This window comes from Lepisma saccharinum, chromosome 4, assembly GCF_977018435.1.
Source record: "Lepisma saccharinum chromosome 4, izLepSacc3.1, whole genome shotgun sequence".
NCBI lineage: Eukaryota > Metazoa > Arthropoda > Insecta > Zygentoma > Lepismatidae > Lepisma > Lepisma saccharinum.
In genome coordinates this window covers 85693361-85837539 of record NC_139232.1, presented here as the reverse complement: position 1 = coordinate 85837539, position 144179 = coordinate 85693361, and the positions used below count along the sequence as shown (strand labels likewise).

The window sequence follows — 144179 nt, the reverse complement described above, 5'->3', positions numbered from 1 at the left end:
AATTAAATTATTGCCCTTGTACTTGCAAGTATGGGAACATTTATCAATACCGCTACTCATTTGGAAATTCTCAGTAAACATACAGACTTGTGTTCGATAGACGGTAAGATTTTAGTCTCATAACTGTTAGGGTGTACTTTTACACTTTAAATATATACAGCATCAAGTTATTGGACGAAATGCACTCTCATTATGAGCCGTCCTAAATTATAAAAGGACAAGAAAACAGAAGAACTTCATACAGTTTACAAAACCGGTTTTCTGATGTGTTTCTGTAAAGGAAGATAACAGAACTGTGTCCGAAACTTGCAAACATTCAGAGATCTCACATTACATCTATTCGAATCAAACCTAACTTAACCAGACCTACTTAATACATATGAATATTTGCGAGCTGCTTCAAAAATAAAAAGAGAAAAACTCTTGTAGAAAATAGGTCAACAAGTACTCGTTTCAACCATGTACAAGGGCAATGTAAAAAACATTTAAACAAACTACTGATTTGTAATAAACATTCCGATGTTGTACATGTGAATAGCACGAGTTTCGTAGGTTTGGAAATTAACTTACAGGAATGAAAATAGAGCATTTTATGCAATATTGATTTAATGAAATCAGATATAATCTATATTAAGCTACGTATATTTTATGCTATAGCAATGATCTAAAAACGGTACGTTATTAGAATTATTCCTAACGTAAAATATAACATTCTATTCTGATTTTACATTTACAAAGAATTATCAACTTCGTATCATGCAGTGTCAAGCGATATTCTCACCGATATTACATCAGAAGATATTTCTTCAACATGTAAATAAATTATACATTTTGCATATATTTCAAACATTTTGCCTTTGATGGATAATATTCAGCAACAAGCAATTAAATATTAAGACTTACCTTCGAGCTTGTTCAGCTTTTTAACATCCTCCATGGAATATTTCTTCCCTTGTTCTCGTATCTGTACGGAATTCGATATCCTCTGGTAGCTTGGTTTGATTTTCACTCTTTCAAGAACTTGCATTGATCATATCGTTAGAAAGCACGGAGTGAAATCTTGGCAACAGTGTATGCTAAAATCTGCACTACGGAGTATATTGCGACGAAACGCCACTTCAAAAGTTTTAATGATAAGCACTACTCTCTGAAGGTACGAAATATTTTCATTTTTTCACATAGTATTTCAGATGCTTGCGGGAAGAACATGAGATCTTTGTTTCACCACGAAATCTTCCATACTAGTTATAAAAGAAAGACAAAAGCACCGGTATTAACAAAACTACCACTTCAGCGCCATCTGTGCGCAGCAGTTTGAACATGACGGATACCTTATGTTTTCTGTTATTTACTTAAATCCCTTCAATCGTAACAAAATTATAAGGTTCACATGTTCTAGTTGCTACGCCCCTTGTGGGTACGTACTTAAATGTTATTTACCACGGCTACAGATATCTTAATCTCAGGGGATAGGTTCTTTGTTTGAGAATTCCAAATAAGAAAGCGTTTTATAGCCAAGAGGATATAGTAAAATGCGGATCTATATTCTGAGAACTTGACAAAATACAGAGAAAATATATGTATATGTATAATCGAAAAGGCTTCTTCTTCTTTTAAATGGCTTCTTCTTCTTTTAAAAGGCTTCTTTTTCTTTTAATATGGAAAAAGCTTCTTTTCTTATGGAAACGGCTTCTTCTTCTTCTAAAAGGCTTCTTCTTCTTTTAATATGGAAAAAGCTTGTTCTTCTTTTATTATGAAAACGGCTTCTTCTTCTTTTAATATGGAAATGGCTTCTTCTTCTTTTTCTTTGAATTTCTTCTTCTTTTATTAAAGCGTAATCTTATTTATGTGCTCGCTTTCCCCCCCGCTTCTTTGTCAAACCATACAAGCTATACTTGTAGAAAGAGTAGGGTCGACTAAACTGACAATAGCGCCACCTCCTATTTGACGACCAAAGGGGAATAACCAGGATCGCTAATAACGAGCGCTGCCAATGGCCCAGTGCGACAGTAGAGGAAGTGCCCGGGTTGAACGTCCTCTTGTGAGGAGCTGAAGTGAGGAGCAGTGTTGCCAGCTCCTCACCCGAAAAAATCACCAAGGTTTTTGTTTTTGGGTCTAACCTAGCCTAAAGCAAGGAGGTGGCAACCTTGCTTGAGGTATTTTCTCGCAGTGTTGCCAACTCCTCACTCGAAAAAATCACCAAGGTTTTTGTTTTTAGGTCTAACCTAACCTAAAGCAAGGAGCTGGCAACCTTGCTTGAGGCTTGCCTTACAGTGCATAAAGCAAGGTTGCCAACCCACTGGTATTTTTGCCATAGCCTTTTACAAGAAAAAAAAAGAGAAAGGGAAGAGTTAAACAACCGACAGCTTACCCACAGCCTTTTTTGCTCTAACCTAACCTAAAGCAAGGAGCTGGCAACTTTGCTTGTGCAATCAACCCGGTTGACCGCCCTCAAGTGGAGATTAGTGTTGCCAACTCCTCACTCGAAAAAAAATCACCAAGATTTTTTTTGGTCTAACCTAACCTAGAGCAAGAAGCTGGCAATTTTGATTGTGCAATCAACCCGGTTGACCGCCCTCAAGTGGAGATTAGCGTTGCCAACTCCTCACTCGAAAAAAAATCACCAAGATTTTTTTTGCTCTAACCTAACCTAAAGCAAGGAGCTGGCAATTTTGCTTGTGCAATCAACCCGGTTGACCGCCCTCAAGTGGAGATTAGTGTTGCCAACTCCTCACTCGAAAAAAAATCACCAAGATTTTTTTTGGTCTAACCTAACCTAAAGCAAGGAGCTGGCAACTTTGCTTGAGGCTTGCCTTACAGCACATAAAGCAATTTTTGCCAACCTGCACACACTGGGCAAGGAGAGCCGACACTGCTGTAAAAGAGAGAGATGGGTGGATGGCAACGCAGTATGTGTGTGCGTATAATATGTAGCATTATTAACTAGAGTGTGTTGGCAATTTACTTACAACTAAAAAAAAATAGAGATGCCAACGTTGGTGTAAGATGAAGAGAGAGAGAGAGAGAGATTTATGGCTGGCAACAGTAACGAGCGAATGCGCCATATCGTAATTTTCCAACTCCGTATATCGCGATTTTTGTAAACCTCTCTCTCTCGGGGGAACGACGTGCCACACACACACACACACACACACACGCACGCACACGCGCGCGTATGTATTGTAACACAAACAAACAAACAAAATAATAATAATTGTTGTTTTTTAGGATGCCTGGCCCCTGTAACCTCGCCAGGGTGCGTGGTGCCCAACCAAAAATGTAAAAGTTTTCTAATGGCTGCGGTTATAGATTACCGCACCTCTGTAGAGTTTCACGTGTTTTTTTTTCTCAAACTATTAAAGTACATATTTGAGGAAAACAACGCCACCCATATATAAATAAACCCCTCAAACTAACACTAATTAGAATTAGCCTACAAAATTTTTCTCGTAAGGTATTTTTTTTGTAAACACTCTACCACCAACAGATCACATATAAATAAACATACCCCCAAAAAAAATGCGCTCCATGAAAAGTTGCCCTGTGTGCAAGATAACCATATCAAGCCAAAATTTTGCAAGACATTGTCGTACCTGCGCACCTGGTAAGCGTGTAACCGCTAAAAAATCATGTCCCAGGTGCGGTATACCTATTACCATTAATAATTTGAAGAGGCATATAACATCATGCAAAGTTGTCGTCGGAGCACCTGTTCCCCAACCGTCAACCAGCTCGACCAAGAGGAAAGCGGAAGCCGACTCGCCACCACCCGCCAAACGCGTCAAGCCTGTGACAAAAACAAACCAGACTGCTTTCGAGCGGTTGTTAGAGGATTTTGTCATCACTTCGGAGGGCTCATGCGACGTGCGTAGCTTTTTGGAGAACGTGCAAGCCGAAATTATTTCCATCCTCGGCGATGCACTGGCTACGCACTCCACCAAATTCTACGCATCGCTACGTTGCCAGTACAGTGGGATCCATGAGTATTACCCTGCAAATTGTCCATCACCGTGTTCGCGCACTTTATTTGACCTAATAAGAGCTTCAAGAATTAAAAGAAAACTCAAAACAAGCTGCTGACAACTTCTGCACCAGCATACATAAAAATCCATCGCTTAAAAACACATAGGATGTAAGAGAAATATTAATGAAAATAGTCATGGACAATTTGCACGGTAATACTCATGGATCCCACTGTACAAGAAGCCGTCTGACGAAATTTACAGCTTCTGCCACAACACCAAGGCGAAGACGCTGCATCTGGCGGATGTCGACAACCTCGAGGTCATCTACAACCAGTTTACCGATGAGCTGGTGGCAAAACAGGAGGAACATCAAGCTAAAGGCTCGGGGGGTTCGCTGTGTGGCGAGCCTCACGAACTGTGCGTCAAACTTTGTAAGTTCGTGCCTCTCTCCGCCTCCAGCTACGTCCCCTTACCACCTACCATTGTGGCAAAAAAGGCTGTCCTGAACATTCAGAACAGTGACGCCAAGTGCTTTGTATTGTGTGTTCTGGCAGCATTGCACCCAGTTGAGCCAAAAAATAATCCAAAACGTGTTGGCCACTACCTACCCTATGAGGCAGAGCTGGAAGTTGCCATGGCTGGGATCGACTACCCGGTAGAGGTCCCGGACATTCGAAAGTTCGAGGCTCGTACGCGGTTGGCTATCAACGTTTACGGGCTCACTGACGAAAATGTGGTGTACCCCATCCGGGTGAGCGACGTAAACGTTGATGGTGCGCAGGAAATTCACCTTCTGCTCATCAAGGACGAGACCCATCACCACTACACTCTTATCCGTTCCCTCTCCCGGTTGGTGTCGAGCCAACAGAGCAAAAACAAAACCCACGTCGAGGTGTGTCGCAGGTGCTTGTCAATATTTCATAATCGAGAACAGCAGGATTATCAGCGCATCAGAGGCCCCAACATCGCTGCAGAGAAGCTCGCTCGCCACAAGATCTACTGCAATGCCAACGAGCCGGGTGTGGCAGTCTTGCCCAAACCTGGCACTGTGGAGCGTTTCCACATGCACGGTGCCATGGTAGAGCATCCCGCTATCATCATCGCGGATTTCGAAGCCTTCCTCAAACCCCTGTCCACTTGCGATCCTGACCCCGAAGTTTCTTCCACCACCCCTTACCAACTCCACGAGGCCTCGAGTTATGCCTACGTTGTGGTGCGACGAGACCAGCACATCGCCCCCGAGCCCTACGTGTACCGTGGTCCCGACGCAGCCAAACACTTCCTCGAGAGGATGGTTGTCGAGGCCATCGAGATAGGGAAGGTACTGTTGGCCCCCAAGTCTATGCTCCCACTGTCCCCCGACGATCAGCGTAGACACGACGAGGCCATCACTTGCCCTGTCTGCGTCAAGGAGTACACCGCCAACAACCGTAAAGTCCAACACCACGATCACTTTACCGGTAGATATGTTGGTCCATGGTGCAACGGATGCAACCTCATGGCCCGGGACCCTCGATTTATCCCGATCTTCTTCCACAATGGCTCGGGGTACGACTTCCACCACCTGATCAGGCATCTTGGATACGACAACAAGGGAATCAACGTTCTTGCCCAGAACGAGGAGCGTTACATCAGTGTGAGCAAACGAGTGTCGATCCCAGGATCACACTCTACCGTCGAACTTCGCTTCCTCGACTCCCTGAGGTTCCTCCCGGCCAGCCTCGATGCTCTCGCAGGGAAGCTTAGCGACGAGCAAATGCTCATCACCTCCGGAAACTTTCCGCACTTGGACGCCGGCCTCTTCAAGCGTAAGGGGGTCTATCCCTACGAATATATTACAGACCCTTCCAAGTTCGCAGAGACGTCGCTACCCCCCCAGGCGAAGTTCTACAGTCAGCTGCGAGGCTCGAACATCACCGAGGATGACTATCACCATGCCCAGTCCATGTGGCGCGAGCTGGGCTGTCGAACTCTCGGGGACTACCACGACGCCTACCTCAGACTTGATGTGACGCTCCTCGCCGACGTGTTCCAGACGTTCCGTGCGACTGCGAAGACCATCTACCAGCTGGACCCTGCCTACTTCTATAGTCTCCCCGGACTGGCGTGGTCAGCCATGTTTCTGGTGACGAAGATCGAGCTGGAGCTTCTTTCGGACGTGGACATGATGCTGTTTGTGGAACGTGCCGTGCGGGGTGGAATGGTCCAGGTGTCGCAGCGACACTCGCGCGCCAACAATCACCACATGGCCACCGGTTACGAGCCCTCACAGCCGTCCAGCTATATTATGTACACGGACGTCAATAACCTCTACGGGCACTCCATGATGCAGTCACTCCCCTTTAGAGGCTTCGAGTGGGCTGACCCTTCCAACTTCGACGTCGAAAGCTTCGACGATTCGGAACATGGGTTCTTCGCCGAGGTGGACCTTGAGTTCTCCGAGAAGCTGCAGGATTTGTTCAGCGATCTCCCCCCTGCACCCGAGTTCAAGTGTCCACCCGATTCCAACCAGAAGAAGCTCGTCATGGATTTCGAGCCCAAGAAGAATTACGTCCTACACTACCAGAATCTCCGGTGGTTGATGCAGCGAGGGGTCGCAGTCCGCGCAGTTCACCGCATCCTCAAGTTCGAGCATTCTCTGTGGTTGCGTCCATATATTGAAGTCAACACCAAACACCGCACCGCAGCCACGTCCGAGCTCGATAAGGATTTCTTCAAGCTTATGAACAATGCGGTGTTTGGCAAAACTATGGAGAATGTACGGAATCGCATGGACATAAAATTGGTAACGAGGAAAGCACAATGTCGCAGGCTCGTAGCAAACCCATTATTTAAATCGAGGACCATTTATAACGAGCAGCTTGCTCTGGTGCATATGAGGAAGAGTGAGGTGAGGCTCGACAAGCCAATTTATGTTGGTGCCTCAGTATTAGACCTGAGCAAGCTGCACATGTTCGAGACGTACTACGACATATTACGTCCACATTATAGCCACAACATCTCGCTTCTCTACACGGACACGGACAGCTTGGTGTACCACGTCCACTCAGCCGATGTGTACAGGGATATAGTCACGGCACCAGCTTTGGTTAACCTCTTCGACACCTCGGGCTATCCCCAGCCGAACCAGTACGGCATCCTGCCCCGAAACAAAAAAGTACCTGGCAAACTCAAAGACGAGAAGGACGGTGATGTAATTCTCGAGTTTGCAGGTCTTCGCGCCAAGGCCTATGCCATCAAAGCCGAGGGCAGCGTTACCAAGAAGGCCAAGGGTGTCGGCAGACAGGTGGTTCGGGAGCATCTCGCATTCGAGGACTTTGTTGATTGCCTCAAGACCAGGTCGTCGGTTCTAAGAGAAGAACAGCGTATCCAGAGCGTCGACCATGTGTTGACCACAAACAAAGTTAGAAAAATTGCGCTGGATCCCAACGACGATAAGAGGTGCGTCCTCGAGTGTGGTATTCACACATTGCCGTGGGGGCACTATCGCTTAGCAGAAAGCAAAACCTGCAACATATGTCCATCTTCAACAGAAGATTCATAAAAACAAAACAAAACAAAAAAACATTTTGACTGTCATTACAAAAAACTTTGGCCGTATTCTTAAATAACCAGCATGCCTATGAATTTGTTCGGTTTCAAAAAACAGATCATTATGGAAACCATACCAGATCATGAAGTCTTACCTTCCGTGTTACCTAAACTCAACGGTCTGTTGATCATTCACCTCAACAGCATTTGGACGAAACTGAATGACGATGTGGGCAAGATGTTTTATGTTTTTAATAACAATTTACATTTCTACGAAATTCCGATCGACGGGAAACTTCAAATCACTGTGAATCCGGAAAACGTAGGCGAAATCAAAATTTCTACCGGCAAGAACATTTTTCGAATCAAGCACGACAAGATGCTTTCTAACATTACGTACGATGTGTCTGCCGGAGATTATTTTTACATTGAACTCCTAGGAGATTACGACAAACTTATTGCTCTCTTCGTAGAATTACGAATCGTCTATCCTATTATAAATAACCGTTAACCAAAAATGCCTAACGACATTTTCGGCAACACCAAGCGTGTAGACCACGCAGAAGAGATTCTCATGTTGGATATTCGAGTTAAGAAGTTGAGGACCGATTTGATTGCTTTGCAGGAAACCTTAAACAAAAGTTTAGAGTCGGAAATCGCTACGCTCCAAACGCAATGTCTCGACCCCATTCTGAAAATCGATTCCGAACTGAAAACGCTGATAAAAAATTATGTCGACGTACCTTCTTACGACAGCGTTCAAAATATACAGTTAAGCGTGGATTCGCTTCAAAATGATTTGGCCAAATTACAGCAATTTCAATCGAAAAATGAAGATTTGGAAAAATTGAAACTCGAAATCGAAGAACGAACTTCCGCAATAGAAAAGAATTTCTCTGAATTTCAAACCGTGGTGAACGATATAGACGCAGAACGCTTACATGTCGTCGTTTCCAAATTACAAGAAGAATTCACCAGCACGTTGGAAGAAATTAAATCCAAGTTGCAGATTTTGGAAGATACAATGACGAACCTACCATCGTCGGACGAACTGCAGGTCATCGGTAAAAGCGTCGCGAACATAAAAATTCAATTGGAGGCCTATCAAGATTTCGAACACATTCAAACCACCATCGCTACGCTTCAGGCGTCCTTGGAATTGATCAACGAAGAAATTAAAAATATTCACGCTGAAGCAAGAGCGTTGACGAGCATTCAAGACACGTTGAGCACGGTTCAGCAGAAGATCGAATATTTAGAAAATTTGAACGTCGAATCCAATCTTGCTCATTTTCATCACGTACTCGACAACATACAGGGTGACTTGGAATCGTTACGGACGAGCGTGCCTTCGAGCGAAGATTTGGAAAAATTGAAAACGGCGGTGACGGCACTATCCGATTCGAACGACATCAAAAGCTCATTGAGCGATCTCGAGAGTAGGGTGGCCAATCTCCCCACCTCCAAAGAATTGCACGCTTTGAAAAGAAACATATCTCGAATGCTGAAACGACTGGAAACGGAAACGGCGAACGTGGAACAGATTCGAGACGAAATTAGTTCGCAGAGCGTCGCCGACCTTCACACGCAGTTTACAGAGATGCGAAGCATCGTGAACGATCTTACCGAGAAGAGCTCGAAATTGAATCAAGTCGAGAACCTTCAGAACATCGTCGTCAACATCAGAGATCAAGTTGGAGTGCTGGAATCCACGCAGGAATCGACGCTGGCCTCTTTCGGTGCCAAGTTGCAAGAACTCAACGAAAACTACAAGCAGTTGAACGTGGAAGTGAAAATCAAACCGTCGTTTTCTACCGTAACGGATACCATAGTCGAGCATTTGCTGCCCATCGAAAATAAACTCGGACAAGTTCACAGTAATCTGCTCGGCGTCGACACTAAATTCGCTAAACTGCATTTTCTGCAAGCCATCGAAATCAACAGCGTACCCAATCAACAGAGAATCTCCACGTTCGTCGAAGGTAACAAACTGTACATGTTGCATCCTTATCATCCGTACTACAAGTTTCTCCTCGATGGCACGATTCAGATAAACGAATTTTCGTACTGGTCTCACTGTAGAAAAGCTAGCGTTCCTACCATGACTTTAATATCGAATCGTGGTGTCCAGAAAGCAGGAAACATTCCTCTGGCACGTTGGAACGAAACGCGCAACATATATGAAATACACGAAGACGAAGATCTCACCGTTTTCGACGTGAGTGCCGGCGATAAGCTGATCATTCAAAACACGAGCGAAGTGCCACCCTCTTTGAATCCCATCACGCTTGTGCTTCTCTTGAAACGTAATCTCTAAAAAATGTCTAGGCAAGCCATCGTCGAAGAATTGCATAAACCTGCACGCCGTAACTACGAGCGTTTGGCTGTGGTAACCAAGGGCATCGACGACCTCTGGCAAAGTGACCTCGTGGAGATGAGTAGCGGCAATTTGAAAAACGTGCATAAATTGAACAAGGGCAACAAGTACCTTCTCACCGTCATAGACACGTTTTCGAAATTCGCATGGGCTCTACCTTTGAAGGCGAAAACGGGAACGTGCGTCACGGAAGCATTCAAGACAATTTTTCGCGAAAGCGGCGGCAGACGACCACGGTTTCTGCAAACGGACAACGGGAAGGAATTTTACAACGCCGTATTCCAAAAGTTTATTCAAAAACACAAGATTCGACATTATTCGACCTTCAGTCACATCAAAGCCAGCATCGTGGAAAGATTCAATCGAACCTTGAAAACACACATGTGGAAACGATTCACGCTTCGGGGAAATTACAAATGGGTCGACATCCTGCCGGAACTCGTCGACACCTATAATGATACGGTACACAGAACGATAGGCATGAAGCCAGTTGACGTTACCAAGTCCGACGAGCAGCGTTTAATTTCTACAGTTTACTGTCCAAAGTACACACCCACGACAAAAAAAGCTAAATACAAAATTGGAGACCAGGTGAGGATCAGCAAATTCAAACGCACCTTCGAGAAGGGATTCACAAAAAATTGGAGCACGGAACTTTTTACGGTGGTTCGAGTTCTACCCGGAAACCGACACACGTATATAATAAAAGATAGTAGCGGCGAGATTTTGAAAGGAAGATTTTACGAAGAGGAACTCTCTAAAACGAAACACCCCGACACGTACCTCATCGAGAAAGTATTGCGTAGGAAAAGTGACAAACTGTTTGTCAAATGGCTGGGACTTCCGGAAAAGAGTTGGATCGACGCGGACGAAGTGATCTTGTGAGTACGTGGAACGTGGTGAAGCGTCTACCGGATCCGGAAAGTCAAACGAAGAAAAAGAACGGCAAGTTGCTTCCCGACAGCATCCGCTGTCTGATCGTAGGTCCTTCGGGGTGTGGGAAAACGACACTGCTCGTGGACAATTTTCTCCTCGCACCGAATTGGCTAGATTGGAAGAACAGGCACCTGTACGTGTTCTCGAAAAGTTTGGAGCAATCCAAATACCAGCAACTGATGAAAGTGTACGATGGTCTGGACATTGCAACGTTCGCCTCGGAAATAAAACCACTCGACGATTGTCGTGAAAATTCAGTCGTTGTGTTCGACGACGCCATCCTGGAAAATCAAAATGAAATTCGCAACTTTTTCACGCAAGGTCGTCACAATGGAATGGATTGTTTTTACCTAGCTCAAACGTTTTCCAAAATTCCAAAACAGTTAGTACGCGACAACGCTAATTTCATATGTTTGTTTCGTCAAGATCACACCAACCTCAAGCATGCGTACGATGACTACGTAGGCGGAGACATGAACTACAATCAATTTTCGGAAGGCTGCTCTACTTGCTGGAACGGTGACGATTTCGGATTCGCGACGATCGACATGACGAGAAAACCCAACGATGGAAAATACAGAAACAAAATCAACGATTTTCTAAACGTTGCAACGTTGTGAGAAACGACGTATATAAATAACGTCATGACGAAACGAAAAATCGAAGACGAAAATCTCAAGCTTCGCGATTACCTCGCGAAACGCTTCAAAGGTTGGAAATCCGAGAATCGCGGATTCTACGAAGAGAAGAAACGTCAGGATCAACCCGTGATCGATGCCATCAGCAGTCTAGGTAAAGAAATTAAAAGTGTCACGGAACAAAATAAAAATTTGATTAATGAACTCGTACCGCTCGCAGCTAAAAGTTACGCCGTACCCACGCCCATTTCGAGCATTCCTTCGACGCCGTTCGAACTGAAGGATGCACCGGCACGACGTCGAGCCATTGGTAGCACGTCGTCTTCGGATAAAATCGAGTTGGGACCTTTGGCACGAGACTACCTGAGCACGGGGAAATTCGACAAGGATGAAGTGTTCGGATTGTATCCCAGCATGGAAACCAGCGAAGGCGGCGGTGTGGTGTGGAAGATTGGGAAATCGAAGGTGACCTTCGAAGGCAACGACATTAAAGTCAATTTAGGCGACAAGGATAGTTGGAACAGGTATCCGGGTACGGTGGGACTGTGGGAACTCGTCGCCAAAAAGCAGCCGAAAGATTACACCGACGAAGATTACCAGAGTTACAAGGAAATTCTGATCATGACGGATGCCTTGTACCAGAACAACGACGCCTCGCAGAATAGGGTGAAATCGAGCAGCGGCGAGAAGTACAGGAATCTCATCAAACCGATTTGGAACCAGGTCAAAACAGGCAGCGGCGTCAAACGCTACAACACGTTACCCAAAGAATTCGTTTGGGTGGACGACGTTAGGAAACTCGTGGACCGATTGTTAGTGATAGCCGGCGAAGAGAATGCAGGCAACCGTAATTTCTACAACGAGAAGGTTGGCATCGTGGACATGATCAGCACGAAACTTTCCAACTTCATCGTGAACGACGACAAGGGCATAGGTTACCTGATCAAAATCATCAACACACTGCCTCCGAGATTCTGGAACGTGGCCGAAGGAAAGGGACTCGTAAACGACATCATCAACAAGTTACCTTTCGAGATGCATCTACCGGGCTACCAGTACTGCGGACCGGGTACCAAACTCGAGAAAAGATTGGAGAGAGGAGACAAGGGTGTGAATCCGTTGGACGCGGCATGCAAAGATCACGACATCGCCTACAACACCACGCAGACGGATCTGGACGCACGTCACGAAGCAGACAGAAAATTAGAGCACGCAGCTTTCGAAAGGTTCGTGAGCAGAGACGCATCGTTGGGTGAACGGGTCGCCGCACTAGGCACCACCATCGCCATGAACACGAAACAAAAATTGGGGTGGGGTATATAAATAACATACAGTAAAAAAACAACATGGCTTGCATAACTGATTTGCCACCCGAGCTACTATCTAAAATATTCAAAAAGGTAGTTAACGGAGATGTAGGGAAACTTGTAATCATAGCAAGAACGACGCCGGAATTTCGCATCCCTTGTGAAATGGTTCTCAAGGACCATCTTCGGGGGATCAGCGGCCTGAGGTGCAGTGATCTCAACATTCTGCTTTCGGCTGCAGGGGAAAAATTGAACGAGAGGTCGGAGGAACTGCACGAGGCGATGCAGGGAAGAAGACGGTATACTGATGATTGGTACAAGTCTATGCAGGAGAAGGAAGATATCATTACGCACATCATCGCGTTTTCCGAAGCACGGACTTTCTTCCTCTGTTAAAAAATAATAATATATATACGTGCCAAAAAAAACTTGATATATAAATAACACACATCGTGAAAAAAATAATCTTCGGTATATATAAATAACACACATCGTGAAAAACAATTAAATTTCTCTCTAACACTCTGAAATTTTTTTTGATATGACGACCGAAAAAATAAGTGATCTCCAAGCATTAAAACAAATGCTAAATTTGTCAGTCGAGTATGTAAAAATTCAGGAATTAGAAGTCGACAAACCTTACACGATAACTTCCGGTTCAATCGTTTCTACCCAGTATGGTCCCAAGGTACGCCTGTTGCTCAACGCACAATACAGTCTATTTTTACCAGATCGATACGCTAACATGTTATCCGACGAGAAGCTATCTATTTTAATCGAGAACAAAACTCGAATGGTGTACAAGGGGACAAAGGAACTTCTTGGCAAGAAAACGAAGCACGTTATAGAATTTGTGTAACGACTGCGAGGCCTTGAAAATATATAAATAACATACCGTAAAAAACTACACAAGAAAAAATCTCAGAATATATATATAAATAACATACCGTGAAAATAACACATAGAGCATCAACATGAAGCCCAAGGGTGTCGTGTACCAGATACCATACTCCAATCTAAAAAATCTAGGTACCCTCGATGGGTTACTCACCAAGAAACAACGCGAGAAGAAACGTTCTTGCTTGTCGAAAGGACATGGAATGAAATTGCTGCTCAGCACACCTCAATTGAAAAGATTGCAGCGTTCGCGGAAACAGCAAAAGATCGGAGGCTTCATATTCAGCATCCCGGCCATCCTGGCAGCATTGGGGGCCGTTGGAAGTTTGGCCGGCGGAAGTGCCGCCATCGCGAAAACCGTCATCGACTCGAAGAAGAACAAAGCGGAATTGGAAGAACAGAAACGTCACAACCTGGCCATGGAGAAGAAAGGAGGAAAGGGCGTGATGAAGAAGTTTAAAAAAAAGAAACAAAAGCACTCACCAACCGAGACATTGAATCTCTGATCGGACCGTTACGAATCAAACACTTCAGAGGAGTTTTCATGTCCGACTCGTTACCTTCAAGCGTTAAAAGAAGAGAATGCGGAGTAGTCAACTTGGACGGTCAAGAAAATCCAGGCACGCATTGGATATGTTACCACAAAAATGATGATAAAGCATTCGTTTTCGATTCTTTCGGAGGTGTTCCACCTACAAATTTAGTCTATTATCTGAAAACGAACAAAACCTCTATATACTACAACGACGAACGCATTCAAAATTTCGGAGACGTGAACTGCGGTCATCTCTGCCTCTCCGTGCTCGCGTTTCTCTCTAAAATAAATAACCCTACGATCGAGGATTTCCAGAAAGCATTGTGGAACCTCAAACAGCATCACTAGGATGGGCGTGTTCCATCTCACGAGCGAATCTTCAATCTTGAAACTCACGCTGCACGACGACATCGTCTATCCTAAATCCGTGGCTCTGCGTGCATTCTACAGCATGTACCTCATACCTAACGTTACGCAGTACAACAACAAAATTAGCGTCGGAAGCGAACACATCGTCGTCACGCCAGGACAATACAATCTTTCCACTTTGCAAGCTCAATTACCCAAAGGCACATACCTTTCTCAAAATTCGGTCACGCACAGAGTGGAAATCCTATCCGCTACGGAGACCGTGGACCTGGGCACCATGGGAGAACTTTTAGGTTTCGAGAACGACACAAAACTCGAAGCTGGCATCAAGCACGTAGCAACCAACATTCCTAAATTCTTGGCCATAGAAACTCTGAACGTACACTGTAACGTGGCCGAAGGTATGATCACGAAATCTTCGGACGGATTGTTAGGAAGTCACAAGCAGACGGGAATCATAGCCACTTTCAAACCAAGTTCCGAGTTCATGGAACCGATCATCTACACGCCCTCTTCGCCGATCTATTTTCCAGTATGCCGCAACCGCATAGACGACATAGAGTTGGTGGTGACGAACGAGAAAGGAGACGTGGTGGATTTCGCAGGTGCCACTACGACGGCCATCGTGGAGATCAACGTATAATAAATAACCATACATAGTGAAAATGGAGCAAATCGAAAGTTACGAATTGCAATCTTTCCCTCCCAACCGTCGCACGTTCGCCAATCTCAACGAGGCGAACAGGGAGATCGAATACGACGTGGACGTAGGCGACGGGTTCGTTCATCCTCACAGAGCGGACCTCTACCTTCAATTCGACGTGGTGAAGAAAGAAAGCGGAGACGCGTTTCCTGCAGCAGCAAACTTGATACTCGTGGACAACTTCGTGCCTCACCTGTTCTCGCAGGTGGAGGTGAGGAAACACAACACCGTCATCGACAGAATAGATTATCCAGGCATCACGTCGACGGCAGTGGGAACGTTGAAATTATCCAAAACGGACGCAGCGTACTACCAGGCCGGGGGATTCGAAGCCGGAACCAAAATATCGACGAGAAGTCACACAGTGCTCTTTCCCATGCGTCTGCTGCCTGGATTCTTCTCGGACTACAAGGAGATCATGTGGAAGGGGGGACTGAGGGTTACGTTTCGAAGAGCGGCCAACGACAACGACGCACTGATGCGATACGCTACTTTGGGTCCGGACGGCACCACGCCGATAGCCAACACTCTACCCGAAGCAGCCAAGTGCGTCATCCAAAGCATGGAATTGAGAATGACGGTAGTGGAATACGAAACAAACTATGCCCTCAAGTACAAAGCGGAGATCTTGAAAAGTCCGCAGGTGTTGATTCATTTTCACGGTTACCAGTGCGTGCAGAAGATGGCGTCGGGAAGTCACATGGAATTCGACGTGACGACGCAGTTCAACAACATACAGTTCGACATGCCAGATTTCGTCGTAGTGCTCTTTCAGACCGGGAGGGACAAGAATCAGGAAAAAGATTCCAGCAAGTTCGACGACTGCAAGATCAAGAACATTTATCTCAAAAATGGACGCAACGAAGTGTTCCCGCGCGAGAATTACAACCTCGACGTGACCAAAGACGATTACCTCAAACTTTACGAAGCTTACACAGCTTACAAACGCGTGACCGAGGGAAGCGTGGACATGTACTACACGCCCAGCGAATTCAAAGCACGGAGACCCATGACCGTCATCAACACATCTAAGAGAAAGAAGGTTGTGGTCAACGATCGAACCAACATCAAGGTCGTCTGCGAGTTCCACGATGCCTTGCCCGAGGATACCCTATGCAGTGTCATCCTGATTGCAGAGAAGTCCTTCGCCTACGACGTGAAGAACGAGAGGGTCACAGAGCAGTTTTAACAAGTTTTTAACATCTATTTTCTTGCACAATAAGAAATTTTTTGCACTAGCACAATCAGTTACAATAGCACAATACGAATTTCACTAGTTCAGATCAGTTACAAATGTCAATTTCATTAGTTATCAGTTACAATATCTTTTTTGCACTATAGCACGAGACAATCAGAAAATTTGCACAAAAAAAAAATTGTTGTTGTTTTTACACGTGAAAATTAACAATGAAATTTTTTTATCGTTTCAGATGCAGTCGAAACATCAAAAACACATACACACACACTAGAAAAATAAGCATGCAACTTTATTTGCAACACACACACATACATTCTCCATCTTCATCAAGAAAATATTATAATAAACATAATTATTTTTATATATATCTCACAATAAAACTCTATATCCAAAAATATCACAACATCAAATAACACTAGAGTCGTTAGTACACGTTGCATGCATTACGGAGGTCCTCTGTAGGGTTTCATAGAAGTTTGGGGGAAAAAAAAAACACGTGAAACTCTACAGAGGTGCGGTAATCTATAACCGCAGCCATTAGAAAACTTTTACATTTTTGGTTGGGCACCACGCACCCTGGCGAGGTTACAGGGGCCAGGCATCCTAAAAAACAACAATTATTATTATTTTGTTTGTTTGTTTGTGTTACAATACATACGCGCGCGTGTGCGTGCGTGTGTGTGTGTGTGTGTGTGTGTGGCACGTCGTTCCCCCGAGAGAGAGAGGTTTACAAAAATCGCGATATACGGAGTTGGAAAATTACGATATGGCGCATTCGCTCGTTACTGTTGCCAGCCATAAATCTCTCTCTCTCTCTCTCTTCATCTTACACCAACGTTGGCATCTCTATTTTTTTTTAGTTGTAAGTAAATTGCCAACACACTCTAGTTAATAATGCTACATATTATACGCACACACATACTGCGTTGCCATCCACCCATCTCTCTCTTTTACAGCAGTGTCGGCTCTCCTTGCCCAGTGTGTGCAGGTTGGCAAAAATTGCTTTATGTGCTGTAAGGCAAGCCTCAAGCAAAGTTGCCAGCTCCTTGCTTTAGGTTAGGTTAGACCAAAAAAAATCTTGGTGATTTTTTTTAGAGTGATGAGTTGGCAACACTAATCTCCACTTGAGGGCGGTCAACCGGGTTGATTGCACAAGCAAAATTGCCAGCTCCTTGCTTTAGGTTAGGTTAGAGCAAAAAAAAATCTTGGTGATTTTTTTTCGAGTGAGGAGTTGGCAACGCTAATCTCCACTTGAGGGCGGTCAACCGGGTTGATTGCACAATCAAAATTGCCAGCTTCTTGCTCTAGGTTAGGTTAGACCAAAAAAAATCTTGGTGATTTTTTTTCGAGTGAGGAGTTGGCAACACTAATCTCCACTTGAGGGCGATCAACCGGGTTGATTGCACAAGCAAAGTTGCCAGCTCCTTGCTTTAGGTTAGGTTAGAGCAAAAAAGGCTGTGGGTAAGCTGTCGGTTGTTTAACTCTTCCCTTTCTCTTTTTTTTTCTTGTAAAAGGCTATGGCAAAAATACCAGTGGGTTGGCAACCTTGCTTTATGCACTGTAAGGCAAGCCTCAAGCAAGGTTGCCAGCTCCTTGCTTTAGGTTAGGTTAGACCTAAAAACAAAAACCTTGGTGATTTTTTCGAGTGAGGAGTTGGCAACACTGCGAGAAAATACCTCAAGCAAGGTTGCCACCTCCTTGCTTTAGGCTAGGTTAGACCCAAAAACAAAAACCTTGGTGATTTTTTCGGGTGAGGAGCTGGCAACACTGCTCCTCACTTCAGCTCCTCACAAGAGGACGTTCAACCCGGGCACTTCCTCTACTTGCGACTAATAAAAAGCGCAACCGAAAAGTGCTTCGGGGCGTCTAATTTGACACAGCGCCACCGGGGAACGGACAAATGCAAAAGCTGACGATGTTCTCCTCGTCAGAGAATCAAAAAGAAATTGAGATACATTTCTGAATTCATTTGCTCGTTTAATAACTTTCCTAAACGTTTCATATGCGGCTATATTCTTAATTCTTTCAAATTACTATATATATATATATCATTCTATTTACTTCTATTATAATATTTGAACTCTTCTTTTATATATTTCTCAATTTACTAGAATATATATAATCCCTCTTCTCCGCTCTAAGTTTTTTATAATTTCCTTCACTCCTCTTTACATAGCGTGCTGCCATCTCTTGTCGATTCCGAGAAACCATTCCTCCTTGCAACATTCGTTGTGTCGTCGAAACTGGCACGTGACACAATATCCCCCTCCTTGAGGATGAAAACTTTATATATACGGTAGGAAAAAATCTTTTGGAAATAGATAAATTTTTTCACTTTCTCTACATCTCGTTTGACTTTTCTCATTGGTTCTCATTTCTACAGCTTACATTGCTTTTCACTTTCACTGTGAAATTATATCTCCTGGCAGGCAGCATTTTTCCTCATCTCTCGATTTATCTCTTCTTTCTATTTTCGTTTCTAGATATCTTATCACCGTTCCGGAAATATTCGTGACCTCTTAAGTTATTTTTAGATACAAAATATAATTCTTCAATAGTTCATCTCCTGCAAGTCTGCTCGTCTAATTTCTCCAAGATAGTCTTTACCTGACAATGTCATGCCAAAATAGTAATTTTCGTTTCACCCTTTTCTTCTTTCAGCAATCTCTCTACAGATTATCAGTTAGCTCAGATTTTTCGTTTCAAAGAATTCTCTCTCTTCTCTAAGTTGACCATCTACGTGTTTTTATCAGCTACAATAATTCTTCACATCAGCCTTAATTTCATATCAGCATGTATCTAGATATATTTATTTTCTGGGATTACAACCCTTTTCTTGGAATACAACCGATTCTTCTTTAACTTCTGGGATTACAACCCATTCTCGGAATACAACCGATTTTTCTTTAACTTCTGGGATTACAACCCATTTCTTTTGCACTTTTCTAAATACACGATGACTTTTCGTCGTCTAAGCTTACAAAGAATTCATTTTACTGATACTATTCGATCTTCTTTCATATTATCTTCTCCTTTTTCCTGAGAGTTTTCTTCATGATTAACTTCCTTCTGTGCCTAACTGTTCTCTTCTTTCACTTCTGTTCGTACAATTGAAAAGTTTACATCCATTTTCCATATTACTTTCTTTGGCATCTCTTCTTTTACAGGTTTGATCTTTCACTATCAGTCTCATTGTTCAATGGGGGTGGTGACATAAATTAGCAGTCATTATTCTTTTTTAAGATATCACTTGCAGAATAGATTTTCCTCCAACGATGACTATCATATATATATACATATATCTTTTTACAGGAACTAAACATCAAAGAATTAAAATTTTTCTTCTTTCAAATAGATCATTATTATTTGCCCCAAACTAATAATTCCACGAATTTTTCTTCTGGAGAACTGGAACTTTTTCAGAGAACTTTTTTAATCCTAGAAACGTCTGCTTGCCAGTCTAAATAAGTCATAATATCTCCTTCCTTTGCACTATTCAGTCATATTTGTTTCTTCCGATTCTTTCAGATACTCGTTGCTTGTTATTATCTTGTTTCTCTTTTCCTTCCTCTTCTTTTCTTCTCTTCCTTCTATTTTCTTTTCTATTCTTCTCAAGATTCTTCTTCCTCCTCTTCCAACTTTCTTCCAGTAAAGAAATTACTTTCATATCTCTCTTCTTCCAATCTGGTTTCTGCCAAGTCTTCTTCTTATGTTCTACATCTTCATCAAATGCATGCTCTCCTTGTCTTTTCCGTCTCGTCTTCTTCTTCCTTCTCTTTGGCGAAGTAGCATCAGAATCCATTTGATCTATGTCGACTCTTTTTAGCGTATTCTTAACTTTCTTCAGGTTCCTTTCTATTTTTAGTTTCTTTCTCTTCCTCTACTTCCATGTCTTTACGTGAATATATCTAAATCTCATTTTACTTCTCTTTCTTCTTTGTTTACATCTTCTGCTCGGCTTATGCTTATTTTCTTCCTCCGTCAGAGACTCGTCACTGGAACTTTCTTCTATCATCTTCATTTCGACATTGATCTCTTCATCATTACATTCACAACTACATTTTTCATCCCTTGCTATTCCTCTTTCATCTTCTTCTATTTTCTTATCTTCCTCTTCTTTGACCTCTTTAAGTTCCTGAGTGGTTTCTTCTCTTAACTTTATAGCTACTTCTTCTATCTTGCCGTCATGCTCGTCATTGGAACTTTCTTCTTTTATCTTCATTTTGACATGGATTTCTTCATCGTTACATTGACAACTAAATTTTTCCTCACTTTCTATTCCTCTTTCATCTTCTTCTATTTTCTTATCTTCCTCTTCTTTGTTTACTTCGCTTAACTTTATAACTTCTTCTTCTATCTTGATGTCATGCTTGTCATTGGAACTTTCCTCTTTTTCTTCTTCTATTTTCTTCTCTGTCTCTTCTTTGTTTACTTCGCTTAATTTTATAACTTCTTCTTCTATCTTGCTGTCCTGCTCGTCATTGGAACTTTCCTCTTTCATCTTCCAACTTCTATCTTCTATAAGGACCTTCGCTTCTTCTATCTTGTCCTCATTTTCTTCTATTCTGGAAACATCTACTTCTGTCTTGCTGTCATTTTCTTCTGTTCTTGAAACGGCTAATTCTATATTGTTTTCGTTTTCTTCTATTCTTAAACGGTTAATTCTATTTGAGATTTACTTTCAACCAGCTTTCTCTCCAAATTTTCGTTTCTTTGTTTATTTTCCTCTCTGAGATTCGAAACCTTCTCTTCTATTCTTCTATTTGTATCTAAACTTATACTTTCGATTAACGACGTTATTTCTTCTTTCTTTCTTTCCAACGACTTTCTATTTCCTTCACACATTTCATTCAATCTCAAGAACATCTCATGGGTTTCGGATCTCGAGGCTTCCAATTTCCTACTGTTTTCCTCGAGCCTTTCTTCCATCTTTTCATTAATTTCCTCTAACTTTTCTTTTAATTCTCTCCTACTTTCATCTATCTTTTCTTCGTGTCTTCTATTATTATCTTTTGCTTCTCTGTTATTCTCTTCCATCTGTGTTTTTAATTCTCTTTCTAATCTTATGCTATTTTCTTCCATCTGTGTTTTTAATTCTCTATTATTCTCTTTTACTTCTCTACTATTCTTTTTATTACTTTCTTCTATCTGCATCGATAACTTCTGGAACATTTCTATCATGTTCACCTCTTCTGTCTTCTTTGGTTTTTCCTTCATTTTCTCTTCTTCCTTTTCCCTTTTCTTCTCTTCTTTTGCATTTATCCTTTCTTCCTTGCAATTTTTGCATACGTAATCTCCTCTTTCACTTATTCCTATGTATTTTTCTCTTCTTATCTTCTCACATAGCCAATGTTTCATTTCTTTGCATGAGCTGCATAGGATAGTTTCTTCCTTATTTCCCTCTTTTCCACAGCAGTTTAATATTTCCTTTCTGTCTTCCATTTCCTCCATTATAGTTTCTCTGTTCTCGCCTTCAATTTTATTTTCTTCCTCTATTTTGGCTTTCTCTCTCTTTGCTTTCTTATTCACAATTCTGCTAGCCGCAACGTTGGTCGCCACTAATGCTACGCCCCTTGTGGGTACGTACTTAAATGTTATTTACCACGGCTACAGATATCTTAATCTCAGGGGGATAGGTTCTTTTTTTGAGAATTCCAAATAAGAAAGCGTTTTATAGCCAAGAGGATATAGTAAAATGCGGATCTATATTCTGAGAACTTGACAAAATACAGAGAAAATATATGTATATGTATAATCGAAAAGGCTTCTTCTTCTTTTAAATGGCTTCTTCTTCTTTTAAAAGGCTTCTTTTTCTTTTAATATGGAAAAAGCTTCTTCTTTTCTTATGGAAACGGCTTCTTCTTCTTTTAAAAGGCTTCTTCTTCTTCTAAAAGGCTTCTTCTTCTTTTAATATGGAAAAAGCTTCTTCTTTTCTTATGGAAACGGCTTCTTCTTCTTTTAAAAGGCTTCTTCTTCTTCTAAAAGGCTTCTTCTTCTTTTAATATGGAAAAAGCTTGTTTTTCTTTTATTATGAAAACGGCTTCTTCTTCTTTTAATATGGAAATGGCTTCTTCTTCTTTTCCTTTGAATTTCTTCTTCTTTTATTAAAGCGTAATCTTATTTATGTGCTCGCTTTCCCCCCCGCTTCTTTGTCAAACCATACAAGCTATACTTGTAGAAAGAGTAGGGTCGACTAAACTGACAATAGCGCCACCTCCTATTTGACGACCAAAGGGGAATAACCAGGATCGCTAATAACGAGCGCTGCCAATGGCCCAGTGCGACTAATAAAAAGCGCAACCGAAAAGTGCTTCGGGGCGTCTAATTTGACACAGCGCCACCGGGGAACGGACAAATGCAAAAGCTGACGATGTTCTCCTCGTCAGAGAATCAAAAAGAAATTGAGATACATTTCTGAATTCATTTGCTCGTTTAATAACTTTCCTAAACGTTTCATATGCGGCTATATTCTTAATTCTTTCAAATTACTATATATATATATCATTCTATTTACTTCTATTATAATATTTGAACTCTTCTTTTATATATTTCTCAATTTACTAGAATATATATAATCCCTCTTCTCCGCTCTAAGTTTTTTATAATTTCCTTCACTCCTCTTTACATAGCGTGCTGCCATCTCTTGTCGCTTCCGAGAAACCATTCCTCCTTGCAACATTCGTTGTGTCGTCGAAACTGGCACGTGACATAGTGAATAAAACAATCTTTTGTATAGGAAAATTTCTTCCTTACCGAATCTATATTAGTTGTGCGGTTACCCTTAGAAATTTGGGTCTATGCTTTAGCATGGCTTTAGAACCCCCTTAAGGATTGGAATTATAACAATTTCCGTCCATTGAAGGGGGACTTCCTCACTAGTCCATATCACATTATAAAGTTGTAATAATTTATCTGTCCCCAGTTGCGGTAAGTTTAGTATACATTCATGTGATATGCCATTCAATCCTGGTGACGACGAAGGTTTCCTTTCACTTATAACTTTTCTTAATTCTGAACTGGTATATGGACATTCCAATGTTGATGGTGTGGATTCATTCATTGAATTTAATATGGCGTTGGAATCACGGTCGCTAGAATCTGGTGTTAGGCTTTGGTGAAATTCTGTCATCCATTTACTGCTTATGTCTCCTTCATGTTATCTACTAATATTATTGGCATTAGACATTCTGTTAATAACTTTCCACGTTGTGGTTGTAACGCTATTCCTCGCTCGCAAAGGAACATAAATTAGATTGTGTGCAATTCGATATTCATTTGTTTCCCTTGTTCGAAGAAGTAATACGTCACCAATCATGTGACTATGGAAAGGGAGGGCTCTCGCGTGGCTTGCGGAGTTCTCTCTTTCTCTCTCTCTCTCGCTTACTCTGGCAGCGGTAGGGGTTACCTGTCGTAGCTCTACCTTGGACTGGTGGAATCGGTTAGCTGAGATTGTCATCTGGGTAATGGTGGTATAATTAATATATATTTAAGTTTATTTTAAGAATTATAATACTCTGTTTAGTTAATTAGTTTCATTTGTGCACTATTTAGTTATTCCATGTTTAATACTACCATTGCGCAGATGATCATTTCAGATTGGCCGATACTTACTAGTCTTGTTCATTTGGTATCTAATTAGATTTACGATTTCTCCATCCAAAATTGCTGACTAATATATTATCTACGGAACAATAATATCGAATATTGGACACAATCTAAGTCCGGTACATCTATTTGGCCTTGTATGAAATGGGTTGGTTGGATTTGTGATTTAAATTAATGTAAATCGGACATGTGTATATTATACTAAATTTGTTATTGGAAGATTTCTATTATTGACGTTACTGCTGTTACATATTACCAATTTCTAATAGTTATTTCATCAATAAATTGTTAAATTTACCTTTTACTTTTTGTACTTCCCACAAAGGCCTCTGAATTGGGCGAATAGTTCAATAATCAAGGTAGTCAAATTGTCAGCCATTAGTATATATAATTGTAGAGGGCTAATGACAGAATCCCAAATCTAAATTATATGTGAAAATACTAGGGTGGTGACAGAGAAGAGCATGGTTTTGTTCAATGTGGGAAGTACGTAACATTTTGAAAAGTAAAATTTAGGGAAAAAGGATGAATTTAAATGAATCAAATTCTCTATTGCATACATTAGATCAAACTGGTTATTTAGATCCGCCTAGTGCATTAGGAATACAGCCGATTTCTTCCACGATGTATTGTGAAGGTCAGGAACAGGTGGCGATGAGTTCGTCACGGCCAGGTGTGTCTCGGCCGGAAGTGAAAGTTGAGGTTAAAAGATCGTATGATCGAATGCCTTGTAGGCATAAGTGGGTAAATAAACGTCCTAAGAATTTAATTGACTTTTCTGATTCTAGTGATGATGAGATACATAATGGGGGCATAATTCTCCAATTTTTGCTGGTAGTTGTATTAAGAAAATAACAAGTAATGTCGCTAGTCAAACTCTGTTAAGTTTGATTAACAATGTCCCCTCAGTAATGGATGAAAATCCTCTTAATCTGTTTGATTTTATATGGCATATAAACAGCATAATTGAAAAGGATATTTTTCCAGTAAGAGAAATACTTCTCTCTGCTTTACATAAGTTGCCATGTAAAATAAGTGACGTAATTTGGAAACTCATAGGTGGTGATCTATCTTGGTCTGCAATTGTTCAAAAAGTAATGGATAAATTCGTAACAACTTTAGGAAAAGAACTCATTGTTAATAAGTTCATATTTCGTATCCAAGACAAAAATGAAGATGTAGTAGAATTTTTTGAAAATCGATGGAGGGCTGCAGTTTTAGTAGATTTGGGGTGGCCTGAAGAAGAGCTTATTCAGTGCTTAATTGAAAGAATGCTCCCTAACTATTCTGAACATTTTATTTTGAATGGTGTCCCTTCGTATGTGTGTGATCTAAAAGCTAGATTACAATTATTGCAGAAACATCAGAGAATCGTTAAAGATTTCAGATCAGTTACTTCAAGTGACAAATTACGTAACACAGGGGAAAGTAAACCAATTATTTGCAGACAATGTTATAAGGTAGGACATGTAACGAAAAGTTGCCCCTATAGACAGAATAGAACCTTCATGCCAGCATTTGCAAATTCTTCGAAAGAAAGTGATACCGTGGTTGCAGTGTTTGTTCCTATTGTTCTAGAAAATCAAACATTAAATGCTTGCATAGACACTGGCTGTACAGATTCAATTATCAGGAGAGATGTGATTCATAAACTAAATCTTAAGAGACAATTGAAGATCAATGAGTGCAATGATAAATTAAAAGTGGGGAACGGAACATACATATATTTTCACCAAAAAGTAACATTAAATGTGAAGTGCGATTATTTATCGTGGCCACAAACCTTTTACGTAAGTGACAATTTGCCTGTTGACTGTATACTGGGTGTGAAATTTCAAATAAAATCGAAAATGGCCATAAATATGCCGAAACAAGAAGTTAGTTTCAACAACGGCGGAGTGGTTTTGCCAATTAAATGGAACTGTTCAAGTTTTAATATTCAAAATGTATCTTTCCAGGAGAACTTTATTAATGCACCTGTGTCTTTACCCTCTGTTAACAATGGTAATCTACAACAAAGAAGATACAACCAGCAGCAGCCAAGAGCAAGTGGATTTTCAAGGAATGCTTCTCAATTCAATCAGGCAAGACGTGGTCAACAGCGTGCTCCACAGCAAACAAGAAGTGGACAAGTTCCAGGAAACCAATTCAGGAAACCCTTTACGTCAACTTCCAGTACTTCTGTTCCGGATGGATTTTGTGGAGTTATGAACGAGCTTTCGCAGGATTTTGAAGAAAAATTAGGTGAGCTTAAAAATCAATTTTCTGACGTTATTAGTGATTCTATTGGACACATTAAAGGTTTCGAATACCGTATTCAATTAACAGACAATATTCCAGTGAGAATGATGCCATATAATTTGGGTCCAAAGAAAGAAAAGGAAATGGAAGGAATTATTGATAATTTGTTAAAGCAAGGTGTTATTGAACCTACTAATGGAGCATATGCTTCTCCAGCATTTATTGTGTATGGAAAAAATGGATCTAAAAGAATGGTCATTGATTATAATAAGGTAAATGATCATATTTTATGGGATGGTTTTCCTCCAAATAACTTAGAAGACACCTTAAGTTTTTTGAGCAAGGGAAAAATTTATTCCGTTGTTGATATTAAATCTAGTTATCACCATATCTTACTTGCAGAAGAATCTCGAGACGTAACTAGTTTTGTAACAAAAACAGGCCATTTTAGGTATAAATTTCTGCCATTTGGTTTACGTGTAGGAAGTGCATGTCTAGCAAGAGCTATGGACATGGTCTTAGGAGATTTAAGGGGCACATTTCTTTCTTACTATTGTGATGATATTTTAATTGTATCAGATGATGAAGAATCTCATATAAATCATCTGAAGATAGTGTTTGAAAGATTCAGAAATTATGGAATAACAATATCACCTCAAAAAATGCAATTGGGCCAGACAAAAATAAAATTCTTAGGGTTTGAAGTGAGTAATGGAAATCTATGTATGGATCCTTCGCGGATCGAAGCAATTAGAAATTTGCCAGCTCCCAAATCCTTGAGAGGATTAAATAAATTGTTAGGGTTTATAAATTATTTTTCAAGATTTATTCCTGACTTTCAGAAAATAATTTCACCATTAAATGATGTAAAATCTGTGAAACAAAAATTTTATTGGGGTTCTTTACAGCAAAATGCGCTCGATACAATTAAGTTAGCATTTGAAGAAAATGTAATATTGAAATTACCAGATATGGACAAGCCATTTATAGTTCAGGCAGATGGGTCTTTATCAGGCTATGGTTCTATTTTATTGCAGGAAGATGAGGATAGGAATTTAAGACCTGTCTTCTTCTATTCTAAGCGAATGAAAGAAGCTGATAAAAATAAAACCATATATCAGGTAGAATTGGAGTCTTTAATGTTAGCTTTAGATAGATTTGATCCTTATTTGAGATGCCAACCATTTCTATTGCAAATAGACAATATGAGTGTTGCATGGATGATAAAAAGAGCATCCAAATACCCAAAATATGCTAGATATTTGGAAAAGCTATCCATGTATAAGTTTCAGATAGAGCATATACCTACCACAAGTAATAAGTTAGCAGATACTTTATCTAGAATGTTTGATGGTAAGGAGTTTAATACTGAAGAACTAGATGTAAGTGAATTAGATGGTATTAACTTGAGCATGTGGGCTCATCCCTTATTGTCAGTATCCATATCTGATGAACAACTAAAAGATAAAAAGCTAAAAGAAATCATTGATAAATTGAAAGCGAATGAAGTAGTACAGCATTACAAATTAGTAAAGAATGTCTTGTTCTATAGAACTAAATCAAATACTATGCCATATAGAATTGTTGTTCCTGAACACTTGCGTAGATCTGTAATTACTTATTTTCATAGTAATGTTATACAAGGTGCTCACATGGGTTGGTTGAAGACACTAAAGAAAATACAAAAACATCTAACTTGGGTAAGGATGGCTAAAGATGTTAAAGATATGGTACAAGCCTGTGATGTTTGTCAACAAAGTAGAAGTAGAAATGTTGCAGTGGTAAATACATTGTCATCTGAAATTATTTCTGCTCCATGCCAAAAATATCATATTGATTGTGTCGGTCCACTGGTGCCATCAAAAGGATTTAAATTTATATTAGTTGTAGTCTGTGCATTTTCAAAATTTGTTATCTACGAACCATTAAAGATGTTGTCATCAAAAGTCATTGTACAGAAATTATATAATATATTCTTAACGTATGGATTTCCGAGTGAGATCACTTCTGATAATGCCTCATATTTTGTTTCGCAATTCTTTGAATCATTCTTGTTTAATTTGGGCATTAAACATACAACGATAAGTCCTTACAATAGTCAGGCAAATATGGCTGAAAAATATATATCTCACTTAAAGTATAGCTTGAGAGCATTGTTTGCTAAAGATCAAACCAAATGGGTAAATGCATTAAAAGAAATACAATATTCACATAATTCCTGCATCAGTTATGCTACAAAATTTACACCTGCCCAGCTTTTTCTTGGTAGAGATTTAAGCGATATGTTATGCATTAGATGGCAATTAAAAGATGAAAATGAAGTTATTTCTGACGATGAACAAAAAGAGAGGTTGTACCAGGCATTTCAAAACTTAAAGAAAGCTTGGAAAAAGAGGGAGGAACTCTATAAGAGGAAATTTAGTCCTGTAAAATTTGCTGTAGGTGACAAAGTAATGGTGCAAATCCAAGTTATATCAAAAAAAGTTGAGAATATAACACGTAAATTATCTTATAAATATACAGGGCCATATGAAATTGTGAAATTTTTAACTAATGTGTCCGTCTTAGTAAAACATTGCTCAGATCAAAATAAGTTTAAGAGAGTGCATGTCTCGAAGATAAAGAAGATTTATGAAATGCCTGTTACTCTTCCATCCAGTAATAATAGCAATAGCAATTCATTACCATAGTAAGAGACCTAGAAAAATCCATTTGATTTGTTTTTTGTTTGTTTTCATGTCTGTTACAATGGGTACCCTGTGTTGTTTTTGTTACGTAGATCAAAAAACTATATTCTAATGTTGTTGAAATTGGAATTTTAAATGTTATGTACGTACGTATGAAGGTATTGTTTCTTGGTATTTTTGTATATTACAGGTTTCGTTTGGAATGAAAATGATCGATCAAATGTCAACTATTAATTAATAAATGAACCTGAGGACCGAAAGTACCAGGACACAAATGATTTGTGGATTTGAATGTATGGTGTTTTGTAAGTACCAAATGTTTCTTTGCGGGCGATGAAATGCTTCTTATTTATATTTAAAGGGGGAGAGGGAATTTTGTAACGCTATTCCTCGCTCGCAAAGGAACATAAATTAGATTGTGTGCAATTCGATATTCATTTGTTTCCCTTGTTCGAAGAAGTAATACGTCACCAATCATGTGACTATGGAAAGGGAGGGCTCTCGCGTGGCTTGCGGAGTTCTCTCTTTCTCTCTCTCTCTCGCTTACTCTGGCAGCGGTAGGGGTTACCTGTCGTAGCTCTACCTTGGACTGGTGGAATCGGTTAGCTGAGATTGTCATCTGGGTAATGGTGGTATAATTAATATATATTTAAGTTTATTTTAAGAATTATAATACTCTATTTAGTTAATTAGTTTCATTTGTGCACTATTTAGTTATTCCATGTTTAATACTACCATTGCGCAGATGATCATTTCAGATTGGCCGATACTTACTAGTCTTGTTCATTTGGTATCTAATTAGATTTACGATTTCTCCATCCAAAATTGCTGACTAATATATTATCTACGGAACAATAATATCGAATATTGGACACAATCTAAGTCCGGTACATCTATTTGGCCTTGTATGAAATGGGTTGGTTGGATTTGTGATTTAAATTAATGTAAATCGGACATGTGTATATTATACTAAATTTGTTATTGGAAGATTTCTATTATTGACGTTACTGCTGTTACATATTACCAATTTCTAATAGTTATTTCATCAATAAATTGTTAAATTTACCTTTTACTTTTTGTACTTCCCACAAAGGCCTCTGAATTGGGCGAATAGTTCAATAATCAAGGTAGTCAAATTGTCAGCCATTAGTATATATAATTGTAGAGGGCTAATGACAGAATCCCAAATCTAAATTATATGTGAAAATACTAGGGTGGTGACATGGTTAAGGATGATTCATTTGTTAATGAGGAACAAAACTTTTTCCAAAACTCTGCCTTAACCCTCCGAGCACCAACCGGGTCTCTGAGACCCATAACTGAATTCATATGTCTATACTTTTGCAAGGAATTTTTTCAGGGACTATGAGGTCATGTTACTTTATTGCAGTTTCGGTGAAGATGAAGTGAATAATATTATACCATTATCCTCGTGTTTGAGTTTGCCAGTAGACTTCTACAGAATATAATAGCAACTCGTACCAACTGGGTCTTTGAGACTCACTGATATTTTCCTTTTGAATATGTATATGGTGCTGGGGAAATGGCGCTCGTTGGCCTGAAACTATTTTGCTATTTCTTGTACTAACAATGTTTCTTGTTGTATTACATTTTTGATTTCAATCAGATTGCTGTCTTATTTGTAGCGGGCGTTCTTCAAAGAATTTCGCAACTTAGTGCGTACCTTATCTTTTTGAACGTGCAAGTGGTTTGCTCATAATAACAATTAATAGTGTGGCCTGTGCACAAATTGAGTCTTACTGAGAATCACTTACACGGAAACGTTTATTTCTTCATTGAATTTTCTAAATTTTTGCCAGCGTCAGTAAGATAGCTTGACCACTATGTGAAAACAATATAGCAGACTTACTTCAAGAAGACTTGCTAAATTCTGATGAAGATGACAATGGAAGTGATTACGTCCCTTCCTCGGATGAGAATGAAAAGGATAATGTTATCCCTGCCGATTCTTTTTCCGAAGATGAGGACAGAGACATTGATGACACTAGTTTCAACCAATCCACCTCTAGCCCTGATCTATCAAAAAAATTGTGAAGAAGTTTGGTTGGCAGAATCTTATTCAGGTCCTTCCGGCATAGCCAGCAGATGCAATGTTATCAATAACCCACCAGGACCGACCCGATTTTCCAACAGAGAATGCGACAGTGGTTCCTCTTTCTTGCTGTTCTTCCGACGCCAACTGATAGAGGAAATATGCAATTGGACTAATCAAGAAGGAAGACTAGTCTACAAGGACAACTGGAAGGAGGTGCACCAGCAACAACTGAAGAAATTAATTGGGTTCTTATTCTCGTTGGCGTCTCTTAGTCGAAGAATGAAAACAGCTTTGTAGCCGAGAGCATGGCAGACCATTTTTCCAACGAAATATGAGTCGTGGCTGTTTCCAACAGCTGACGAGTGTCCTTCTATTCGATGATGCTGCATCCCGCAGAGCCCATTGATCCCCAGACAAGCTGGCACCGATAAGAAATTGCTTTGAAATGTGGAACACCTGGCTTCTAAACGCATACATCCCTGGAGCAACTCTTCACGTTCAGAGTTCGTTGTACGTTTCGACAGTACATCCCGTCGAAACCCGAAAAGTATGGAATCAAGATCTGGGCAATCTGCGATTCAACCACATGTTACGTTAGGAAGATGGATATATATAAAGGAAAGGAGCAAGGTGCACAATGGGGAAAAAAAACCTTTTAGAAAAAGTGGTGATGAATATGGTACATGAGCTGGATAATTCTGGGATGAACATCACGTGCGACAATTGTTTTACTGGTCTTGCCCTGGCCAGGAATCTACTGAAGAAAAATCTTACTCTCCACGGGACAATCAGACAGAATAAAGGTGAGATTCCTAGAGAGTTCGTCACAACCAAAGGACGTGACACCAATACCACAGTATTCGGGTTTCAGAAGGATGCAATGCTTGCATCCTACTGTCCCAAAAAGGGCAAAGTAGTTGTTGTTCTCAGCACCATGCACTCTAAAGGCAACATCGATGAGAGCAACTTATTGAGAAAGCGAGAGGTCATCCTCGCTTACATTGCAGTAAGGCAGAAGTCAATACAAAAGACCAAATGGCTCGTTTCTATTCTGTGAAGACAATGACAAGAAGATGGCCAATGATGATCTTCTACAATATGATAGATGTCAGTGTCATCAACGTTTTTGTTGTGTGGATGGGGACTACAGCAGTGGAAAATCACACAAGCGTCGACTGTTCCTTATCGAACTAGGGAAACAGCTTGCTGATATTGCTGGTGCTGGGCTCTACATCAATCTTTGAATAATATAGAGTTACATATGCTGGTAAGGTTTCGGCATAAAATGACAATATTATTGATCTCGTTGGCTCAGCAATTCGACTTCCATTTTCGTCAATTTTGTATTTCATTATTCGCCTCACTTTCAGTACGTTAAAAACATTTGGTTTTATGTTTTCTAATAATTCATCATCAGTAAATGAAGTATCTATTCCTTTAATTACACCCATTCTCCTCACTTTATGTGCTGGTACATAAGCAAACCAGTTATTTTTCATTACAACTGGATGAGAGTGAAGAGAAAGTTGTTAGCATTTTTCGCAGATTTGAATTCCAATTTCGCCAGATTTTCCCCCATGGTCTTAATTGTCTTTAGACCTTCTATTTTGGCTTCATGAAGTTTTTCCCATAATTGTAGTATATGTAGCTGTCCAATATTACCTCTATTTGTTCCATTAATTTCATTTGCACTTCTTACAAATATATCATAAGGCCCCAATTGGGCATTTTTGTACTTAATTGTTTCATGATCTTTAAATACTTTAACTTGACGTGTATTTACTTTATCCTGTAAAAGATGTTTTGAGAGACATCACTTTTGTCTTGACTAGTTACGCTAGTAGGAACCCAAACTTCCATACATTCCGAAGTATCTGTGTCACTTATTTGGGTATTCATTTTGTTTAATGACGTCCAGCCATATTAATAACTAATATCATATTAATCATTCTACATCTACTTACTATATCAATTCACTTAGTTTACACAGTTATTTTTATTATATATTACATGTTTAAACTCTCAGTTTATACGTATATATTCCTAACTCAAATCACAGAGCACAATAAACACTAGTAGATCATCTATCCACTCGAGAATCCTCGTTCAATATTCAACAACATAACTTTAATGCCTGGAAGTCATTCACGTACATTTAACACATGGTTACTATCACAACCAATATAAAACATGCTAAGAATACAAATTCTTCTTCTTTTTCCTGTCATGTATCTTATTAGTTTTAAGATATAGGACGGAAAAGAGATTTTTCTTCCCATCTGGCGAAAGCTTAGAATTTTGCTCATATTTCTGAGGATTACATTCTAAAGATTAAAATCGAAACGGCATCACTCGAACTGTAAGTTTAAATAATAAAATATCTGTAACATAGTTTGTCCTGGGCGAGACAAATTTTGTGACAGTGATATCTGCAGGAAATTTAGCAAGTTTAATATACATCAACTATATATCTGCAATGACTATACTTCTAACAGCCTTGGATTTGCTATTGTTTTTGAGGAAAATCTGTCAAAGCATTCAAGATGGCGGATGTTTGGATATTCTAAATTCTGATCCTTTTTATCACGTTACGTTAGTATTAAGTAGGTGTTTCTGCCCACCAAATTTTATACTTCTAACTGTAGTAGTTTTTGAGAAATTGATAGGTATAGATTAGTTTAAATTAGAACAGGCAGGAACAGGCCCATCGAAAAGGTGGATATTCGATCAAGTAGAGAGTCAACAGTTCTTTCAATCCAGAAGATTACGTATTTCTAGTTCGCATAGCTACGGAGACATCAAAGGCAGTGTGCGAATTAACGGGGGGGATGCTGGGGGTTTTTCCCCCTACAAGAATTTTATCCCCGACAAAAGTAAAATAGTTGTATCCCTGCCAGGGATGTTTTTATCCCCCTCAAAGAAAATTCAATTTCGTAGCATTCCTCAACTATCTAACAAACAGAATGGGAAAATCATTCGTGTCCATTAATGGTCCAGTCATCAGAGATACCCCTGCTGAAAAGCATGCAGCCTTGTGGATTATTAAAGAAGAACTCCATTCTGCAACTGACCAACCTCACCAATCCGAGAACAAGCTTTTTCCTCTAAAGTGCTAATATTTTACATGTATTAAAGTGTTCACAAGGATCTTATATCGGTTATATGGATGTTAAGTTTAAACTTTGTATTGGTAATAGAAATTTGGTCAAAGTTTTCAATGGTAATAGTGTGATAGATCTTCTTGTGTATGAGTTTGGGCTTTCTTACAATGTAAATTTGCCAAGTATTTCTAAATTACTTGTAATTGTTATCACAAGATCTAATGACCTATATTTTATAACAAATGTTTCTAAGGTACTTAGAACCACAGGGCAACAGTTTAGTTTATTGACTGATAACAAATATACAAATTTGCTTAACCCCCCAAAAATCTCCAAAAATGAAATCACAAATACGCCACTGAATGGGCATTTATAATATTAGATAAATTTGTCATGGTTTTCGAGGAAAGTTAACGATTTATACCATTTCAAAGGAATTGCCCACAGAACAAATCCTTTTCTAGATAAAAGGGCATCCCCGATGGCGCAGTGCTACCGTAATCAAGGGATCCCGGGTTCGATATCCGGGAGGCACATAGAGATTCAGATCCCACTTTAAACTGTAGGTCCAGTCCAGATTAGCCTACCTGTGCATAAAGTACACTTAATAAAACAATTCAATCAATCAAAACCTTTTCTAGAGAAGCTGTAGAGTCACTCGGAGGAATACGGCCAACCTTTCTTTTTGCGGTTTATAGCTTCGCTAAATGAAGGAGTGTCGCAATGAAAAGGATGTTAAATGAAAGCTACATGTTTTATTATTGTTACCTATAAGTTTTATTACTGTAAGTCTTATAGCAGAAGAACCATAGAAAAATAAACAGATGAACGTCAATTTGGGCAAATCATCCCTTGTTCAGGGTAGAATGCCCACCCATTAGGGGTAAAATGCCCAATACAAAAAACAATTGTTGTAATTTGTACTGACATTTCTGTGGTCATATCAACTCACAGCTACAAGCAAAAAATTGAATCACTTTGTTGGAAACTCTGAGCACCATGTGGCAGTTTCACTCTGCAGATATGTTTCCCTGACTCTTGATTTTTACACCAAATATAATTCAGTTTCTTTCTCTCTTGGGAATATTATTGTACACTGTTAATACAGCAACGTCCAAAAAATTATTACCTCAAAAATTGTCTTCTTACATCATGAAATTAACACTGGATGGCTTCAGATTCTTCTTACAAGCTCCAAACCTGCTGCCTCGTCTCACCCCGGAGGGCGCTTTCAAACAAGAGTCGCAGAATTCTCATAACATTAATGTTGCACGAGATACGAGGAGTTGGGCATTTAACCCCGATGGACATATCCCCCCGAGTGACTCTATATGTTCTTCTGAAGAAATGTTTTGTAACCCAAATATCCAACGAATAGCTTTTGTATGCATGCTAAACTCGTTTCGAAGCAGATTATAAATTTACTTTAATTCATTAACAGTATTAGTACTAGTACTCAACAGTGAGTGGTACTTGCCAATCACGAGCGCCGCCAGAAATTTTTGTGATGGGGATAGTAGTAGTAATAATAATAATCATTGTTATTATCATGGTTCTGATTATTGTTATACGATAATAGCTATTATAAACTAATAGAAATAAACCATTTTTGAAAATATTATAATTGCTATTATTATTATTATTATATCCTTTGTAATGGATCCACCGGATGCATGAACATCTAGCGCAGCTCTATTTCATTATATTTCTACATTGCATACAGTTAGTGCACTGAAATACACAGTTATTCTATTTTGTTACTGGCATTTACACACAAAAGTTAAGAGAAAATTTTAGTCATAAAGTTTGTTATTTGACCTCTCACATAAAACAATTTTTTTAATTTTGAAAATTTAAAAACTATTTATTCTTTGAATTACATCGTTCCTATATTTTACACTATTTATTTATCTAACGCAGTTTTTCTTTAGTTATTCTGTTCACATACTAACTGAAACTTATTTCTGTTATTACCAATAGAAATATCAAGCTTTCTTCTTTATTGAAACTTGAAATGAAAGTAGCCAATTTTCAGCCCGTTCGACCTCTTCTCCCGACGACTATCTTGCCACTGTATTGAAATACTTTATCCTTTCCAATAATGTTTCCAGTATACATGTATTATTGCAACGAATATTTGGATGCTACATGTTGTACATACACATAAACAGCTCCAGGGAAAGTAAGTACGGAGGCAGAGGACGATTAATGTTTCGTCTGTTTAGTTTAGTTTACACGTTTTTCTCACAGTTGATAGGGTAATCAAGCTGATCAGGGTGCCTCAATATCCCAATAGATCGTCATTAGTATGTTCTTGAATTATTATTTTTTTTTAATTGAAGATATGGAGGGTTTTTAAGATTTTCTTAAACTTCTTAATTGACTTTAAAAAAAAAACTCCAATGAGATTAGTTTAGTAAGTTACTGGAGATATTGAAATGCTTATTCTAAGGTAGGCTCTACTAGTGGGGATAAATAAGAACAAATATAATAAATTCCTTCATATTTAATTTTACAGAGTTTTGACAACATGCAAAATCGTCATTAAAATATTATGCTTACAGCTTCATGTTTTTTCTACTCTTTGATTACCCTATATAACGATATTTCTGAAAGTAAATTTAATCGAAAGTACTATTGGATTATATTTATTGTCACTCATTCTCCAGTAGGAGAATTTCACGTTGTTGATTATGACTGCACATAGTATCTGCGTACATCAGGAAATTTCAGGAAATAGTTTTTGGCATATTTCTACAACAAAAATTGCAAAATAAGTTGATAAAGGTGTAATACGTTGTTTGGTATTAACTAACAGGTGTAGTACAATAACAGTAATTCAGAACCATAAATCAAACCAAATACTGAAGACAGCTTGCCTATCTATTCTTTATGCAATATTTGAAACACCAAGGTTACTCACAGTTTAGTTAATCTACCCCCAAGATCAAATGTCACTGTTGCTAATTCAGCAATTCACGTGCAACTGTTGACATTTGATTTGATACTTTATAATCTACTCTGAAAAATCCACTCCCAAATCTGTTTCCCTTAGAAATTCACATTCAGAAGGCTATCAGATTATTTGAAAGAAACTTACAAATATCGATCCGCCATTATCTACATCAGAATGGAATACTTCTATAATTTAAAAGGAAAAAATTATGTGCTCAATTTGGCAAAATATGAAACCAGAAACTTTCTCAAGTAACCATTTAAATTATAGAAAGTTCAAAGATAATCATTATTACAGCAAGTTTCATATTATTGACATTTTAAGATGGCTATTAGTATTAGTTATATACTAATATTCTGGCAATATTTAGCAGGGTAAAATAATAATTGGAACCGTAACTTTTCATTTTAATATTTGCCACTTGACGTGAAAGAATTTATTTGCTTTTTTATGGTAGAGTCTTGTGGTCATACTTTCATTGTAGATATAAAGATTTGTAAGAATATGTTAAGATCTTTCTATAGTAGATCCACATAGTAAATGCTTTCTACTTTCTGCATAACATAAATATATTGTTCTTGCACAAAATCATGTTTACAAAGTTTTAGTTTCAACTCATTCTAAAAATATCCTAGGAGGTTAGGTCCCTTTGCTTCTGTCTTGCCATTGCTGCCTGACTCTTGAGCATGGTTTTCGCATCCAGTATTAAAACCTACGCTAGAACCTTCTGATTTTGGTTGGTAAGAACCTGAATTGGGGTTTCCCCTAGAACGTGCTCCTGGAAAGGAGCCCAGATTTCTTGGCACCTTAGCGTAGACTCCTTCTTGATAGTCTTGGAGGGAACCTTCGAGACCGGCGAGGAATGCTGGGTTTTGAAATTGTGGAATCAGTTCCGCTTTGTTTTGTGCAGCTTTACTTTTCTCGCTGTCGTAGCGGTGTTCATCCTGAGCTTTGCTGACTCCAGCGCGAAGGATAGGATCAAAAGTGAATTGAGAATCGAACAAATTAAATTTGTTTCCTGGAAAGTCGATCTTGTCGATTATCACAGGGTTGCTTTTTCCAGCAAAACCATTGCTTGATTCAAGGATGTTTCCGGCTTGAAAAATGTTTTTGGTTCCACCGAATGCGTCGAAATCGAAGATGGGATTAGGCTTCTCATTAGAAATCTGAAAACATAAAATATAGCAAGTAAGAATATCTGGAACAAATTATTAGTCCTAGCCTTACAGAGATTTAGACCCCTGAAACACATTTTCAACAAAATATGAAAGAGGATTTGAGGAAATTAATGATATTGCAAAGTTACTTCAGAAAATATCATAACTCTCCTTCGGTGAGCTTCTGGTTACAGTGGCATACTATAGGAACTTCTGAAACGTTTTCGACTTGACATCACCTGTAGAGTGTGACGCCTGTGACATTTCGAAAAATACGTAATTACACCACTGCTCAGTTGTATCAATAATATACACTTTCACTCTTCTCTTTTCTAAAAATTTAAGTAGCGGGAATGGATTTAGTGTTATTAAAATAATTAAAACATTCGTACACTAATGTTTATAATTACAACTCTTAGCATGTGAGTCAAATTTAAGCTTCAAAGTAAATGATTCCTCCTGTAAAATAGAGACGATATTAAGGCTTCCGAAAAAAGTATTTCACTAAAGCAACAATATCGCAATGGGGAATCTTCTGTTAAATAAATATGATGCGTAAATATTTCTAGATAAATCGCACTATGGCTTACGCTTTCATGTGGTGTTACTGGTTTCCGCATTTCATACCATTAACAAATTATGCGAATGCTATTTGTAAATAATGAAAGTAAAATTATTTCAGAAAATCATGATTCTTCCATTGAAAGAACTTCCAGCAATAGTAATATCCAATTATCCTAGTTTATAATCGCACGTTTTTCATAAACTAAAATATCGACTATGAAATATAATATACTAATATACAAAACCGAAAGGGTTGCATTACATTCCAAATATATTTTACGTACCCATGGTTTAGGATGTCTGATCTTTGCCTGAAAGAAGAAGAAGAGGTTATACCTGTATAGAGAGCTAGATTGATAATTAAGAAATATATTAAACGGAGGTAGAGCACTCAATATTGTTCGTGGCACGAGGCGAAACATGGGGGAGAGATTAACTGTTTTCTACGCTGTAATGAAAATCACATTACTGAACAAGCATTTGTATTTTTTATTTGTATTTTGTCATTAAGCGTCGCTTTTATTCTGGCAATTTTGTCTAAGCGCGACGATGAGGATAAGTGATGGAACCAAATCCACAATTTTACCTGTAATCCAAACCAATCCTTAGCTGCTTCTCCTTCACGAAAAGTAATTGTAAAGGGGTGTTTAAGTACTTAATACAGACGTCCTGGGGTGTAAGGGGTGAGCCTTTTTCAAGACACTCAAATGTCTACCTCACTTCCACTTAGAACACCCTGGACTGCATTTTTCAGACTAGCGAGGCTCTGGCATCTGGACTCACGTCCAGTATAATCCTCCGTGCGGTTCATGTTGTGTGCTGTACTTGTGTGTTTGTGATTGTCTTTTATACATTTCACCTCATCATCATCCAGCCTCATCTTCGCGATTAGTCCTAAGTGGCAAAAAGAGAAGTAAAATATAGCAAATCAATTATGAGTAAATTACTGTGAGTTTGGATTCTTATTGTCAGTAAATATACTATAAATAGAGAATTGAAAATATCATCAACATTTGAAATGTCTGTTACAAAGGAAGAAATTAGTTATTCGTCCGCCATCTTGAAATGATTTGACTCAAATGCATTACCAGATATAGATTACTGCTCAAAATTTCTGAATGTTCTGCAAATGAAGTGGTTACAATGGCAGTGTCCTCCCCTAGTTTCGACCCACCATTCCTCCTGTACAATGCACTACATTACAAAGATTTTATTAACAATCTGCAACTCAAGTAATGCCCTAAAACAGTTTATAGTTTCGTTTCGTAATCTACAGAAACGTAGTCTACACAAATAAAGAGCAAGGTAACTGCAAAGTATCTATCACTTGTGAATATCTCTCTCAAGAGCTTTAATTCTATACGAGCTTTTGGAAGTTCTAATTTTCAAATTGACAATTATAGACAGTTTCATAACATATAATTTATATGTCGTTACGTACCATGAGATCGTTAACTGAGATGATAGGTCTGATGTGTTTGTTCTGTAAAATATGAAATATATAATTTTTTTAACGCAAAGAACAATGAATTAGAGTTATACGTATGTTCTTGGAAGTTTATACTTTCGTTGCAAGTTACGAAAAGCAGTGTGTTCCTGTAGCCAATTAATTACATTCTTTCCATGAACATAATGTTTGTGTTTCAAATGTAGTAGATTTATTACATTGATAATACTACATTCAATTCATATACATAATCATTTAAAACACTAGGAAACACATGTTCATATCTTGTTACTATTTATATATTCGATAAAATAAATTCAAGATTTCTTTTACCTAGCACAAACTTATGTTAAGGTAAACCGAGGTATTAAGGATCACCAAATTGCTATTTCAGTGAAGAAATTCATCAGGAGCTGTTCAAGAAAACACAAACAGGATTCATTTTGGAATGTATATTTTATAGTTTACATTAACGAGTAGGAATATAATGCAAACAAGTAGGAATATACACAAACACAAACGAGTAGGAATATAATGCAAAGGCAAAAACAACAATGAATTGAAAGGTAGGTTGTATGGTCCCAATTGCCCCTTTGTTGGGTAATAAGGACCAGCCAATGGGGTATCAAAGACAGGTCCGTTTTTGAATGGTAAGTCCTTTTTCGAAATACAATAGTCTTGAACTACGTCACACAAGTCTTGTTCCTTCATTCCAAAACCCCACTGAGGAAATACGTAGAATGAAGCACTCCTCTAATTGTGATTCTTCTGCAGCTGTTAGTGCATTAGACGTTACAGGATGCACTTTTAACTTCATACAGAAGCTCAACAGTTCTTTATGGCGTTTTCGCGCGTCTGCCTTTTGGCTGCACTGTGTGCAGAGTACTATTTACACAAACAGAATAGGATCGCAGACCATGTACACGGCTGGTGCGCCTGCCGCTTCGCATTTCCTTACGCTTTTTACGAAATTCTAGCACACGGTCCTTAATGCCCCGTGGTTACCTCATTTTCATTTTTAAACAAATATTGATACACAATAAATTTATTCATTATTGATTTTATCTTATCATTAAAATTATTTTTGAATCCAAAGAAGCAAATAAGAAGTAATAGGCTTCAGCTTCTTGTGTGGTCGATCAGTACATGCAATATTGAATAAAAATGTGGCACATATTATAACGTTTGAAATCCTACACAAAATTCGTATTGATTATACGACTCGTATTTTAGTGGGAATGAACTAGATAATATTCGAACTTAAATCAGGGAACACTTCTAAGGATATTCTTCTATAATCACTTGATCATAAGTCAAGTATTTATTTTAGTGAACTTGTATCATTTTACTATTGGTTAGAATTTTTTTAAAAAACGGAATATGGTTATTTGAGTAACAAGTTGAAAACTTACCATGGTTGAGCCTTCTAGTAAAGAATCGATATTTACCTGAAACACATTTACAAATATTTATTATCAAATTACATGTTGAAATATATTATGAAAATATAATTTTATCATATTTCACACATTTCTAGATTTATTTCTTGTTATACTGCTTTCAGAGCTAATCTTCAGATTACGGAACTGTATGTGTGATTATATGACGCCAACGATTATAACTACTGAGACACTCTTGCTGGTTCCATATCAATCTCATAATTCCAAATATTTACATATTTAAAATTGTTATTTTAAATCAGTGACAATTCATAAGTAAAATATCAATTTTTGTGTGAAGTACTTATTCTATTAAGTAAATTAATAAATATTTTACAATGCTAACTTATTTGAAACACGTTACAAAATATTTATCATCATCTCAAAACATGTGTATATGGCGATATTTGGAAAGTCAAAGGCTAAGTCATACTAATTCGATAACATCCAGGATATCATAAAATCATGCGTTAAGATAATTACATACTTACAAATGATAAGCCTTGATAATTAATTTAATTATATGTGTGTGTGTGTGTGTGTAAAATGTCATTACGTACCATGAGATCGTTAACTGGAATGCTAGGTCTGGTATGTTTATTCTATAAAATAAAATAAAATTAATAATAGCAAGAAACATGGAGACTAAGTATGTATTAATTGTTATGGTTATGCTCATTAAGTTCTAGAAAATAAGCTGTTGCTGGTTGTCTCATAATTAAAATTAATCTAGTATCGTCTTCATGCTTATTTATATTGTGCCTGTATTACATATGCGAAGAAAAATTACATAATGCTTGCGATTGAACATTTGCAATAAACTAGACTTTTACGTGGATATTAATATACTTGCAAGCTTTAAATTATTTTCAACATTAGAACAAGATTAATTTAACATGGAGTTTCCTATGATTGATAAGAATCGCTAAAATGAATATTCATTAAAACAAGAAATTAGTAAGACTAAGATATTACCTATTTGTGAAACAATTATTTGGTAGACATCCTTGGAGTCAAATAGTAGCTCAGATTCCTCTTTAAACCGAAGATGCAGTCTATATTAGCCTATCTGTGCACAAAGTGGACGTTGAAAAAACAAACTGAAACATTGAAAGGTAGACTACACCAAACTGAAATGCGAATGTTGTAATAGGCATAAATTAAGGTATGAGCACATGTAGTAGTGTCCTGTATTGACTTAATTTCCTCATAAGGTATCACAAAATTGTACATAAAATACCGTGCGTTCATTTCGATCTTCGGCCGAGAGATCGGGAGAAGCGTGGCGGGCGGCGCTGACGGAGATGCCGACATTTGCCGACAATGCCCGCTTATTTTTATGGACATATGCAGACATTTATATAAATATTGCAAAACGAGCACTAACCTTTGTTAAAAGAGTACGGTTTTAATTTTTGTACCTTAGTGGCGTTACCCCCACACCCCCTATACGCCTTCATGGCGTGGTGCTATGCACAGGGGAATACTTTACCTTTTTTTTTTTTTTACCTTAGTGGCTGTATGTGCTGATGATTTTGACACGCCCATCTCCTGTGAAACATGGCGTAGAGGTTTGTTTGGAGAACGTTCTAACGCTGCACCAATTTCAGCGAGTTTTGCTTCGGTTAGAATCACTCGTTTTTGCTTAGGTGTTTTAAAATTTAACGATCCAGTTTATCGTAATTTAAGGACAAGATGTCTAACCATATCTCTATGTGGAGGTGAAACGCTTGGGAATTTATGTACAAATTGCCTATACACTTCCCGACACGAGTCTTTTTTCACGTAAGTGTCATACATAAAATTTCTTTGTTCTAAAGTGAAACTTGAGCTGGCATTCCAATCGTCTCACTGACACAACACACACACACACACACACACTGCAATAACACAAGTAACGACAAGTAACCAAGAATAACAATCTTGAGCACAGTACGAAATTAACACGCTCTTGGTATACATCTGCTCGCCACTATATTCACAGCTCTGTCTTAATCTAGTCGTGAAGGAACAAAAACTCGAGCTCGGAGATTTCGGATTGCAAGGAAGCTCACGAAAACCATTGACTTTTGACGGTTTCGTCTGCAGCGTAATCTTGATATAGTGTTGCACATTCGAAACCTCCAAACGATCCCCATCGATACAAAACTTTTTCAAGGATATAAACTTAAGCAGGACGTTACTGGTCAAAACTATGATTAAAATGTTTTATTATCTGTGGCTCTTAACATCGTTTCTAAAGCGTATTTATTTGTGTGATGAATTACAGAAGAACTTTTGCGTGTTATAACACAGGTTAGTGCTCGTTTTGCAATATTTATATAAATGTCTGCATTAGTCCATAAAAATAAGCGGGCATTACAGGCCGCAAATGTCGGCATCTCCGTGAGCGCCGCCCGCCACGCTTCTCCCGATCTCTCGGCTGCAGATCGAAATGAACGCACGGTACATATTTGACTTTAATATTGTATATTTTTTATTTAATGAGCGATCGTAATTTTTGGAATATTACATTAATCCTATAGTAATTGAACTGCTTCAAGGTAGTTGCTATTACCAGTAACGAAATTAATTTCATAAATTTAAAACTTACCAAAGTAGGCAGTTTTGCCCACGAATCAATATCTACCTGGAAAAGAAGATTTACTAAGACTTTTCTCAACTTATATGAATTTATAACGTATCATATTACAGAATAAAACAGTTAAAATTATATTATAACAGACATTTTGAAAACTAATTCAATGTCTTTCATAAAACGATTTTATATACGTACTAATATTATATTATAAATTTACATTTTTCTTCTTTTTATTTGTTTCTATATTGAGATAAAACTAAAGTTTTTAATGCCACAAAACATGCATCATAAAATAAGACATCCATATTGGTAATATGCATATTTATAGCGAATGCATCATTTTCAAAATGTTTCTCTATTATAAATACAGTTAAAGATTAACTTTTACCGTGAGAATTTTACTCATTATATTGCGTAGTAACACCTAGAAAATTACTCAATAGAACAGACCAATGAATAGTAACTACTTTATAGCTACAGCTCAGTCTAGCTGTAACACATGTTTTGAAGCTTGGCAGATTTCATTTCTACCTTATGGTACAAAACTATGTCTATTATTGATTTTTTCTCAGTATTCATACATACCCCAAAATCGATGTTAGGTAACTGTGGAATCGCCTGTGAAAATAAATGTAATTGTTATATTTTAGTCTATATTTAGTAACAATTCCTCGTTCCTAAGAGAAATCAATAAGGTCCACAAGGCACTGAGTTTGACGAAACTCTGTACCACACTACACGTCAAATATTATGGGAAACATGCCCGTTGAAAGGAGATGATCAAATATGAAAAATTCTACGAATTTAACACGTTTTTAAGAATATATGTTATTGCTGAAATCATAACGTAAAAAAAGAATTATAATAAAATAAATTCCATTATCAGGTGTATTGTTTTATGTAGCTACATATTAAAAAACGTAACATTTCATGCCCCTTACATGAAATTTCTAATATTTAAAATTAGGAGAATTACTATTTAAATTAATATTTCCAAATTGTTAGGAAAAATAATGAAACTTTGTATATTTTGTATTCGGAGCACTCTATTTTCTCTTATACACAAAGCTTCGTTTTACGTTATATGAATTCATAGTTTGAAGTACGGGTATAAACGGGAGGGATGAAGGGAGCTTGCTTCAATCCCTCTGAATTAAAGAAAACTGTTTTCTCCGTCTCTTCTCTTATCCCTTTTCTATGTATTCCATTTCATCTCTTCTTTTCCAACGTATTGTAACTATCTTTCTTTCTGTTTAATCCTATTTCCTTCGTATTCTCTAATGCTTCCTGTTATTTACTCTTTCTTTCTCTCTAAATATCTTCCTTGATTTCGATTACTTTGTATTTCCCTCGACCTCTGCTTCCCTTTCTCTCTCTCCCTCCCTCTCTCTCTTTCTCACATCTGCATTTCACTTTTCTCTCGCTCTTGATTTGCTTCTCCATTTCTTGTTTATTTCATCTCCCTCTCTTCTTAGACTTTTCTTTCTGTCTTGTTTATTTTTCATTTCTCTTATTTGCTTCTATCCCTTGCTCTCTTTTTCTTGTTTCTCTGTCCCCACTATGTTTCTTTTCATTTATCTCTGTTACGTTTCTTTATTTTCTGTACTCTCCTTTGCTTCCTTCTCTTGCTTTATTTCTCTCTCTTCTTTACATCCTCTCCGTTTCTCCTCTCCTTTTCCTATTTTTGTCTTGTTTGTTTATTTACCTCGCTTCCATCCCTTATTTTCCCCATCTTGTTTTTCCTTCTTCTGTCTCTCTCTCTCTCTCTCTCTCTCTCTCTCTCTCTCTCTCTCTCTGCCTCTCTTCTTATTTTTATTTCTCTTTGCCAAGTTTATTTATTTTCGTCACTCTCTTTCGTATATTTCTCTTTGTATAACTCTCTCTCTCTCTTCATTATACCCTCCCCCTCTCTCCCTCTCCTATAGTTTTCCATTACTCCTGTCTCGTTTCCTTATTTTCCACTGCGTTCTTCACTACTGTTGCTTGCTTTATTCTATTATTCCCCCCCCCTTCTTACTTCTCTTATTTTCCTTTCTGTCTGTCTCGTTTCACTATTTCCGTTTGTCTTCTTCGCTTCTATCCCTTGCTTTCTCTCTCTTGTTTATTTCACACTATCCCTCTTTCCTTTATTCTCCTTTCACAAATATAGGTTGTAGCAATAGTGTACTATTTAATAAATTGGAATTGTTGCGTATTTTCCAACCTTCGTACTTACCGCGACATCGTTGGCGGTTCTCCATGGCCTCCTCTTCAGAGAAAAAGTACACGTTCTGTACTTATTAACATAATTATATAATATCATAAAAGCATCTTATTAATGTAGTTCAGATTTATGATTAACAGCCAACACAGAAACTTCTTTAATGTTAAAAATACGTTCTTTAAATCAAATAACACTCGTTTATATATTTGAAGTTCAATTTTTTTTATCAATGTGGAAAGTGTTCCTTCTAATTTGTATTACGACACAACTTGTAATAAGTTTTAATTTCAAATTACATTTCATTACAGAAACTGTTACATGTGTGTCTATCTCATACGTTTCTAAATAAACACGTCGTGAGCCACAAGAAATTATATAAAATCTCAAAATATATTTCTACAGGCTGTCCGAAATGTCATGCAACCGAAACTTTGAATGTACGTAACTTTAGTACAATAAGCGATAGACATATGAAACTTACACTGGATATTAACTTTGTCTATGTGGATATTTTTTAAACATTATACAAGAAAATCATGCCCTGCATGAATGCTCAGTATGCGAGAAAATTATCAACGTGTAAAAAAGTTTTGTACGGAGTAAAACCAATCAGTAAAACAGAGCTGTGGATTCGCTTGCAATAATTATGTGTGTCGATAGTCCGTGTGAGTATTTATCGATCGATAAATGTTTACGCATTTTATGCATTACAGGCGATTCGTGGGGTTAATATTGAAATCTGCATAAAAAAGTGTTGTTTTTTTTTATTACGAGGTGTCATTGTCCGTGTCAGAGGCCAGTAGCTACCAGGCGTGAACGACATCTATGCTATTCCATCAATGCCCAGATGAAACAAAGGATGTGAAATTTATCGTACAAAAGATAGTTTTTTTTGTATATTCCATTACGATGGAATTAAAATGTAGAAAGTTTAACACTTACAGGTTTTGCAAGAGGACGATTTCCTCTTCCATGTTGAAAAGGATTCCATGTCTTGACTAGGTAGCTTCCTCCTCCTTCAGCATTCCTATCGTCTTTCTCAGTCTGAAAGTTTCCAACGAATCCACCTTTGTACACACCATTCTTCCATTGTTGCATGTTTCCAGTACCTATCTGAAATGCTGCGTTTTTGCCAATACCTGGGAAATTGTACTGCGCTATATCCCCACCCAGTGTTTGGAGTGCTTTGTTAGATTCAAGATCAACACCTACGTTGGATTGAGCAACTACGTTAGAACTTCCCCTGGACTCTTGAAAAGCTAGATTGTTTTTTCCATCGCTGTATATGTAGCTGGAAAATCTTGTTTTAGGGTTCCCAGAGGGTCGCAGAGGCTCGGTCAACTGGATGGCATTCTGGAAAATTAGTGTATTATTAATGTGTGTGTTCTTGGCACTTATGAGACAAGAATGAAAGTATAACAACACACACAGACGTACGCAGAAGAACAGTTCCTCTCCGATGTAATAGCAGTAACGTCGTCTCCATGTAATGAAAGAGTGCTGTATTCGCTAACTGGAGGAGGTACATGATTGTACGGACCCCACTTTAAACTGTAGACCCAGTCCCGATTAACCTTTCCATGCATAAAGTGAATTCAATTTCGAATTAGAACATTCTTATTTTTATAGTTATAATTTATTTCGATTTTCACTTAATCAATCGATAATTTATTAATTATCTTTATTAACGTAACAGAAATAATCAAGTTGAGTTGTGTATCAGTAATGACAAAAATGATTGTGAAAGCACAGAAGGACGGTGTATGATGTGTGTTTGTGTCTAGTGGTGGCAATTGGGTTCCAAGATTGGGGGGGGGTGCAATATGCTAAAACTGCGGGAGGGGTCAAGGACAGTTTATTTCCCTTGGCAGATAAGGTTTAGCATTGTGAGGGAGCGAATTTTGCAAAAAGTGGAGGCTTCCCCTAATCGCCGCCACTGTTTGTGCCCCATAGACTCCCGATAATCGCTCAGCTTCAACCTTAATAATTGTATTTCTGATGTCTACAGGACAGTGTAAATAATAACAATGGAAGGCAGTATATGATAGCACGTATGAACATTATATTGAAAATACCTAAATATTTATTTGTACAAAACGATAAACAAAATAGTGTATATAATTACAGATATAGTCCTCGCGCACGAATAAAGAATTTCTAATTCTAATTCTAATAATAAACTTCAAAGAAACTGTTGCTTTATAGTGTACCCTAAGTCAACTTTCATCAAGTATGAGCTTTGTTGGTTAGTTATCCCTTCACAGTCATCCCCTGAGAAGCCACTCTATTGCATTGTAGTAACGTCTTCTTACTGATTTCAAACCTTGTTTCATACAACGATCTGACATCGAAAGTTTAATCTATGTGAATTTTAAAAAGACGTACAGACAGAACTTTCGTATATTAGATAAGATCATTTTTAACGTTAGTTATTTTATAATCTTTGCTGTTTGTAAATTTACGTAAGACACAAACTAATATGTACGTACATATACATATTTGTGCTTGTTGTACGGAAATGCTAGAAAATTGCTGTCTAAGTGGGCAACTGCGTAAAGAATAGAACATTTCTATGAAAAATTCTGAAATTTTGAGTTTTGGATTCTTTACTTCATGTAGTTCATGTAAATATACTTTGTCAATAATTCGGCTCACGTGAATTTCAAAAACTAGTAAAACATTTAGGAACACAGGTATTACCAATAGAATAATATAACAGTAAATCATTTTTGCTACTGTACTTATCGCGTTACATAATTAGTTTCTCTTTTAATTATTTAGGTTTGAAAGGTTGACAGAAAAAAATGTTTACATCATAAACAAAACACGTCGAAAGAGATTTGATTACCTAACTAACTAAAATAAAGGAATTGCTATAGAACTGTAATATTACACAATGTCGTGAATATAACGCAAGATCAAAATAAATATCAGCGTTGAATATTTTTTGGTGCAATTTTTAGATAAATGATAGGATGAACGCATTGGAACATGTTTATTCTAAATATTTTCTTTCTGTTGTATTTTCCAATTAAGTAAATCGTTGACATTTAAAAAAATACGATTGAAGTATAGTTTAAGTAACACATTTCCATAAAAAAATAATATATTGTATACATACTTGTAGGAGGGTGGTTAAAGAAAGAAGCACACCAATAAAATGCTGTTTGATAATCATTTCGACAACAGCTTTGTATTGTTCGTGTAGACCTGCAATCCTTATAAAGTTTCACAAAAATGTTTTTACGAATATTTTTTTTCGATTAACACGTCATTACATCATTGGTTTCTTTTCATTAACAAACTAAGTATCGCAGTAATTGCCTCTATTGTTCTGAAGATGGGTACTTGATTCGAACAATAGCCTGCATCTTATACATTTTTTATCAATTATAAGCCACTTAGGCATTAATGGTTCTCCCTACGTATTAAACAGATCATAACCATAGCACTTAACTGGTTTTCAAAGTAATATTTCGATATACGGTATAGCAATGTTGACTATTGTGGAACCACAAATTCACGTCAACCATGTGAAAATGAATTATACGATTCCTCACTTAACGCTGATGGTACATAAAAATTTTGTGAAAGGTTCAAAAGCAAATTGACTCCATCTGATGAATCTGGAGGGGTTTAGAAATGTCTGAATGTTTATTTAGCGACAGCAAAGCTAAGAAGTCATGCCCTCTATAAGATATGCATTAGTTCTACAGCTAGACACAGTGGCGCAGGAACGGGGTTACATTGTACCAACAGACTTTTTGAAGGGGGTAGATTACCCCCTAACCCCTTTGATCTGAATAATTCCCCTTGTATCCCCCTCAAATAATTTCCAAACGCAATATGCTGCAGTTCAAAAATCTAGTTTTTTAATAGATAAACACAAATAGATTATTTTGTCCATATTGCCTCCCTATCCAAAAGAACCAAACTGTAACTCCAGTGGCGTGAGTTCAATCTCCCCCACTTTTTTCCCACTGCACTATGAATGATTAATGATAAACCTTGTTTACCAAGGAAAAGTAAACTGTCCTTGCCCCCTCCCCCGCCCATATATTTCGGCACCCAATCACTTCTACCATGTAACACTAGTACTGCACTTTAGTACTATACTCTGGTGCAACCTATCTTGACAGTGACGTAGTAACAGCATTGCAAACTTCCATCGTTGATACTTTCACTGTCTGCACTAAGAAAAAGACAAACAAGGGAAAGAATTTCAATAGTTTGAAATGCAAGGGAAGGAAGTCCAACATGTCGCAATGCGAGGTTTCTTTTAGAATGGAATCATGTAAAATAAAGAGCAATTAAAACTAGCACCATGTATAAATACAAGAAAATGAACGGAATCGGATAATGAATACGAGATGGCAACGCGCCTTTGAACGGAAAGTTCGCGAGGCTTGAGCACAAAAATATAGTTCCTTAATGAAAACACGTTACAGCGTATACAGAGCATATAAATGTGTTAAAAATATTAGATACTTAAAAACTTGTTGAAATGTAGAGTATTCGGCACGATTATTTAATTACAAGTCAATGTTAAAATTATATATACTGCTCAGCAAAGAAGAGAAAACACCCGGAAAATATGCGAACTAAAATCCACCCCCACCTGTTTCTGTCGCGGTGAACGGCAGCAGACGAGAATATGGGGGAAATTTTTCTTTTTCTTTGCTCTCAAATGGCACGCTGTTGCCACGATGCCTCACAGCTGTTCTCTGACAGATGAAATTCTGGTGGACCTGCCGCAAAACGCGACGTTCAGGGTAGCGCGGTCAGTGGTTGAAGAAGTATGGATAGCGTTCGTGACGATTCCCGATTTAAATAATTAATGACAATAAAATCTATTGTCATGGTTGTGATTCCAGTCTTATTTGGGAAAGTTCTGAAATTCTTCTCTTGCAACTTGCAGTACTCTGCCCAAATTACGATCCACATTTTGTGATGCAATACGACCCTTTATGATACCCAAAAAATACTCAATAGGGTTTAGATCGCAATGATAAGGTAGAAGACGAAGTACGGTGTGGCCGTTTTCTGCTGCAAGAGTGTCGACCCGATATTGCGGGGCCTTTTTGTTGGTTTTGATTAGCTGATATAACTAATATATAATACTATATATATATATATATATATATATATATATATATATACTATATAATACTATATAATATATAATACTATATAATCCTAAGTCATTGCAAATAATGTTGCGAAGAGTTTCACGACTACCCCGAAAATTAATTTCTTTCTTTAATTTCGAAAGCACTTCATGTTCAACCGTATAAAAATTACCAATAGTTCTTCTAATCAAACACTTGTCAAAGTCGTCTACAACAATTCTACTCTTTTCGGCAGACCTGTGATTACCTGGTGTCGTAAATTTCCCCCCGGAATTTCCTTCCTTTCTAATTTTCTTAATGAAAGTGTCCGACATTTGAACTGCAGCCGCCGCACGCTTTGAAGCTTGATTGACCGGGAACGTGTAACATCCTTCTCTTGCTTCGTTGTCAAAAAAATTAACAACATTGGAAATCACCTCTCGGGTCTCACTATGTACGGTTTTGCCCTTCATTTCGGTACAAACAACATACACAACAGAAGCGCTCGAACTCAGTGACCTTTCGTCCATGTAAGTTTGGCAACATTGAAAGGTGTCAGAAGTCGAGCAGTTTACTACCCCCCACCTCCCACCCCACCCGACCCAACCCTCGATCAGCTGTACACAAAAACGTTCCGTTCCTCCTGCGTGTTTTCTCTGCGGACTCTGAGACACAACTGTGACGGAGAGAATCTTTCATGCTTTGCGCGGAGTGATACAATGGTTTCGCATCAACCTGTAGTGCGGTCCCAGCTGACGTCACTGTCAAGATAGCTTGCACTTTAGTATAGCTTGTTTTATCTCTGCTGTCGGAAGAGGAAGTAAAAACTGTTTCAAATGAGTTGAAAACAGTGAAAGATAACCTAGAACTTATCTGTACATGTCTTTAAAACCTAAAAAAACTTTATTGACAACAGTCATACTTTTTAAAATCAAACTTATTTTGTGAAGATTTCTTATATTTTTTTCATTGACATTTTTTGCAAATTTTACATACACAATTTTGAGCTCTGTGACCTATTCTGAAATGGAATCCAGGATGTTCCTATGTGTGTATGCATGTATATGTCAAACATACGACATATACATACGGAGTTTAAATTTTCAACCCGCCAAAATTGAAAACGTTCCTGCACATACAGAACTTCAGTGGATTAATGTCCGTTTTAAGTTATTACTGCTGGAAAGCTAACTGGAGTTATAGAAAATGAAGTGAAACAGCATGTGTGTGAGAGCGAAAATTATTACATTTATATTTATATCGTTTTAAGACAGGTGCTCTGTAACATGTCTGAATCGACGAGAGAATGGCAGGTTGTCCCTCGAACCGACGAAACATGGGACGCTACTTATATGGCCCGCGGGGGGGTTAAAACTACGTAGTCACTCGGGGGAATACGCCCAACCTTTTTTTGGCGGTTTATGGCTTTGCTAATTAAAGGAGGGTCGCAATGAAAAGGATGTCAAATGAAAGCTACATATTTTGTTATTGTTACCTATAAGTTTTATTACTAGAAGTCTTATAGCAAAAGAACCATAGAAAAATAAACAGATGAACGTCAATTTGGGCAAATCATGCTGTGTTCAGGGTAAAATGCCCACCCATTAGAGGTAAAATGCCCAATACAAGAAACAATTGTTGTAATACTTAGCATGACATATTTAAAGGAAAATAATACACAGCATTAACTAGAAGTATTAACGTTTGTTTCGTAAACAGAACATCATTTGTACAGACAAGCCTAGCGTTTCTAACAACATTTATTTTGAATTTACAATAGCCTCTTTTACTGTTACATTTGTGAGAAATTGCATTGCACTTTGGACACATGGACGTGAATTTGATACATATTTCATGCATCCACATACTACAACGAATACACTGTATCCAGTCACATTGTGGACATTTCTTCTCATATTAATGCCCATGGGCATATTGTACTTAATTTCTGTGGGCATATCACCCCACAGCTACAAGCAGAAAATTGAGTCACTGGGTTGACAACTCTGAGCAGATATGTTTCACTCTGCAGATATGTTTCTCTGACTCATGATCTTTACATCAAATATAATTTAGTTTCTTTCTCTCTTAGGAATATTATTACACACTGTTATTACAGCAACGTCCAAAAAATTATTACCTCAAAAATTGTCTTCTTACCTCATGAAATTAATCCTGCATGGCTTCAGATTCTTCTTACAAGCTCCAGACATGCTGCCTCGTCTCACCACGGAGGGCGCTTTCAGACAAGAGTCTCAGAGATGCCATAACATTAACGTTGCGCGAGATACGAGGGGGTTGGCATTTAACCCCGATGGACATATTCTCCCGAGTGACTATATGTAAAATTCCGGAAGAGTAAAGCCCTCGGCTTCATTCCATCCAAACATTTTAAACAATTTTTACATCTGAAAACTAAAGTCAACTATCTAGTACCAGAATGTAGTTTAATATGTTTACTGTGGTTTGATTATTTTAGAGAGATAATGTTGGCGTGGCTGACCGACAGGGACCCCGCGAAATGTTGCAATATTTTCACTGAAATGACACTTACTCCAAATATGTGCTTATTTAGTACTTTTTACATGTAAAATGTTTCTGATTTTGAAATATTCATTTATTTTTAAACTTAAGGCAAGCAACCAAACCACACTAACTGACTTGGGCGCCGCGGGAAAATCTTGAAACACTAAGGGCGCCGTGAAACGAAAAAGTTTGGGAACTCCTGGTGCAAGGGATACTGTACCCCTTCCAAAAATTTTGAGTGCAATGCAATGCACCCACGGACTTCCTGCGCCCCTAGCTTGTTTAATTCTAAATATAAACACGACACCAAGAGTCTCGGGTACGAATCCCGGCCAGAATATGGGTGTTCTTTGCAAGTGTCCCTTCATCAATATTATCACATTATCACTCATCCCCATCTTCGCGATTAGCCAAAAGTGGCAGAAAAGCGAAGTAAAATAAACCAAACAAATCAGTCAATCTGAATATGAACCCCCCACCCCCAAACACACACACAAAGTCATTTTACATTTGTTTCTGAGTAGTTGATTTCGTTAAATCGTTTAGTGGAAAAGACTGGTTGTGTATGTTCTTTCAACTCCTCAATCGTTACATTTGTTGTCGAGGTTATTTCAACTTGCAAGACTAATAGATTCTTGACGTTCGGTCATTTTACTGTATTAGACGGCCTCATGACTAGATATAATACAATAGCATTTCTAAGATCTTCAAATGTTAAAAATATCAGATATGCATTTGTAATTTTTTATGTAGTATTAAGTTTTTCTTAAAGTTGTGGCTCTTAGTATAACCAAAAGTAAGTAGATAACTGCAATCAAATTTCATAGCACTGTAAACTGAACTTTTTGAGTTACGGATTTTCAATTGTTTTTCTCAGTCACTACAGATGAGTACTGTGAAATTCGAGAATGTTTCTTTATCCGCTGCATCGCAGATCACCTAATGATTCGAGGGAGTAAAATTAAATAAATCAACAAGAGCGTAATATAATTTATTATTTATTTAGGATTTAAGGTGACTTAGTAGCTGATCCAGAATTGTTACACAACGAAAGAAACTTGTTCTTTGGCTAAAGACGCACCAGTGCATTTCATACATCATTATTCAATATATTACAAAACAACTAGCATTAACTCATTAATTTAACTCTTCTGTACTCTCTGTTGTCCAACACTTACGAGTATTATACTTGCCTTAACTTTTCAATTTCTTCTTCTTCTTCTTCTTCTTCTCCCTTATGCCCACTTAGGCGTCGGGTCCTTTCAGCCACTTCTTGAAAGAAGTTCTATCCTGTGCCAGTCTTTTCACTTCGTCCGGTGTCTTCCCTCTCTTCTGTGCCAGTCCATAAATGTACTGGTTCCAGTTCAACCTGGGTCGTCCCCTACCTCTCTTTCCTTCTGGTCGGGCCTCAAATATTTGTTTCGGTTTACGCTCTTCCTCCATCCTAATATGTCCCAGCCAGCCTAATTCCCTCTTCTCGATGATTTCAATCAGTGGTTCCTGATTCAGGCATTCTCTTCTTATTGTTGTGTTTCGTATCATATCTCTCCTTGTCTTTCCTACAGTTTTTCTTAACAATTTCATTTCAGTAGCAGTAAGTCTGCTCTCCAATTTAGTTTGCCTTATCCAGCTTTCTGATCCATATAATAGCGTGGGGAGATACACTGTTTTATATATTTTCATTTTTGTTTCTTTACTAATCTCCTTTTTACCTATAATGGTGTTACTAATATTATAGTACAGATTATTTGCTTTCTGAATTCTGTGATTAATTTCAGAGTCCATTTTCCCGTCCGCAGTTAGTATAGTTCCAATTTTAATGGAGTAATTATATCTAAGCAGATGCAGGGAATAGTTACGTTCCTTAAATGCACCGCATCTAAATTATTTACGTATAATAATGACGTACAAGATAATGAATTAAGAACATAATTCTTTCCGATGTTAGAAATTGTGATAATCATTTGTTCTATTACTACTAAATACCAGCAAATATTTGATTACATTGAAATTGTTGTATGATACATATAGTACATGTAGTTTGGATCTTTAATTTTCCCATTGTAGGACCTCCTCGATATCGTAGTGCTAATGTAGTCACCTTGTAATGAATGAGTCCCAGAATAGTTCGTATCCTACTTGAAACTGTAGGACCAGTCCGAATTAGCCTTTCTCTACATAAAGTTCAGGTAAATAACAAGTTAAATTTCTCTATTGTCGTGATGTTGAATTTTCACCTGCATTTTATTTTAGTTTCGTTACTGTACTTCCCTTTGCCTTCCTAAGTTGAGATATATTATTTTCAATTACAAAATAATTATAAAATGTTTGACCTTCTAGGTAACAAGAAACTAGCACATATTTTGAAAGATTACGTGGGAAACAGAGTGTAGTAGTTGTTCGCAACATTTCGTGCTACATCGACTTAACTGTGCTACTGAGCACGTACAACTGAACGTCTCCTTTATTTCGTTCAGTGTATCTACAAGATATCAACCCATGGCTGAGTCACATCTAGTGTATAACTCTTACATTCAGGCACATTTAGGTTAACTTATGACGGTGTTTTAATATATAAGACTATTTTATTTCGTTTCTTTCATACACATAATTTTTGACAAATCGTATTTTTCATGTTAAAATTCTACTGAAGACCAAATCAATATACATGCAATGGTTACAATATGTTTTATCCTTGTCGAATAATTGATGTTCCAGCTGGTTTTTGTTGAACAATGAATGGATGACCTTGCCCTCCTTGAGAGATGAATGGTACATTGCTCACCTGGTACCCGCTTTGTCCAGACGACAGATCCACTGCGGAAGGATTGCCAACTATCTGTTTCCAACCTCCCTGAGACCCTCCTATTTGGAAACTACCAGCTGGAAGACGTTGATAACCAGATCCTCCTTGAACCACCTGTACTTGGTACTTAGTCAGGAAAGGTATTAGGTAACCTTTACCACGCCCGATAGCTGCTTCAAGTTGTTCTATAAGTTCCAAGGAAAGGGGTTGGTTAGAATTTACCAGTTGTCTCAGCCCGTTAAGTAACATGCCTGGTTTTAACCAACCGTTATAAATTATTGCGTTCAGATTTTCTTGAGACAGAAAATACTTCGTGCCTTGACCAGTTAAACCTCCAACTGCATTTGGTTGGTAGAGCTGTGAGAAAATGGATTGCAGTTGTTGAAGAAGATAGCTTGGAATGTTTTGACCGGACGTTATGAAACGAATAAGTTGAGATCCTAATGCACTGTCTGGGAAGGAACCTGATGAGATGAAAATAGTAAGAAGTTTCTGAAGCTGTGGGGACAATGCTCCTGCATTATTAATTTCTTTCAAAATTATATTGTAAATCTGTTGACTGGTGTCGACGGGGATGCCATTCCCTTGGTGGACCAATACGTTTAGTTGGTCGATTAACGAACTTATGGGCACATTACTTGATACTGGAGGTTGTGTTGGAAGTACGGGAGGATATGTAGATGTTTCAGGTCTGCTTGGAGAAGGAGCTGGATATGCTGGTGCAACCTGTAGTGATGCAATGTCGTAAAGTTCTTTAATCATATCGAAGGGTAAGGGCTTTCCGGTAATTATATACGGTTTAATCTTATCGGCTAGTGGACCTTCGGGTAATTTAAATTTCTGTAGAATTTCTGGTCGTAATATGTGAGATTCTTCAGTGACGTCCATAGTGACGCTACCTGGCTTCCACAAAAATGTTCCGGCAGGAACAATAGATTCCAATTGCTGGAATATATCGTAAGGTAGCGGTTGCCCAGAGTTTACGTGTCTGGTAATCGTATCGGTTAATGGGCCTTTTGGTAATACATTTTGTAGAGTAAGGAGCTGTACAATTTCAGGAGACAAGACATACGATGGTCCATGATACTCGATAATGTTACTTCCAGGCCTAGGAACTAAAATGCCTGAAGGAACATTGGACAGTAGGTTTACATAACGCTCGTAAGGGAGAGGGTTTCCTGAATTAACAAATGGTATAAGTTTATCGAGCAATGGTCCATCGGGCAATAATTTGTTTACCTTCAGCAGTTGCAGTACTTCGGGTGGCATAATGTAGGACGGTCCTTTGTACTGGATAACGTTATTGCTAGGCTTGTGGGATAATATTCCATGAGGGAGGCTTGAGACCACTTTGTTAAAAAGGTCGTGAGGAATTGGTTGGTTAGAATTAACATACTGACTTATTTCATCGCCTAAAGGTTTAGGCAATAATCCATTCATTGTAAGGAGTTGAAGAGTTTCTGATGGCAACTTATACGATGGTCTCGAATATTGAATTACGTTGGTGTCAGGTTTAGTATACAATGTGTTAGATGGAACATTTGCTAGCAACTGTAAGTAAAGGTCATGTGGTAAAGGCTTCCCAAAAGTTACATATGGGTTTATCTGTTTGATTAAATCGCGATTCTGCAGTTCTTCTTTTGATGTAAGAAGGTTGAGGATGTCAATTGGCAAAACATAGGATGGTCCAACGAAGTGTACAGTGTTTGAGCCAGGTTTTGGGGACATTGTGCCAAAGCAAACAAAAGGTTCTATTTGTTTGTAAAGCTCGTATGGTAGTGGTTGTCCTGAGCTTACATACTGACTAAGGTTATTAACCAAATAAGGGCTGGGCAGTGCTCCATTTGCGAGGAGTGCCTGAAGGATTTCTGGTGTTATTGTATATGCTGGTCCTCTATATTGAATAACATTGCTATCAGGGGTGTTGTTTAGTGTGTTGGGAGGAAGAGCTTCTTGCAGCATTTTGTAAAGGTCGTACGGAATAGGTCTCTCAGGGTTCACATATTGGCTGAGATAATCAGTTAAGGGACCTTTGGGTAATTCAAAGTTTGTTATTAACATGTTAAAAATTTCTGGCGACAATATATAGGATGGTCCTGTAAAATTGACATTGCGAGTCCCAAATTCTGGAAGTAGTGTGCCAGAAGGAAGAGCTGATTCAAGATCCTTGTAAATATCATAAGGAATTGGCTGCTCTGAATTTACAAACTGGTCAATCTTATCTGTCAGTGGACCTCTAGCCAATAGTCCATTTAAGATGAGAAGCTGAAAAATGTCAGGTGGTAAAACATATGATGATCCCGTATATTTTACGTTATGACTTTGTGCTTCGGGAATCAAAGTACCAGGTGGAAGGTTTGATACCAATTGTTGGTAAATGTCATAAGGGATTGGGTTCCCCGCTTTTACATGTTGCAGGATTTCCTCTGCCAGTGGTCCAGTTGGGACTTGGCCATTCATTACCAGAAGCTGCAGTACTTCGGGCGTTAAAGTGTATGATGGTCCCTTGTATTGGACAATATTGCTATTAGGTTTTGGAACGAAATGTCCAGGCATAACTGCTGATTCTAATTCCTTGTAAATTTCATAAGGTAATGGCAGTCTCCCTTCTACATATTGCTTAACTTTATTGACCAGCGGACCTGTTGGTAGTGCTCTGTTTGATACAAGCAGCTGAAGAATATCTGGCGAAAGAATGTAGGATGGTCCCTTGTAATGAAGAGTCTTGGTACCAGGTTCACGAATAAAAGTAAATGGAGGCAGTATCGATTCCACTTCTTTGTAAAGGTCATAAGGTAGTGGTTTTTCATAATTTATATATGGACTTAGCCTTTCAATGAGTGGACCTTGAGGAAGTAGTGCATTTGCAATAAGTAATTGCATTGTTTCAGGTGATATGGTGTAAGACGGGCCCGTATATTGAATATCATTGTTATCAGGCGCAGGGACCAACACACCAGGACCAACCCTTGATACTAGCTCCTTATAAAGTTGGTAAGGTAGCTTTCCGTGGTTTACATATTGTCGAAGCTTCTCAATAATTGGACTTTGTGGTAGTAGTACATTTGCAGCAAGCAGTTGCAAAACTTCATCAGGTAAACTATACGACGGCCCTGCGTACTGAGCATACTTGTTGTCAGGTTCAAGAAATAATGTTCCCTTGGGAAGACTTGTTTCCAGGTCTTTATAAAACATATAGGGTATTGGCTTCCCAAAGTTAACGTACGGACTTAACTCCTTAGCTAGTGTTTCATTATTCAGCAGTCCACTTGAAATGAGTAGTTGGAAAATTTCTGGTGTAACAATTAGGGATGGTCCATTGAATTCCACTTCATTCGTCCCAGGTCTCTTTACTAATGTCCCAACAGGAAGTAGGGATACGATTTGTTTGTAGAGTTCAAAAGGGAGAGGATTCCCAAGTGATACATATTTGCCAATTTGATCATACAGTGGTCCTTCTGGAATTGCGCCATTCGTACGAAGAACCTGTAGAAGTTCAGGCGAAAGAGTATAGGACGGTCCGTTGAATTGAATGTTATTGCTACCAGGCACTATGCTGAAGGTACCAACCGGAAGAGTTGAAACTAGTAGTTTATATAGCTCATATGGTAGAGGTTTTCCAGAGTTCACATATGTGGTAAGTTTCTCCACTAATAAGTTATCTTGCAAATTGCCGCTGGAAATGAGGATCTGCAAAATTTCAGGTGATAAAGTATACGACGGACCTGTATATTCAACAGAATTACTACCAGGTTTGGAAAGTAATGTACCAGAGCAAATTTGTGATTCTAATTCCTTATAGATATCGTTCGGGATAGGCTGTCCAGCAGTGACGTATGGGCGAATTTTATCAAGTACTGGACCCTTAGTAAGTCTTTCGTTTGACTCAAGACGTTGAAGGACATCAGGTGAGATAGTGTATGATGGCCCTGAATACTGAATTATGGGTGTGCCAGGCTTAGTGAAGATTGTACCTGAAGGTAAAATTCTCTCTAATTCTTTATAAACCGTAAATGGCAGAGGGTCTCCAGAGTTTACGCAGTCAGTTAGAGTAGCCGCTAGCTGACCTTCAGGGATCAACTTGTTTGCCAAAAGAATCTGCAGAACATCGGGAGTCAAAATATAAGACGGTCCTGAGAATTGGATATTTGGGCTACCAGATTCGGGTAATAAAGTTCCTGGAGGTAAATGTTTCTGAATATCTTTGTAAATATCGTAAGGCAGAGGTTCTCTTGAATTTACGTACGAGGTTAGGTTATCGACCAGTGGACCCTGTGGTAATGCTCCATTAGAGATGAGAAGTTGCAGAATATCCTGTGGTAGGTTATACGATGGTCCCTTGTATACGATATCGCGATTGTTAGGTTGAGGAACTAGTGTACCTGAAGGGGCCGTTGATAACAATTCTTGGTATATGTCGTAAGGTATTGGTTTACCAAGGTTTACATATGGAATCAGTTTGTCTGTTAACTGACCAGGAAGTGAACCCCTGGAGATGAGTAGTTGAAGAATTTCTGGAGATATGATGTAAGACGGACCTTTGAAATCGAGAACATTGCTGTTGGGGTTTGTTGATAAAGTGCCAGGAGGAACAATCGATTTAAGTTCTGAGAAAACCTCATACGGGATAGGCTGTCCTGAATTGATGTATTGAACAACTTTATCAAATAGTGGTCCATTGGGAATTAGTTTATTTGCAAGGAGCAGCTGCAAAACATCATTTGGTACAATATATGACGGGCCAGTTATTTGAATAGTATTACTACCATCATTTGGCGCGATTGTACCTGGAGGGAGAGTAGCAATCAATTCTTGATAAATTTCATTTGGAAGAGGTTTACCTGCAGTTACATACTGCGTAAGCTTATCAGCTAGTGGACCTCGAGGCAGTTTGTTATTCAACATTAGAAGCTGCAAAACGTCAGGTAGCAATATGTATGTACTCTCGGAAGGTTTGAGAGTAATTACACCGTTGTCAGTAGATATTGTGTTTGGAGGAACGATCATTTCAAGCTCTTGAACTAGTTCGTTGGGTATAGGTTTTCCTGTTTGTACATAGATAGTAAGTTTATCAATTAGGTCTTTTGGGAGCATTCCACGCGAGATAAAGAACTGCAAAGTTTCAGGTGATAAAGTGAAAGAAGGCTTTGGTACTTGGACGCTAACACCACCATTAGTCACTTGTATAACACCTGTAGGCACAGTCGACAGTAATTCTTGAAAAAGATCATATGGTATGGGCTTCCCTGAATTCACGTAATATATAATTTTGTCAGCTAAGGGGCCTTTAGGAAGAAGGACATTGTTCATTAGTAGATCCAGCATCTGTCGAGATAGTAAGTATTGTTTAACTATGATTTTGATTTTGACAGAGCCTTTGTCAAACGTCAATGTGCCTGGAGGAAGAACAGATTGGAGCTCCTTAAGAAGTTCTAGAGGTACTGGCTGACCAACGTTCACAATTTTCCTAAGTTTTTCAAGTATCGGGCCTTCAGACAGAAGATTATTTGAGACCAGTGCCTCCAAATATTCGGGTGGGAAAATAAAGACGGGAACATTTATATTATTGCCATTTGACGAGTCTATCATTCCAGGAGGTAGACTCGACACTAGTTGCTGATAGAGATCATTAGGAACAGGTCGTCCAGAGAATACATAATCCTTTAACTTGTCAGCTAGTATGCCGTTAGGCAACGCACCTGACGAAATTAGTAGATTTAGCTGTTCGCGGGACAAGTAGACAAACTGGGAGGTTTGGACGTTAAAACCACCCGCTGCAGTTTGGAACATATTAGGTGGCAAAAATCTTTTCAGTTCTTCAAACAGCTCGGTTGGTATAGGTTTACCAGCATTGACATATTGACCAAGCTTGTCTGCTAATTTGCCTTTCGGCAGGAGTCCAGCCGAAATAAGACTACTCAGAGTTTCTGGTTTTAAAATGTATGAGGTGCTGACTTGTGCACTAGATGGACCACCAGATGTTACGATAAAACTCTGTCCTCCTGAGTTTGGTTGAGTGTATTGCGGAACGCCAGGCACTCCTTGAAACTGTTTAGTTTGCCATTTGCTTGATAACCATGCTGGCTGATTTGCTTTCGATGTTGGACTGTAGCTGGGTACACTGGAATCCTGCATAAAGAGAGAGAAAATTTCTCACAATTGTGTTAGTCTTAGATAATGGATCGTATAAATGGACGTGGCTACAGACACAGTATTATGCACACAAATTTAATTTCCTAACTAAATATTTAGTGTAATTCATAAGATATCTTCCAAGAAATTTCTAAGTTGAAACCTTAGATAGGATTTTCATGTATCAATCTTGTTTTATCTGATGATCATTTATTCTCATCATCGTGGTTAATAAAATTCTCATTACAAATGAAAGAACCCAAACATGACATAGAATATAACCAATCCTGAACATGAATATTCATGAAAATAGTTCATGTTCCTCAAACTTGCATTATTATATCGAAAAGCTACAAACATTGATAATAACTTCATGTACATATAAGTGTGTATGTTATATTCTATAAACGCTATATAAATATACTCTCTCTGTATTCTCATCACTATTCAATTAATGGATAACCGGTTCGGTGGGCAGACCCCTTAAGTGGTAGACTTTAGATCTCGCCAGCAAAGGTCCTAAGTTCGAGTCCTGGACTGGATATGGGCGTTCTTTATCAGTAGCCCTTCATCAATTTCATCTAATCATCATTCGTCCTCATGGTTGGGATTAGTCAAAACTGACATATAATCTACGCTAGATAACAAAAATACAACTACAAATGCAGCTGCTACAGGCACTTTCGTTTAGACTAAAAAGTCAAAACCGAATCGATCATTTTTCAGAATTCGATTCATGGACCTGGATAAAAAAAATACAGTTACATAGCTATTATCTTACTTCACTTTTGATTTAAACTGTATATTTGCATGTCTTAACATCTGATTATTAGTCCTTTAACCACTAAATAGATTTTACGCTCATTGCAGATATTCTTTTCAGTGGTGGCGATTAGGATGGGAGCAAGGGGAGTCAGCCCCCCCACTTTTCGCCACTTTTGCCCCCGCACTATGCTAAACCGTATCTACAAAGGGACATATACTGTCTTTGCCCCAACCCACCCCCCGGCCTTTTGGTACCTTTTCCCATCCGGTTTTGAAACCCAATCGCCGCCACTGATTAGTTTTCATAATCCATCTTAAAAATCAGTTGCGTAGCAACATATCGCGAGGCCCTGGACGAAATTAGAATGCGAAGCCCTCATCAGTTTTTAAATTTGAAATCTCGGTGTGAATCTATACAAAATCTTCAGGGATACGGCAGCAAGTTATCATATTTAAATAATAATAAATTACTGAAGAAAATTATATTTTGCTAATAATTTCACTCACCCTAAAAATGTCTTTCTTTCTTTTCCCGGAGCTGAAATATGAAGCCGTAGGAAGGAAGAAAGAACTGCTTATATTATCCATTGCCTTCTTGAGTTGCAAACAACCCAAGCATTTAAATGCCTCGCACTTGCTTCTTGGCAGTTGGAGCTGCTTTATTGTTAAAATATTAAAATCGGGAGTGAAAGGTCGAGAGAAAGAAGAAAATACGAGATAAATTGCTTTTAATTCGAGAAAAGAATAAATTGGTAAAAATGTCCACGCAAGTTATCGTGAATTCTTTCGTAAATGATTCACATGAGAAATTAGATAATAATTTTTACATTTTCCGGCCCCCACAAGGCTTAGAGCCCGCCCGCCTGTATGTTGCGCCCCTGATTTGACGTGTTATAACGTTTAGCTAGAATTTAAAGCCAAATAGAAACAGAATGTTTTAATATTATTGCCTACAAAAATTTGCCTTTTCCATATGTTCCCCCTCACCTCTATATAATACATTTTTTGTATCAACCCCATGAGACGCGAGGCTCTTATCTTTGTGCTCGTTATAAATTCTCTTCATTAATTGTTAAGTGCAAACAGAAAAGGTTAGGTTTACCAAATTAGTGCGAAACGTAAAGACCAAATAGACAAAAAACGAAAGTTTATGTTCTTCACTACTTAAATATTTTATAATGTACCATTAGGCGTATTAACATCAACATTTTTGCTAATTATGGTCATTAAAGTAGATGCATAGTGATTATAAATAAATCATTATTAACGTATCTGTCCTTTTCAATTAAGCTGAAGTCTCATGTGTTTAATGAAATGAATTAACGAAGAAATAAGCATTGTACCTACAAAATTACAGTAATGTAATTTAAAAATTTGGAACATTGTAAAGCAAAAAGCATTCCAATTCCAATGTAACACACACGCAAGCAAACACATAAACAAACACATGCACACGCACACAGTGACGTGTTTAAATGGGACCTATCGAAAGTGAAAGAAATCCCAAAACAAGAAATTCTCGACCAGAAGTACGATTATGTCTTACAATTACCGTTTTTATTTTTCTGGGATTGCTTATTGCAGAAAAATTATACCTCCCTCTTAAACAGTTTCAGTTCGACTCTGCACACGCACACACTTATTTCATGCCTGAGTAGTTACTGTCTATCACATTTAAGTTTAAAATGAGCATTAACTAATACTTGAGTGAATTTACGGGAGAATGTCCGTAGGAAAGTTTGTAACATGTAGCACGTAGCCTGCACCAAAATGTAGGCAGCTTCCCACGAGATAAGTTTACCATTGCGTCACTGTACTGGCATATTTATATTCACCAACCATAATAAAGGCAGACTATTCTGCATCATTTTTATATTCACCCAATGGTCAGAAGCAGTTAATGGGCCAGGGCCCTTAATTTTGATTGTACAGTAAAACCTCGTTAATCCGGATCCCGATAATCCGGACAGGCAAAAGGCAAAAAAAAAAAACAGAATGCAAGGTTTTAAATGTGGCTAGAAGTCAACAAGAGAACTTCCCAAAGAAAAGGCAGTCAACCACTGATGAAATTCTGTTTCCCGCAGACTATGCCCTTTGAATGCATCATAATAAACGTGTTTTGTTGCTATAAACGGAGTTTTAATGCAATTTCTACTGTTATTTTAGGTTATTTCAGTTAATACGGACTTTCGTTAAACCGGTCAACTTATCACCCTCCCCAATTAGTCCGGATTAACGAGGTTTTACTGTATTTCAATAACACGGGATACAAAGAAAAGAGTTTTGGGAAAGAAACATAGATGGCAGCTCAAGACAAAATAATATAAATAAATTGTTGGAGGATAGATATAGACTTTGCAAAAGTACAAATATGATAAAGAGATAAAAGCAGTGTATAAAAATACATAATAGATGGAAAGAAAAATTGAAGTGTTTTCATGAATCAACAATTAAGGCGTACAGTCAATTGTTAGGCACGCATAAAGAAGTACTCAACGCAATTAAAATACATCGTGTATCAAAAAGAACCATCCGATTTAAAATTTCTATATTTAGGAAACCAATGGACATAGAACCTTGCAGTAAGTTGTGAAATACATGTTGGAATATAAAGTTTCACTTACAGTACGTTTTACGTTGTTGCAGGTAGGTACGTTCCGAAATTCTTAACGAAACGAAATTAACGAAGGTAACTGGGCTCATCAACTTAGTGAAACGAGTTATTTTCCAGACTTATGGGACGCTCCAGACGAAAGCGCAGGCGCAGCGTCCTCGTGGCGTCGAGCGGAAGGCATGTCCTTATGGCAGAAATAAACTCTACTGTGGGCAATGTTACTCATTTTAATCACATTGTAAGAACACTTGAGGCACACTCGTCTTACGCATGTTGCTTCATATAGCTCTCTGTTAAAATTATAATACATTTTCCGAACTAGTGCAGTTTAAAGCCATGCGCGTTGTCTATACGCAGCAGAAGATTCTCACCGAACAAACCAGCCTACTGGTCCGTGCGTTTGGTGAATCTCGTTCTTGCACGAGAAGCACGGAAAGCGGACTTTTGGGACAGCATAACGAAACGCACGAGAGCACTTATGGGACGACCAGTTGTCATAACTCGTTTAACGCGTTCAACTCGTGAGACTTTCCGAACGGGCCCCTGTGCTGCTCACTCTTTAGTCCGCTTCAAGATGGCATCCCAACAACCGAAAGCTTTCTGCCTTCTCCACTTCAACAAATGTGGTCCGTTACAGTTGTGCAGCGTGAGTTTCGTCGTGAATACGGTGAGGCACCACCTACTGCTTACAGTATTCGACGTTGCGCGCAGAATGCTACCTGTTGCTGGGTTGCCATCCTGAAGCGGACTAAAGAGTGAGCTGCACTAGTGGCACCTACCTGCAACAAAGTAAAACTTATTGCAAGCGAAACTTTATATTCCAGCATGTATTCTACAACTTACTGCAAGGTTCTATGTCCATTGGTTTCCTAAATATAGCATTTTTAAATCGGATGATTCTTTTTGATACACCCTGTATATGGACTCAATAAGGAGATTCTCCTAGCTTTTCTCTGCTACTTTGCTACAATCCTTCCAATGAAGAAATTTTGAATTTACTCCTACATAACATAAAATCATGTATCAATTTAAGCTGAGATATTAGTGTTACTTTTATATCATTATGTAGGTATTAAATAAATGTATACCCTACAATAAACGTAACTTTTTTTAGAGTAATACTTCAAATATTTAAAAGTAATGCTATTATTTTTCATATTTAAAATAGTAAATATGTAACATGATCAAGATTTTATCGGGAGTGGAAAGCGGGGCTGGGCGACCAGGGTGGAAAATGTGTGTGTGTGGGGGGGGGGGGGATCCGCATCGCCAGTGAAAATTTTATCTTAAGCCGCCCCTCCTAATGCTATCATATTTTCCTCACTTACCTCAAGATTCTGATTCGTTCCCCAGTTATAGCTGCCCCCTCCTGGTAGGGCTCCTCCTACACCACGGTCGGTTTGAATAGTGCTACCAATTCCTCCAAGCTTTCCACCTCCGAGTCCAATCACTCCATCACCACCGTAAGAACCATAGTTCAGTTTATTTGTCTTACCTAATAGACTATGATAACCGCTATTCTTTTCAATGGAATCTAATTTTAGCTTATTTGTTAAACCGCCATAGTCATATGTGTTGTATTTTCCCAAAGATACAGTGTTTGCTTTGTTTGTGTTATCATATCCGTCTTTATGTACTTTGTTTACATCATATGAGCCTGGGTTTTGGTCTCCATAAATAATCCCCTGAAGCCTGGATCTCCCACCATATTCTACTTGTGGTTTCTGCAGAGAATTCTGAAAATCAAAAGGTTATAAGAAACAATAACATAAACTTGTGGAATTAACTAAATATTTACTAAATTATACTACTATATTCTAATTTACTAGTAATTTAGAATGAACATACATATCAGGCCACAGTTGGACACAGCAATAAATATATTGTGGTGCCACACAACTTTAATAGCTACAGTCGACCTCCGTGGCGGATTGGTTAGTACCTGCTACAACAAGGGTCCTGGGTTGGAATCTCTTCCTGGACATGGTATGTGAGGGAGTTCTGACATTTCCGACACCGTCATTTGCGACACTAAGGCAAAAACGTTTTTTTCCCGTCATAAGCGACACTGTTTGGATTTTCCCCAACGATTTCTAATTTGTTTACCAGAATTAGCGACATTTGCGTACGTGCAGCAGCAATAGCGTCTCTGAGGAAAGTATTTCCCGAGGCTCAGATCAGTGGTTGTGATTATCACTTTAACCAATGTTTGTGGCGAAAAGTGCAGGAGTTGGGACTGACAAACGATTACAAAACAGATCCAGACGTGCGGCTGTGTATAAGAATGTGTTCAGCTCTGGCTCTATTTCGTTCAACAGTGGATGAACAACTCTGTTTTCGACATTTCTATGTGGATCTGCTCCCAACAGCGGCACAGGACTAACAATACAGTCGAGGGATGGAACCATACAGTTAATGTATTGACGGAAAAGTCAAGTCCTAACAAAATAGTAAAATGTTGGTTCAACTACAAGAGAAACGACGCATTCTACATTTCTACATTGACAAGGGATTGCAGTCTGCTCCTATACTGACAAGGGATCTAAACAATCCGTCATTGACAAAGGATAAATACATCCAGCTTTTAAACACCCAGCTTCCATAATGCCAGTGTGAAGGAAAACTAATAATGGTTTTAAAAAACACACCAGCTTCCATGATGCTGCCAGTCCTAAGCCTGGATAAAGTGTGAAGGGAAGCTATTTATACTTTGTGTCGCAGATGACGGCGTCGAAAGTGTCATGGAATATACGAGTATTTTCCATACAGTGTCGCATACGACGGTGCCGCAAAAGTCGTGGATTCCTTTGCGAGTGTCCCTTCATCAAAATCATCATGTCATCACTCACCCTCATATTCGCGCTGTGCCAAAAAGTGACAGAAAGGCGAAGTAAAAGAGACCAAATCAGTCAATCAATTTAATGTCTACAATAAGGCACGGAATATGGAAGTTATGCGAGTTTCTTTCTCAACGAAACCATATTAGATATTATACGGAACCAAGTCGCATATTCATGATATTTTTGCGTTGGAATGATATAATACTTATATTTCATTATAGTGTAATCTGGCAAATTTTACCTTGTTTTACCTGCAAATATTATTTCGATGTAACAACATTTTATCGAAAAATGTTCAGGATTCCTTCTTATAATTTACAAACCTGTTACAGAACCTCATAATTCATTACTAATCGATCCCGGGTTCGAATCCTGGCCTGCGCATGGATATTTGTGAGTGTCAATTCATCACTATCATCACATCATCACTCATCCCCATCTTCGCAAATTAGCCAAAAGTGGCACAAAAGGCGAAGTAAAATGAAGCAAATCAATCAATCATTACTAATTGAACAACATTAGTTATCTTTTACATGGAGAACAAAATATCCTTTATTAAAATATCTGTAAAAACTGTAGTAATGGAGCCTTCAATTGAGTGCTCAAGATATATAACTTCTGTCAAGGTTGTCCGAATTCATACTTTATCAAAACGATTATTAGTATTTCACCGGCGGACGATGATATAACAATTTCATGAAATACAGATTTGAGTGAATCATTTTAATTTTGCAATGCTAATATGTATTCATAAGTAAGTTAATTGAATATAAAATAAGACCTAAATACTCTCAAAACGTTGGACATAATTCAAGGCAGTTAATGAAAATTAAAGCATTCTTATAAGTCAAGAGTAAATAACCTTTCATTTATTTAATAACAATGACATGTTATCCTTATGTTAGTATCATTTACAGTCATGCCATCTATGGTACATTTTTTCCCCTAAAATTTCAATGCACGTAATGGTGTTATAGTATTTGTGTTGATTTGTGCAGTTAGAAATATTATTACATTTTCTTTATGTAAAATTTCAATGTTTCTTTGCATTTGTGTCGTAAGAACCGAAGCCAATGGGAGCCCTCGATGTGGTTACGTGAGGCTTCTGTGTTCCCAGCAGCTGTCACAGCAGGGACGGACAGTGTTGCTGCAACAAGGTAAATTGTCCTTATGCAAGGAAATTCTGAGCTAATGGGGCTGTTGATTGCCAAACATTTCTGGTCTCTGTCGTGTCCCCAAAGAATTTCGTTTTTCATTTATTTGCCCTAAGATTTACATTGCAGCGCGATGTGATGGCTTTTGAAACGTCTCTTTTCACTGAGGCAACTAGCAAGCGAACGAAAACAAGTCAAAAGCGCAAGTAGTGTCTCAAGAGATCTCAGCCAAGGGAAGGAACGCGCGCGAGAGAATGGGGCTACATGGAGAGGGGTAATGTGACTGCAGGCTTTGCGTTTCGCCCATTCCTACCGTTCTGCACGGCCTTGTTCCTTAGATTCTCCAGACAGCCAGCACCTGGATTAGTCTTTCATGCTCACAAGTGGATAGCTAATTGTTTTTCGTCAGGTCTGTAATGAGAAGCAGGGGTGTTGAAGGTTCAAGAACCCACATTCTATTGGGTTCTTAAATATGACCGAAACCTATTTTCTCGAACAATTTAAAATTCGATGCAAGTTGAGTATTGTTTCATTTCAATATGGAACTTGGACCCAATTTAAACTGATTCGAAAAAGAAGGTTCCTGGACACTATTTAAATTGATCCTGGAAAAAATGTTCCTGGGCCGTATTTAAATTGATTCAGAAGAAAGATTCCTGAACTGAATTAAAATTATTTACAGATAAGAAGTTTCTTTACGGTCCAGAACCCATTTACGCTTGCTGATTTTCTCTCCTGGACCGGAATTGAATTTATTTAAAATTCCTGGACCTTTAACAACCCTGTCCGTAACCAACAGCATTTCGACGCCTAAGGATCCGGGTTCGAATCCCGGCCTGGGCATGGGTATTTTTTAGTATCTCATCTTCAATTCCATTGTATAATCACTCATCTTCAGACAAAAGTGGCATAAAAGCGAAGAAAGATAAACCAAATCAAACAAGACTAATGCTAAATTTGTACAACGCCACTTCTTGTTGGTAAACTCATATTTATTTCTGAGGGAAATATTCCAATATTGATCCACACTTATATTTTGTCATCTCTTGAAAAACAACGAAGTACAAATAATTTGGCATTTCATAGGTCTGTACCAAATATATGCATAAAATTATGTAAAATTGTATGCTAAAAGTTATACGTACGGGTGTAAAATAGGCCAGCCAAAGAATAAAACCAAGGAAAATATCCTTGGTGATCATTGCAGACGACAAATTTCTTGCTGACGTGTTTCTCGACAGACTTGAAAAAAATACCCTTTATAAAGACTACAACGTTTGCGTGAATACGACTTCCACTTAATGAGGTATGGCTAGCACCTATCGCATCTCATTAGGTGCTCCATAAACAGTCTAATTGCCTTCATTGTTCAACCTGCAGTTTCCTCGCTTGAACAATGTTCATAGCCTCACAAATTATCACCAAATCGTAAACATTGAACTGTCGCTTCGTATTCACTTCATTGTACCTCATTAAGAGATCGTATGTGTATCTAAAGCAGCAACAAAGTGCATAGTCAGATAGAGATTAAGCGACAATGTCGCAGTTTTTAAGAAGAATTCCAGTCATCGGCTGGATTGGCGAATACAAAAAAACCCATTGCTTTAAAGTTTTGAAATTGTATTCCTGATCCTCAATATGAGTTTTGTACTCTTCAACAACAATCGCTGTTCTTGTAGACTGCAACGTCTTATGTGTGTAACGACAATTTAGGAATAAACTCTTACTATGAATCATCGACATTATGACTTGCTTTGGTATAAAATAGGCGATATCTCGCATCACATATTGACAATGTGCTTACCATCACGTCAACTTTTTGTACGTTATCTAGAACTTTTAGCAGATTGTTTCATTAACAAGAAGTGGAAAAACAAATTACATTGAAACTATTTACAAGAAGAATTAATGTTACAAAATTATGGTTTTCATTAGATCAATAGTTTCTTCTGTTTTTGTTAGTATTGTTTCTTGCGTAACTAACCTACATGTGCAAATTAAATTTTCACCTTCCTTCAAGATTTTGCTTTTTTTTTAAAAAAAAAAAAAAAAACGTGCGGTGTATGCAGAGTTCACCCCCTACTTCTCCGTTTGAGCGTATCGAAACGCAGATACACACGGGAAAGTTAGGGGTTTGGCTGTCGTGGAAAATGAGGATGTTCTCATGGAACTATCCTTTTAAAATTTATGATATTGAAATCAGCATAGACCAAGTATCACTTATATGTAATTAGTCTAATGGTAAATTAAAAGTTTAATATTCCTGAATTTAATTAATGAAATTAATATGTTTAATATTTACTCATAACAGTTTTAGAAATTAATAGTTCAACAATAGTTTTCCTCAAAGAACGTAATTCCGTTTGTTACCATAATTCTTTTACAAACATTGTCAGTCGTAACTAACGACGCTTATAGAAATCTGCTTGTCCATATTTTCTATTGTTATCTACAACACTTTGTAGACTTATGAAGTTACTGTCATCTTTTACGTGTATTGGTTATATTTTTTATTTCTTTTTGACCTTCTTTTATTATTTTTCTTAATGCCACCGGTTTTTCCTACATCTTCTGCTTACTTAGATCCGTCTCCTTGTTGTGTTGTTTCTGATGATTTGGTTCCTTCAGGACGATACTGACTTGCAATTTGTACATGATGTGTCCCATTGTTAACTTGGAACACAAAATTATGTAAATTTTGATTGTTACCTCCAGGAATTGCAAAATTAGACTGACTGATGTATTGAGGCAACTGTCCACTGTAAACATAATTCTGAACTGAAAAATTCTGAGGATTTTCACTGGACAACCATTGTTGGAAAGCTTGATTAATTTGTTGCACAGCAGTAGCTTGTTGCATGTTTGCGGAGCTTATAGCGTTGTTAACGTGATGCATACTTTGTGCTACAGCATTGTGAACACCTTGTGTCACTTGCTGTACAATACTGTTGACGTAATCATTTATTGCTGAACCAAGGGAGCCTTGTCTTATCGTTCCAGCCGAAGTACCATGAACCTGCAATACATAATAATTTGTATATTACATAATTTCCATTAGTACATGATTACTAGAGCCACAGATACATTTAGAAGATTTGTAAATATAACCTTAAATATTTTTTTAAAAATAATTTATTTCGAATTCATGTGACTGCAAAACCATATAACATTTTCAAGAAACAAACGTATCAAGGGGTTGAAATTTTTGTTACGCTGCAGGGCCGCCAAATTTTCCAAACCAATGTGTGGGCTCAAGCACATGAATTATAGATTCACAAAAAATGGAATAAATCCTCCCTGCAATATATTATGTTATTAATGCGCATCAATATTGCATCCTAACTTTTTAAAAATAAATCTGTCTACATCGAATTACGGTAACAAATAATAGCAACAACACGACAAATTATTGAGTGAGTTCGAGCCTGAGAGGTCCATGTTAGTTGGCACCACTGTTATGCTAGGTATAAGATTCGTCATATTGAAATGCTTCAATAAATAAATCTGATACAGAATTCCACGATATCTGTTTCAACAAAATATCAGCCCAACATATAGGGAGTAACATACAGAATGTCCAACATGAAGCTACAATGTTTTGAAACTTTATTATTTTCACATTTTACCTTTAAGAAACTGTGATTAGGAACGGAACAGAAATCTCACAAAACATGTGAAAATTTTGTAGTGCACATCAGGCCTGTTGTGGCACTGCAGTTGTATGTTTTTATTGGCGACTCTGAGATAACGAATGTACTGTTAGGGTTTGGAAAATAATATAATCGGTTTGTCCTGAATATCCTAAATTACAATCTTCAAACAGTTAAGACTATAGAGAAAATATTGTTATCAGGTTTTGGCGTCTAGTAGTGTATTGAAACATGAAAGAACACTTCTTTGTAAGTTATTAATGGCGGTTGAGTGGATTATTTGGTTTTTAACCACTGTAATTCGTTTTTATAAAAACCAGCGTTCCAGAGACTCGTATGGTCTCCTTCTGAGGGTAGCGTATTACGTAGACTTATGAAACTAAAGCATTTAAAATTAGCTTCCATTGTCACGTTTTGTTATGTCACAATGTTTAAATCACAATAGCTATCCGGAATTTCTTGTCAACAGATGAAACTGAATTGTTAGAGAAATAATTGACTGGACCGTGTTGAAAGAAAAGATTTTGCAAATTTTAAAAATACTAAATTAATAATTGTAACCATCATATGATTCGGTGTGCTACTCAGAAACTGACAAATCGGCATTTCATTGGTTACACTTTCTCCAATGGACTGACCAAATAAGTTTCAGTGGAATTTTTTTAAATTTATTTACACACCTCAGATATCAAAAAGAATTATGTGCACATATTAGGAATCGCTTAATACAAGGAATTATTTTCTCTCTTAACTTCATTATTTTAATTAATAGCGTAGAATGCAAAAACTAATTCAAGAAAACTATGAATGAAATATGTATTTAGAAAAAAGATCCTAAACGAAAATGGTTTTCAAAGATGCTAATAGACGCACTGTAAATCAGCTTTCTCGTTCGCTCTGATTTTACAATGTGATGTTCAAGAATTGAAAGAAATGTGTCAATGAACAAGCAGAGCGTAACTTCTTCTCTAACATCAACACAACCCCACTCTTAAAATATACGATATTGAAGAAAAAAGAATGAAAAATAACAAGGGGGCAATTGACTATTGTTATCCTACCAGACACTCGCACGTACAGTGGAATGCGTAAGTATTAATAGGCACATTATCCGTCACTATTTCCAGTAATTCTTCTTTACGCCGTACGTGGTTTAAGGCCGCAGTTGCTTCGTGGCTACGTAAGCCTAATAAACTATTGGAACTATCAAGAAAACAGCGAGAAGATTCGCGCCAACGCTTTAGAATGAATTCTAAACAGGTGTAACTTTTCAGAATTTGGAATATCATAGCTGTTTCTAAAGGAGAGGAAATTTCGAAAACGGCATCATTGGCGATGGCCCGAAGTCCAGCCAAACCTATAGGATTGAAATTAAACTGTTCCTGGTTCATAGCTTGTCAACTACTTCGTGTACGTTTCATTTCAATTATTTTACCTTGCATTGCATGCAGTAGAACATTCTGAGTAAAAATGTTTATTACATGTACCCACTAGATACACTATATATTATTGCCCACGTGACGGAATTGTTAGCATAGTGTGGGTTTGAATTGTGGTATGGGTATGGGTATTGTGTGTCCCTTCATCAATTTCATACCTCATCCTTATCTTCGCGATTAACCAAAAGTGGCAGAAAAGCAAAGTAAAATGAATTGAATCAATCAATCAATCAACTACAGTGCGTTTGTTTTGGCTCTGGGTCGAGATAGCGCGTGATATTTACGCATATATCTTTAGCATGTAGACAATTATACAGGGTTATTACAAATTATTGGAGCGGTTTCATGAGTTTGCTGTAGCTATAATATTTGACATATTGCCATGAAATTTTGCAGTAATGTAGAAAAATTCAAAACGTTTTCTTCTCTTGCAGGCGTGTTTCGGATTTCTGTCGGGAGAGCGCAGCACTGAGCAGTGAGTAAAGATGGCGAAAGGCGCTGAGAAAGCTTATGCTGTGCTGGAATTTCATGCATATCAGTCAGTCAAAACAGTGCAACGACACTTTAGAACAAAGTTCAAGCAAGCAGAGAGCTGAACATTCTACAACCAACCGCTTGGAAGATCCTACGGAAACGATTGCAACAGAAGCCTTACCGCTTATAATTGGTACAAACCCTCACTCCCCATGACGAAGTGGTTCGTAAGGAGATTGCTACACGAATGCAACAACTGATGGAAGATGGTGGTTTTTGTGAAAAACTTGTTTATAGTGATGATGCACTCGGTGCATCTTTCTTGAACTTTGTTGTAAAGTGTCGTTGCACTGTTTTGACCGACTGATACCTATGCATGAAATTCCAGCACAGCATAAGCTTTCTCAGCGCCTGTCGCCATCTTTACTCACTGCTCGGTGCTGCGCTCTCCCGACAGAAATTCGAAACACGCCTGCAAGCGAAGAAAACTTTTCGAGTTTTTCTACATTGCTGTAAAATTTCATGGCAATATGTCAAATATTATAGCTACAGGAAACTCATGAAACCGCTCCAATAAATTGTAATAACCCTGTATTTATACTGCACAACGAGTAGCCTACTAACCTGTGTTATAAGAGTTGTTCAAAGTTGTTCACGCGCTATCTCGGCCGAAAGCCAAAACGAACGCAATATATACAACTAGTATTATAGTGGGATGCACAAGTGTTTCGCGACAAATTGTCCACCAGTAATTTCATTATTATTTTTCGTGTATTCTACGTGTTTTTAAGGACTACACTGGTGCAGATATCAACAGCTTGTTTGGCTATTTGTTTTGATTCTTGAAGCTACCACTGCTTTAAACAAAGAATATAACCACGATGATGGAAATTTGATTGGTAATATTTTTACCTCCAACTTTACCATACCTCGCTTACGAATTAATTTATGTAGTGGAACTTACAATTGTCTCAATATTTCACTATAGTTGAACAGATCTTACCAAGTTCGCGACAAATACGAAGAAAATGAAACTGGCAGAGATCTCCATGTTAGTCTCGTCAAGCGCTTGGAACAGATGCAAGAAAACATTCAGAAAATCTTAACTTACTTGCGCAATGCATGTTTTTCCAGCAGTAGCTATCTACCATTTGTTCTTCAATGTCAAGGTCACCCTTCTTCGAGTTGAACACCTGCAGAGAACATTTCTAGGAAGATGAAATGCAAACAAGACGCTCATGTGTACGCTGCGTGATACACCATGTTGCAGATTGAAAGAAACACCTGTAAATCTGTTGTTTGTTTACGTAATAATTATAATGAATATCATTCGTCTTATCGTACCCAATAAGAAACTGCTAACATATATTTCACAAACGGGCTGTTTTTCTTCCTAAGCGAATATATACAAACAGAGAGGTGTTAGTGGTTCAACTCCCTCCCCGATTTATCTTTGAAATAAAGTGATGAAACTAAAGCATAAACTAAATTATCTTCCATTTTCCACTTCTGTTCTTTCACCATGTTCAAATCAGAATATCTTCTATTTCTTGTCAACAGATGGAGCTGGATCATTACAAAAACAATTGACTGGACCGTGCTGAAAGGAAAGATTTTTTTCAAACTTTAAAAATACTGAATTAATACTACTTGTAACCGTGTTATAATCCGGGCTGCTAATCAGAAATTGATAAATCGGCATTTGGTTGTTTACACTTTCTCTAATGAACTCACCAAATAAGTTTCTTGATGTAGTAAGAAAGTAGTGATTGGTACGACGTTTCTGCGTATAACAAATTTTATTCTTCCTGGTTAGCAGCTTACCTCGTATCATCAATATGTAACGATTTATTTTACAGAAACCAATCAAGAAGATTTATGACACGTTGTAATGATAAACCAAGTTACACATCTGTACCTCTGCTATTTGATTTTTGAAATATCGATTTTTATTATTTTATATTCATACACCTATATTTATATAAATATTGTTACAGACTACTCATCTTAATTTTAACCATGTATCCATATTAATTCCGAGTGATCGTTAAGTAAGTCTATAATTTAGTTTGGATTATTTAGTATAACTGACAAATAGACCTTTCACTTCATAACATTTCCTTTTTGTAGCCTGAGTATTTTCCTTTTGTATTGAAATATTAATCAAGTTGGAATATCATTCACTACGTTATCTTAATATGTTCTCTGGATACTACTTAAAGCCTGACGCATTCATATTATAAAGAGTAAGACAAAAAGGTAAAATGGTAAAGTTTCCCGTGCATATAGCACCGTGCCATGAAAACACATTTAGAGGATGTGGTAGTAGGACCCCACACATTCTCGATCTCGGCAGTTTTGGAGGTGATGTGATCAACACCACGCTCCGGCTGTCTTTACTTCCAGAGTTGTCCCCAGGTACCCATTGATTTGAGGCTAGGTGAGCACCGAAGCCACTTTATGCAGGCATAGGACCGGAAAAATTCCGGGTCTCCCGTGTAGCAGTCTAAGACAAATGTAATTTAAATTATGCCTCTAATTTCTGAAATACGTATATGTATTTCGAGCAAAAATTACCTAATATTTCCTCTTCTACCTTTTAAGAGAAAATTCACATAAAATTCTGATTTTTGTCTATTTTAGACATCCTTATCCCCATTTTAAGTAAGTATACAATAACTTCATTCTCCTCTTCTAGATGGCGATTATCTATCTTAACAATCTTAATCTCCCGGCTCCCCTACCTACATCTGAGAACATCAACATCCAAGGTGACCAAATATGCTGAGACGTGTCCAACACAACAGAGGTAAGTGTCCCTTCTACGTAAGGTAGCTGATCTAAAGTTTGCGATTTTTTCTGATGGTGTACAAAGTCAGAAAGATAAAACTAGTGGCAAGATTCAAAAGAGGGAACATTTCTTGACGTTTACTGAAAATTGGAGCTAATTCCAAATAATAACATGGGTGCAGGGAATATTTTATTAAAAAGTTACGTTTAGGTCATATTGGGTACATATGTACCCAATATGGCCTAGTCATATATTTTGTTCTTCCACATCAAAATATGCAACAGACATTGCAAACGAAGTACAATTATGTTGTTTTTGTAGGTAGATAAGTATCTTGATACACTTACACTTTATTTACATAATAACATGAGATATGCACAGATAAGTAACATTCTTTACAAATCAATAAAGAATGGAGTGACATGTCACAATTTGTTATCAAAAGACCATGGATTATACATCACAGTTTGGCTAATTGAAAGGTCCTCTATCATCCTTGCTGAGTTCCACACACACACACTACGTGAACATAGTGTAACAAATGTCACATTTGCGCATGTCTTACACGATATATTTTTATGTAGCCCATATTGAGAACACCGTACATAGTGTTCTTTTCTCCTTCGTTATAAACAGGACTTTAGATTAAAGATTAAACTAAGTTAATTGTTGTAAAGTACAAATTATGAGCTATCATAATATGTACTAGAGATATAAACACGTATCACTTGGAAGATGAAGTAAGTAATACCTTGACTATGCAATATTATATCACGTAGAACACATTCACGAGGTCCAGCTATTTCACTTCTTGGTCTTCAAGTTACGGTACTATAGGTACAGCCAACATGTTCAATCACGTCATTCGGACAGTATAAATGGCATGCTAACGTCATTTGTTGAATTGACTATGTAACTACCTGGGAACAGCAAATAGGCCATATTGGGTATTAGGCCATATTATGTTTAGGTACCTTAATATAATACAATATAGTATAATATATTTAGTAGAAGGTTTTGCCCCCTCGGCGCCCAACCGAGTTAAGTGGTTCGCTTTCGGACTCGCCACCAAATTTCCTGAGTTCGGGTCCCGGCCTGTTCATTGGTCTTCATTGTGACTGTTCCTTCATCAATTTCACATAATTATCACTAGAGCCCGGATTTCTATGCAAAATGCATGTTTCATGTAGCATGCAAAATCTTATGGAAAATATATTTTTCTTTCCGACGAACTTGTAAAGAGTCTTTTGAGACGCATATGATAGCGCATATAAGTGCATATTTTGAGTAAATTTTGTTTTGCATGCATATTTCTTAAACTTTGCAGGATAAGGCATATTTCGAATTTTATTGCTACATACTAGCATATTTCATAGTCTATCAAGAGATAATAGCGTTGAACTTGTTGCCCACAATTGTTGGTAAATTCACTTTCGACTGCACGGCGATAACCGAATGGCGAATATACCAATTTAATATACAATATACACTATAATTTTTAAAGTTTTTTTTTAGCATTTTATGTAGCGCTTTTTAAACAACAGCGATCTAGCACCTTCTGATGCTTTTACAACTGTCAACTAGCGCGAAGCCTTTCTCGCGACTTGGCAACTATGTGGAAAGGGTTTCTGCTGTCAGTATCAAAGGAGTTCAAGAACGTGTAAGTGTTATTTTGTGTTATGTTAAACATGCCACCTGAAAAATCAAGTAAGGCGGTATTGTTGCGTAAATACGTACAAGAATTTGGAAGTAGTGTATTTACAGAAGATGGGTCAGTTTTGTTCTGTGTGGTGTGCGAAAAAAGAGTTTCAGCAGAGAAGAAATTTCAAGTTACTCAACATGTCAATACAGCAAGACACAGGGAAGCCCTTCAAAGAAGATCGCGCAGTAGACAACAACTGCTTACTACCGCGTCCACTAATTCAACATTTGAATGCACAGTAAGTGGTACATTCTATGTAGATCTGTGTTCTGCGTTTGTGAGTGCTAATATTCCTTTGTGGAAACTGAGCAATGCCCATCTACGAGGTTTCCTTGAAAAGTACACGGGAAGGAAGGCGCCAGATGAATCAACGCTACGTAAAAACTATGTGCCTGTTTGTTTTAATGAGGTCATGGGAGAAATTCGGGAAGCGTTGAAGCACGAGAAAATATGGGTGTCTATCGATGAGACTATTGACGCAGCAGGACGGTTGTGTTTGCAATGCTGTTGTTGGTGCAATGAAGGCGAGTGGTAAACCGTACTTACTGAATATCGAGGTGTTTGAGAAAGTGAATCATTCCACAATTGCCAAATTTTTTAACGATTCGTTAACTTTGTTGTGGCCAGATCATATCCAGTATGACAATGTGCTACTGTTTGTTACTAACGCGGCCCCGTACATTGTCAAAGCAGCATCTGGTTTGAAAGTGTTGTATCCTAAATTAGTCCATCTGACTTGTCTTTCACACGGTCTTCATCGCGTAGCAGAAATAATCAGATACCAATACCCGGAAGTAGACGCACTTGTATCAAATGTAAAGAAAGTATTTGTGAAAGCTCCTTCGCGAGTACGTCTCTTTCGCGAACTGGCGAAAAATGTTCCGTTACCTCCGCAACCGGTATTATACACGATGGGGCTCGTGGCTAGAAGCTGTGTCGTATTATGCAGAAAATTTCAATGAAGTGAAGGCGGTCATAGACTCACTAAAACCAGAAGACGCAGCCGCTATTTGTGTGTCACAGAAATGTTTCTCTAGAAGTGGCATTGAGAACGAAATTAAGTATATACACAACCACTTCTCGAGTATACCTGCAATTATTACACAGTTAGAGTCCCGTAATAATCCTTTGCAGCATTCACTCTCCTTGTTGGGCGAAGTATCGCAAACTTTGTCCAGTGAAACTCACGGTGTCGCCAAAATAGCGTCAGAAAAACTTCGCCAAGTATTAGACAAAAATCCCGGGTACAGAACAATCTGTGACATTGCAAATGTGCTGAATGGTGAAAATGTGTACTTGGAAGAGGAGGAAGTTTGGTGTTTCTCACATGCACCAGTGACTTCTGCTGATGTAGAAAGGAACTTCTCGATCTACAAAACGTTTCTCACTGATAAACGCAGAGGGTTTACAGAAGAAAACCTAAGGAAGACGTTCATAGTTCATTGCAACAGAGGTCATTAAGGTAAGATGTTTGGAAAAGAAATAATTGTTCATGCATATCTTAGTGCATATTTTTGATATTTTTCGTGCATATTTGCATGCATATTTTGCTGTTTGTTTGTGCATGGAAATCCGGGCTCTAATTATCACTCATCCTCATCGTCGCGATAAGCCGAAAGTGGCAGAAAAGTGCCGCTAAATAACAAAAAATTTAACATTTCTCACTAATCACATGTCAGAATTGTAAACACTGAAATACGTAGATTCTAAATAATCGGATACTATGAATCTGAATAATTATTCTATAATCAGGCTATTGTAATTATACGTATTCAAATTGATAGTCAGTCGGTAACGCGTCTGACTACCATGCTCAAGGTCCCGGGTTCGATCCCCGGCCGGTTTAAATCCGGGAACTTTTCTAACGTTGGAAGCCGCCTCGGCGCACACCCAGCGTCGAATAACATGGGTACCTGGGGGAAACCCTGGGGGGTAAAGGCGGTCAGGGGCGTGATGCTGATCACATCACCCCCACTCATGACCGGATGAAGAAAGTGTGGGACGTTACCCCCACACCCCCTATACGTCTTCATGGCGTGGTGCTAAGCACAGGGGAGCACTTTACTTTTTTTTTTTTTACTGAATTGGCAACTTTGTTTTCCTCTCAAATTGCTTCGCGCCTATACTATACTTTGACATTCACTAGTATAATAACGTGAATCACGTTTCAGTAATGTCCATGTAAATTTTAATGGTCGTACAATGCTTGGTAATGAGTGACTCTGACGCCCCGTGCAACTTGTGAGTTTCCATGTTGGAAGATATTTGTGTTTTATTTTCAACATGCAAATTGTGTTATGACATCATATCGTAACGTCTTCGCAAGTATTGTTGTGGACTAATCTGGCACATTGATCTTGTTGTCATTGAACTTGTGGAATTTATTTATTGTTACTGTTATTCGCTGGGTATTATGAAATTATGTAAGGTTTGTTGTTGCAATTTTGAATGTAGACCGTTTAGTGTACATTTTATCTTATTATGCCAAGTTATGTTGTACTTTGTGGATTTAAGCACCTTCCTAGACTATGAAGTCTCAAGCTCGGGATGACATCACCAAGCATTTTCTATTTCTTCCATTGGTGTTAATAATCAGAATGTTCTTAAAGCTGCTGCATTGGAATTAGTCAACCCTTGTGGAGTTATCAGACGTAAAGTACAAACGACACGGGCCCCTTCAGTCTACAAGCATACATTCACCGAACATTAGCGAATAACCGAGGTGACAAAATGCTCGCCATTGCGTGTCATTTAGGCTCAGCCTAAATTACACGCAAACGACAAGCGACAACATGTGCAGCTTGTCGTGTCGCTTTGGCTCAAAAGGTGGCATTCAGTACTGAGGGTTCGCTTACATGCAAATATTAATACGTACAATTGTGTCTGGAAATACGTTAGATGGTAGGAAACGGCTATTACTTCCAGAGTAAAAATACAATTTTTCACTTTACAAATGCTTTATTTACAGATACATTATTTGCAATCCAAATATTTTACGTTTAATATTCAAAATATGTCCATCAACATGCCATATTAATTTCATTTGTTCTCGAAAGAAAACGTTTTTGAAGTTTCATCATCTCTCTTGTAATGATCGGATTACTGATTTCCTTCCTGTCCCTCGGATTGTTCAGTTTGCTGTTGCGGTTGAGGAGGATTTTCTGCTTGAGGTTCCTGTGCAGGTTGCGGTGGAGGGGGATTTTGCTGTTGCGTTTGAGGTTGCTGTGAAGGATATTGACCTGGTTGCTGTTGAGGATACTGCGGGGGATATTGGCCTGGTTGCTGTTGAGGATACTGCGGGGGATATTGACCTGGTTGCTGTTGAGGATACTGTGGGGGATATTGACCTGGTTGCTGTTGAGGATACTGCGGGGGATATTGACCTGGTTGCTGTTGAGGGTACTGCGGGGGATATTTACCTGGTTGCTGTTGAGGATACTGCGGGGGATATTGACCTGGCTGCTGTTGAGGGTACTGCGGGGGATATTGGCCTGGTTGCTGTTGAGGGTACTGCGGGGGATATTGGCCTGGTTTCTGTTGATGGTACTGAGGGGGATATTTACCTGGTTGCTGTTGAGGGTACTGAGGAGGATATTTATCTGGTTTCTGTTGAGGGTACTGAGGGGGATATTTACCTGGTTCCTGTTCAGGGTACTGAGAGGGATATTGACCTTGAGGCTCCTTTTGAGGGTATTGAGGTGGATATGATGGTGGATATTGTGGTGGGTAAGATGGGTATTTTGAACCACCATTATGGTAATCTCCCCAATATCCTCCATGCCCGTCATATCCTTTGTAATGTCTCTTGTCTAAACTATTTCCTTCCACCTGAAAATATAAATTAGACATTTTTCTAACCAAAGTTTTTGAACCTGTATTTTATGATCACAATCAACTAATTAAAGAAATTAATATTAAATACCAGTAAGGTCTTGAATTACCGTATACAATTAAACGTTTGGAAGAAAATATTACATCGTCATGTTTGTGAAACATCGCAAGTAATGTAAAATTATATTAGATTGGTTCTTAAACTCGAAAATTGAAAAAAATATCATTTTCTGCATATATATTTTCTTTTTACAACATATAACTGAAAGGTACAAACTTTTTTCTCTAAACAAACAATACTAGAAGGTAATAAAACATAGAGATGTGGAGAAATGATAAATTACAGTAGGTTTTGCTATAATTATTTATGTACAAACGAGGCACATTTTCTTCCATAATAGTATTGTCCCTTTTAGTTTGAAGTTATCATTTTCCTGCTATGCCCTTGCAATAATTAAAATATTATTACTGAGATTGAAATGAAATTAGTTGTGTAAAAGATATTAATTTGTGTTGACTTTCATTATTAGGTGGGGGTGTCCCCCCTTGCTCCCCTTCCGAACTTGCCTGGTAGGGGCTGAACCTACAGTTTAAATTGATTGATTGATTTGTTGTTTTATGTCCACTTTATGCACAGAAAGGCTAATCTGGACTGGACCTACAGTTTAAAATGTGCCTCCGCTGGGTATCGAACCCGGGATCTACAGTTTAAAGTGGTATCAGAAACATTGTGCAATGTGCCTCCGCCAAGAATCGGAGCAGGGCTGCTTGATTACAAGGCGAATGAGCTAACACCATCCATCGAAGAGGTCCTTTTTAAGGTGCAGAGTTGTAACAAGATATCTTCCAAACACACATGAATCATCTACACTCAATAAAACTTCGTGAAAATGGAAACGACAGTGTCTTAATGAAAAATGGCCTGAAAGACGTATTCAAGCATTCGATAAAGACTTGTCACATTCAAGAAGTAAACTCGCGTTGAAACTGCAGAAATTTACATAAAATATATAAAAATATATACTTACAAGAACCAACGTGGCTATGACAATGGCAACTATGGAGTTCAGAAGCATTGTTGAGACAGTTAGTTGTACACTTTTATGAAGGAATGAATATTCAGAGCAAGTGAATGTTCATGGAAGCTCTTTAGAATATATAGTCAACTTCCGCAGCAATCACCCAGGAACAACTCAAGGTCACATATGTTTCCAAGATATGGGCAAATCATTTTTTTCTTTTTTGGCAACTAGCAAACTCAACATCACACAAAGAAAAAGAACTTGCATGTTATGTCTGCAGACAACGACACCTGACGGTTCGAATGTAAAGGCTTGGTTTCTCTTCGGTATCAATGCCGTAACAGCCAATGCAATAGTCTAATTCCAAACATAACACAGCTATTTTCTACCGCGGGTAGGTGTATGTGTATTTGTGGAAAACTGAAAATGACACTCGGTGTCTTGATGTTATAAAAATTACTCCATTGTTATAGCATACGATCATTCATTGTGAGTAAAATAACGTTTTCTATGTATGTATCGTCTACGCGAGGAAAATATCTCACCTAAACTAATCTAAATCGCTTTTATGTAACGAAAATATAATTTTAAATTATATTTTTAAATGTTTTAAGTTCATTTTTCAATGTATATTTAAAGTTCAAATCACCAACCCTGAGACCTTCTGTAAACAAAGCCATGTGCATGCAGAAAGCATTGCAAACTCATACAAGTAAAATAATCCACACGAAAATCCGGCGTTGTTACTGGATACATTACGTAAGGTAAAACAACGGCCAATTTGTAGTATGGGATGCACATTACATGTAGGAGGAGAGTTGCATCTACATTTCACATTGGTCGGCTCCTTCTACTTAATTTTAGGAGCGAAAGCTTGTAGGGTAGTGTTTACCGTTCAGGACTGTCAATCTGATGGTCATGGGTTCAAACCCTTCCGGTGGCAGAAAATTTTCGTAAGTTTTAGACCTATCAGATTGTGTTCATTGTCCACGCCATGTGAAACGGAATGATTCAGTTTGGAATTAACGATGGGGGGAGGGTAAATATTAAATTACAAAATCTCCATTTCAACGAACCGAGAAGTGGACAAAAATTTGATGATTCTTATAAATATTAAAATTACATTCATGTTTTTAGTGGCATAATCGCAGGTAAAATCAAAGATCTTACATGGAAGATTTTATTTTGCTCTGAACTAAGCCAAAAGGCATTTCGCACCGATCTAATACATTCTCCAATACATTTCAAAATGTTATTGAATGTTTCATGTCGATAATTTGACCAATGCATCAATTCTTGACGCTGAGAGAGACATTTTCGCAACTAGCTCTTCTCTTCAGTCCCTTATTTTCTTCTCTTCTCCTTCTCCTTCTTCTCTCCGATCCTTCTGCTCTGCTTTTATCTCATATCGCCTTCCCTACTTTACTCGCATCTTATCTCCATCCCATTCATCTCCACTCCTCGTATCTCCTTTCCTGTCTTAGATTTCCGACTCCACTGCACTCTAATTTTCGTTCTTGTCTTTTTCTCTCCTTTACTTTACTCTCCACTCCCCTCTTCTCGTCTCCTCTTCTCTCATCTCGTTTTCCTTCTCTTTTCTCTTCTTTGCTCCATTTTCCTCATCTCTCCTAGAATCTTCTTCCATTCTCCTCACTACTTCTCCTCTCCTCGTCTATCCTCTCTTTCTTCTCTATTCTACTTTTCCTCTTCTCCTTTTCTTTCTCTTTCTCCTCCCCTTTGTCACCTTTCGTTTTCTCTCACCTCTTTTCCTATCTGTAGATTCGTCAGCATTGAAATACTAGAAAACCTATTTTTTTTTTTAGAAATAATTTTGTCACTTGCGATAAAATAGTGATATTTTTAATAATATTATACAATAATACTTGTTTTTATTTCTTTCGCGTGTTTTATAAATATCTATTGTGCATGTGGCAACCCTGAAATTGAGCCTAACTGTACATGCAACCCACCAACGCCTTGTGTAAATTGGGTTGCCTAATTTAAAATGTCGTTGTCCTAAAACTTTTGAGAGACACTGTACAAATATTCTTAATAATAAACTGAGTAAGTAATAACAGTTTCAAGATAATTAGTTTGATATCTTGCATAAACGAATTCAATAGCGACACTAAATTGGAAATGCAATATTTACGTCTTTTGTCATTTTCAAATTTTTAAAAGTAATTAGAAAATACTTATTTTTCGTCATTTCCCTAAAATTCCTACCTTGCCTCTGACGCTTGTATTTTAAAGTACGAAAAGTCTAGCATAATTCACTTACAGTAGTTTTCTGGGTGAAATAAACTTTCTTTAAGTTCCCTAGCAACGTCCGTTCCCATGGTGAACAACAAGAACAGCAAGCTCTAAGGAATTCCATGTCATTATACCCCATAAACATTTAGTTAAAACAACCACGATGTAGATAATATTTTCGCATTGAGTTTACCAATATATACGTCATTGTATCTGGGCTGAAACTCCTTATTATGTAGATGTCACCCCTGTTTGAGACACCTTTTCAAAGCCAGGAGTTGATTCATCTGTGTGTGATCTGTGAGAAATATAATGTAGCTGGACAATTAAGAATTGAAGGAAACAATGTGTGCAAAAGAAATGCCCGTGGCAACGGTTGCTAAGGACGTGAAAAAAGGGCATTTTCACCCTTAAGAAAGGGCCAATTCAACGATTTTTTTAATTTTTTCGGCTTTTTGGGACAATTTCATGGGGGGTTGTAATCGGGCATTTTTTTGCCTCCGGGGCTTCCTTCATGGAGAACATTTATGTCAGTGAGTGGTGGGATTGGGGCGATATATATATTGGACTCGCGCACTTTCGACGTGGCCTGTGGCCACGTCTCGTGCGCTCGCCGACGTGGTTCGCTTATTTGGAATGTTTTGAACATAAATTTATGTGTGTATGCGCTGTAATATGTACAAATAATCAAAATATTATTGGTTTGTTTGTTAATAATAAGCTGGGTAAGTAATAACAGTTTCAGGATAGTTAGTTAGATGTTTTATGTAAACGAATTCAATAGCGACACTAAATTGGAAAAGTAACATTTTACTTCTGTAGTCAGTTTTACATTTTTAAACATAATTGAAATAAAGAAATGTTTTCCTACATTCTTCGCAAATTTCTATCTCTCCTCTGCAATGAATTCTGATGCTCACATTTTAAAATTCGAAAACTCTAATACTGTGCACAAAGTGGACTTAAAACACCAAATCAATCAATCGAAAACTCTAGCATAATTCCCTTACAGTAGCATTCGGGGTGAAAATAAACTTTCTTTAAGTTCCCTAGCAACGTCCGTTTCCATGGTGAACAACAAGCACGGCAAGCTCTAAGGAATTGCATGTCATTATACCCCCTAAACATTTAGTTGAAACAAGCACGATGCAGATATTTACGCATTGAGTATAACAATATATACGTAATTGTATCTGGGCTGAAACTCCTTATTATGTAGATTTCACACTTGTTTCAGGCACCTTTTCAAAACCATGAGTTCATTCATCTGTGTGCTATTGATCTGTGAGAAATATAATGTAGCTGGACAATTAGGAATTGAAGGAAACAATGTGTGCAAAAGAAATGCCCGTGGCAACGGTTGCTAAGGACGTGAGAAAAGGGCATTTTCACCCTTAAGGAAGGGCCGATTGAGAGATTTTTTAATTTTCTCGGCCTTTTGGGACGATTTCATGGGGGGTCGTAATCGGGCGTTTTTCGCCTCCGGGGCTTCCTTCATGGAGAACATTTATGTCAGTGAGTGAGTGAGTGAGTGGTGGGATTGGGGCTTTATATATATTGGATGATGATCAAAACAAGACAAAGAAAGCTCGTAAATTTATTGCGCTTGGAAACTTTGACGAGCATCCTAATAACAATTTTTGTTCCGCCAAATATAGTGCACTTCGTAAAATAACTTGGTGACATGGCAAGGCAAGATAAGTGTGAACATTTTGTAGAAATATGCATTGTAACTTTCAATGAGCTTAGAGATTTGTCTACATAATGATATTTTATAACATTGGTTATTTTCTAAAAATAATCATGTGAACAGCAAGGAAGCAGTGCCACTTTCAACATGGCGAGTTCTATGCGTGCTGGAAGGTCTGACGCGGAGTGATACATCGAATCGGTGAGACGGTTTGATTACAGAAGGTCTCAGGGTTGGTGATTTTCACTTTAGGCCTATTATCAGAGTGCTAAGTGAATCTTAGCTGCCCACGATGTCGTATTTCAAAATTGTGGATACGAGGGCCACTATTTATATTTTGAGCCTTGGCAATACTGATTGAAGTTAGGCGCAATTTGACGTTTGCACGGAATCGTCTGGCATTATTGACCATAACGTACTTCAAATGTTTTGTCAATAGCTTGATTTGTGTTGTTTATGTTGCCTTGGAGATTGCGCGACAACAATGAAATGGAATTAACTCGTGAACATTTTCGTGCGATGATTTTTTACGATTTTCGACGTGGATTATCAAGACAAGAGTGCATCGATCAACTTACTTCCACATTTGGCGATGAAGCCCCATCCTTTGCCACTGTGAAACGCTGGTATAACGAATTTAATCGTGGCCGCCATTCGCTCACCGACGAGATTCGCGAAGGTCGTCCAAAATCAGTTGTTGTTCAAGAAAACATTGACATATTGTGAGATTGAGGCAACCATAGGCATTAGTTCCACCAGCATATATAAAATATTACATGATCATTTAGCTGTGAGAAAGGTATGTTCTCGTTGGATCCCACACAATTTGACAAAAACTCAAAAAGACGCTCTCGTCAATTGGTGCAAGCAAATGCTCAATAAATACAATCGTGGTGCTTCAAAAGACGTATATAAGATTGTAACAGGTGACAAATCATGGATATATGCATATGAGCCGGAACGTAAACAGCAGTCGACTGTATGGGTGTTTCAAGATGAACCCAATCCAACAAAAGTTGTTCGCGCTCGAAGCACATCGAAACAAATGGTCGGCTGTTTTTTCGGGAAAACTGGTAATGTGGCAACTGTGCCTTTAGAGGAACGTAGAACGGTCAACTCTGAATGGTACACAACAATTTGTTTGCCAGAGGTCTTCGGTCAAATACGGAAAACAAACAAACGCCGTCGGATCATTCTTTATCAAGACAATTGCCAGCTGTCACACATCTCGTCTAACAACCGACTTTATGAACAGTCAAAAAATCGAATTGATGGGTCATCCGCCGTACAGTCCTGATTTGGCACCCAATGACTTCTTCTTGTTCCCGAATGTCAAGAAACAACGATTTTCGTCGGCGGAAGACGCCGTTGATGCGTTCAAAAACCATATTATGGAGGTGTCTCAAGAAGATTGTAAAAACTGCTTTGACAAATGATTCGAACGAATGCAAAAGTGTATTGACCATAAAGGAGAATACTTCCAAAAACAATATAGCACCTTTCAATGCCAAATTCCTGTTTTTTGATTGTTAGGCTCAAAATATAAATAGTGACCCTCGTATTATAAGTCGAGCATCAACTCACCGAATATCCTAATTATGGATATTATGAAATATGTTTGTCTGTGTGTGTGTGGGGGGGGGGGTGCTGTGGCGTATGGAATTAAATTATTCTTGAAATCATTTAGCTAAACATTTGCAGAGAAAACATAAATGGTAATTTTATGCGTTCAGTTAGCCAACGGATATTTCATAAGCGTAATTTAATGCAACCATTACTGTATATTACAAATTAAATATAAATAAACCATTGAATATATGTGACCCATTTTGTGTATGTATCACTTATGATTTGACCGTGGGTGTGCTTCTTCAGTGACTGAAAATTCCATGCAACCCGGTCTGAACCGACTAAAATTAAATACTGGTCTATAGAAAAATAAAAAATAGAACTATTATATTATCAACTATGAGACACGAAATATTTGTTGTTGGAAATGTAGTGAAACATTCCCGAATATCACGTATATGTAAGCACAAGTCTTCTACAAGACAAATGTAAATTTGGAAATTTGAAACATACACCCTGTAGAACCGACACAAGATGATTGATTGATTGAATTAATTTATTTTACTTCGCGTTTTGTGCCTCTTGGCTAATTTGTGAAGATGGGGATGAGTGATGAAATGATGAAATTGATGAATGGACATTCACAAACAACCAAGCCCGACCAGGATTCGAACCCGGGACCCTTGGCGTCGCAGCGCGATGTGCTAACCACTCGGCCACAGGGTCGGGCGAACCGACACAAGAATTCAACAGAAACCAATAGAAAAAATGTGTTCAAAACATATGATCAATTCCGATAGTTGCATTAAATAAAGACAATGTCTCTCCTGGTTGTGTCTTACATTTTCAGCAGCTGAGTGTTATATTGTAAAATATCGTGAACCTCGGCTAATGTACATGTCATGTAATGTAATGTACATAATGTCTCAGTCAGATACCAAGTTGGATGAAGCTGGAATCGTATCAATCCCTAAGAAATTTCTAAGAAAATATATGGAATTGGCGAACCTGGGTCATGTCAAGTTTTGCGATTTGACTTTTAAATTTTCAACATGGAAAATTTTCTCCACGGCGGTAGAACGTATCCATCCCTAAGATTATATGATATATGATATATGATATAAGATTTATTTTATAAAGCCTCTCTGAATGCTTCACGTTGACCAGGGCATTCACTTGTTTTTCTCAGTTGTCTCAGCCTCTGAGGCAGTTAAACAATGCACAGTGTTGTGCTATGCAAACCTCCTGAGCTATTCAGGAAACAGGTAGTTTATTCTCCCTATGGAGTCGGCGGTTTGCATAGTGGCAATTAAAAACACGATTCGGCATGGAGGAAGAGCTCCATGGCCTAGGGATATAGAGAGGAGACAAGCTGGGAGGTGACGGACTTTGGATTGGAGTTGAGAAGGGAGAAGAGGTTAGGAGTGCAGTGAGACAGAAGTGAGACGACGCTCAACCAAGAGAGAAGCCAACAGAGGACTTCGTATATTTTATTCATCATAATTCATCAGATAGACAGGTAATTATCCTAACACCCAGCCATGATTCAGGTTCAAAGGTTCAGAAAACCCAACGAGTGACCATTGTCTTTTCTGCAGTTTAGTTCCTTAATCTTATTTGTACCTTTCGTATTGCCAAGCGTTAACTCGTCATGCCAATGACGAGTGCTCTCATCAGAGGATGAATGATGAATAGCTTACATCACCCAGCAATTAATTGCAAAGTGACTGGTTCTGATCCCATCATTCTTTAGAATGATACGGAATCTGAAGTGTGTGTAAACGGTCGATCCCATTTTGATATCGTCTGCTGCCTACCTCTGTGTACGTGTGGACACTGTAACGCGCTACTCATTCAGATATCCCAAGTTCGAACCCTGGTTTTTCCTATCACCGTTTCATTTATTCATCATTCATTCTTATCTCCACGATTTATCCAATATGTAGAAAAGCGACGTAAAGTAACTGAGAATCTCTCTTGACGCTCAGTTTTGAACTGCTAAGATTACCGCTGACTTCAGTGAGTGGAAATTGTGAACATCATCTTTGGTACGTGAACCGTTCAACCATTTAAAAATTTGTTACGGAAAGTTTAAAGCCTACCATCTTAAAATGGTACGACAGAGTTTAATGAAAATGCAATGTTCGACCAGTCCTTCCTTTTGCCCGACCCTGTGGCCGAGTGGTTAGCACATCGCGCTGCGACGCCAAGGGTCCCGGGTTCGAATCCCGGTCGGGCTTGGTTGTTTGTGAATGTCCATTCATCAATTTCATCATTTCATCACTCATCCCCATCTTCGCAAATTAGCCTAGAGGCACAAAACGCGAAGTAAAATAAACTAAATCAATCAATCAATCAATCGACCAGTCCTTTCAAATAAATAGCTGCTGCAACCGTTTCAGCTCTAAGCTCTCGTTTTACGGCACTTGGCGCGTCAAAAAAAATATGTCCTGCTTCCTCTTGACCTTTAAACCTCTTCAACTACGAACTGTATTTCAAACCTTTTAATGACGAAATTATAGTTGGAGTGTTCTCTAATTAATGTGAGCTTTCTTTGTTAAAATTGGAAAATGTAATCTGCAAGGTGGTCCGTATGTCTTGTTACTTCCTGCAGAACAAGTTTCAAAGTCAGCGATCCACAATGTCAGTAGACGGCACTCCATTTCTCGAAATCAGCATCGGTATAAGCTCGTTGATAAACACAGGACGATAGGATTGAAAAGTACCGGGTGGTCCGTTTGAGATGTCAGAAAAGTAAACCTTTATACATACGAGGTTAATGTACGTACCTCCGAGCCGCTTGTTGTAATATAAGCAGAAAGGATGTAAGTTTCGAATTCAGCCACATGGCGGCGCTAATGTGCATGGGAACAAAGGTGGTGATCACGGCACAACAGCGCACACAGTATGTCGTATGGTATGCGAAGTTTTCGAGTATTCCATGTATGCTACTGCCGCCCCGCAGCTGAAGTTAGTAAACCTCCACTCATTCGGAAATTACAACCTCTGTGCTTATATTACAAGTTGCTCACAGATATGTACATTAACCTCTTGTGTATAAAGGTTTACTTTTCTGACATCTCAAACAGATCACCCGGTAGATTATTTTTTATGTGCATGGTTGTCTTTGGAATTCCGAATGTTTTCTCGTGGACTTTTTTGGAAGATCTAAACACTGATTCCTCTATTTTGGTCATTCAGTCCTGATCTTATCCAGTACATTTATTGTTGTGAACTCTTCTGTTCCCATGATGCTTGTTTTGGAGTCTCCTTCGCTAAAATTTGCAATGACGTCTTGTTGCACTTCCCTCATTTTTCAATCTGGGGATGTTCCCTACACGTCCAATCTGTCCGATCTGTGCAGTGGTTGATGATGTCACCTACATCCAGAACCTCGTACGGTCCGTTCCACAGCAAATTGCGGCTGTTTTCCATGCTCGTGGAGGTGTTACATGATATTAGGCAGATACAAATGACTAATTTTCTTGTCCGGTGAACTTTTAATTTTGCGAAATGAATCTCACTACACTGTACCTCAAAGCATTTAACTGACGACAAGAATGTTGTGTACGTGTTGTAGTGTCCTTTCTTGTAAACACATTGTTTAGGAAAATGAAACTTACATATCTCAAACAACCACACAGAGAGGGAGACATTACAGCTTATTAGCCATGACCTCTGCTACATTTTTCTTGTCTTCCTCAGAAAACTTTTAAATCTCAATATAGTTACTATCTGTAATGTAGTGGTTAAAACAACAACCTACAAAGTTAGGGAAAATGGAACCTATGTACCTAGGCACATACCTAATATATTTTATTATTTACTATATTATTAGGTATTTTCTCCTTTAATTCCCTTTGTGGGAGAATATTTAATTACCTCACTTTTCATGTTATATTCATTAAATTGTGTGCTCAGTTCTTTACTCTTTGATCTATGTTAATATCGAGTACTATGGTATTCTAATGGCACATGCAATTATAGCCATCTCAAGTTAACTTTCAAAACCTTCATATTTTGATTTTTTTTAAATTTTACAATACAATAAACGTATTACTTGTTGATGTCTAAAAATCTTGTATATCTGTAACTTTCTAATAAGCCTAATGACCAGAATTTATTTCAAGAAAATTGGGAATTGTTACATAGCATTGTAAGAGTTGTGAGATTCAAGTGAGGGAGAAGAATCAATGTCATTGTACTCAAAATTCTGGGTCCTTTATTGGTTGGGAGGGGGACGCCTCACTGATTTCTCCAACCACATATACATCTAATTTGAAAATGTCTAAATGTTTCTCTACATTTTGTAACTAATTACATGAACAACAATTCAGAATCATTTGTTAGGCTGGGCCCCACTCATGTGGCAGTGAGTACCATAAAACCATGGAACTAACCTTGTAAAGTATCGAATAGAAGTACTTGAAATGTTAATATAACTATACAATTGGATCTGAAAATATATTTAATATTAGTATGAAACTGTTGTTACCTTCAGAGTAAAAATGCAATTTCACTTGATAAATGCTTTATTTACAGATATATTATTTGTAAAACAAATATTTTTAACAATGTTTAAACATTTTTAAAATTTCACCAACTTTCTTGCTTTTCCATTTACGGCAATCTGTTACTGGCCTGCTTGCTGTGCATTTGGTTCTTGCGTTTGCTGTTGTAGTTGAGGAGGACTTTCTGCTTAGGGATGTTGTGCAGGTTGCGATGGAGGATATTGCTGTTGCGTTTGTGTTTGCTGTGGAGGATATTGAGGTTGAGGTTGTGGGTACTGAGGGGGATATTGACCTTGCGGATGTTGTTGAGGATTTTGTGGTTGTACATATTGTTGATGTGATAGTCGCTAATACTTTGGGTATTTTGAACCAACCGGGTACTTTTGGTAGCCTCCCAAATATCCTCCATGTTTGTTATATCCTCCATGTTTGTTATATCCTCCATGTTTGTTATATCCACTGTAATGTTTCTTGTCTAAACTATTTCCTTCCACCTGAAAACAGAAATCATAAATTTAAAAAAGGAAAGTTATTTTTCTTAAATTTTACTGTTACTGTTACAGAATTATATTAACAAAAGTTATTGTTTGTTTATTTTATTATCACAATTATTTATTAAAGAAATTCATGTTAATTTGTTTGTTTATAAGTCCACGTCATGCAGAGATAGCATAATCGGAGTTGAACTTACTGTTTAGGTGAGATCCGAACCACTATGTGCCTACAGCAGGTCTCAAACACGTGAACACCTTGATTACAAGGCAACGACGTTACCAGTACACCATTGTGGAGGTGCAATTTACATTAATCTTCTGAATTAGCACATACAATGAAGTGTTTGTAAGAAGAAGTTACAGCATTAAACTTTGGGGGACGTCACAAATAATATACGAGGGTGGTACACAAAGTCAAAAATAAAACTTTTTTCCTTCTCCACATGGGCATTTTTATATCTCAACATGTAGCTGAAAACTACACACTTTTAGTACAAATAAGTAATAGTAGTAGGGAATAAATACAAGGTATATAGAGATTACTTTACGTTTTGCTATCATCATCAAACACGCATTTACAGAATATATTTTTTTGCAGTAGCACAAAGGGCTAGGAGACAACATTTGAATTCAGAAACCCTTAGTGTATCCTTCGTTCTTTCCGAGGAGAAATCAGTTTCATAAATTATTGTTTTTCTAATTTCAAAATCAGCACTAACAATAGTTCCAATTGAAAACTCCTCTTAAAATGACTCACAATATTACAATTTGCCTTGTGCAAATGCACGTGAGTCTAGTGACGACCATACTTTAATTAATGCATACATAAAATGAATATGAGAGAACACTTTATCTACAACCCGTTCCGATAAATTGAGAGGAAAGAGTATTAAATGTCCTTAATTACTTAAATTTGAAAGGTTTGTTTTAGGTTCCCTTATGCTGAGATAGGCTAATTGGAACTTGACGTACAGTTTAAAGTGTAATCTGAAACGCTGCGTAATGTACTTCCACCAGGAATCGAAACCGGGACCAGTTCATTACAATCCCATCGAGGAGGGCTTGAAAAGTGCATGGCTGTAACAGTCTCTCCTCAAAAACAAACACAGTTAAAAACAGTTGTATGTGACAGAAATAATACAACCATTGTATATTTGTAAAAAGACTTCTCACATATTAAAAAGTAAACTCAAATTAATAAATATTTTTAAAAAAATACGACATAATTTAATTTCTTAGCTGTTTGTAAAATCAACTCCAATTGAAACTACACAAATTTTCATGAATTATTTTCAAACATTAATACTTACAAGAACCAGAATGATTATGGCTATGGCAATGACAACTACGAAGTTCAGAAACATTGTTGAAACAGTTAGTTGTCTACTTCTACGAATGAATATTCAGAGAAAGTAAATGTTCATGAAAGTTCTTTAGAATATATAGTCAACTTCCCCAATAACCTAGTAACAAGGTGAAGCTCAAGGTCGCATGTGTTTCCAATATGTGGGCAAATATATATTTTTTAAAAGTAACACTAGGAAACTCAACATGACGAGAAATGATTCGCAAGTTGTATGTCTAGACAGCAACAACTGACAGCTCGACAGTAAAGGCTTGGTTTCTCTGTGCATATCCGTGCCAAATGTCTTCTTGCATTACAACATCCAATGCAATAGTCTAATACCAAACGCAATAAAGCTATTTTTCTTTTGCAGCTAGGTGTATTGTATTTATGCAATATTGAAAATGACATTCGGTAACTTGGAATCATAAAAGAGAAAAACACTGTTGTTATGGCATGAGATCACGGTGTATCATTAATTGTGATTAAAATAACATGTTTCTATGTCTACTATTAGAGTGCAAAGTAAATCTCAGCGAACGATTTATATAATGTTTAAAGAAATAGATGCAGGGTGTTAAGAAAATAACTTGGACGTACTGTCACCATGTCCACTGCTCGACTGACTGCTCGTGTTCTACCGTAACAAATAGGTACTTCTACAACTATTTCCCGCTCATCCTGCTGGAGTGCAGCACTCTGCAGGCCAGATATTAGACGTTTCCACATTATCCTCACGCTTCCAGATTTGCACCCCCTCCTCTAATATTGCATATGGAAGTTATTACTTACTACATCTTCCAAGTGATAAGTTTTTATATTTCTAGTACATATTATGATAATTTCTACTATACAAAAATGTACTTAGTTTAGGCTTTAATATTTACGGTAGACTCAATATGGCCTACATAGGAATATATACTGAAGGTCATGCGCAAATGTGACGTTTGGTACTCCACAATACCTACATCGGATGCATTGTTTCTAATGCACTATGTTCTTGTGTTCCAGATGCCGCGGAAGTACATTGGTCGGAAGCCGAGGGGTCTTTTGAAGAAGTGAGATGCTGAAAACATGATGAAGGCTATAACAGCTCTAAGGGAAAAAAGATGGGATTAAGAAGAGCGGTAAAAACGTTCAAAGTGCCTCAGACGACACTGCAAAGATATGTGCACAGCGATATGTCCCCCGAAGATTGCGTTTCTTTAAATGTAGGACGTAAGCCTGTCCTTCCTGATAATATTGAGAAACAGTTGGTGGAGTTTCTTGTTGAAATGGATAATCGCTTTTGCCATACTAGATTAGATGTCAAGAGGATAGCCTATCAACTGGCGCAAATAAATAATATCCAGCATCCTTTTAGCTCAAGTGCTGCAGGTAGGGCTTGGTTTGACCGTTTTATTAAGCGACACAAAAACAAAATGACACTCCACAAACCTATAGGGACCTAATTCTCGAGAGGAAACGGGTTCAACAATGAAGCCATAGACATGTTTTTTGACATGCTGGAATCTGAGTATGACAAACACTCTTTTCGTGCTGATCGTGTATACAATGTCGACGAAACCGGCCTCAGTGTCGTCCAAAGCAAGATACCACATGTAGTTGGACTAAAAGGTAAACGTCAAGTAGGTGCCATCAGAGCAGCAGAGCGAGGTTCCCTTGTAACTGTCATATGCTGCATGAGCGCTGGTGGAACTTTTATACCACCAATGATGATCTTCCCAGAAAGAACTGGACTGATACTCTAATGAAAGGAGCACCACCTGGAGCAATCGGAAAATGCCATCCTAATGTTCTTATGTAATAGAAACCTAATGTAACATAAAATACTTGCCAAACGTTTAATTTTTTATTTAAAACATTTGATTTACCATAATTTTAAGGTGTTTCCACATTACCCGCACTTTTTGAAGTTTTCAAAAAATGCAGTACAAGCACAAAATATTTATTTATTTATTACATACATACTTTTTGCATTTATCAGTATTAGTTTCATATTTAAAACTTTATAAAGTAACTTTAGGTAATTTTTCAAGCTAAAACAACAATAAACAAGTTTTTTTATGCGCCAAAAACAAAGTGGCTTCCACATTTGCACCCCCTCAACTATATCACGTAGATCACAATCACGAGGTGCAGCTACTTGCCTTCTTTGTCTTCAATTTACTGTACTACAGGTACAGCCAAGAGGTTCAATCACGTCATTCGGACAGTCTAAATGGAATGCTAGTAGACCTAGTGGCCGGGTACCAAGTCAACATTTGAGGCTCGGTGAGGCTCGGTGAGGCTCGATCGCCTTAATGGATTTCTCTCGTAAGGCATGTGTTGCCAACTCCTTACCCGAAAAAATCACCAAGGTTGTGGCGCTCGTCGTAGCCTTTTATGATGTACATTTTGAGGGGTAGAGTTGGCAACACTGTGGGTTTACTGTAGCTTTTTATGAGGGGGGTTTATTGCCCCCTGTTTACATCTGGCAACACTACCGTAGATTTTTTGACAGTGTTGTTAACCTACTGGGTTTTTTCACTGTAAATTTTCATCAAAGGACCTGAGGGGTCCATGTATTTTTTATGTCTGGCAATACTGTTGGGGGCCTAGTGTTGGCGACACTGTAGGTTTACTGTAGCTTTTTATGAGGGGGGTCTATTGCCTTTTTTTTTATATCTGGCAATTTTATTGGATGTTTTTTTTTGAGGCTCGAAATTATTATTTGAGGCTTGAAATTATTATTTGAGGCTCGTCGGTGTTGCGTACCCACTCCACAAAAATTCTACTATATGATCTTTCACTGGCTAAGCTAACCTACAAATAGGAATTGGCAGCACTGACTTATAAACCCACTGGGTCCTCTTGGCATGTTTTTTCATGATGTGTTGCTAGGCTATTGAGCATCTTGGCGTATACAATGTATATATTTTGAGAGGGGGGTTATAGCTTTTTATGCTGTACGAATACTGGAAGCTTGACAGTGACAACCAACAGAGTAGGTAAACCTACATCCAGGAACTAACAACACTAGTTTCTGACAGTGAATTTGAAATAAAATATTAAACAAAATACATGAGTAAGCACTGTGATTACAAATAATACCAGTGTTATGCCCCCCCAACTCCAACTGGACAACTGGGGAAAATAATTGTACAACAATTTGTACCTAATTGTACAATACTTGTACCTAATTGTACAACATATACACAGACATAAAAGAGAGAGCCTTCCCGTAACTTACTTCATGTACAATTTATATGTTTTTACAACTGTGAAAAAGAAAGCATATGTGTTCTGTATGCACACATTCATTCTTATTTTTCGAAGTTGAATGGAAGCACGTGTTTTTACGCTCTCGTAATACTGACCTTGCCCCAGTGATTTTAAATTGCTTCCATCCGCTTTTTTTTCTGTGTTATTTCCGCATGCACGCAACATTCGCTTTCAATAGACAGAAGGAGTGTTAGTATAGCAGGCTCCGAGTTTACAATTTATTAAATTAAACAATAATTTATGTAAGAATATACTTGTACTTACCGAACACAAAATAATAAAAGCACATGTGAATTTTTGCGTGTGTTCATGTTATATGACGACTGAGTAAAAAAATAATGTTGACTCCCCGAAAGATAAAAGTTCCCGGTTCGATATCAGATGCATGCAAATTTTATGTTTTGCTCTCCAAAATCTTGATTTTTATGTTTGTGCTATTTGTCATACAGCAGAGGAGAAGAGGGGAGAGGGCAGGGGAGGGGGTACTATTAGCGCCATCTATTAGCAAACAATAGAAATAAAAAGTAGCGTCAAACTTTTTCAACACCCAAAAATTTTAAACGTCCTCGCGTAGTAATACGATCTAGCTGAAGATGTTTGAAGGAGTACTCTTAGTCGACGAAGCTAATTGCTAGGGCCCATATATTGCTAAAATGTTCTTTGATTTGCATATTTCTCATACCGCCATATGTTGTTCTAGTTGACTTCTTCCAAAAAAATGCTAATTAGCGAGAGTTAATTAAGCAAGGCAAGTAAAAGAAGCAAATAGGACAATATGTGGTGGCGTGGAAATATGTAAAAATTCGATTCAGAGGTGGATCGAATTAAAATTGGGGGATATTTTGCATTTTTTCCCTATAATGTACAAAACATTTACCGTACATAATCTTTTCCATTTACAACAGTATAAAATAAGAGGAATGTGTGACAATATCCATATTAATTAGGAAGGTATGTTGTATGCTAGGTTAGCTAATTGTGTCTTCTACAACTTTACTGTATAGAGGAAAGATGGAAAAAGAGAGCTCTACAAAAACTAACGCTCTTAACAATATTGTACGCCCCGTGAAAATTATATATAAATAAGGCATAAGCGTATTATCTGCTTTCATGTCAGATTTTGCCGACCTGTGAGCTGTAGTGTTTAGGTGACAAGCGACCCACTCAAATATAATACCGTTGACAATATTGAACGCCCCGTGAAAATTACATATAAATAAGGCATAAGCGTATTATCTGCTTTCATGTCAGATTTTCCCGACCTGTGAGCTGTAGTGTTTAGGTGACAAGCGACGCGCTCAAATATAATACCGTTGACAATATTGAACGCCCCGTGAAAATTATATATAAATAATTCATAAGCGTATTATCTGCTTTCATGTCAGATTTTCCCGACCTGTGAGCTGTAGTGTTTAGGTGACAAGCGACCCACTCAAATATAATACCGTTGACAATATTGAACGCCCCGTGAAAATTACATATAAATAAGGCATAAGCGTATTATCTACTTTCACGTCAGATTTTCCCAACCTGTGAGCTGTAGTGTTTAGGTGACAAACGACCTGCTCAAATATAATACCGTTGACAATATTGAACGCCCCGTGAAAATTATATATAAATAAGGCATAAGCGTATTATCTGCTTTCACGTCAGATTTTCCCGACCTGTGAGCTGTAGTGTTTAGGTGACAAGCGACCTGCTCAAATATAATACCGTTGACAATATTGAACGCCCCGTGAAAATTATATATAAATAAGGCATAAGCGTATTATCTGCTTTCATGTCAGATTTTCCCGACCTGTGAGCTGTAGTGTTTAGGTGACAAGCGACCTGCTCAAATATAATACCGTTGACAATATTGAACGCCCCGTGAAAATTATATATAAATAAGGCATAAGCGTATTATCTGCTTTCACGTCAGATTTTCCCAACCTGTGAGCTGTAGTGTTTAGGTGACAAGCGACCCACTCAAATATAATACCGTTGACAATATTGAACGCCCCGTGAAAATTATATATAAATAAGGCATAAGCGTATTATCTGCTTTCATGTCAGATTTTCCCGACCTGTGAGCTGTAGTGTTTAGGTGACAAGCGACCCACTCAAATATAATACCGTTGACAATATTGAACGCCCCGTGAAAATTATATATAAATAAGGCATAAGCGTATTATCTGCTTTCATGTCAGATTTTCCCGACCTGTGAGCTGTAGTGTTTAGGTGACAAGCGACCCACTCAAATATAATACCGTTGACAATATTGAACGCCCCGTGAAAATTACATATAAATAAGGCATAAGCGTATTATCTGCTTTCATGTCAGATTTTCCCGACCTGTGAGCTGTAGTGTTTAGGTGACAAACGACCCACTCAAATATAATACCGTTGACAATATTGAACGCCCCGTGAAAATTATATATAAATAAGGCATAAGCGTATTATCTGCTTTCATGTCAGATTTTCCCGACCTGTGAGCTGTAGTGTTTAGGTGACAAGCGACCCACTCAAATATAATACCGTTGACAATATTGAACGCCCCGTGAAAATTACATATAAATAAGGCATAAGCGTATTATCTGCTTTCATGTCAGATTTTCCCGACCTGTGAGCTGTAGTGTTTAGGTGACAAACGACCTGCTGAAATATAATACCGTTGACAATATTGAACGCCCCGTGAAAATTATATATAAATAAGGCATAAGCGTATTATCTGCTTTCATGTCAGATTTTCCCGACCTGTGAGCTGTAGTGTTTAGGTGACAAGCGACCTGCTGAAATATAATACTGTTGACAATATTGAACGCCCCGTGAAAATTATATATAAATAAGGCATAAGCGTATTATCTGCTTTCATGTCAGATTTTCCCAACCTGTGAGCTGTAGTGTTTAGGTGACAAACGACCCACTCAAATATAATACCGTTGACAATATTGAACGCCCCGTGAAAATTATATATAAATAAGGCATAAGCGTATTATCTGCTTTCATGTCAGATTTTCCCGACCTGTGAGCTGTAGTGTTTAGGTGACAAGCGACCTGCTGAAATATAATACTGTTGACAATATTGTACGCCCCGTGAAAATTATATATAAATAAGGCATAAGCGTATTATCTGCTTTCATGTCAGATTTTCCCGACCTGTGAGCTGTAGTGTTTAGGCGACAAGCGACCTGCTGAAATATAATACTGTTGACAATATTGTACGCCCCCGTGAAAATTATATATAAATAAGGCATAAGCGTATTATCTGTTTTCATGTCAGATTTTCCCAACCTGTGAGCTGTAGTGTTTAGGTGACAAGCGACCTGCTGAAATATAATACTGTTGACAATATTGTACGCCCCCGTGAAAATTATATATAAATAAGGCATAAGCGTATTATCTGCTTTCATGTCAGATTTTCCCGACCTGTGAGCTGTAGTGTTTAGGTGACAAGCGACCTGCTGAAATATAATACTGTTGACAATATTGTACGCCCCGTGAAAATTATATATAAATAAGGCATAAGCGTATTATCTGCTTTCATGTCAGATTTTCCCGACCTGTGAGCTGTAGTGTTTAGGTGACAAGCGACCTGCTGAAATATAATACTGTTGGCAATATTGTACGTATATTGTATTGTATAGGAGACTAGAAGCATATAATTTGGCGAAAAAAACCCAAATAAGGTCATAGAAAATAGTTAAAGAAAAAGTGAGCAATTATATTTTGCATTGCACAGCATTTGGTATTAAATAACATACCCCCAAAAAATCTCTGCATTATGCGTTCTGAAAAAAATTGCCCTACGTGCCAAATTACTGTGTCAAGTAAAAATTTTCAAAGGCACTGTCGTACTTGTGTGCCGGGAAAGCGAATATGTGCAACCAAACTGTGCTCTAAGTGTGGAAAAAATTTTTCTATTGACTACTTCAAGCGACACCAGCTTACTTGCAAGAGCACTGGAACATCTCTACCGCAACCTTCCAAGCGAAAGGTAGAAGTAACCTCCCTCGATGCATCGCCACCTACCAAACGCGTCAAGCTGACGAAGAAAGCAGACCGAATTGCGTTTGAGCATTTATTAGAAGACTTTAACATAACATCAGACAACTTCTGCGATGTGCGTAGTTTTCTGGAGAGCGAACGAGCTAAGATAATATCCATCCTCAACGATGCATTGGCTACATACTCCACTAAATTCTATGCTGTGCTATGCTGCAAGTATAAGAAACCGTCTGATGAAATATATAAATTCTTCCATGCGACAAAAGCAAAAACACTGCATCAGGCAGATATCACTGACCTCGACAGCATCTACGACAAGTTTGTCGAGGAGTTTGTGGCAAAGCACGAGGAGCATCAGGCTAAAGGCTCGGGCGGTTCGCTGTGTGGCGACCCCCACGAACTTTGTCTGACACTTAGCAAGTTCCTGCCACTGGCAGGGTCTAGCTATATTGCCCTGCCACCCGAGGTTGAAGCAAGGAAAGCTGTTCTCAATATTCAGAACAAAGACACCAAATGCTTCCTCTGGTCGGTGCTGGCAGCATTGCACCCCGTTCACTGGAAAAACAGTCCACGCCGTGTTAACCACTACACGCAGTATGAGTCGGAACTGGAGGATGCAATGGCCGGGATTGCCTACCCTGTAGAAGTCTCGCATATTCACAAGTTTGAGGTTCGTGCTCGTGACTTGTTGGGCCTGCAATTAGCCATCAATGTTTACGGTCTCACCGAGAACAAAAATGAGGTCCATCCCATCCGGGTGAGCAACGTGAGCAACAACAACAAGGTACGAGAAATCAACCTCCTGCTCATCAAGGACGAGACCCATCACCATTACACCCTTATCCGTTCCCTCTCTCGGCTTGTTTCGAGCCAACGGAGCAAAGGCAAAACCCACGTCGAGGTGTGTCGCAGGTGCTTGGCTACATTTAATAATCGAGAACAGCAGGGTTACCGGCGCATCAGAGGTCCCAACATTGCTGCTGAGAAGCTAGATCGCCACATGTTCTACTGTGGTACCAACGAGCCTGCACGAATTATCCTGCCCGAACCTGGTGCAGTAGAGTGCTTTCGCATGCACAGTGCTATGGTGAAGCATCCTGCCTATATTGTAGCAGACTTCGAGGCCTTTCTTCAACCTCTGTCTAACTGCGAGCCCAACCCCGAAACATCCTCTACCATTCCTTTCCAAATCCACGAGGCCTCGAGTTACTCCTATGTTGTGGTGTGGCGAGACCAACATATTGCCTCCGAGGCCTATGTGTATCGCGGTCCCGACCCGGTCAAACACTTCCTGGAGAGAATGCAACAGGAAGCCATCAAGATAGGGAAGGTGCTGTTGGCCCCCAAGCCCATGCTTCCTCTGTCTCCCAAAAACAAGCATCAGCACGAAATGGCTCTAAATTGTCCTGTTTGCAACTCGGTCTTCACTGACGATAACAAAAAGGTCCACCACCATGACCATTATGGGACCGGAAGCTATATTGGCCCGTGGTGCAACAGATGTAACTTGAGAGCCAGGGACCCGCGCTTCATACCGGTCTTTTTTCACAATGGCTCGGGATATGATTTCCATCACTTGGTTACACATCTAGGGTACGACAATGCGAGAATCAATGTCCTGGCACAGAACGAGGAGCGTTATATTAGCGTCAGCAAGTGGGTGCCGATCCCCAACTCAAGCATCAGCATCGAGCTTCGGTTCCTCGACTCTCTGAGGTTCCTCCAGGCAAGCCTCGATGCTCTTGTTGGGAAGCTCAGAGACGGCCAACTAGCCATTACTACATCAAGTTTCCCGAACTTAGATGTCACACTCATCAGACGTAAAGGGGTCTACCCCTACGAATACGTCACAGACCCTTCCAAGTTCGAAGAAGAGTTGCTGCCTCCCCAGGATAAGTTCTACAGCCAGCTGAGAGGTTCTGGTATTACCGACAAGGAGTACAAGCATGCTCAGTCTATGTGGGTCGAGTTGGGTTGCCGAACTTTCGGTGATTACCACGATGCATACCTGAAGCTTGATGTGACGCTTCTTGCCGATGTGTTCCAGGCGTTTCGGGCGACTGCGATAGACATTTACAACCTGGACCCTGTATATTTTTACAGCCTTCCTGGACTGGCATGGTCGGCCATGCTCCTGCTGACTAAAGTTAAACTTTCACTTATCTCCGATAATGATATGATGCTTTTCATCGAGAGAGCTATCCGGGGCGGCATGGTCCAAGTGTCGCAACGCTTCGCACACGCCAACAATCACCACATGGCCACTGGTTACGACCCCTCCCAACCATCAAGCTACATCATGTACACTGATGTGAATAATCTTTACGGGCACTCCATGATGCAGCCACTCCCAACAGGACAGTTTGAGTGGGCTGATCCTTTATACCATGACATCGAAAAAGAGTGCGACGAGTTTGGGTTTTTTGCCGAGGTGGACCTTGACTTCCCCGAGAAGCTGCAGGATATATTCTGTGACCTTTCGCCTGCTCCGGAATTCAAGTGTCCACCTGGCTCGGATCAACCGAAGCTCGTCATGGACTTGGAGCCCAAAAAGCGTTATGTGCTACACTACCGGAACCTCCAGTGGTTAATGCAGCAAGGGGTCTCGGTCAAAGCAGTTTACGACGTGCTCTTGTTCAGGCAGTCTCCATGGTTGAAGCCGTACATCGAACTGAACACCAAACATCGCACTGATGCCACTTCGGAACTTGATCGCGATTTTTTCAAATTAATGAACAATGCGGTATTTGGGAAGACCATGGAGAATGTGCGAAATCGCGTTGATGTGAGGTTGGTGACGAAGAAAACACAGTGTCGTCGACTTGTTGCAAGCCCGCTGTTCAGGTCTCGAACAATTTACAACGAACAGATGTCTCTGATTCACATAAACCGGGGCAAGGTGTTACTCAACAAGCCCATCTATGTGGGAGCTGCAGTTTTGGATCTGAGCAAGTTGTGCATGTTCGAGACATATTACGGCATACTACGTGCACACTACAACCACAATATCTCGCTCCTCTACACAGACACAGACAGCTTGGTGTACCATGTTCGCACGGCCGATGCGTATGGTGATATAGCCAAAGTTCCAGCTCTTGTCAAGCTCTTCGACACATCGGGCTATCCCCAGCTAAACCGGTATGGAATTCTGCCCCGGAACAAAAAAATACCCGGCAAACTCAAGGACGAGAAAGACGGGGATGTGATTGTGGAGTTTGCTGGACTTCGTGCCAAAGCCTATGCGATCCGGGCTGAGGGTTCTGTAACAAAAAAGGCAAAGGGTGTAAGCAGGCAAGTGGTTTGGGAGCACCTCAAGTTTGAGGATTACCTCGAGTGCCTCAGAACAAAATCGCCCATTCTACAAAAAGAGCATCGTATCCAAAGCGTCGATCATGTGCTTACAACTAATATTGTCAGGAAAGTTGCTCTGGATGCACACGACGACAAGAGGTGTATTATTGAATGTGGGGTCCATACACTTCCGTGGGGCCACTATCGCCTCCAAACTAGTAAGGCCTGCCCAGAGTGTAACAAAAAGTAATAGGCAATGCGAAAAAAAACAATTTTAATTTACTTCCACTTCCTCGATTACATGCATGCATGGCACAGCAAAATTAAACTTCTGGAAACTGCTAATTGCAATTTGTACTTATATATATAAAATTCCACATTTCTTATTGTGTGCTATTTTTTTTTTATTTATTTAAAACTGTTCAGTCACTCTTTCATTCTTGACGTCATACACAAATGTTTTCTCTGCAATAAGAATGACACTGCACAGAGTATCTGCAGGCAAGGCATCGTGGAACTCGCATACAATCTTGATGTTGGTACGATCGTTGACCACCACTTGCTTCCTCTTAGATGTGTTGATGACGGTCATGGGTCTCCGTGCTTTGAATTCGCTGGGCGCGTAGTACACGTCCACGCTTCCTTCGGTCACGCGTTTGTAAGCCGTGTAAGCTTCGTAAAGTTTGAGGTAATCGTCTTTGGTCATGTCGAGGTTGTAATTCTCGCGCGGGAACACTTCGTTCCTACCGTTCTTCAGATAAACGTTCTTGATCTTGCAGTCGTCGAACTTGCTGGAATCTTTTTCCTGATCGTTATCGCGTCCGGTCTGAAAGAGCTCTACGACGAAATCTGGCATGTCGAACTGTATGTTGTTGAACTGCGTCGTCACGTCGAATTCCATGTGACTTCCCGACGCCATCTTCTGCACGCACTGGTAACCGTGAAAGTGAATCGGCACCTGCGGACTTTTCAAGATCTCGGCTTTGTACTTGAGGGCGTAGTTCGTTTCGTATTCCACCACCGGCATTCTCAATTCCATGCTCCGGATGACACATTTCGCTGCTTCGGGTAAAGTGTTGGCTATCGGCGTGGTGCCATCCGGACCCAAAGTAGCGTATCGCATCAGTGCGTCGTTGTCGTTGGCCGCTCTTCGAAACGTAACCCTCAGTCCTCCCTTCCACATGATCTCCTTGTAGTCCGAGAAGAAACCAGGCAGCAGACGCATGGGAAAGAGCACCGTGTGACTTTTCGTCGATATTTTGGCCCCGGCTTCGAATCCCCCGGCCTGGTAGTACGCTGCGTCCGTTTTGGATAATTTCAACGTTCCCACCGCCGTCGACGTGATGCCTGGATAATCTATTCTGTCGATGACGGTGTTGTGTTTCCTCACCTCCACCTGCGAGAACAGGTGAGGCACGAAGTTGTCCACGAGTATCAAGTTTGCTGCTGCGGGAAACGCGTCTCCGCTTTCCTTCTTCACCACGTCGAATTGAAGGTAGAGGTCCGCTCTGTGAGGATGAATGAACCCGTCGCCTACGTCCACGTCGTATTCGATCTCCCTGTTCGCTTCGTTCAGATTGGCGAACGTGCGACGGTTGGGAGGGAAAGATTGCAATTCGTAACTTTCGATTTGCTCCATTTTACATGTATGGTTATTTATTATACGTTGATCTCCACGATGGCCGTCGTAGTGGCACCTGCGAAATCCACCACGTCTCCTTTCTCGTTCGTCACCACCAACTCTATGTCGTCTATGCGGTTGCGACATACTGGAAAATAGATCGGCGAAGAGGGTGTGTAGATGATCGGTTCCATGAACTCGGAACTTGGTTTGAAAGTGGCTATGATTCCCGTCTGCTTGTGACTTCCTAACAATCCGTCCGAAGATTTCGTGATCATACCTTCCGCCACGTTGCAGTGTACGTTCAGAGTCTCTATAGCCAAGAATTTAGGAATGTTGGTTGCTACGTGCTTGATGCCAGCTTCGAGTTTGGTGTCGTTCTCGAAACCTAAAAGTTCTCCCATGGTGCCCAGGTCCACGGTCTCCGTCGCGGATAGGATTTCCACTCTGTGCGTGACCGAATTTTGAGAAAGGTATGTGCCTTTGGGTAACTGAGCTTGCAAAGTGGAAAGATTGTATTGTCCTGGCGTGACGACGATGTGTTCGCTTCCGACGCTAATTTTGTTGTTGTGCTGCGTAACATTAGGTATGAGGTACATGCTGTAGAATGCACGCAGAGCCACGGATTTAGGATAGACGATGTCGTCGTGCAGCGTGAGTTTCAAGATTGAAGATTCGCTCGTGAGATGGAACACGCCCATCCTAGTGATGCTGTTTGAGGTTCCACAGTGCTTTCTGGAAATCCTCGATCGTAGGGTTATTTATTTTAGAGAGAAACGCGAGCACGGAGAGGCAGAGATGACCGCAGTTCACGTCTCCGAAATTTTGAATGCGTTCGTCGTTGTAGTATATAGAGGTTTTGCTCGTTTTCAGATAATGAATTAAATTTGTAGGTGGAACACCTCCGAAAGAATCGAAAACGAATGCTTTATCATTGTCGTTTTTGTGGTAACATATCCAATGCGTGCCTGGATTTTCTTGACCGTCCAAGTTGACTACTCCGCATTCTCTTCTTTTAACGCTTGAAGGTAACGAGTCGGACATGAAAACTCCTCTGAAGTGCTTGATTCGTAACGGTTCGATCAGAGATTCAATGTCTCGGTTGGTGAGTGCTTCTGTTTCGTTTTTTTAAACTTTCTCATCACACCCTTTCCTCCTTTCTTCTCCATGGCCAGGTTGTGACGTTTCTGTTCTTCCAACTCGGCCTTGTTCTTCTTCGAGTCGATGACGGTTTTCGCGATGGCGGCACTTCCACCGGCCAAACTTCCAACGGCCCCCAATGCTGCCAGGATGGCCGGGATGCTGAATATGAAACCTCCGACCTTTTGCTGTTTCCGCGAACGCTGCAATCTTTTCAATTGAGGTGTGCTGAGAAGTAATTTCATTCCGTGTCCTTTCGACAAGCAAGAACGTTTCTTCTCGCGTTGTTTCTTGGTGAGTAACCCATCGAGGGTACCTAGATTTTTAAGATTGGAGTATGGTATCTGGTACACGACACCCTTGGGCTTCATGTTGATGCTCTATGTGTTATTTTCACGGTATGTTATTTATATATATATTCTGAGATTTTTTCTTGTGTAGTTTTTTTACGGTATGTTATTTATATATAAATGTTCTGAGATTTTTTTTCACGGCCTCGCAGTCGTTACACAAATTCTATTACGTGCTTCGTTTTCTTGCCAAGAAGTTCCTTTGTCCCCTTGTACACGATTCGAGTTTTGTTCTCGATTAAAATAGATAGCTTCTCGTCGGATAACATGTTAGCGTATCGATCTGGTAAAAATAGACTGTATTGTGCGTTGAGCAACAGGCGTACCTTGGGACCATACTGGGTAGAAACGATTGAACCGGAAGTTATCGTGTAAGGTTTGTCGACTTCCAATTCCTGAATTTTTACATACTCGACTGACAAATTTAGCATTTGTTTTAATGCTTGGAGATCGCTCATTTTTTCAGTTGTCAGAGTGTTAGAGAGAAATTTAATTGCTTTTTTTTTTTCACGATGTGTGTTATTTATATATACCGAAGATTATTTTTTTTACGATGTGTGTTATTTATATATCAAGTTTTTTTTTACGATATGTTATTTATATACCCCACCCCAATTTTTGTTTCGTGTTCATGGCGATGGTGGTACCCAGTGCGGCGACCCGTTCACCCAGCGATGCGTCTCTGCTCACGAACCTTTCGAAAGCTGCATGTTCCAATTTTTTGTCTGCTTCGTGACGTGCGTCCAGATCCGTCTGCGTGGTGTTGTAGGCGATGTCGTGATCTTTGCATGCCGCGTCCAACGGATTCACACCCTTGTCTCCTCTCTCCAATCTTTTCTCGAGTTTGGTACCCGGTCCGCAGTACTGGTAGCCAGGTAGATGCATCTCGAAAGGTAACTTGTTGATGATGTCGTTCACGAGTCCCTTTCCTTCGGCCACGTTCCAGAATTTCGGAGGCAGCGTGTTGATGATTTTGATCAGGTAACCTATGCCCTTGTCGTCGTTCACGATGAAGTTGGAAAGTTTCGTGCTGATCATGTCCACGATACCAACCTTCTCGTTGTAGAAATTACGATTGCCTGCATTCTCTTCGCCGGCTATCACCAACAATCGGTCCACGAGTTTCCTAACGTCGTCCACCCAAACGAATTCTTTGGGTAACATGTTGTAGCGTTTGACGCCGCTGCCTGTTTTGACCTGGTTCCAAATCGGTTTGATAAGATTCCTGTACTTCTCGCCGCTGCTCGATTTCACCCTATTCTGCGAGGCGTCGTTGTTCTGGTACAAGGCATCCGTCATGATCAGAATTTCCTTGTAACTTTGGTAATCTTCGTCGGTGTAATCTTTCGGCTGCTTTTTGGCGACGAGTTCCCACAGTCCCACCGTACCCGGATACCTGTTCCAACTATCCTTGTCGCCTAAATTGACTTTAATGTCGTTGCCTTCGAAGGTCACCTTCGATTTCCCAATCTTCCACACCACACCGCCGCCTTCGCTGGTTTCCATGCTGGGATACAATCCGAACACTTCATCCTTCTCGAATTTCCCCGTGCTCAGGTAGTCTCGTGCCAAAGGTCCCAACTCGATTTTATCCGAAGACGTGCTGCCTATGGCACGACGTCGTGCCGGTGCATCCTTCAGTTCGAACGGCGTCGAAGGAATGCTCGAAATGGGTGTGGGTACGGCGTAACTTTTAGCTGCGAGCGGTACGAGTTCATTGATCAAATTTTTATTTTGTTCCGTGACACTTTTAATTTCTTTACCTAGACTGCTGATGGCATCGATCACAGGTTGATCCTGACGTTTCTTCTCTTCGTAGAATCCGCGATTCTCGGATTTCCAACCTTTGAAGCGTTTCGCGAGGTAATCGCGAAGCTTGAGATTTTCGTCTTCGATTTTTCGTTTCGTCATGACGTTATTTATACACGTCGTTTCTCACAACGTTGCAACGTTTAGAAAGTCGTTGATTTTGTTTCTGTATTTTCCGTCGTTGGGTTTCCTCGTCATGTCGATCGTCGCGAATCCGAAATCGTCACCGTTCCAGCAAGTAGAGCAGCAGCGTTCCGAAAATTGATTGTAGTTCATGTCTCCGCCTACGTAGTCATCGTACGCGTGCTTGAGGTTGGTGTGATCTTGACGAAACAAACATATGAAATTAGCGTTGTCGCGCACTAACTGTTTTGGAATTTTGGAAAACGTTTGAGCTAGGTAAAAACAATCCATTCCTTTGTGACGACCTTGCGTGAAAAAATTGCGAATTTCATTTTGATTTTCCAGGATAGCGTCGTCGAACACAACAACTGAATTTTCACGACAATCGTCGAGTGGTTTTATTTCCGAGGCGAACGTTGCAATGTCCAGACCATCGTACAGTTTCATCAGTTGCTGGTATTTGGATTGCTCCAAACTTTTCGAGAACACGTACAGGTGCCTGTTCTTCCAATTTAACCAATTCGGTGCAAGGAGAAAATTGTCCACGAGCAGTGTCGTTTTCCCACACCCCGAAGGACCTACGATCAGACAGCGGATGCTGTCGGGAAGCAACTCGCCGTTCTTTTTCTTCGTTTGACTTTCCGGATCCGGTAGACGCTTCACCACGTTCCACGTACTCACAAGATCACTTCGTTCGCGTCGATCCAACTCTTTTCTGGAAGTCCCAGCCATTTGACAAACAGTTTGTCACCTTTCCTACGCAATACTTTCTCGATGAGGTACGTGTTGGGGTGTTTTGTTTTAGAGAGTTCCTCTTCGTAAAATCTTCCTTTCAAAATCTCGCCGCTACTATCTTTTATTATATACGTGTGTCGGTTTCCGGGTAGAACTCGAACCACCGTAAAGAGTTCCGTGCTCCAATTTTTTGTGAATCCCTTCTCGAAGGTGCGTTTGAATTTGCTGATCCTCACCTGGTCTCCAATTTTGTATTTAGCTTTTTTTGTCGTGGGAGTGTACTTTGGGCAGTAAACGGTAGAAATTAAACGTTGCTCGTCAGATTTGGTAACGTCAACTGGCTTCATGCCTATCGTTCTGTGTGCCGTATCATTATAGGTGTCGACGAGTTCCGGCAGGATGTCGACCCATTTGTAATTTCCCCGAAGCGTGAATCGTTTCCACATGTGTGTTTTCAAGGTTCGATTGAATCTTTCCACGATGCTGGCTTTGATGTGACTGAAGCTCGAATAATGTCGAATCTTGTGTTTTTGAATAAACTTTTGGAATACGGCGTTGTAAAATTCTTTACCGTTGTCTGTTTGCAGAAACCGTGGTCGTCTGCCACCACTTTCGCGAAAAATTGTCTTGAATGCTTCCGTGACGCACGTTCCCGTTTTGGCTTTCAAAGGTAGAGCCCATGCGAATTTCGAAAACGTGTCTATGACGGTGAGGAGGTACTTGTTGCCCTTGTTCCATTTATGTATGTTTTTCAAATTGCCGCTACTCATCTCCACGAGGTCACTTTGCCAGAGGTCGTCGATGCCCTTGGTTACCACAGCCAAACGTTCGTAGTTGCGGCGTGCAGGTTTATGCAATTCTTCGACGATGGCTTGCCTAGACATTTTTTTTAGAGATTACGTTTCAAGAGAAGCACAAGCGTGATGGGATTCAAAGAGGGTGGCACTTCGCTCGTGTTTTGAATGATCAGCTTATCGCCGGCACTCACGTCGAAAACGGTAAGATCTTCGTCTTCGTGTATTTCATATATGTTGCGCGTTTCGTTCCAACGTGCCAGAGGAATGTTTCCTGCTTTCTGGACACCACGATTCGATATCAAAGTCATGGTGGGAACGCTAGCTTTTCTGCCGTGAGACCAGTACGAAAATTCGTTTATCTGAATCGTGCCATCGAGGAGAAACTTGTAGTACGGATGATAAGGATGCAACATGTACAGTTTGTTACCTTCGACGAACGTGGAGATTCTCTGTTGATTGGGTACGCTGTTGATTTCGATGGCTTGCAGAGAATGCAGTTTGGCGAATTTAGTGTCGACGCCGAGCAGATTACTGTGAACTTGTCCGAGTTTATTTTCGATGGGCAGCAAATGCTCGACTATGGTATCCGTTACGGCAGAAAACGACGGTTTGATTTTCACTTCCACGTTTAACTGCTTGTAGTTTTCGTTGAGTTCTTGCAACTTGGCACCGAAAGAAGCCAGCGTCGATTCCTGCGTGGATTCCAGCACTCCAACTTGATCTCTAACGTTGACGACGATGTTCTGAAGGTTCTCGACTTGATTTAATTTCGAACTTTTCTCGGTAAGATCGTTCACGATGCTTCGCATCTCTGTAAGCTGCGTGTGAAGATCGGCGACGCTCTGCGAAGTGGGTAGCGTCGACACCAGCGAACTAATTTCGTCTCGAATCTCTTCCACGTTCGCCGTTTCCGTTTCCAGTCGTTTCAGCATTCGAGATATGTTTCTTTTCAAAGCGTGCAATTCTTTGGAGGTGGGGAGATTGGCCACTTTACTCTCGAGATCGCTCAATGAACTTTTGATGTCGTTCGAATCGGATAGTGCCGTCACCGCCGTTTTCAATTTTTCCAAATCTTCGCTCGAAGGCACGCTCGTCCGTAACGATTCCAAGTCACCCTGTATGTTGTCGAGTACGTGATGAAAATGAGCGAGATTCGTTTCGACGTTCAAATTTTCTAAATATTCGATTTTATGCTGAACCGTGCTCAACGTGTCTTGAATGCTCGTCAACGCTCTCGCTTCGGCGTGAATATTTTTAATTTCTTCGTTGATCAATTCCAGAGACGCCTGAAGCGTAGCGATGGTGGTTTGAATGTGTTCGAAATCTTGATAGGCCTCCAATTGAATTTTTATGTTCGCGACGCTTTTACCGATGACCTGCAGTTCGTCCGACGATGGTAGGTTCGTCATGGTATCTTCCAAAGTCTGCAACTTGGATTTAATTTCTTCCAACGTGCTGGTGAATTCTTCTTGTAATTTGGAAACGACGACGTGCAAGCGTTCTGCGTCTATATCGTTCACCACGCTTTGAAGTTCAGAGAAATTCTTTTCTATTGCGGAAGTTCGTTCTTCGATTTCGAGTTTCAGTTTTTCCAAATCTTCATTTTTCGATTGAAATTGCTGTAATTTGGCCAAATCATTTTGAAGCGAATCCACGCTCAACTGTATATTTTGAACGCTGTCGTAAGAAGGTACGTCGACATAATTTTTTATGAGCGTTTTCAGTTCGGAATCGATTTTCAGAATGGGGTCGAGACATTGCGTTTGGAGCGTAGCGATTTCCGACTCTAAACTTTTGTTTAAGGTCTCCTGCAAAGCGATCAAATCGGTCCTCAACTTCTTAACTCGAATGTCCAACATGAGAATCTCTTCTGCGTGGTCTACACGCTTGGTGTTGCCGAAAATGTCGTTAGGCATTTTTGGTTAACGGTTATTTATAATAGGATAGACGATTCGTAATTCTACGAAGAGAGGAATAAGTTTGTCGTAATCTCCGAGGAGTTCTATGTAAAAATAATCTCCTGCAGACACATCGTACGTAATGTTAGAAAGCATCTTGTCGTGCTTGATTCGAAAAATATTCTTGCCGGTAGAAATTTTGATTTCGCCTGCGTTTTCCGGATTCACGGTGATTTGAAGTTTCCCGTCGATCGGAATTTCGTAGAAATGTAAATTGTTATTAAAAACATAAAACATCTTGCCCACATCGTCATTCAGTTTCGTCCAAATGCTGTTGAGATGAACAATCAGTAAACCATTGAGTTTAGATAATACGGAAGGTAAGAGGTTATTGGAATTTGGTGGTGCAGTCTCCATGTTGATCTGTTTGCGGAAGCCAAAAAGATTCATTGTCTTTGTTAGTTATTTAAGAATACGGTCAAAGTTTTTTTTGTAATGACACGCAAAGTTTTTTTTGTTTGCTTGCGTCACAATACAGGCACGCGCGCGCACGTGTGTGTGTGCGACACATTGTTCCCGAAAGAGGTTTACAAAAATCACGATATATAAACATTTGGTCCCACAGTTGGAAAATTACGATAAGTTGCATTCAAAAGTTTCAAAATATCATATAGTAGAATTTTTGTAGAGTGGGTAGGCAACACCGACGAGCCTCAAATAATAATTCAAGACTCGTCGGTGTTAACAATTCCTATTTGTAGGTTAGCTTAGCCAGTGAAAGATCATATAGTGGAATTTTCTTCGGATGGGTTGGCAAAACCCAAGCCTCAAAAAAGAAACATCCAATAGAGTTGCCAAATATAAAAAAAAAGGCAATAGACCCCCCTCATAAAAAGCTACAGTAAACCTACAGTGTCGCCAACACTAGGCCCCCAACAGTATTGCCAGACATAAAAAATACATGGACCCCTCAGGTCCTTTGATGAAAATTTACAGTGAAAAAACCCAGTAGGTTAACAACACTGTCAAAAAATCTACGGTAGTGTTGCCAGATGTAAACAGGGGGGCAATAAACCCCCCTCATAAAAAGCTACAGTAAACCCACAGTGTTGCCAACTCTACCCCTCAAAATGTACATCATAAAAGGCTACGACGAGCGCCACAACCTTGGTGATTTTTTCGGGTAAGGAGTTGGCAACACATGCCTTACGAGAGAAATCCATTAAGGCGATCGAGCCTCACCGAGCCTCAAATGTTGACTTGGTACCCGGCCACTAGGTCTACTAATGCTAACATCATTTAATGAATTTACCATGTAACTACCTGGGAACAGTAAACAGGCCATATTGGGTACTATTGCATATTGGGCTCAGGTACCTTAATTAATCAACCACTTGAATTGGTAGGATGCATTTATGGAATGTATTAATAAGATCATTTTAAGATAATTCATTTAATTGATTTTGCTTTTACACAGAAAATATTTTTTCCCGATTTATGTGACTAGTAACGAAGATTGTGGCCGCGGTGGCTCAGTCGGTAACGCGTCTGACTACCGTGCTCAAGGTCCCGGGTTCGATCCCCGGCCGGTTCAAATCCGGGAACTTTTCTAACGGTGGAAGCGGCCCCGGCGCCTACCCAGCGTCGAATAACATGGGTACCTGGGGGAAACCCTGGGGGGTAAAGGCGGTCAGGGGCGTGATGCTGATCACATCACCCCCACTCACGACCGGATCAAGAAAGTGTGGGGCGTTACCCCCACACCCCCTATACGCCTTCATGGCGTGGTGCTATGCACAGGGGAACACTTTACCTTTACCTTTTTAGTAACGAAGATTGTGAACATGCGTGAGATTCTCCAGTAACTGCAAATTGCATGAAACTGGTCTGAGAATAATAAATTAAATACTAATGTAAAGAAGATCTGAAGTAGAGATATCTACACCACAAACATTACAAACTATTAGCCATGAACTCTGCTATTTTTTGTTATCTTGCCTTTCTTCATTAATTTATATTAATCTAAATCTTACTATAAATTCTCTTTTTAATGTAGTGGTTAACCGGCCCCAGTGGCGGAGTGGTTAGCAAATCACACTGTGACACCAAGCGTCCCGGTTCGAATCTCGACCTGGACATGTATGTTGTTGATATGTTTCATCACTCATCCTCATCTTCGCAAATTAGCCAAAAGTGGAACAAAAGCAAAGTAAAATAAAGCAAATCAATCAATAATGTAGTGGTTAGTATAGCAGCCTACAAAGTTAGGGAAAATGAAATCAAATCAAACATCATGAATGCAATGAATAAATAACGAATTGGTCAAGCACTTCCAGATGTACTAACGAGAATGCGAGTGCAGCACATAGAATTAATATACTTTAATACTTACTCTATTATTGGGTATTTTCTTTCAACTGCCTTTTCATGATCTGTTACGACAAATTTTCATTGTCTCGCTTTTCTTGTAATACTTATTCAATTTTGCACTCATTTCATCACGCTATGATGCATATTAATATCGACTAATAAGGCGCTCGAATGGCATATGCAATTATAGCCATCTCAAGTTTACTTTCGAAACTAAGAAATTTGCATTCTTTCGTCTACAATTGAGTTTTAGAAATTAACACAAGCGAAACTGTGTTACGTAACACATTAACGAATTAATGTGATAAGTATATTAAATGCCCACTTGTTTGTTAAAACTTAGTCTTTTAGAAGAATTATGCTCTGTCGCGGTTAGAGAAGGGGAGAAAGCGAGTGGGCGCATTTTTCCTTCACTTCCCCTCCCAATCATCGGTCGAGCACTCAAGAACATCGTTTCTCAACCTATGGGGCGCGACCCACTACTGAGTCCCGAGAGGGGGCGTTTGAAGTGTCGCGAAGTCGGGCTCGAAAATTTGTTTGCTGTGTCTTAAAAATCTATTACTTTTATATAAGATATATTGTTTTAGCCATATAATTCAACCCGTGTTGTACTTAGTGTAAACTCTATATTTTTATTTTTCGCGCTCTACCATCGCACATTAGTCACATTAGTTCGGTGATAGAAAATAAACTGTTGTTTTCAATTTCAGCATGTGTGTTTAGTTAGGTGTTAGATTATAGTAAATTAGTCTTTTAAATTACATATTTACTTTTCTAGAATAAAGTATGTGTAATTTTCTTAAGCAAGCGTAAAAACAGGGCTTCTTAAAGTACTGCATGTTAGCAAAAATATGATTATCAAGTGGGTGCACACCTCTACAAGTAATTCTGCCGGCGCCCATGCTTATGGGTCCCATGAAGTGTAATATCCTAGAAGGTAGGTCCCGGACTGAAAAAGGTTGAGAACCACTGCTCTAGAGCCACAACTTGCGCAGACACTTGTTTTAGTTTGCTTGCTCCAGAGCATCCCGGGGTAGAGTATAGTATAACATTGCTTCATGGCTCTGTTGCGAACCTATTCTGCCAATTTTCCATTTTCAGAGATACTTATGTGAGCAAAGCCATTGCAAGGAAATTAGTTATATAAGAATTCACTAGAAAAAGATACCCTAGAATACAATAAAATTAGTTCATGTAAGTTGTATGTAAACCAATTCTTTGTCGAGCAAGTATTTTGTGTTGTGGATGAGCTTCCTAATAAACGCTCCAGATGTTAAACCATTCCAGTTCATTCAGAATTGAGTAATCATTTTGGTTATACAGTGCGCAAGAATTATACTCTTCTAAAGAATTGCATTAGTAAAAACATGTAATATGTTTTTTTTTTAAATTAATGAAAATGAAATATGTTTATGCATGCTCCTATAAATATTGTTAACAAGCTTTATTTCATTGAGGAAAGGCTAATTTAAGAAGAAGATATATATCCAACCGTGATAAATATATATATATTTTATAATTTTAAAAGTGGTCACTAGCATACGCAAGATTATGTTCCGGAGGGGGAGATGGAGGCTGGAATTGTACAGGTGGATATGACACATTCTGTATAGCTGCGTCTATATTTCCCAATTACCATTTACACCTTCGTTTTAAAATTTGTTCAATGGCTTAAATAGTTCCTGGAGGGAAGTTTCATTTACCACTTTGGTAAAACTTTACTGCTTTCATTTGAAAATTTTGATTTTCTCACAATTTCTGGAAGGGCTGTAGGCACTGGTGTATGCAGGATTTTTTTTCGGAAGGAGCTGTAATTGTAAAGGTGGATAGTGCATAGCTGTTTTCTAGTAAGATAGTTCGTAGCTATATTCCGTATTTGACTTATACGTATTGTATTTAGCTATATTTTTCTGCATAAAATTGGTATAAGATTTCTATGTATAGGAAATATCTGTTTGTTTTTTTATTTATTTTATACCCTCTTACATAATTTTAATTATTATTATTATTGTGTGTTTCTTCAGAAGTTCTCTTATTTTTTTTTTTATGTTGCATAAATTAGTATAAAAGTGCTGTAAAGAAGAGCCATCTGTCTTTCAGTATTAGAAACAGTGTGCGCATTAACGGCGGTGTGGGGGGAGCGGGGATTTCCTCCCCACAAAAAAATTATCTCCGCAAAGGAAAATTATTTTTATCGCTGCCAGGGATGTTTTTATCCCCCTCAAAGAAAATGAAATTAAAAGCAATAGTGTACAATTTCTTAACTACGTAACAAACACAATTGAAAAATCATTTGTGTTCATTCATGATTCAGTCATCAAAGATTTTCCTGCCGAAAAATATGCAGCCTTGTGGATTAAAGGACACCATTCTGAAACTGACCAACCTTACCGAACATAGATTGATTGAATGATTTGGTGTTTTTAAGTCACGTTATGCACAGTAAGGCTAATCGGGACTGGACCTACAGTTTAAAGTGGGATCTGAACCACTATGTGCCTCCACCGCGTATCGAACCCAGGACCCCTTGATTAAAAGGCGACGACGCTACCACTCGCCATCGGGGAGGTCCTTACCGAGCATAGACAACAGCAGGCTGTTATAAGAGCGCTTTAGACGAAAGCATTTTCCTTAGCATTTTTCTTAACATTTATGCCATGGCCAAAATGCTACCGTGTAAAGCGAAAAATCTTATGCCATTCAGATGCCATGGCATATTTCATGGCGTTTCTCAAGTATAGAACCCGTCCCATTTCTGTAGCATTTCTCGTAGCATAACCAATCAGAAGCGACCTCTAGGTCACGAGCGCAGTTGTAATGGCGGCCGCATGAGATGTAAACAATGTATCACTTCACATTTTTAAAAGCCGATATCTATTCAAACGAGAGGAATAACGTTTCGTGTAAAACGTTATTAGGTTCAAAACAATGGCGCTGCTTAAATACATACTTTACAACGTTTACTATACACGTATGGAAGAATATTTTAGTTGATTCAAATATGAACACCATGTACTCAGCATATATGGTGTAACTCGACGTGCCTTTCATGCTGTATATTTTATACATTTTAATCGCAAAAGCTAGCCGAAAAGTTGCATGAAATGCTTGCGTGTATCTCCTAAAAGATTTTTGGAAGCTTTAACATAGCATTTATGCTAGTAAAAATGCTAAAGGAAATGCTTCCGTCTAAATCCGGCCATACACTTAAGTTTTCATGCCATAGTGCTGATATTTTACAAGAATTAAAGTGCTTACAAGAAACTTGTAGGCAGATTATATTGACATTAAGTTTGAACTTGTCAATAGAAATTTCGTCAAATTTTTGGTGTTCATATAGCTCTTCCTGTGGGTAAGTTTTGGGTTTTCTTACAATGTAAACATACTATGTGTTTCTAAAGTACCTGTAAATGTTATCATAAGATCTATTAACCTAGTTAGAATCAATCTTCTAATGTACTTAGAACCACAAGGCAATAGTCTACTTACTGGTAACATATAAAAAATTGCATATGATGAGAAAAAAACTACCTCCGCAAATGAAATCGCAAATACGCCACTGAGGGAGTATCGCCCCCCTTGCACCCAAAGCAAAATGCTTAATGCGCACAGTGATTATAAATATCAACGAATTGTCGAAAATTATCATATTTTATTCTAAGAATTAAAAGCATCGTCTAAGATTTGGACTAGTTGTTGTGTTGGTATTTAATTCTTCTTTAAATTTTTGTCCCAAATTGCCAACAAGTCTTTCAGTGGAGTCAATAGTGTTCAACACCATTCCCGTAAAAAGTTTTTTTTTTTTGTTACGAAATCACTAATTGCATGGGCAGATTATAGCTGTGAATTCTCGACAATGGAATAGTGTTTTATTTTTCCATATTTTAATTTCTCTACAGTAACGCTGATTTTCAAACATTGTAATTTAAAGTGTCAATTGTAATATATATTCGACCTGCTAAATAAAAGCGATTCTATGGATTCTATTCCATTCTATTCAATAGGGGTTTATGCAAGCAAGTGTCGTGTTCTTAAGGGTACTAGGCGAATTTCGCTCAATTATGTTAACATCTTGATAAATATTTTGCCTTACTATTTATTAATATTTGTCAAAATTTTGTATTCTTTCATGGTAGTAGTCTTGTATTGTTCGTTAGTTATTTATTTTCGTCCTGATAGCGAACCTTAAACAAAGACATTGCGAGTTGAACACTCGTCTACACCTTGTCTCGGAAATCTTTGGTGGAAGACGGCCCATAACGGCAGAAAAGGGGCAAAAGCTAGTAGGCTGAGTAAGCCAGTGTGCACTGCTGGAAACTAATGGTAGCTACAGTCGCGTTTTCCCCTCCTTGAACTAACTTTCCCTCTCACACGTTCATTAGTCAAGCCCTCTCGAGTCACCAGGACAGAGTGTAGCAGAGGTTAAGAACTACGGAACACAATACATGCTCCTGTTGGAAGATTATTATACGTGGGTTGGAAATTTAATGGTGGCAACACTGCTGTATACAGGGTGTCTCATAAGTAATAGCGCAAACTGACACAGGTGAAAGTACACGATAATAGAAGCAAAAAAGTCTCAGTAAACGTGGGTCTGCAAACGAGCAGTTTTCGAGATAATCGCGAATGTGTGATTACAAGCCGCCACTGACTTCATTGTTTGTAAACGTCGTCCTAGTTTGTAAAATGCTAATAATGTGTGCGAATGTGTAGTTTATGTAGATAAATCAGAAGTAAATGAAGTACACACAGTAGAACCTTTAGTTCCAGAACCTAACTTAACTGAAGTTAAAGATGCTATTAATAGGCTAAAGAATAACAAAGCACCTGGCATAGACTTAATACTAGCTGAGTTTATTAAATATGGTGGAAATTCGTTAATATGTCAAATTCATAAATTAATTAGCTTAATATGGAATAAAAAGAAATCCCTCAACAGTGGAAAGAATCCATAATTGTTCCTGTGTTTAGAAAAGGTGATAAAATGAACTGCAATGATTAGCGAGGAATTTTTCTACTCTCAACAACATATAAAATATTATCTAACATTCTTTTAACAAGACTAACCCCATATGCTAATGAAATTATAGGTGATTATCAATGTGGATTTAAACGTAAAAGATCAACTACAGATCAAATTTTTCACATCAGACAGACACTTGAGAAAAAATGGGAATATAATCAAAATGTCCATCAGCTATTCATTGATTTAAAAAAAAACATATGATTCGGTCAAAAGAGATAAATATAATATAATATAATAGTCGAGTTTGGAATACCTAAGAAGCTTGTTAGTATGATAAACGTATGCACCAGTGAATCAGAAAGTAAAATTCGTGTGGGTATTAATGTGTCTGACAAATTTACAATTCATGATGGGTTAAAACAAGGAGATGCATTATCTCCATTACTCTTTAATTTTGCCTTAGAATATGCTGTTAGGAAGGTAAAAGAAACTAACGAAGGACTAAAATTAAATGGTATGACTCAGTTGTTAACATATGCAGATGATGTAGACTTATTAGGGGATGATATAAACACAATCAAGAATAATGCTAAAATATTTTTCAAAACTGCTAAAGAGATAGGTTTGGAAGTTAACAAAGAGAAAACTAAATATATGCTTACAGGCCGAAACCAAGTGTTAGGTAATAATCAAAATCTAATTATTGATAACAACTCGTTTAACCAGTTTCCAAATTCAAATACTTAGGAGTAATATTAACAAATGAAAATTATATTAAAGAGTAAATAAAAAGTAGGCTTAATTCAGGAAATGCATGTTACTTCTCTCTTCATAAACTTTTGTCTTCTCGTTTAATATATAAGAAACTAACAGTTAAAATACACAAAACAGTAATTTTGCCTGTAGCATTATATGGGTGTGAAACTTGGTCCCTTACATTGAAAGAGGAACATATATTGAGAGAATTTGAAAATAAGATCCTTAGGAAAATATTTGGACCTAAAAGGGATGAGCAGACAGGTAAGTGGAGAAGGTTACATAATTTAGAAGTACATAATTTGTATTCATGTCCAGATATTATTAGAATAATTATATGAAGAAGACTTAGGTGTGCAGAGCATGTGGCACGAATGGGAGAGGAAAGAGGAGTTTACAGGATTCTTGTTGGGAAACCTGATGGTAAGAGACCTGTAGGAAGGCCAAGACGAAGTGTGAGGACAACGTTGAGATGGACATAAAGGAAATCGGTAGGGATGGAAAAGAGTATATAGATCTTGCTCAAGATAGGGACAGATGGAAGGCCTGTGTTGCTGCAGCCATGAACCTTCTGGTTTAAGAAGGCTAGAGAGTTAGTTTTTTAGAATGTGTCATTGATTTCATTTTGTAAGCACCGAGTGCTTTACTTCTTGCGCGGTCCGAGGTTTGCTCTTTTTATCCATCCTGTTTGATTCCAACGCCACCTCTAGGACGACATTTACCAATATGATGTCAGTGACGGCTTGTACCCACACATTCGCACACATTATTAGCATTTTACCAACTAGGACGACGTTCACAAACCATGAAGTCAGTGGCGGCTTGTAATCACACATTCGCGATTATCTCGAAACGGCTCGTTTGCAGACCCATGTTTACTGAGACTTTTTTGCTTCTATTATCGTGTACTTTCACCTGTGTCAGTTTGCGCTATTACTTTTCAGACACCCTGTATACGCCATGAAACTGAACCGGTGCTTCTCACTTATATCACATGTTAGTTTGATACCCAAGCTACCTCCCAGTAAATTGACTCTTCCTTCCAACACTAGGCGAATGCTCAGTGACGAGAGGAGTAGAGTATCGTTCTAACTAAAGTTGTATAGTTAGAACCCCAGCCGTACCTCCAGGACAGACCGTCAATGCGCAGTATTACTGTTCAATTTTGGAACCTAACCTGCGACCTGCTTTGCTAAAGAAGAGGGGACACTTTCTGCTGAATCCTTCCATCATTTGGCAGGACAATGCTCGGGCGCATGTAGCTCAACCTATGGCTGATTTGTTAGCTCGATGGGGATATCACATGCTCTACCAGCTCCTGTGACTTTGATTTGATCCCTAAGATGAAGCTTCCGAACTGTTCCAGAGATTCTTCAAGCAATAGACCGCTCCATTCAAGCCATCAACAGAACAGGCACTGCCACAGAAATACTACAACATCCACATCGCTGGCAACGGTTGTACACAATGCTGGTGACTACATTGAAGGGCTGTAAAAGTTCCACAGAGGTATCTCTTTTGTTTCATTTGAGAATAAATAGTTGCTACTATTAAATTTCCAACCCACACGTATTTGATACAGCACATAAAGATTAACATGTTAAGTGTGTTTACTGTAATTTAATAAAGCATTCCACATACAGAGATGTCCTTAGGGCGTACCAGAGGCCACACGAACTGCATTGTTAGACATGTTGATTGGAGCATTCATGGTCATATTAGCCGGGAGTCCACTGATGGAGTTTGATTGGTTGATCGAAGTGACTTGATTTGATGGCTGTGTCAAGTTCTGCGGTGGATATACCATTACAGGCGGTTGTTGAACGATCGGCAGTTGGTATGGATATGGGTATCTTTGATAACTAGGATAGCCATACCCTTGGTTCATGCCCCTTGGTGTCAGTTTCGCAGATCTTGATGGTCGAACCATGGATTCACTGGCCTCGAACTGTGAATCAGAAATAAGAATTACTGGATGGGTTGCATCTTCTTCACACCGTACTCAAACTTTTTGCGAAATAATATATAGTAACAAGTAATGTATTAATATTCTTTAAAACTCAACAAACTATACCAATGAATACATTATGCACGCATCATATAAACAATAGATTAATGTATTATAAAATAATATTTTTATGAGTGATCGTACTCTTGGGAACAATTGAGTCTCTTTTCCCTGTTACGTGGTGGTAGAGCTCTCCCGTTGTAATTAATTTCCAAAATTTATTGTGACGAAACTATTAGCATTACTAAGTTACACAGTACATTAGTTGAACGAGTAAAGTCGTTTTTCTCGTATTGCAGGTGTTCCCTGTAGTTCCATTTCTCGCCGCTAGATGGTGGCAAATTCAAGATTGCTCTTTCTGGAGCTGAAAGGGCTCTTTCTGTGCTACATTTTGATAACACAAAAAGGGCTACAGATGTCCAACAGAAATTTAGGAGCAAATACGGGAAAGAAGCACCAAGCAGGGAGGCAATCTACAATTGGCATCGGAAATTTGTTACAACGGGGTACTTGTGTGGCAAAGGAAAGAAGTAGTCGGCCAGGAGTGATTTAAGGTGACTAGTGAGGGAAGCGCTCACTGCAATAATTATATCTCCAAGACACAGAAAGGCGGTACCAGTTTTGCTGTGAATTGCAGCAGAGAGAAGACGACTTGGTGAATTTCTTAATTTTCAGTGATGAAGCAACATTACATTGCCTTCCTACTTGGTACTTCTTTCCCGTAATAGTACATATATATATATCTTGAATTCTTCACACTTATTCTCTCTCGAGTGATTCTTTTCGCATTTCTGGAAAAATATGCTGTTGTTTCCAACTTTTTTGCTGCGGCCTACCACTTTTAATACAGAGCCATTGGAAATCTCCCGACTGGTCACGAGCCTGAAAATCAGAAAATAATTTCCTGAAATGAGAATCATGACACTTATTGTTCCCAGTACCAAACTTTTGGTCAATTACAAAAACTTGAAACGCGTGATGAAATTTTACCCGTCACTAACAGTACAAAAGGGAATGAACTTTCAGGTAGGACTACATCAGAATGAAGAATATCCATCAATATATGTGGATAACTTGCTAGTTTTCCATACAGAAGTACCCAAGCATCTCCAGGATCTGGATAAAGCTTTGCAACGCCTGCAAAGAGTGGGTATGACTACTTGGCATAAGAGCTAGAAGCTTACTTATCGAGATCTGTTCTAAATATTTATGTGAGTATAACGTTAAAGAAAATACTTCGTTTTATCATAGCGCAGTTAACTGTTGAACGTGCAATTTACTCCATCTGTGTGTTATAAAATCAGAAATTTTGAGAATATAAAAGAACTGGACCAAAATAACAACAATTTTACATGTTTTATTTTTAGTACTACTGTTTATTATTACTCTTTCACGCACTTGGATGTTACGCGAGCATTTTACAACATAACTTATTTCACAAGCTTTCTGTTTCGTGGGTTTCCCGCTGGATAAAATGAAATCGCAGACAAAATTGTTTGATTTCGTATCAAGCCAAGGTGTGCTTTTGTGCATTGGTGACACAAAGCTCGCACACTTTGCCATTGCCATAATTTGCATGGACCTTATATTTCCCAAGATACAATAAGAACCAAATATCTTTCCTTTCAAAAATACACAAAACGTACGTGGGAGTTAAACGTAAATAACCCAAACATGAAAATATAATTTTCGTACAGATGTCGCTGATGAACAATCAAATTGCGATATTTGCAATAGATTTTCTGAGTAAGAATTTTCTCAATCTGTTTTATAAACTTAATTCACAATTTCTCAGTGCATATGAATGAATAGTTTAGCTGCATAAAACTAGCATGTACAATAGTGATAAATGCGATAAATGCGTCACTGATTTACAACTTACAACTTTAATGAATTATGTAGAACATTTCATAATGTATTAATTTGCAAGGACTGTAAGTACATCTTGAGCCCGTTGTGTTCTAACGTAAAGCTAAAATTGTATTTATTTTTATTCCTATATGTACAATTTAGACATAGGAAAAGCAAAATATAATAAAGAATTAAGCTATATAGCACAAAAGGGCATATGGCATTTATGTAAGGCATACGTATTACTCGTTCTTCATTCTCAATCTCCACTTTTAATTGTTATAATCTTAAGACTTGAAACCCCCAACTTTCTAGATTATCTCACTTAAGCTAACGCAAGCCATCTTTATGTCAATAAATATTGGAATAAAAACATAGGCCTCCGCGATGAGTAGTGGTAACGTTTTATAGTATATATTTAATGTGTTTGTATTATTAGTTGTAATATAAGTTGTGATAAATATCATGTAAGCGAACAAATTTTGTAATTCAATGATATTTTTTGTACAGTTCCAATCATTTGTATCTTCTTTTATATTTTCTCTCTTACACACACAGACACAAATGCTTGAATTATAATGACCATTGACCAAAAATGGGCTGGTGAACAAAGATTTGTTTAAAAATGTGTCAGACAGGTTACCAGCACCATTTTTTTAGTAATACATACCAAATTTGACCTATTGGTTTAGATAAAAAGAGAATTTGAAAAAAAAAAGTATGAAATATAGTAAAGACAAGCGCTTATTCTTTAGGCACTAATCAGTCAGTACAAGCTACAAAAGTAATCTTAGGAGACAGTCGTGTCCGTTCGTCGTCCAGCCGTCAGTTCGTGTTGCTGCTCACAGATTCTACCGGAGCTACAAACACAAAATTTACTAAACAATAGCTCAGTGTGACATAAACAAACTCGATTGAGGCCGTCTGTCTGGTCGTGAGAGACAAAACACGATCTAAAATAACCTGTCAATATATCGGAAATTAACAATTGTTAAGATGTAAAACTTTGTACAGTTGAAGACCTAACAGATGCTCGTTCAACGATATTGACAGTGTTTCCAATGGGCCGTCATTCTGTCTATGTCTGCGAAACAATTGAAAGTGAACTATCAATACATTTTCCATTTTTACGATATCTACCAAACAATTTATTATCTCCAATGGGTTTTGGAGAAATATAATTGTTACAAAGATAAAGTTTTGAAAAAAGGAAATCTGATTTTAATGTTAATTTATCACATAAAGCTCTGCAACCAGTAAAATAAGGATGTACCAATATTGTGATTAGTACCCATGAAACAAAGCGCGGTTACGTACTAAACTCAGCTCCATCCTGTTAATTAAGTAAAACAAACTCATCTTTTCATTAATTGGAACAAATACTTTTTCCTGTATAAAAGTTTTCTGTAATTCGGAATATATACTAAGTATGCAAACATTCTACATAAAAAGAGACATTTACAGAAAAAGAGCTACACTTTATAATATACCATAATTGACACCACCGTCCACACCAACAATTACGATAAGCGATTGTTGATTTGTAATAAGGAACTTACGAAAGTCAGGCACAGCAAGCCAAGAAAAATTGGCAATCGAGGTCTCATGATGGAAAAAGTAATGTCTGCAGGAAGTGAAGGTACAGAGATTTCTGTGCGTTCGTGAAATTAGAAACGTTCATTTATATTGTGTTTTTCGGAACCATTCCTTTACACGTGACGCAGATGTGTGTCAGTTGTTATAGGCAGCAATCTTAGAGCATTGTCAGACAAGGTCACATATGGATTGAAGGAAAGTAAATATTGCAGGTCTGAAACAAAATTTCATAGTATTTGTTACTCTATAATAAAGTAACCTTAATGAAATCGAAAGCTTTGACTGTTCCCAAGATTTCAACACAAGTTATATTGCTCCAGGTACTGAAATACAGGGTGCAGCAATGATTTGGGCGATTTTACAACACTGGATGTTGCGTCAGAGGTAACACGTCACTAACGCTACAAAAAAAGTGCTCGTGCAAAGTGCATTTCGGAAACATTTCAATATTCGTCATGATCCGGTGCTTTTTCTCCCATGTCGTCATCAAAACATGGATTAAAAACCAAGGAAACGGGTTCTAAGGATTGGATCCGGAAAGTTAAAAAATCAAAATAACCCGTGGCCCAACAGCCCAGGCTTACTCACCGACTGCCGGCCTAACTCCCACCTGATACACTCACCCGAGGTAAGAAAGATCATCCAACCAGTTACGGGGTGACGTGTGGTCATGCCACGCCCCTTGTTGGGTACGTACTTAAATGTTATTTACCACGGCTACAGATATCTTAATCTCAGGGGGATAGGTTCTTTGTTTGAGAATTCCAAATAAGAAAGCGTTTTATAGCCAAGAGGATATAGTAAAATGCGGATCTATATTCTGAGAACTTGACAAAATACAGAGAAAATATATGTATATGTATAATCGAAAAGGCTTCTTCTTCTTTCAAATAGCTTCTTCTTCTTTTAAAATGCTTCTTCTTCTTTTCATATGGAAAAAGCTTCTTCTTTTCTTATGGAAACGGCTTCTTCTTCTTTTAAAAGGCTTATTCTTCTTTTAAAAGGCTTCTTCTTCTTCTAAAAGGCTTCTTCTTCTTTTAATATCGAAAAAGCTTCTTCTTCTTTTATTATGAAAACGTCTTCTTCTTCTTTTAATATGGAAGTGGCTTCTTCTTCTTTTTCTTTGAATTTCTTCTTCTTTTATTAAAGCGTAATCTTATTTATGTGCTCGCTTTCCCCCCGCTTCTTTGTCAAACAATACAAGCTATACTTGTAGAAAGAGTAGGGTCGACTAAACTGACAATAGCGCCACCTCCTATTTGACGACCAAAGGGGAATAACCAGGATCGCTAATAACGAGCGCTGCCAATGGCCCAGTGCGACTAATAAAAAGCGCAACCGAAAAGTGCTTCGGGGCGTCTAATTTGACACAGCGCCACCGGGGAACGGACAAATGCAAAAGCTGACGATGTTCTCCTCGTCAGAGAATCAAAAAGAAATTGAGATACATTTCTGAATTCATTTGCTCGCTTAATAAATTTCCTAAACGTTTCATATGCGGCTATATTCTTAATTCTTTTAAATTACTATATACATAATTCTATTTACTTCTATTATAGTATTTGAAATCTTCTTTTATATATTTCTCAATTTACTATAATATATATAATCCCTCTTCTCCGCTCCTAGTTTGTACAATGAGATCTGCTCTTCTTTATATGGCGTGCTGCCATCTATCGTCGATTCCGAGAAACCATTCCTCCTTGCAACCTTAATTGTGTCGTGTGAAATTGGCACGTGACACAATATCCCCCTCCTTGAGGATAAAAATTTATATATTGGAAAAAATCTTTTGGAAATAGATAAATTTTTCCACTTTATCTACATCTCGTTTGACTTTTCTCATTGGTTCACATTTCTACAGCTTACATTGCTTTTCACTTTCACTGTGAAATTATATCTCCTGGCATGCAGCATTTTTCCTCATCTCTCTATTTCTTTCTTGTTTCTATTTTCGTTTCTAGATATCTTATCACCACGTTCCGGAAATATTCGTGACCTCTTAAGTTATTTTTAGATACAAGATATAATTCTTTAATAGTTCCCCTCCTGCAAATCTGCTAGTCTAATCTCTCCAAGATAGTCTTTACCTGACGATGTCCTGCCAAAATAGTAATTTTCGTTTCACCCTTTTCTTCTCTCAGCAATCTCTCTACAGATTATCAGTTAGCTCAGATTTTTCGGTTTCAAAGAACTCTCTCTCTTCTCTATCTATCTAAGTGTTTCCATCAGCTACAATAATTTCTTCACATAAGCCTTAATTTCATATCAGCATGTATGTAGATATATTTATTTTCTGGGATTACAACCCATTCTCGGAATACAACCGATTCTTCTTTAACTTCTGGGATTACAACCCAATTCTCGGAATACCACCGAATTTTCTTTATCTTCTGGGATTACAACCCTTTCATTTGCACTTTTCTAAATACACGATGACTTTTAATCGTCTAAGCTTACAAAGAATTCATTTTACTGATACTATTCGATCTTCTTTCATATTGTTTTCTCCTTTTTCCTGAGAGTTTTCTTCATAAATTACTTCCTTCTGTGCCTAACTGTTCTCTTCTTTCTCTTCTGTTCGTACAATTGAAAAGTTTACTTCCATTTTCCATATTACTTTCTTTGGCTTCTTTCCTTTTACAGGTTTCATCTTCCACTATCGGTCTCATTGTTCACTGGAGTGGTGACATAAATTAGCAGTTATTATTCTTTCTTAACATATTACTTGCAGAATAGATTTTCCTCCAACGATGGGTATTATATATCTTTTTACAGGAACTAACATTAAAGAACTAAAATTTTCTTCTTTCAAATATATCATTAATATTTGCCCAAACTAATAATTCCACGAATTTTTCTTCTGGTGAACTAGAACTTTTTCAGACAACTTTAATAATTCTAGAAACGTACGCTTGCCAGTCTGTAAATCATAACATCTCCTTCCTTTGCACTAGTCAGTCTTATTTGTTTCTTCCAATTTTTTCAAATACTCGTTGCTTGTTATTATCTTGTTTCTCTTTTCCTTCCTCTTCTTTCTTTTCTTTCTTCTATATTTTTTCTATTCTTCTCAAGATTCTTCTTCCTCCTCTTCCAACTTTCTTCCAGTAAAGAAATTACTTTCATTTCTCTCTTCTTCTAATCTGGTTTCTGCCAAGACTTCTTCTTATGTTCTACATCTTCATCAAATGCATGCTCTCCTTGTCTTTTGCGTCTCGTCTTCTTCTTCCTTCTCTTTGGCGAAGTAGCATCAAAATACATTTGATCTATGTCGACCCTTTTTAGCATATTATTAACTTCCTTCAAGTTCTTTTCTATTTTTAATTTCTTTCTTTTCTTCTTCTTCCATGTCTTTACGTGAATATATCTAAATATCATTTTACTTTTCTTCCTTCTTCTTTTACATCTTCTGCTCGGCTTATGCTTATTTTCTTCCTCCGTCAGAGACTCGTCACTGGAACTTTCTTCTTTCATCTTCATTTCGACATTGATCTCTTCATCATTACATTGACAACTAAATTTTTCATCTCTTTCTATTCCTCTTTCTTCTTCTTCTATTTTCTCATCTTCCTCTTCCTTGACCTCTTTAAGTTCCTGAGTGTTTTCTTCTCGTAACTTTATAGCTACTTCTTCTATCTTACTGTCATGCTCGTCATTGAAACTTTCCTCTTTCATCTTCCAACTTCTATCTTCTATAAGGACCTTCTCTTCTTCTATCTTGTCTTCATTTTCTGCTATTCTGGAAACATCTACTTCTGTCTTGCTGTCATTTTCTTCTGTTCTTGAAACAGTTATTTCTGTGTTGTCTTCGTTTTCTTCTATTCTGGAAACATCTACTTCTGTCTTGCTGTCATTTTCTTCTGTTCTTGAAACGGCTAATTCTATCTTGTTTTCGTTTTCTTCTATTCTGGAAACATCTACTTCTGTCTTGCTTTCATTTTCTTCTGTTCTTGAAACAGCTAATTCTATTTGAGATTTATTTTCAATCAGCTTTTTCTCCAAATTTTCGTTTCTTTGTTTATTTTCCTCTCTAATCTCTGAAACCTCGTCCTCGCTTCTTGTATTCATATCTAAACACTTACTCTCGATCGACAGCAATGTTCCTTCTATTATTCTCTCCCTTTTGTCAAACAATCCCAACATCCTTCTGTGGTGCTCTTTTTCCATTCTATTTCTTTCGTCAAGCATCTCCATCATCCCTCCATAGTATTAATCTATCTGCATTTCTAACTTCTGGAACATTTCCATCACGGTCATTTCTTCAATTTTCTCTTGTTTTTCCTTCACTGTATTTTCTCCGTTCTCGTCCTCGACTTTATTTTCTTTCTCCATCTTGGCTTTCTCTCTCTTACTTTCTTATTCACAGATCTGCTAGCCGCAACGTTGGTCGCCACTAATGCTACGCCCCTTGTGGGTACGTACTTAAATGTTATTTACCACGGCTACAGATATCTTAATCTCAGGGGGATAGGTTCTTTGTTTGAGAATTCCAAATAAGAAAGCGTTTTATAGCCAAGAGGATATAGTAAAATGCGGATCTATATTCTGAGAACTTGACAAAATACAGAGAAAATATATGTATATGTATAATCGAAAAGGCTTCTTCTTCTTTCAAATAGCTTCTTCTTCTTTTAAAAGGCTTCTTCTTCTTTTCATATGGAAAAAGCTTCTTCTTTTCTTATGGAAACGGCTTCTTCTTCTTTTAAAAGGCTTATTCTTCTTTTAAAAGGCTTCTTCTTCTTCTAAAAGGCTTCTTCTTCTTTTAATATCGAAAAAGCTTCTTCTTCTTTTATTATGAAAACGTCTTCTTCTTCTTTTAATATGGAAGTGGCTTCTTCTTCTTTTTCTTTGAATTTCTTCTTCTTTTATTAAAGCGTAATCTTATTTATGTGCTCGCTTTCCCCCCGCTTCTTTGTCAAACAATACAAGCTATACTTGTAGAAAGAGTAGGGTCGACTAAACTGACAATAGCGCCACCTCCTATTTGACGACCAAAGGGGAATAACCAGGATCGCTAATAACGAGCGCTGCCAATGGCCCAGTGCGACTAATAAAAAGCGCAACCGAAAAGTGCTTCGGGGCGTCTAATTTGACACAGCGCCACCGGGGAACGGACAAATGCAAAAGCTGACGATGTTCTCCTCGTCAGAGAATCAAAAAGAAATTGAGATACATTTCTGAATTCATTTGCTCGCTTAATAAATTTCCTAAACGTTTCATATGCGGCTATATTCTTAATTCTTTTAAATTACTATATGCATAATTCTATTTACTTCTATTATAGTATTTGAAATCTTCTTTTATATATTTCTCAATTTACTATAATATATATAATCCCTCTTCTCCGCTCCTAGTTTGTACAATGAGCTCTGCTCTTCTTTATATGGCGTGCTGCCATCTATCGTCGATTCCGAGAAACCATTCCTCCTTGCAACCTTAATTGTGTCGTGTGAAATTGGCACGTGACAGTCAGCACGACGAAGCCCCCAGACCGGGTCATGCTACTCATTCGTAGCTCCTCAATTTCCTCACGGTGGCAAGTGCCCACCGGTCTCATACACAGGCAGAAAATTGTTAGACTTCCCCCAGCAGACTGGAACCTGCGCGCGTCCCGTAAGCGTATTTACAAACCCTATAGTACTGCAGAACCTCCAGCGATATTTGGCTACTGATTGGCTGCCATTCCGGAAGTTGATGCAGCGTTCCTTCAAGTTAACGCTAGATGGCAGGGTTCAAATTAACAGTTTAGATTTCAGATATCCATCCCAACTAGATAAGAAACCCATTTACACTAAGGTTCATTTTTTAGCAAAATTATTTAAATTAATGTTTTAGAAGACAGAAATCAGAACTCTTCTTAAAGTGAATGATTTTTCTATTTAAAATCACATCAGTGCAAACATTGTAACTACCAATGACTATTGAGAAAATTATGTATATCCAACGTATAGCATTTTAAACATTATATTTTATTATATAAACGTATATTTCTTAACATAATTTCGACAATCTGATTACAAACTTTATTACTATACAATCATAAGGCTTATTTTTCCATACTTTTGCTGTAAATGAAGAAGCAAGGAACAATGGACACGGAACATAAACACTTCCGGTGCACACAGCCAATAAGAAAGCGTTATATACCTCTGGTTCTGCAGCACTATAGGGTTTGTAAATACGCGTCCCGTAACCGGCATGACATTTTAGTCCCGCTTTAGACGGAATAATTTCATTTAAAATGTTTGCTAACATGAATGCTATGTAAATGATTCCAAATATCTTATAGCAGATAGGATACGTACTTTACACGGAACCATTTCATGTAATATTTCAGTTAGCTTTGCGAATACAGTAAAACCTCGTTAATCCGGACGCCGATAAGCCGGACTTCGCTTAATCCGGACAGGTAAAAGGAAACAAAAGAAGCAGGAAGTCAACAATCGCTCCGTAACGGACTCCATTGTATTGCATTGTATTGCTTTACATTTTACTGTACTGTATAGTGTACTTAGGTCTATGCCCTTTCAATACACCATAATAAACGTATTTTGTTTCTATAGACGGAGTTTAAATGCACTTTCTTCTGTTCTTTTAGCAGGGACGCTAGGTTGATCAGTTTGGCGGGGCCAAACGTAAGATTTTTCTATCAAACTATTATAAATTAACAAACTATTTATACATCATATAGGCCTATGCTGTACACATACATTATATATGTATGTGTGTGTGTGTATATATATATTTATATAGCCCTAGTCTTGGAAAGAAAAGGATGAAGGGTCTCCTCGGTGGCGCATGGTAGCATAGTCGCCTTGTAATCAAGGGGTTCCGGGTTCGATAGCCGGTGGATGTTCATAGTGGTTCGGATCCCACTTTACACTGTAGAACCAGTCCCGATTAGCCTTACTATGTATAAAGTGGACTTAAAACACCAACTCAATCAATAAATTGGAAAGGAACATTATTTTCTTCTGTGGCCCCCAATAGTCTACGGATATACTCTCGCGAAATACACAGCCATTATTCGGGAAACTAAATGCAGAATGAACTCATTAGCTTAATGGCTGATACACCAAGAACAATGTTATTAGTCTCTAGATTTGTAAATTTGGTAGAAAAAATTGAGAAGTAGATAATATCCTTTTCCGTGGTTTTAGATATAAAGTGCTGGAACCAGGTTTACAATTATTGGCAACAGTGCAAATATGAAATGTGTGCGTAATGAGTTCAAGCTAGTCATCTCATGTATACAGTTCATACCGGAATCGAATCCGGTATCTCTTAGTTCAAGGGGCGGGCCAGAGTCTTCTATGGCATCTGATTGTTCACTTGGGAAATGATGATGATAAGAAATTATATGCACACGTCCAATTTCTCAAAATTAATCTTATTTGTGTGTGGAAAACTGAATATATGATGGCACTGGATAAAACAAAGTTCCCACACGCTCAAATAATTAAGCTCTCATCTTTGCTTCGGCAGGTTCAACAACCTGACTGGGTTTGATAACCGATGGAGGCACATAGTTGTTCGGATCTCACTTCAAACTGTAGGTCTAGTCCCGATTAGCCTTACTGTGCATAAAGTGGACTTAAAACACCAGTTCAATTAATCAATCAATCGAAAGGTTCAAGGTTCGATTGCTGGTGGTCAGGCCGGTAGGCAGAATTTGATTTCAGAAGGGGCTTATCCTTTATCGGCAGCCGCCATCTAAAGACGAAAATTTTGTGGGGAGGAGTAAATGCGCTGAAGATGAATTTCTTGGATATTGCAACTTACCATATACAAGATGTTTAATCCTGTTAATGAAGTAAATTTAATTACTACTACACATTATTAAAATCAGATATTTGTAGGATTTCGGGAAAGGACTGCAGCACCCGAGCCCCTTCCCTGGGTATGTGCCTGCTTGTATTAGTTCCAAAATTTCTGCGCTGTTCCAAGATCGTGAGAAGAATTTGGGAAGTACTTGAAAGCGATATGGAAGCAAATTCTGCTCTTGAAACTATGGGACTTGATGTGATGACCACGCGCAACCGAATGAAAGAACTCTTCGCAGGCCTTGTCCCTCAATATTAACCCTTTAAGCACCACACTTTTTCTTTTCATTTTATTGACTGAAATTCTGATTGGATATGATAAGTGGGTTGTTTTAAAGTGATCCACGAAGCAATAAAAAATTTACCTGTTACCAGTTTCATATAATTAACTGTCCTAAAAATATGACGCTGGTACAATAGGGTATCATACTCAACATATGCACCTTTCTGACAGAACCTAAGATATAAGAAGTTCCAATGCTTGGTTAAAATTTGTATTACTACTTCTCTGTTTATTGATTATTACATTTGATACACACGATACACATACATTTTCAAATAATAAGAAAAGGAAACAATACATATATGGAACTCTGGTTGCTTATTGTGTGTGGTAAGGTGTGAAACAATCTTTGCACAATGTTACCTGACATTTCTCACAAAATGTTAAGGGTTTAGATTTACAGTTCAGTCCTTGTCACCTTCTTTGTTTATCTCTTCGCACAACATAATATCCAATGCCATCGTACCTCACATCTTGAAATGTGGATTGTGATGATGTTTTCGTGGGTTTTCCAAATGCAGATGGACGTCCTTGTCCTGCCTTCAAATATGCCACTGCAATTGATCTTCTGTATTCCAGCAAGTCCATTCCTGATTGTGATACCTTTCTGTACACAATCCACACATTTACAACTACCATGTCAAGCATTCTTGTAAACAGACAACAATTCAATTTTTTACCTCGAACAGAAGCATTGTATTTGTTTACGAGGCAGTCGTGGTGGTCAACGCCACCCATGTATTTATTATATGACTGTACAATATGTGGCTGAGGGATGGAAATTTTCGCTCTAGCTGTTCTGCTCCATTGTGATGTTTGACACAATGGCTCAATAGTATCAAAGTTGGTACCGATAGCAACACATTTATTATAATTCCACTTGACAAATAGTATCTCTCCTTTCACATCAAAATAGTAGTCAAATGTGCCCCTTGCATCTTTACTCAATTATTTTGAATCCTTCAAGGGACACTTACTAAGGCGATTCTGTCTCAACGTACCTGTAGCTCTAATGCCTTTGTCTCGCAAGTGCACAAGTAAGTCTCTGCTGGTAAATAAATTATCAAAAAATACCCAGTAGCTGTTTGGCTCTTGAATTGTTTCCAACATATTGAGCACAACAAGGGAACCCAAAACTAAGTCTTCTCTTTCATTGTGTGCTACGTCTTTACCACAATATAGGTCAAAATTAAAGCAGTATCTACTTTCACCACACAAAGCCCACATCTTACATCCAAATCGAATTGGTTTTCCCCAAATGAATTGCTTCAGTCCATGGCGGACATAATATTTCACTATCATTTCATCCACTGACAAATATTTTTCGAATATGCCCCACCTTCGGAATTTCTCATTTACAGCATCCAATGGTGGACGGATTTTGAAACCTCGATTATCTTTGAATTCGTTCACTTTGCTGTTATTATTGAAGTGTATAAAACTCTTAATTTTGAGATACTTATTACTTGGCATAGCCTTTCTCACAATATCTACACATAAATCATCAACTTCACTCCAAAAGTGCTTCTCACTGGGCACTTTGTGATAGCCTGATAGTAACAGAATCGCTTTAACTCATCAACTGATAGAGAAAACTGCAATTCGTTTTATATTTCTGTTGCATACTTCACAGACTGTGTAGTAATCAAATTCAAAACATCGCAATCGAAAAACATTTCAAGAACTTGAAGCGGAGATTTGTCTGCCAATGTAGTTTCCATATCGGCTGCCTGTGATTCTGCACAAATACCTTCAACTTGCAATTTGGTGTGCACTGGGTCACATTTCCTCCAATTTACATCACATGTTGATAGCTGCCTCTTCTTCACTCCCCCTCGTAACTTTCTACTTTTGCTGCAACCAGGTGTAGGGATTTCTTCAGGTTCTTCCACATTCAAAGAAGAAGACTCCGTGTTTTCTTCATTTGGTACAATTTGCAGAAGTAACTCACCAGGAACATCTGCAACGTCCACATCATTTATTTGATCATCTTCAAAAATATCTTCATCGCTGTTGATGTCATTATCGGGAGGCAGAACCACCACACTCAGTTCTGCAGAGTTGTCAGCTACCGCTGGATCAAGGAGAATATCCTTTATTTCACTTGCTGTAAGCCTCTTCCTAAACATGTCGACAAAGGTAAGAATTATGGATAACGGGCACTGTAACATGCAAGCTGTTACCTCCTGACACGCAAAAATCACAATGGCTTTGCATACGCAGCTACTCGTTTGTCTTCTGTTGCAACGAAGCTAGAGACATATGTGAGGAAAAAGATGAAATTGATACCTTTAAGTTCCAGAGTCCTATAAATAGGACAGCAAATTTCATTACCATTCCACAAAGACAAAAACCTCGTGGGTTTGAGATAGTTTTCATATAAATCGTATGGAGACCCTTTCAAAGTTATATATAACATTTTTACACGCCCACTGCATATTGTTTGCAAACTAGATGAATGAAACTGATACCATGACATAGTTCTAAATATTGCTTTAATTAACTGTACTTTTACTTATGCTGTTCTCAACCCAAATTGTTATCTTTATTTATGAACATAGTTATTAATATGCTTTATTGAATAATAAAACAATTGCTTGTTCATAAACTTAGTTTTACATTTAATAAAAATTAAGAAATCAACTGTCCTATTTATAGGACGCTGGTACATAATGGGTTAATTTTGCTGACTAATTGTAAGTTTTTCTCGGCCTCCTCGATGACGCAGTGGTAGCGTCGCCGCCTTGCAATCAAGGGGTCCCGGGTTCGATACCCGGTGGAGGTACATAGTTGTTCGCATCCCCGATTAGCCTCACTGTGCATACAGTGGACTTAAAACACGAACTCGATAATTGGAAGGTTTTAGAAGAACTAAACATGTCTTTTTATGCTTCGTACAACTTTGCTTCTTTTCACCCTACTTTCACAGTTTTTCTTCCTAAGAATTCCACTGAGTATAACACGCTACGAAACCAGAGGTCCAAGGTTCGGACATTGGACAGGCATGGTTGTATCATGTCTGTCTCATTGCCATTCCTTCGGCTCATCATTCATCCTCATCGTCGCATTTAACCCAAGAGGTAGAAAAGCGGCGTAATATAGAAATATATAAATTATTGATTTGGTTTACTTTACTTCGCTTTTCTGACACTTTTTGAGTAATCGTGAAGATGAAGATGACAATCAGTGATGTGAAATTGATGAGAGGACCATCATAACGAACAAGCACGCCTAGTCCGGGATTCGAACTCAGGACCCCTGGCATCGTAATGCACCTTGTTAATCACTGCACAACAAATAGAAACAGAAAATGCTTGATAAGTTATTTGCTTCTCCATAACTCATGATTATATTATAACTATTATTTACTGTATGACTAGGGATTAATTATATTTGTACGTTTAGCCAACCTAGCCACCTAAGCAGCAGCAGATTCCACGTTTGTAGGTGGAGGCTAAATGAAGAAAAATCACAGAAAGTCAGAAATATATACAAATTTTGTAACATAATACTTATAGAGCATGCAGACGGCTGTAAAAACAATTGCTACATACCTAGTTTCCTTCCTTAATTGAAACGTGGTTTATTCTTCATTATACATGAGATCAAACACCCTTGGAGTCGAACCCAGGATCTTGTGTGGTAGTCGGACTCTCTTTTAGAATGCCAATATGTTGGATATTTGGTCGATCAGTCGATCCTGATCCATTGTTTCCAGACGAAGACAATCTGGCAGCTTCTCATTCGACATTTTACTTGCGATGTAGGAAAACGAGATCAGAAATACTTCGTTATGCTATATTCTCGCGTTTACCGAAGTTTACCACCACTCGAACAACAAATCCTACTTCAAACTGACAGATATCAACTGTCCACCAAATCAACAGATGAACCGACCGCTTCGATGTTTCTCCGAATTTTCAGAAAGTGGCCTTTACTCCTTGCAGGGCAGGTCATGAGCAGGAGGGTTGAGTGCATGTGAGAAGAACCGCTATCTTATTCATTCCCTCGCCGGAAAAGGGACAAGCAATAGAATTCTGTTCTTGGAATTTGAAACGCATGGGGATATCTTTTCTGAACCATAAAATAATTAACGCAGAAAGTTCTAGCCACTCGTAGCTAAATCTTCCTGTTTGTGTCGTCCTTTCGGCGCCCATGGAGCCAGTGCAGGGCCAGATGAAGAGAAATTGCGGGTTTTCCTGGATCTGGTGTACAGCAGGGAGGAAAAGTGCATTTTCAATAGGTCTCAGACTTCCCTGACCGGGGCGGACCACAAAACCATTAACTGGATCCCCTCCCAATACATCTGTTTGTGTTCAACAAGCAAGAAAGAGGGAAATAAAAAAGAAATGCCTTGCTTGGGTTCGTGTTACGGAAAATTGAAGAAGTGTTTCAAACTGCAAGCAAAATTTACTGAAGAATTATTTTGCAATATTTGTCATCAAAGTAAAATTTCCAGCAAATGCAGAACAGTTTCCCGGGGCCAGTGGCCCCGCGTGCCCCCCCCCCCCCCCTAACGACGTCCCTGTCTTTTAGGTTATTTCAGTTAATCCGAACTGTCGTTAAACCGGTCAACTTATCCCCCATTAGTCCGGATTAACGAGGTTTTAATGTACAATGTGTAATACAACAGCACGAAAGTCACATCGAGTTACACCATCTATGGTGAGTGCACAGTGTTCACAATTTAAACTACTAAAATATTTTTTTTTTCAAACGTGTACTATATACGTAATAAAGTACGTATGTATTTAAACAGCGCCATTCTTTTGTACCTAATACCGTTTTATATGAAACGTTATTTACCTCAGTTGAATAGTTATCGGCTTCTAAAAATTTGAAGTGATACATTGTTTACATTTCACGCGGCCGACATTACATCTGCACCCGTGACCTAGAGCACACACACATCTGATTGGTTATGCTACGGAAATAGGACGGATCCTATCCTTGAGAAATGCCATGAAATATACCATGGCAACTGAAATGCCATAAAATTTAGCAACATACACGATAGCATTTTGGTCATGGCATAAATGTTAAGAAAAATTATAAAAAAGAAAAAAAATGCTTTCGTCTAAAGCGGGCGATAGACCGCATGGAAGAGGTGGTTTAAATTCCTGTCGCCAGGTTTCGCAGTGATGTATAACCTACCCACCCAAAGGACTGCGCGGACACTTGACTTGTATTTGTTATACGCTTTTACAGCGATTGTGACCTGCGCCCCGTTACACGTCTCCAACATAACTGAGTGGTAAAACAGGGGTTACGAGAGAGCCTTAGTCATGTGTTATCTCTGACGCAACAAACAACTAGCGATATTCAGTGTTGCAAACTAGCCCGATTCATTGTCGCGCCTGTTATTCGTAGCGTGATTTAATGCTGTGTTATTTTTTTCCATCAACAATCTTTGTGTGATGATATTAAATAGTTTCAAGTATCAATCTTGTCGGTACAGTGCTGTGTTAATGACTTTCGCTCCGTCAAACGTCATATCCATTGAGTTCATTCAAATTCAAAGAAGGGGGCTTTGTTTACTAGTTTATTGCGTTTGAGAAATATAACGCTTGATCATTACATTTCTTTAAACTATTTGAAAGTAATAGGCCTACTTCCCATAAGCTATTTGAAAGTTATACTTTCATTTGAGTTTTTTTTTTCTTTTTAAGTCCACTTTATACTAAGCTAATCCGGACTGAACCTATAGTTCAGATTAAAGTGGGATCCAAACAATAATTTTGCCGGGTATCGAACTCGGGATTAAAAGAGGACGACGTGGCCATGGGCGTCCGGTAGGGGGGAAAGGGGGCGTGCCCCCCCTGGAAAATGAAAGTCAACCAAAAAATATGTATTTCACACATATAATTTCATTTTAGCCACAATAATATGTGTTAATTATTGCATGAACACCATAAATTCAAATTTAAGCAATGTTTTTTAGGGAACAACACTATTTTGGGGAAAATTTGCCTTCGTTTGCCCCCCCCCCTGGAAAAAAATACCTTCCTTGCCCCTCCCTGGAAAAAATCCTGCGGACGTCCATGGACGTGACCATTACTCCATCTCGGAGGCTCTAAAATGTTTACCAGAAGTAAGCACAGTAAAATTTATTTATTGACTGATATAGCATATTTTTCTTCTCTTTTCTGCCCTTTCGGCTAATCGCGAAGATGAGAATAAATTGTGACAAGATGAAACGGATGACGGGACAAACACAAGCATGGTATGACACAACACGAGCCTCACGGAAGATTATACTGGCCGTGAGTGCAGACGCCAGAGCATCGTTAGTCTGCAAAATG

At 38.5% G+C, this 144179-nt stretch overlaps 6 protein-coding genes across 10 annotated transcripts; all 6 read right to left on the bottom strand.

The window, feature by feature from the left end:
* Positions 1-36648: 36648 nt before the first annotated feature.
* LOC145986634 (uncharacterized) lies at positions 36649-49725 on the bottom strand. 5 transcript variants are annotated; one of them, XM_083120877.1, is made up of 9 exons: positions 49615-49725; positions 47436-47846; positions 44876-44908; positions 44303-44338; positions 42270-42311; positions 41683-41718; positions 40265-40306; positions 39108-39134; positions 36649-38268 (listed from the first exon to the last, which is right to left on the bottom strand). In XM_083120877.1, exons 1-9 carry the CDS (start codon positions 49669-49671, stop codon positions 37723-37725), a joined length of 1230 nt encoding a protein of 409 aa, XP_082977003.1. In that variant the 5' UTR covers positions 49672-49725; the 3' UTR covers positions 36649-37722. The 5 variants fall into 5 exon arrangements, with proteins under 5 accessions (XP_082977003.1, XP_082977006.1, XP_082977005.1 ...); XM_083120880.1 differs by lacking the exon at positions 40265-40306; XM_083120879.1 differs by lacking the exon at positions 41683-41718.
* A 6967-nt stretch (positions 49726-56692) lies between these two features.
* On the bottom strand, positions 56693-71724 carry LOC145986633 (uncharacterized). Its single transcript, XM_083120876.1, has 3 exons — positions 71584-71724; positions 67773-68180; positions 56693-63062 (listed from the first exon to the last, which is right to left on the bottom strand). Exons 1-3 carry the CDS (start codon positions 71638-71640, stop codon positions 56817-56819), a joined length of 6711 nt encoding a protein of 2236 aa, XP_082977002.1. The 5' UTR covers positions 71641-71724; the 3' UTR covers positions 56693-56816.
* Positions 71725-72756: 1032 nt separating this feature from the next.
* LOC145987248 (uncharacterized) lies at positions 72757-77118 on the bottom strand. Its single transcript, XM_083121767.1, has 2 exons — positions 77005-77118; positions 72757-73454 (listed from the first exon to the last, which is right to left on the bottom strand). The coding sequence occupies exons 1-2, from the start codon at positions 77050-77052 to the stop codon at positions 73014-73016; spliced, it is 489 nt and encodes a 162-aa protein (XP_082977893.1). The 5' UTR covers positions 77053-77118; the 3' UTR covers positions 72757-73013.
* Positions 77119-83443: 6325 nt separating this feature from the next.
* Positions 83444-85459, bottom strand: LOC145987247 (uncharacterized). The gene is made up of 2 exons (XM_083121766.1): positions 85354-85459; positions 83444-84322 (listed from the first exon to the last, which is right to left on the bottom strand). Exons 1-2 carry the CDS (start codon positions 85399-85401, stop codon positions 83594-83596), a joined length of 777 nt encoding a protein of 258 aa, XP_082977892.1. The 5' UTR covers positions 85402-85459; the 3' UTR covers positions 83444-83593.
* A 9967-nt stretch (positions 85460-95426) lies between these two features.
* LOC145987246 (uncharacterized) lies at positions 95427-97277 on the bottom strand. Its single transcript, XM_083121765.1, has 2 exons — positions 97175-97277; positions 95427-95864 (listed from the first exon to the last, which is right to left on the bottom strand). Exon 2 carries the CDS (start codon positions 95813-95815, stop codon positions 95480-95482), a length of 336 nt encoding a protein of 111 aa, XP_082977891.1. The 5' UTR covers positions 95816-95864; positions 97175-97277; the 3' UTR covers positions 95427-95479.
* A 28644-nt stretch (positions 97278-125921) lies between these two features.
* Positions 125922-129842, bottom strand: LOC145987245 (uncharacterized). Its single transcript, XM_083121764.1, has 2 exons — positions 129735-129842; positions 125922-126264 (listed from the first exon to the last, which is right to left on the bottom strand). Exons 1-2 carry the CDS (start codon positions 129780-129782, stop codon positions 125968-125970), a joined length of 345 nt encoding a protein of 114 aa, XP_082977890.1. The 5' UTR covers positions 129783-129842; the 3' UTR covers positions 125922-125967.
* Between the last annotated feature and the right edge of the window lie 14337 nt (positions 129843-144179).

Bases quoted from the DNA above. Each gene is read 5' to 3' on its own strand.
- LOC145986634 (XM_083120877.1), bottom strand. From the start codon at position 49,671: ATGATTATCAAACAGCATTTTATTGGTGTGCTTCTTTCTTTAACCACC. The intron at 47,847-49,614 runs GTATGTATACAA...CTAATTTTCCAG, and splicing joins CTTTAACCACCCTCCTACAA to AATGCCATCCAGTTGACCGA. The intron at 41,719-42,269 runs GTACGTAATGAC...AATGTGTTTCAG, and splicing joins TTCCAGTTAACGATCTCATG to GTAAATATCGATTCTTTACT.
- LOC145986633 (XM_083120876.1), bottom strand. From the start codon at position 71,640: ATGATCACCAAGGATATTTTCCTTGGTTTTATTCTTTGGCTGGCCTAT. The intron at 68,181-71,583 runs GTACGTATAACT...TTTGATTTTCAG, and splicing joins GGCTGGCCTATTTTACACCC to AATTCTCTGCAGAAACCACA. The intron at 63,063-67,772 runs GTAAGTGAGGAA...CTCTTTATGCAG, and splicing joins GAACGAATCAGAATCTTGAG to GATTCCAGTGTACCCAGCTA.
- LOC145987248 (XM_083121767.1), bottom strand. From the start codon at position 77,052: ATGGAGATCTCTGCCAGTTTCATTTTCTTCGTATTTGTCGCGAACTTG. The intron at 73,455-77,004 runs GTAAGATCTGTT...TATGTATTGCAG, and splicing joins TCGTATTTGTCGCGAACTTG to GTTCATGGTACTTCGGCTGG.
- LOC145987247 (XM_083121766.1), bottom strand. From the start codon at position 85,401: ATGCTTCTGAACTCCATAGTTGCCATTGTCATAGCCACGTTGGTTCTT. The intron at 84,323-85,353 runs GTAAGTATATAT...TTATATTTTCAG, and splicing joins TCATAGCCACGTTGGTTCTT to GTGGAAGGAAATAGTTTAGA.
- LOC145987246 (XM_083121765.1), bottom strand. From the start codon at position 95,815: ATGGAGGATATAACAAACATGGAGGATATAACAAACATGGAGGATATT.
- LOC145987245 (XM_083121764.1), bottom strand. From the start codon at position 129,782: ATGAGACCTCGATTGCCAATTTTTCTTGGCTTGCTGTGCCTGACTTTC. The intron at 126,265-129,734 runs GTAAGTTCCTTA...TCTGATTCACAG, and splicing joins GCTTGCTGTGCCTGACTTTC to TTCGAGGCCAGTGAATCCAT.